The sequence below is a fragment of the Setaria italica genome, chromosome VIII (assembly GCF_000263155.2).
Source record: "Setaria italica strain Yugu1 chromosome VIII, Setaria_italica_v2.0, whole genome shotgun sequence".
In the NCBI taxonomy this organism is placed as follows: domain Eukaryota; kingdom Viridiplantae; phylum Streptophyta; class Magnoliopsida; order Poales; family Poaceae; genus Setaria; species Setaria italica.
Genome location: NC_028457.1, coordinates 37,676,788 through 37,795,636, shown reverse-complemented (window position 1 = coordinate 37,795,636; position 118,849 = coordinate 37,676,788). Strand labels below are relative to the sequence as shown.

The 118,849-nt window shown below is 44.6% G+C and overlaps 9 protein-coding genes and 1 long non-coding RNA gene across 35 annotated transcripts; all 10 read right to left on the bottom strand.

Moving 5' to 3' along the window:
* Positions 1-2,182: 2,182 nt before the first annotated feature.
* On the bottom strand, positions 2,183-5,234 carry LOC111258240 (cysteine-rich receptor-like protein kinase 19). 2 transcript variants are annotated; one of them, XM_022829213.1, is made up of 10 exons: positions 5,085-5,234; positions 4,517-4,973; positions 4,274-4,332; positions 4,130-4,182; positions 3,904-3,984; positions 3,681-3,778; positions 3,298-3,511; positions 2,977-3,214; positions 2,728-2,893; positions 2,183-2,635 (listed from the first exon to the last, which is right to left on the bottom strand). In XM_022829213.1, the coding sequence occupies exons 2-10, from the start codon at positions 4,964-4,966 to the stop codon at positions 2,420-2,422; spliced, it is 1,575 nt and encodes a 524-aa protein (XP_022684948.1). In that variant the 5' UTR covers positions 4,967-4,973; positions 5,085-5,234; the 3' UTR covers positions 2,183-2,419. The 2 variants fall into 2 exon arrangements, with proteins under 2 accessions (XP_022684948.1, XP_022684949.1); XM_022829214.1 differs by having other exon boundaries at positions 4,517-4,976; positions 5,085-5,205.
* Positions 5,235-22,441: 17,207 nt separating this feature from the next.
* On the bottom strand, positions 22,442-28,050 carry LOC101771984 (putative receptor-like protein kinase At4g00960). 13 transcript variants are annotated; one of them, XM_012848595.2, is made up of 10 exons: positions 27,330-28,050; positions 26,334-26,607; positions 26,005-26,228; positions 25,709-25,903; positions 25,097-25,590; positions 24,780-24,877; positions 23,910-24,171; positions 23,573-23,795; positions 23,280-23,424; positions 22,442-22,897 (listed from the first exon to the last, which is right to left on the bottom strand). In XM_012848595.2, exons 5-10 carry the CDS (start codon positions 25,545-25,547, stop codon positions 22,685-22,687), a joined length of 1,392 nt encoding a protein of 463 aa, XP_012704049.1. In that variant the 5' UTR covers positions 25,548-25,590; positions 25,709-25,903; positions 26,005-26,228; positions 26,334-26,607; positions 27,330-28,050; the 3' UTR covers positions 22,442-22,684. The 13 variants fall into 13 exon arrangements, with proteins under 13 accessions (XP_012704049.1, XP_012704050.1, XP_004979913.1 ...); XM_012848596.2 differs by having other exon boundaries at positions 25,097-25,582; XM_004979856.2 differs by having other exon boundaries at positions 25,097-25,566.
* A 17,023-nt stretch (positions 28,051-45,073) lies between these two features.
* Positions 45,074-50,656, bottom strand: LOC101770920 (proline-rich receptor-like protein kinase PERK2). 3 transcript variants are annotated; one of them, XM_004979852.2, is made up of 9 exons: positions 50,528-50,656; positions 49,306-50,439; positions 48,792-48,856; positions 47,950-48,014; positions 47,442-47,539; positions 46,801-47,062; positions 46,500-46,713; positions 46,232-46,373; positions 45,074-45,535 (listed from the first exon to the last, which is right to left on the bottom strand). In XM_004979852.2, exons 2-9 carry the CDS (start codon positions 50,329-50,331, stop codon positions 45,266-45,268), a joined length of 2,142 nt encoding a protein of 713 aa, XP_004979909.1. In that variant the 5' UTR covers positions 50,332-50,439; positions 50,528-50,656; the 3' UTR covers positions 45,074-45,265. The 3 variants fall into 3 exon arrangements, with proteins under 3 accessions (XP_004979909.1, XP_004979910.1, XP_022684759.1); XM_004979853.2 differs by having other exon boundaries at positions 47,950-48,011; XM_022829024.1 differs by lacking the exon at positions 46,500-46,713 and having other exon boundaries at positions 45,320-45,535.
* A 1,543-nt stretch (positions 50,657-52,199) lies between these two features.
* Positions 52,200-64,345, bottom strand: LOC101752961 (cysteine-rich receptor-like protein kinase 26). Of its 3 annotated transcripts, none has more exons than XM_004980787.3 (8): positions 63,979-64,345; positions 63,651-63,763; positions 62,356-63,279; positions 56,216-56,313; positions 54,690-54,948; positions 54,371-54,590; positions 53,940-54,081; positions 52,200-52,686 (listed from the first exon to the last, which is right to left on the bottom strand). In XM_004980787.3, the coding sequence occupies exons 3-8, from the start codon at positions 63,017-63,019 to the stop codon at positions 52,459-52,461; spliced, it is 1,611 nt and encodes a 536-aa protein (XP_004980844.2). In that variant the 5' UTR covers positions 63,020-63,279; positions 63,651-63,763; positions 63,979-64,345; the 3' UTR covers positions 52,200-52,458. The 3 variants fall into 3 exon arrangements, with proteins under 3 accessions (XP_004980844.2, XP_022684989.1, XP_022684988.1); XM_022829254.1 differs by having other exon boundaries at positions 63,651-63,736; XM_022829253.1 differs by having other exon boundaries at positions 62,356-63,763.
* Positions 64,346-65,058: 713 nt separating this feature from the next.
* Positions 65,059-70,577, bottom strand: LOC101786299 (probable serine/threonine-protein kinase PBL22). Its single transcript, XM_022829256.1, has 9 exons — positions 69,735-70,577; positions 69,175-69,609; positions 69,039-69,091; positions 68,430-68,500; positions 68,161-68,258; positions 67,053-67,302; positions 66,723-66,942; positions 66,486-66,627; positions 65,059-65,656 (listed from the first exon to the last, which is right to left on the bottom strand). The coding sequence occupies exons 2-9, from the start codon at positions 69,589-69,591 to the stop codon at positions 65,342-65,344; spliced, it is 1,566 nt and encodes a 521-aa protein (XP_022684991.1). The 5' UTR covers positions 69,592-69,609; positions 69,735-70,577; the 3' UTR covers positions 65,059-65,341.
* Positions 70,578-73,646: 3,069 nt separating this feature from the next.
* On the bottom strand, positions 73,647-76,228 carry LOC111258244 (heat shock cognate 70 kDa protein 2-like). The gene is made up of 2 exons (XM_022829255.1): positions 75,673-76,228; positions 73,647-75,185 (listed from the first exon to the last, which is right to left on the bottom strand). Exons 1-2 carry the CDS (start codon positions 75,884-75,886, stop codon positions 73,819-73,821), a joined length of 1,581 nt encoding a protein of 526 aa, XP_022684990.1. The 5' UTR covers positions 75,887-76,228; the 3' UTR covers positions 73,647-73,818.
* Positions 76,229-78,951: 2,723 nt separating this feature from the next.
* On the bottom strand, positions 78,952-84,641 carry LOC101785888 (cysteine-rich receptor-like protein kinase 45). 3 transcript variants are annotated; one of them, XM_022829399.1, is made up of 10 exons: positions 84,483-84,641; positions 83,876-84,339; positions 83,344-83,396; positions 83,156-83,197; positions 82,966-83,054; positions 82,661-82,758; positions 81,746-81,968; positions 81,429-81,663; positions 81,169-81,301; positions 78,952-79,426 (listed from the first exon to the last, which is right to left on the bottom strand). In XM_022829399.1, exons 2-10 carry the CDS (start codon positions 84,308-84,310, stop codon positions 79,259-79,261), a joined length of 1,476 nt encoding a protein of 491 aa, XP_022685134.1. In that variant the 5' UTR covers positions 84,311-84,339; positions 84,483-84,641; the 3' UTR covers positions 78,952-79,258. The 3 variants fall into 3 exon arrangements, with proteins under 3 accessions (XP_022685134.1, XP_022685135.1, XP_022685136.1); XM_022829400.1 differs by having other exon boundaries at positions 81,429-81,645; XM_022829401.1 differs by lacking the exon at positions 83,156-83,197.
* A 9,463-nt stretch (positions 84,642-94,104) lies between these two features.
* On the bottom strand, positions 94,105-98,722 carry LOC101770509. Its single transcript, XM_004979851.3, has 7 exons — positions 98,528-98,722; positions 97,962-98,438; positions 97,280-97,332; positions 97,097-97,164; positions 96,361-96,460; positions 95,326-95,404; positions 94,105-95,245 (listed from the first exon to the last, which is right to left on the bottom strand). Exons 5-7 carry the CDS (start codon positions 96,361-96,363, stop codon positions 94,428-94,430), a joined length of 900 nt encoding a protein of 299 aa, XP_004979908.2. The 5' UTR covers positions 96,364-96,460; positions 97,097-97,164; positions 97,280-97,332; positions 97,962-98,438; positions 98,528-98,722; the 3' UTR covers positions 94,105-94,427.
* Positions 98,723-99,718: 996 nt separating this feature from the next.
* Positions 99,719-104,144, bottom strand: LOC101768892 (putative receptor-like protein kinase At4g00960). 7 transcript variants are annotated; one of them, XM_022828824.1, is made up of 8 exons: positions 103,536-104,144; positions 103,351-103,435; positions 102,733-103,235; positions 102,034-102,131; positions 101,018-101,279; positions 100,690-100,903; positions 100,395-100,539; positions 99,719-100,055 (listed from the first exon to the last, which is right to left on the bottom strand). In XM_022828824.1, the coding sequence occupies exons 3-8, from the start codon at positions 103,190-103,192 to the stop codon at positions 99,831-99,833; spliced, it is 1,404 nt and encodes a 467-aa protein (XP_022684559.1). In that variant the 5' UTR covers positions 103,193-103,235; positions 103,351-103,435; positions 103,536-104,144; the 3' UTR covers positions 99,719-99,830. The 7 variants fall into 7 exon arrangements, with proteins under 7 accessions (XP_022684559.1, XP_022684560.1, XP_022684561.1 ...); XM_022828825.1 differs by having other exon boundaries at positions 102,733-103,227; XM_022828826.1 differs by having other exon boundaries at positions 103,351-103,431.
* Positions 104,145-105,538: 1,394 nt separating this feature from the next.
* Positions 105,539-106,681, bottom strand: LOC111258136. Its single transcript, XR_002678705.1, has 3 exons — positions 106,530-106,681; positions 106,036-106,250; positions 105,539-105,596 (listed from the first exon to the last, which is right to left on the bottom strand). It is a non-coding gene; the product is annotated as an uncharacterized LOC111258136 (long non-coding RNA).
* Positions 106,682-118,849: the final 12,168 nt, after the last annotated feature.

Here is a 118,849-nt window from a genome sequence, read left to right as displayed (position 1 = left end):
TATTATATCATCACATCATGGTAAATCTCATAATTTTCAGATTTTGATTGTTTTTTTTACAATTTAAAAATACTACTGCCACACGTTCATGGTCGTGTTTCCTGAATAAGATGTTCGAAATTTCTTTTCATTTCATGAGTCAGGTCTCAAATTGGTCCAAATAACATGAATATCATTTTTCGACTCATTTTATTCCATAATTTGAATCACTTGCAGTTCAAATTTGACTTATACCAAAAATTCCCTTGAAATGTAATTAATTAAATAAATATAGCAAATAAATTCAAAAATATACCAAATTTTAACATGGAGTACCACATGTTGTATGTGGGGAGTAGAAAAAATTTCATGGTGAAAAGAGGAAAAAAAATTATTTTTTTGCCGAGTGTAAAAAAAACACTAGGCAAACCCCCCTCTTTGCCGAGTGTTTTTTTTGACACTCGGCAAATTGCCGAGTGTTTTTTTTGACACTCGGCAAAGAGGGGGCTTTGCCGAGTGCTTTTTATTTGACACTCGGCAAAGCCCCGATTTGCCGAGTGTTTTTTTTTTGCCGAGTGTTTTTAGCTTGGCACTCGGCAAAAAGCTTGTTTGCCGAGTGTCCGAGAAAAAACACTCGGCAAAAAGAAAACACTCGGCAAATTTAAGGTTTCCCGTAGTGCGCGTTCCAGGGATTGGGCCAGATCCTCCAGCGCGTCACGCATCACCTCGTCCTTCATCGTCTCCGTCGTCTCGTCAAGCTTCCTGAGGAGAGCGCTGACCCTGGCAACGCACCTCTGGATGTCGCAGCACTCCTCCTCGTTCTGCTTAACCGTCTCCACGGCCTCCTTGATCTTGAGTGCGATTTCAACGATCTTCCCCACGCTGCCCAATGCAATGTCAGCCATCTTGCTCTTGTGCGGTTGACTGCAACAACAATAATCTTCAAGACTATGTGAAGGAAAGGCTCAGATGCTGATCTTATGAGATATGGACAAACCATTCTCGTATTCTCATATTTTCATCATTGCCTTCGCTTCACACCTCTTCCTCCTTTGAGCAGGCACAGAGGAAGCGATGCTGCCAGCCTGGTCTCCTAGCACCCCGAAGTATGCTCCGGTCTGAACAGGTTGTCAATACATGATTGCTCAACCCACACACTATATTAGTCGAACAATATATCTCGTTAGTCGAAGAAGGAATCAGTGAAGACACTTGCTAATGACATATTAATAAGACAGGCTGTCAGACATTGACAACAGTTTTGAGATAAAACAAAGCAGATCGATGTGAATGTTCAGCAGAACACAGTTCAGGTCTCATAGGGCACATGCATGAAAAAATGGCCCTGATTAATTTTGGCTGCAGATATGATGGTGCGATGCTACAACAGTACAACTACAACATATAATAGCTCTACTGTGAGAAATTAAAATTTTCTGCGACTAATACATGCAAATTAACACTTCAAATGATCCTGAAAAAGAGTGGTCATCCTAGGTTATTTTTGTTTTGGCAAACATAATCATAGGATATCTTTTTTGGTTTACCAACGACCAGCTCGTTCAGTCAAGCAAAGAAATGCAGTGAAGACAAGCAGCAGCATCCAGCTGGAAGGGAGAGGAGGTGGATGCATATATGGCTATATGCACATGGGATGGGACGTATTGGAAGCACAGATCGAGATCGAGTTGACCTGAACCAACTGGTCGATATCAAGAGCAAGGCGTGTTGTGATTAGCAGTGCGCAATAATTGGACAGGGTAAGCGTTTCTGAATTTTATAAGCTAGCTGGCTATTGGGTGAGTCGTTGTCATCAGTACCTCATCGCTGAAGAGAGCTCAAGCAGGCAATGACCTGCAGACAATCAATCGGTTTCCATCACTGCTAGTAGTAAATGAGAGCATGGTAAAGCCGATGACAATCCATCCCATGCATGCAGAAATTTCAGCTCTAGGGCACGAGGACATAATGTGTCAGGCACAGAAAATGGCATTGCCATCTTGATCTCGAGCAATCTTGCACACACCCGCTTCGCTGGTTGCCTCACTATATAATTGCAAAAGTAATGAAGAAGCTCAGTTGGGCCTGAATCTCTCTGTTCTGAAGCCTCTGGCAATGGCCAATACTGACGCATTGCCTCTATAAAACTATCAAATTACTAACAATGTAGCACATTTGAGAAAACGATTGCCTCGTTTTAATAGAAAACAAAACCACTGGCACATTCATAGAGAATTACTAACTTGAGAGTTTTTTTTTCTAATGTGAAGCAACACCACAAAATGCAGAACAATAAATGTTTTTTTTTCTAATGGAAGTTATGGTACTGTAGCATCAGCCGTCAGAGAATACATGCATACATTATGTTTCAGCTCGGTCCAGTTTCAGCTCAAATTGTTGATCTTCAGCTTGAGCTTAACCAGCATATGAAATCTCTTTTTCAGTAGTAAGCAGGTCGGCTGGGTTGTATCTGGATGTCGTCCTCAGAGCCCAGCATTTCAAGAACATCGGACATGCTCGGTCGCTTCTCTGGATCCTCCTGAACGCATAGCAGTGCTATCTTAACCCATCTCATTATCTCGGCATTTTGACGCTTGTCATGCAGCGATGGATCGATGAACTCCAGCAGCTCTCCTGCTGCACATAAGTCCCACGCCTGAAAGAAGCTAGTACTGATTAGATGATGAACTAAGAATACTGTGAGATGTTTCATGTGAACTTGCGCTCTACTCGAAGACGTTCACTTACCCATTTATTAAGAGGCCCATAGTGACGTGATTCAGCTGATAGTTCTAGCGGAGGTGGAGGGAGCCTCTTCCTGCTAATGATCTGAAGAAGGGTAACTCCAAAGCTGTACACATCAGACTTTTTGGATAAACAGCCTTGCCTGATATATTCAGGTGCAATGAACCCCCTGAAAAAAATATAAAGATCACCAAACCAAATCGTTCGTCAGAATTAGCAAATGTTGTAATGTAATGTAAAATGAAGTTTTACCGTGAGCCTGTTACAATGCCAGTGCAGTCCTCATCTGCACCCGGCTTTAGTGCTTTCGATATCCCAAAGTCGCAAATCTTAGGGATGAAGTCAGAATCCAAGAGTATATTGCCTGGCTTTAAATCCCCGTGAATTATGTGTGGCTCACACAATTGATGCAGATACTTAGCTCCCTGAGCTATCCCTTCGATTATTTGACGGCGCTTTGGCCACTCAAGTGACTCCCTTGCTCTCTCACCTGTATGTAAATCGCAAACATGCATACATGAGAATTGTATAATAATTTAATCCAATCAGTATATAAAGATAGTAGAAACTTGCCTTCATATATGAAGGAATCCAAGCTTCCGTTTGGCATATACTCAAATACCAAGATCCTTTCTCCCTTTCGGATACAATATCCTTGAAGCTTAACTATATTTGCATGCTGAAGCTTTGGAATTAGCTCAATTTCATTTTGAAAGTGTTTAAATGGAATTTTCCCTTCATATGATGCTCTTTTGACTGCGACCTCGAGTCCCATTTTTAGCTGGCCCTGAAAAGTGTAAACACCAATTACAAGTAATGATGCAGCTTTGTTAGAAAAAGGATGGAAAAGCTGAACACAGAGTAATGTTGCTACTTCATCTGCGCACTAGAGAAAAGCTGTTTTGGGAACATGAAAAGAGATGAAAAGCAAAGCAGGTGTAATTGTAAAGCAGTACCTTGTAAACATAGCTGGAGCCACCGAATCCAATTTTATTTTCCAGTGAGAAGTAATTTGTCGCATGTGCCAACTGAGAGAAACCGAACTTGGTAAGATCTGTTGTTTAGAAGAATGTGGACCATTGAAATATTGATTTAGTATGGTTTTCCTGGCACTGAAAATGTATGCTATTACTATTAGTATGGAATGCATGATGCCAAATTTTAATGTCTAGCTCATACCTGTTCCTTTGTAGCTGATGTTGGGACACCAACAGCAGCACCTTGATATTTGGCTCTTTATTGTAAAATCTTCAACAATATCTTGAAGCATGCAGAAAATGTTATCTTAGTCTTAGTGCAGTTAATGTACAAAAGCTTGAAAGCTAATAATAAATATCATATCGAGATAATAAGATCATATAATTAAGACTCTGATATGCAGTATGAATGCCTAAAACAGAAGTACCTGATGGATCTGCAAGCAATTGAAACTGTCCTAAATCGCCAACCAGTTTTCCCCTATCATCGTCGCCAGGCATTTAAAAGAAATATGATATGAACTCTTTATAAATTCTTGAAGAAGTAAAGATGAAATGTTGCAACATTGCACCTGTCATTGTTGTTCAAATGACTAGCTGGCGACCCAGCAGGAGGTAAATGAGCACCATCCTAAAACAAGAAAATAGGGATAATCAACAAATATCATGTTGTTAATACAGTACTGGTGAGAATGAACAATGATAAATCACGGACAGTTGAATTTTTCCTTTTTTTCGTTTTAACCACAAAACTGTGCTACACTAACACTACTTGACAAATTGAGGTGAGATTACAGTAGTCATTGTACATTTACCTGCTTGATGATGTTCCTTTTTCCATGCAAGCTCCCCGTGTCAACAACTGTGAGTTCGAACTGGATGTCCATTTTCAAATCAGTCAGATGCTGATTCCAGAGATCCATATCCTTCTGCACTGACTCAAACTCCTTGGCGAGATCAGATCCACAGCAGAACTTGTACATGTAGCTGCTATGCTGATAGCCTATGATGAGCCGGTATGCTCTGCGGAGGGTGCTCTTCAGCCCCTTCATCGGCTTCCACATCTCCAGGTGCTCGAAGGATCTTGAGACTTGCTGTAACTGTTCCAGCCGATTCTTGATCATCGATGCACGGTCAGTGATCCGTCTGCACGCCTCCTCATTCTGGCTTACCGTCTGCGCAGCCTTCTCGATCATGCTGATCAGCCCAAATAAGTCCACCCCTAGGAGCTGTGTTATGTTGGCAACCATCCCGCATAGCGCCATCTCTCACCTTCTTACCGACAGAGCATGGTATGTGTATCATCAGAACTACTAAGATATGATGATCAAGGAACAGGAAATGGGCATACATACACTCGAGTAAGAACGTAAGATGACTAACCTTTCTCCCCTATTATGACAGTCCTTAGCTTTACTTTGACAATCCTTCAATCTGCTCAGGCACGCCTTGAAATAGCCCACCGAGGATGTAAGAGCCTGACTCTCCAGAGTTCCAACTAATGCATGCTGTATTATGAGAAGTTGAGGATCCATAAAAAAAAGGCTGGCCATAGTTAACGTCTAGCTCCAGGTCTTAATTTTAAAAATAAAGACCTGCCTGTTGCTGGTTTCCAGTCCAACAGAAACATTGAAGCATTAGGTATTCTATTTTCTGGCGTGCAGCATTTCTGATGAGCTCGATCTTGATATTTCAACTACCACTAGGTAAAATGAGATGGAAAATTAGTTCCTTGTGTTTGAACCTGGATTATTGGTTCCTCACACTGAAGGCGACATGCCGTAGAAAAATGGATTAACAATGGAACCCATTTTGTTGGTTCTCATGTTCAAAAAGCACAGATGAGGTGTCTTGCTGCCGCGTACCAGAAAATTCACCCTTCCTTCATTTTCAGCGGACTACCCATCACGTCTGAATGCAAGACTGTCAGCGTACATATATAGTGTTCTGATTAGAATATAAGAATGATTTGAATTTGAAAACACAGCTGTCATATCACAGACCTGAACTATATTGTGCCACTCTCATAAAAAAAAACAATATTCTGCCACCGTCTCGGTTTAGCCTTGGCTCAATGATCATCTAGGACCCATTGAACAAGCTGCCTGCAGGCTGGTGGTACACTTGTGCCATGTGCATATACATGACCATAAGACCGCAGTCCCAATTTGTTCAGTGGTGCGTGCATATGGTATTCTTGTCGATCAAGCAATCTACATCTGCAGAAACGGAGACGAACAAAAGCAGAGATGGCGCATAAGAATTTACCTTAGACAGAGCAATGGGGTCCGGTGCTGTTAGAAGCGATAGGCAATATAAACGATGAAGAGCAGCAGATCCAACACAGGAGACACGAGATTTAACATGGAAAACCCTTCCAAGGAGGAAGAGAAAAAACCACGAGCGCCAGCCAGCAAATCTTCACTATATCGGGTGAGGTTACCAACACCGGGGATTTACAACCTTTCGACTCATCCCAAACCGGCGGCTTACATGAAGTATATAAAGAGTTGAAACCTCCGGTGACGGGCCTCGCTTCGCTCCATCCGAAGTTAGTCTTTTATCTCTGCATAACTGAATTTGGATCTAACTCAACGGGTGCAGCACCAGAAAAATCCTACTGGAGACTCTGGAATAGCTAGTAGATGCAAGCCTGTTCCAGAGTGTACAGCACCTCAGCATGGCAAATTGGGAACGCGCATGATCCTTGTCAGTTCAGATTTCCAATGAGACCGAGCTAGGCAAGAGAGGCGACTTGAGAAACATTCCCACGAACACCTTGCGCTCATCTGAGATGGGCCAGGTTCCACGCCACCTCATGGGCATAATCGCTGGCATGGCTTCCCTGATGGAGCCCTCGTCCGCATGAGAAGGAAAGGCATCAGATGCTGATCTTATGAGCTGATGATATGGACAAACCATTCTCGTATTCTCATATTTTTCATCATAAGAATCAAAATAAGTAGTCAAGCAGGCACTGATCTTATTTCCTCTTTGCCTTCGCTTCACACCTCTTTCTCCTTTGAGCAGGCACAGAGAGGAAGCGATGCCTGCCTGGTCTTCTAGCTATCCGCTCGGTCAGCACCGCGAAGTCTGCTCCGTTCTGAACAAGTTGTCAATACATAATTGCTCGATCCACACACTATACAGAAACAATATATCTCGTTAGTCGAAGAAGGAATCAGTGAAGACACGTGCTAATGACATATTAGTAAGGCTGTCAGACTGTGACAGCAGTTTTGAAATAAAAACAAAGAGAAGAAGGAAAAACAAAGCAGATTGATGTGAATGTTCAGCAGATATGATGGTGCGATGCTAATGACATATTAGTAAGGTCTCATAGGGCACATGCATGAAAAAATGGCCCTGCTTAACTTTGGCTGCAGATATGATGGTGCGATGCTACAACTACAACATAATAGCTCTAGCTACTATATGAGAAATTAAAATTTTCTGCGACTAATACATGCAAATTAACACTTCAAATGATCCTGAAAAAGAGTGGTCATCCTAGGTTATTTTTGTTTTGGCAAACATAATCATAGGATATCTTTTTTGGTTTACCAACGACCAGCTCGTTCAGTCAAGCAAAGAAATGCAGTGAAGACAAGCAGCAGCATCCAGCTGGAAGGGAAAGGAGGTGGATGCATATATGGCTATATGCACATGGGATGGGACGTATTGGAAGCACAGATCGAGATCGAGTTGACCTGAACCAACTGGTCGATATCGACAGCAGGGCGTGTTGTGATTAGCAGTGCGCAATAATTGGACAGGGTGTAAGCGTTTCTGAATTTTATAAGCGAGCTGGCTATTGGGTGAGTCGTTGTCATCAGTACCTCATCGGAAGAGAGCTCAAGCAGGCAATGACCTGCAGACAATCAATCGGTTTCCATCACTGCTAGTAGTAAATGAGAGCATGGTAAAGCCGTACTACCGCTCGTCGGAGGAGAGCTCGGCTTTCGCGCCTGTCCGGCAGGGCTAAGGCGCGGCGGCAGCGCGGGGGGCTCGCCGTACTACCGCTCGTCGGAGGAGAACCGGGACGCCAACGAGCTGTTCGGCCAGGTGCCTGAGATCCAGTTGTCGGTGCCGGAGCTCCCCTCCCCGCCGACGGCCTCCGGGCTCCACTGGCAACACGGCGGCGGCCTCGACAGCACCGCCTTCGTACCGGACATCTGCTCCCCGGACAGCGCCGTCCGCTGCTTCCCGACCGCCGCCGCCGCAGCAGCAAAGCGCCAGAGGAATCGGTAGCGTGGGGTCACCACGCCCATCAGCTCATGATTGTTCCAGCCTACATCCTGCAGGCTGCAGCTATCTAGCTAGCTGCTGAAACCAACAGAATGCAGCTGCTGCGTCCAGGACAGCAGAACACTGACATGATGTCCTGATGTGTGTAGCTTATTTTGCCATGGTGGTGCTTCAACCAATCAAGATAGCAACAGAGAAGACAGTGAGTAATAGTGAGGATGATGACCTTGGACAAAGTTCAGATAGATATTTCAGCATATTCCGCATTGTACGGTTTAGTTCCATCTACTGTCAAGCAATAAGACTTGTTGAAACTTGAAATTTGAATATTTTTCAAATCTTCCACTTATGTTAGACTGAACATTTGTTACCATAATAATTTTGTGATACAAGAGGTGAGCAGTGATGAATTGGTTGTACCTCTCATCATGAGTACTTGCTTGACTTTTGTATCACAGTATCTGCCATAACACATCGCAATACTATCTTCTCATTACCAGTGTAATTTTCACTTTTTGCCTTTCAGAAATTAATTCAACAACATCATTCCCCTTTTCAGGTCTCTGAGCTGAGTAAACCGGTCCGACTTGTTAATCACTCCTCTCATCACTCAAAATTTGTGATGGAGCAGGGATCATCGAGCTTATGAAGATGATGATCACAATACTAAGAGGAAAGCGGCCAATGTTTGTGCTTCCACCAGTGCTAGAACTGTGAAGAGAAAACTAGAAGCAAGTACGATGCCACCTAGCGATTTAGTTAGAAGAACAGGCAAGAAACAGAAAGTAGCTGCATATGAAGTTTGGTAGGTAACAAGAATGTGTTGCCTCTGAAGATGTCTGCTAGGAATGACATTGGTGGCGGTCGCTTTTGTAGGCCTTTAAGTGGCAGATGCAATGACCTTGCCAAGAGCAACAATACCAAGAGAAAACCAGATTGCAAAGTTCTTCCTTTCTCTTAAATACCTTTGCACATAAGAGAAGAGAACGAGTGCGCAGTGGCTAGCTGCAGCGTAAATTACATGGAATACTGTACCAATGATGACGAACAGTCCATCAGAATCTGCGGTTACTTCCCTGATGATGCCATGTCTGCATGTCCATCTATGTCTGCCCAGGAGAATAATGATGGCAATGGACCTGGTTTACATATGAATATACATTAGCTAGAGGTAGGCCCAATTACGATGACATGGTAAATATTAGGGAGTAGTTTCTAGCGTTCTACTGTGGTCTCATATGTTTTGGGGGGAAAAAATTTAGCATAACCTCTGATACCTCATTTTGGGGAAGAATTTTTTGAGATTCTTGAAGTTGCTCTAAGGTTAGCGGTCTTTTGGAGTTACCTCTTAGGATCGTGATTGTTGGGCCTGCACACTTAAGCTTCTTCGACGGCTGTACAGCTCAGCCATTCGGCTAGAGGCCCAAAGTCCCAATTCCATCCCTGTACAGCGCAAGCGTGGCTTGTTTTTATTTCTCCCCGTTCCTTATCCTCTCCCAGTCCCATCCCTGTCGTTAGTCAAGTGCAGGCATGCGGCAACCGGCAGAGAGCGGCGGGTCGGGAATCGAATCCTCCAGGGTTTGTAGGTCGCCCGGTGCCTCCCATGGTTGCCTGGAGAAAATTGCAATTTTAGGACTCCAAACAACGCGCTTCGCTATTTTAGGACTCCTATCGTCAACTTCGCTAAAATGACCCTTAAAACGTTGGCACTTCGTTATACATGACATTTGCTCATTTAAAACACTTTTCCCAAATGAAATACATGTATTTTGGCATTAGAGGACCATATTGCCCTCAGCTCTTTTTTCCTTGACGTGGACGTGGCCTGCCCTGCCCTGTTTCTGTCAGGTCTTTTTTCCTGGACGTGGCCTGCCCTGCCTGTTTCTGCTGTTCCGTTTCTATTTCTATCGCAAGAAAAGATCGTGCGCCACCGTTCGTCACCCTACCCTCGCGACGGGAGATCGCGACGTGCCGCCGTTCGTCAGCCTACCTATCCCTCGTGATGGGAGATCGCGACGCGCCGCCGTTGGTCGCCCCGGACGTCGTCGTTCCTCGCCCCGGACGCCTGTGTTCTTCGCCCCGGATGCCGCCGTTCGTTGCATCGAAGGTCCTGGCATCCACCATGGATGGAGAACCGCCGCCTGAGGTCATGACCGCGGCACTGGGTGCCGTAGCCGCGGCGGCGGCTACCCTACCCGCGCCGCCTGGGGCCATGGCCGTAGCGCCGGGTGCCGTAGCCGCGGCAGCGGATGCCCTGGCCGCGCCGCCTGGGGCCATGGCCATGGCGTCGGGTGCCCTAGCTGTGGCAGCGACTGCCCATCCCGCGCCGCCAGGGGCCATGATAGGGACGCCTAGTGCCCTGGTCACTGCTCCTCATTCGGCAATAGAGTGCAACATTCCTGTTCTTGAAGTGCAAAGGTATCGGCTGCACTATATTTCTGTTTTTTTTACCACGGTAGTAGTAGACAGTAGTAAAACATGAATTCATTGTTTTAGGCCCCAAGTGGAAAATATGAAAAGAATTGATTGGGATAACATACAAATAGTGGAGACACATGATGATGAAGGTCGTATTGCACTTATGAGTGAGTCGCAGATTTGAGAGCTTTTAGGTTTGACAGAGGAGAACACAACAAATATACCTGCACAAGGCTTTGATTGCCCAATGGATGAGCAAGAGCATGATGATGAGCTTGGGCAAAATAATGGTGGTGCTGCCATTCCTACTAGTGATGAGATACCGGGTGAGATGGTCATTTCATATGACAAGAACAACCCATCAATGGATTTAGGAACAGTGTACCCAACAATGGAGGAGTTCAAGTTGGCAGTGCGGCAATTTGCAATCAATAAGGAGTTTGATTTAGGAACTGAGAAGTCATGTAAGATGAGATATAGGGCTTTTTGCAAGTCCGGTGTTGAAGATTGCCCTTACCCTTGGAGGATAAATGGCACCAAACATAAAGGCCAAAGCACTGTGGAGGTGAATAATTTTTTTTCTTTCATTAATTCTTCTTTTTATGTAAATTAATATGAATCTCATTGCTTTTTTTTTTGCAGGTAACCGTCTTAGTCGATAAGCATACATGTGTATCTAGCATGAGGCAGATAACTACAACTCCAAGTCTGAAGTGGGTAGCTAGCAAGGCTGTGAGTATCCTTAGAGATGATCCAAATATTGGTGCTAAGGAATTGCAAAAGAAGTTGCAGACAGATCACAAGTGTCAAATTGCATATGACATTGTATGGCGGGGTAAAGAAAGAGCTCTTGAAGAGGTTTATGGCAAATGGAAGAGAGTTTTGAGCTCTTGTTTAGGTGGAAGGCCGAGGTAATGAAGCGGTGTCCCGGGAGTGTCGTTGAGATTGAGGTACTTCAGGTGGATGGTCAAGTATATTTCCACCGTTTTTTCTGTGCGCTTAAACCATGCATTGATGGTTTCTTGGAAGGTTGTAGGCCTCATTTGAGCATAGATGCTACAACACTTAATGGAAGGTGGAATGGTCAATTGGCGGCAGCTACAGCAGTTGATGGTCACAATTGGATGTATCCACTCGCTTATGGCTTCATAGCTTCGGAAACAACAGACAACTGGATTTGGTTCATGGAACAATTAAAGAAGGCTATAGGTGACCATTCACTCCTTGCTATTTGTTCTAATGCTTGTAAGGGCTTGGAGAATGCAGTGAAGAAAGTATTCCCAAATGCAGAGCAAAGAGAATGCTTTTATCATCTTGTCAAAAATTTCTCGAATAGATATAGAGGGTTTGGCCAGATATATCCTGCGGCAAGGGCTTACAGAGAAGACATATTCTATGAAAATATAGCATCAATGATGAAGGAATCATCAGAAGCAGTGAAATGGTTACAGACCAATCATAAGCTATTATGATATAGGTGTGGTTTCAATCCAGAAATAAAGTGTGACTACATAACTAGTAATGTTGCTGAGTCATTTAATAACTGGATTAGAGACCATAAAGACTTGCCTGTTGCTGACCTAGCTGATAAGATTAGAGAAATGATCATGGTAAAGTGGAACAAGAGAAGAAATATTGCATACAGGCTACCTGAAGGCAGGATACTTCCAGCTATTATGCATCAGCTAAAGGCAAATACTAGAGGCTTGGGATATTTAAAAATTGTACCATGTTCTAATTGGAGTGCAGAGGTGTGGGAACATAGCAGCAGAGTAGAGAGGCATATTGTTAAGTTATACCAAAGGACTTGTACATGTCTTGAATGGCAGCACACTGGTAAGCCATGTCAACATGTATTGGCTTATGTAACCCGCCAACGGGGAGTTGACCTTGAACAGTTTGTGCATGAGTACTACTCGGTCAATAGATTTAGGGCTGCTTATGGAAGAGAGATTGAGCCGATGACAGACAAAACACAGTGGCCACAGGTTGACCTACCATTTTTAGTTGGTGCACCTCTTGCTAAATTACCTATTGGAAGACGAAGGAAACTAAGAAGGAAGGGATGGATGGAAGGTGGCCACAAGAAGAAAGGTGGTGAATTTACCAACAAGGGTGAAGGTGAGAAGGGATGTGACAACGATATTGCTCTAACAAATGGAAAGGGAAAGAAGATGATCAGAGGACCTATGACTTGCAAAAAATGCGGACAAAAAGGTCACAGGCAAGCTAGTGCTAAGTGCCCACTAAATGGGATAGAAAAAAGAGGTAAGAACTGATTTTCTTTATCAAGAAACTTAAATGAAAATGTTAATATAAATTTATTTGATTACTTGTAGGAAGCGTAGGCAACCTAGGAAGAATGTTACAAAAGCTGCGCCAGCAGAACCTAGCACCCCACGAAGGCCGACTAGAGAAGAAATCCTACGGGATAGTCCAGGAAGGGTCACAAGAAGGTAAGAAATATTAACACATTTACTGTACATTAATTTTTCCATACATATAATTGTCATATAGTATTTATGTGCAGCAAGCTTGCGATGTTATTAGGAGAGGGTACATCTTCACAAACCGACACTACTAGTCCCGTAAGGATGCCTACCGCGACAGCACCAAAAAAGATGACTCCAAAGAGAAAGCTACACATTGGATAAATTATTTTAGTTGTGATGAGATGTAAACTCATGCTTTATTTCATATGATTTGGATCTCGTTTGGAACTAAATTATGGTCTTTTGAGATGAACTTGCTACAATCATGGTTTTATGAGATGAGCTCGTTTGTGCTAATTCATGATTTTATAATTATGTATGGATCATCTTTGATAATTTATATTACATATTAAACTGTACATGGCGGCCAGCTAGCTCAAGCCACGATTAGCCATGGCCAAGCGGCGGCCAGCAGCCTAGGCGCGGCGACAACCAGCCATGGCCAGGCGGCGGCAAGCCAGCCCAGGCGCGGCCGGCCAGCCAGGCCAGGCGAGCGGCCAGCAGCACCATCCCACGTCCAGGAAAAAAGAGCTGAGGGCAATATGGTCCTCTAATGCTAAAATACATGTATTTTATTTGAGAAAAGTGTTTTAAATGAGCAAATGTCATGTATAACGAAGTGCCAACGTTTTGAGGGTCATTTTAGCGAAGTCGACGATAGGAGTCCTAAAATAGCGAAGCGCGTTGTTTGGAATCCTAAAATTGCAATTTTCTCATTTGCCTGCGCCAGAGGCGGGCACCAAATCAAGTTGGCGATGCCTCACCGGTGGTGGGAGGTCCTGAGAGAAGGCGGCTCCCCACGGCCGCGCCTCCGCCCCCGGCCTCCGCTCACAACTCAACCATCGGCCGCCTCGGCTCTCACCTCCGCTCACTCCTTCCTCCTCTGAGCAGCCTGACTCCTTCCTCCGCTCACGTCCGGCGACCTCCGCTATACCCGTCGCGGCACCCGCCTGGGATCTACCACCGCCGGCGCTCTTCAGCACCCCTCTGTTCCTACTGAGGCGGCGGCGTCCGAGTCTAGCGACCTGAATCGTCCGGAAAACTTCTTCCGCCGCAATCTGGCCGTACCATCCGGCCGTCTCCTCCCTTCTTCAGACCGACCTCTCCGCCCCTGCAGCAGGCGTCAACCATGGGCGACTCTCTAGCTCTTGTGCAACCATCTGGAGGCAATCCAGCCAACAGTACGGCGATGAATCAAAAGCAACGAGTTCGGTGGAAACATTTCTGATCGCTTGCATTGCAAAATGGTTCACCTTTCTGATGATTGTTCAAGTGCAGATGCCCTTGGGCTGGAAACATTTCTGATCGCTATAGATAGTTTGGAGCAGCAGTGATGACTACTGTACTATGTATTAGCATAATGGAGAGCAATTAGTCCTGACAACTCCTCGCCGTGATACAGGAGGAAGCAGCAAACTGGTTTGCTGCAGGAGCACGATGCCTGGCGATGGCTGGCTGGAACTTCGAAGCGGGTGTCTCATAGCACCTAGGTGAACAATTTGGAGTTGCTAACAGATAGGTGGAGTGTATGTTTAATAATGTAATCATTATCAACTCAAATCCGTGTGCGTGCGCCTGGTGAATGATCCGTGTTGCAACTAAACATCTATTTTTTCCTCTTAATTGAATGATATGCAGCTCTCCTGCGTATTCTAGAAAAAAAATTAGTCCTGACAACTTCAGCATTGCTGAATTCTCGACCCTCGACCTAACGATTTGAATATCTAGTGTGCTTACAGTTTCTCTCATAGTTCTGTATCAGATTAGTGCTTGTACAGTTCATTTGAACATTATTTCATTACCAAAAGCATGGTTGGCCGGCCGTCAGTCGTTCTTCCTTGGTAACAAATTAGGCATGTCGAAACTTTATGTTTCGGAATCATAGTTATCACTTGACCAACTCTCAGGTGCCTGTTTGTTTTCCATTCAGGCTGTTGGATGTGCTATTCAAAACTAAAGTTTACATTCTGTTTCATGAGAATTACAAAAGTTCCAGTGTCTGCAACTGCTAGCATGCTGCAATCCTTCAGATTGATGCTATTCAAAAGCTATCTCATTGTCTAAAAACAAAGTTTATTTCCTAATGCTAGTCTTAAACCGTTTCGTCTCATCGTTTAATCTTTAGACATCTGAATGTTCAGATTCCAAGTTCCACAATAGCAAGATAAGAATCCAGCAATTTTTCAGGGCGTTTGATGCTTGCTGCTTGCCTGAAGCTACATCTGTCCATACTCGTGGTTTCTACCTATTTACACCGTCCAGAATGTCCTGCTTTGTACAGAGCTTAGTTTCTGATTAGCACTGCCGGACAGAACAGAATATTCAGACTTTGGCACACAGTTCTGCATGCATTGGACCTATCATTCATGATTCATTTTTGCCGGTTCCTGTTAAGTGTCCACTGTATGATAATGACCGACTATATGTTGTTCGAATGCTCACATGTCACTGCATTTTTGACTCCTCGGTCATATTCTTCAGATATATGGTCCTTCAGTATGTCCCCCGCTCAAGTTGTTGGGTTAAGTTCAGGGAGTTTTACACGGTACCTGTCAGTTCTCTCAGCTTTGACCAGAAGCTCCGAGCATATATACGTACACTCCGTCAGAGCATCGAAGGTTGTCTCGTCCCGCGCACCACATGTTTCACACCAGCGTGGAAGTATTTGCCTTTCAGGACCCTTGTACAAAGAGAGTCCGGACTTGTCATCAGCCGCCATTCTTGTGTGCCGAGCATACCAATGTTAAACTACTTTATATCCCGAAAACCAATCCCTCCTGGAGTTTGACCGCACATGCCCTCACAGAGAGCTTCACTGAGCATGATACTTCCGAGATACGGCCACTCGACCTGGTCATGTGCCTTCGCCATATCAAGCTTGACCGCCGATTTTGCCCTTCTTTCTCTTCAGGTAGTGAATACACTCATAAGCAATCAGCACGTTATCGGTGATCAGCCGACTAGGGACAAAAGCAGATTGTTCTTCTAAGATGATGTCATTCTAAGAATAGTAAAGTTTCAGGCATCATTCTTTACCTTTATTCTGTTTTTCTCCTAATTTCTATTTGAAGCTAATTCAAATTTCGTTCTGCATCTGTGTAGAGTGTAAGCCAGAGGAAGGAAATACCATTTGCACCACTGAACAAATTGGGACGAATGATTATGTAGGGCACCTTGTGCTGTGGATACAGATGATCACTGAGCCAAGGATAAACCCTGACACGGTGGAACAATATCGCTCAGCACTGTGGTAGGATTCCGTGTTTTCAAATTTATACCATTCTTAATTACTCTGTCAGGATTGTATATTCTAATCACAATACTATGTGTGTTGAGTGTATTTGTCATACCCGGTTTTAAAACAAAACCAAGTGCTACTTATATGTATGCTAGGATCAAATTTCATACGTTTAGTGACATCATAAGTGAATAACAGCAACAGTATCACATAAAAGATACAAATAAAGACTTACGAAACCATCAGAGATACATAGCTTAAATACTGGAAATGGAGGCTCCAAACTCCACAGGCAATCGACTGGGGGTTGCGTACGCCTAGAACTCAGCATCATCTTCAGAATACTTCACACACCTTCTTCTTCTAAGCAGTAGTAAGCAAGAGTAAGTACACTTATGGTTGGTACTCAGCAAGACCACTAGAATTAACCAGAATAACGATTTAAGTCCATCTTCAAGTCTAGTTAATCATGTGATGGTCCAGGCCGCTCTTGACCGTGAGCACGGCTGATCGATCAGTTTTACACTCTGCAGAGGTTGCACATCTTTACCCACAAGTCGCGTAAAAGTTCAAAGAACTTTGGATCTAACCATGCGGTGCTAGCTAGGCACCATACCACACTCCCGAGGTGTGATTGCATAGGGACGCTACGAGGCCTTTACAAAGATTTGCTAGTAAGTGGTAACCCGCTAAGGTTTCAGGCCGAAGCAGAGCATAACAGTCCCTTAGTGGGTACAGTGTCTTAGCAAAGCCCACTTCCCAATAGAGCGAGTGTTATACCCCATCAACGCCTCCCCTCTTGCCCTTTTGGTAAGATTACCCCAGATTAGAGTTTCTAATTATTCAGCCAAGGCCAGAGCCATTTAATCTTGTGGTAGCACTATTTTCCTGGGTGGTCGCTCCATGTTCCAATTAACATTATCATGATATTATTAACAAAGCATAGGTAGAAGGATGGTTAGGGACACTTGCCTTTCTCCAACGAAAAGTTACTCTTACTGCTATGCTCTTCGGCTTCTTGCTTTCTTGAAACTCTTACTCTTCAAAACTTCCGAATGGCGATCCTTCTACTCGGAGCGAACATCGGCACAAACATACAAGCAACAAACAAGTACAACTAAGAACAATACACTAAAATAAAAGACAGGCTTTAAAAGAGCGTACTAAAGGATAGGACTCGTTTCTAGGATGCACGCAAACATAGGAAATGCTGAGAACGGAACTATGGTTGAAAAGATAAAGCTATTGAGATATTTGAATTTTTAAAAAAGGTGAGAGCTACAAGCTTCATTTATTTTAGTTGAGAAAAACAATGTAAAGATATTTCAGAGAAATATCCTTAGTTACAATTAATCAAGTCATATTTATATTTTCATAAGAAAAGATGATGTAAAACTTAGTCCAATTTTATTTATAAATATTTAAGTACAATTTATGCAAATTAATTATTTAATTTAAAAATAAATTACATGTAAACATCTAAGCGCATAGCTTTATATTTCGAGTTTAACTAGCAGATTATTTTAGAAACACATTTATATTCATATTAGTTGAATTAACATTTAATTATGAAAACTCGAGTTATAATGTACGTAGCTTTTATTTAGAAATCAAATTGAATAAACATTAATCAAATTGAATTTAATTTATGAAACATTGAGGTATATCTCTGATTGGCTTTTAATTGGAAGAATTATTTAGATAGCCGTTAATCAAATTAACTTTTGTTTTATAAAAAACCGATATATAACCTAATTAACTTTTATTTAGAAAGGTTACGAAGTAGACATTTAATCAATTGAACACTTCTTATGAAAAACGATGTATAACACTAAATAGATTTTATTTAGAAAAGAACTCGTTTATCAGGCATTAATCAATTTAATATCAAATTTATTTTTAAAAATAGGTGTGAAGGCAAACATTACCACTAACGTGCACTTTATGCCATCATGAACCTAACGCAATATGAACGGATTAAAACGGAGCTAAAACGTAGAATTTATGGGTTAAACGAGGTTGGAGGGATCTAGGGAAACTAATAGATCCAGGGGGTTATCTGCTAGTTTGCCAAGACACAAAGAAAAGAGGAAAACATTACAGGGTTCTCCAGGGGCTTGAACGCAAAATGGACAGCCTTCTTCTTCCTGTCAACAGTGCTTCGGCCAGCCGGCTTGCTGGCGCTCCAGCGAGCCGGTGGCCACGGCGAGGATGGGAACCGAGAGAGGATGTGACGACGAGCTCGGAGGTGCGCTCATCGGTGGCGGAGATAGACGAAGGCGGCCAGAATCCGGTCGGTGGTGGCAGGACGATGGCCGGCTCGAGCTTCCCCGCGGCGGCGGTGCTCCGGTGTCGAGATGACGATGGGAAGAGGCGGCCGATGTGCGGGGCGATGTTCTGAAGCTCCTGAGTCGCCGGCTTCGTCCGATGGGTGGAGGAGGCGGCGAATCGAGCGAAAACTGGCGGCGGTAGCTGCTCGGCCGGCAGGCAATGGCGACGCACCAGCGCGGCGGCGCGACGCGAAGAAGGCGGCGGGCTGCAGCAGGGAGGCGGCGCCAGGGGCTCGGGCTCGCTTTTATAGGCGCGGAGCCCTATGGGCACACGCACGCCGAGGGAATGGCGACGGCGGCGCAGTCCGCCTGGCTGCCGGGCATAGATGGGCCTGGCCGGTCCGATGGCTGGGCGGGCCAGAACGGGTCGGGCCCACGGGCTCGGCCCAGAAGGATAGGATGGGGTATTTTTTCGTGAAAATTCTAGAAGTTCCAGATAATTCACGAAAAATACTCCAAAAATCCCAAAAATTCCAGGAAAAATCCTGGAGATAGATTGGGACATGATCAATCCAAATAAAATACTTGGAGCTCGTGAAAAAGATTTTAGAACCTTCCAAAAATTAGATTTAGCTCTAGGAAGGAGAATAAATTTCAAAAAAAGATGGAAAATTCGCAAAAGGGTCTAGGCAACGTCTAAACGTATTTTAAAAATTTTTGCACTCAAGAAACACCAAGATGCATCGGCATGAATGCACAGACACAGAACAACATTAATTAATTTAGAAAAGTAAATAATTATTTTTCCTATATTAAATTCTCTGTAAAGAAAAATAAATGTTGGGAAAATTTTAAAATTAGGAGAAAAATCATTGTTTAATTATTCCTTTTATTCACGTCTTGAAATTCGAAAATTTCAGGATGTGACAGTATTCTGATCACAGCATTACGTGTGTTGAGTATACTACATTCAGAGTTTTAGACGTGATGAGTACTCAGCTGAAAATGAAGGATGCATTTTTCCAGTACGCGGCAGAGCAAGTCACTCAATCTGTGTTTTTTAAGCATTAACCAACAAAATGGGTTTCTGTAATACCCTAATTTTCAGCATTTTCAATTTAATAAAAATTAATTAGAAACTCTTTAGAAGTTGTTTGAGTTCGTTTAAGGCCTTAAGATTTCTCTGTGAATTTATTAGGCATTAAAATCTTTTTCTTAAATTAATTTAATGCACCATAGGTTTAAGTGTGTTGCATTGCATGCTGGTTGCATTTCTTATTCTTTGAGTGTGAAAAGGTTTAAAAATGCATTTAGGCGATCTTTAGTTTCCTCTGAGAATTTTTCAGATTTTTCTAGGATTTATTCTTATTTTCTTTCAGCTTAATCCAATTTTTGGAGGTTTCTATAAATCCTTTTCAGAGCTCCAAGTCTTTTGGTTGGGTTTTGTGTGTCCCAAATCATCTCCAAGAATTATCCTGAATTTTTTGAAGCTTTCGGAGTATTTTTCGCGATTTAATTAGGATTTCAGGATTTTCTGAAATTATTTTTAAATCCGAAATTAATTCGAAAAAGGGAAATAAATCCCGACCTCCACCTAGAATATATATATATATATATATAGCGTTCCTCTCGACGCGAGAATTTCAGATCTAAAACCCTTTTTCCGAGTTGACTCTCCGAGCTCCGTAGATCTGAAGTCAAACTCGGACCGCCCACGAAACTCCGACGAGCAGATCCGGCAAATCCGTTCGTCCTCTGCCGAAGGTGAGCGCACCGCTACGTTCGTATCGTCGATCTCGTTCCGTTTTACCGTTCATGCGCGAGATCGGACTTCGTTTTCGGCTTTTCCCTTGTTTCTCTCTTTTTTTTCTTCTTTCTTCCCGTTCCTGTTCGTACGTGCTCCATGGCCAGCTTCTCCAAGTCGCCTGGCCGCACGCCGGCCTGCCCCTGCGCTATGCGCTCAGTGCACCGCCGCCGCCTGCAGGCCGTGCCGTCGCCCCTTCGTCTTGGCCAAGCCGCCGGAGCTCCGCAGCTGGCCGGCCGGCGAGCGCTGCCGGTAGTGCACAGGGAGGTTGAAGAAAGGCTGCTTTACAGATTAGCCCCCGAAGAAAACGGAAATTCTGACAGAAAGTTTGTGTCTTGTGGTTTTGCAAAAAGGACCCGGGAAAGGCTAGATTCTCAAGTTCCAGTCCTACCCGAGATCTTTTGCAAATATAACCCTATAAATTCTGTTATTTGGAAGCACTTTTACGTGTGTCTTGCAAATCTTTCTTGCTAGCCCCTACCGTCTATGGTTAATTGCGCCTGGGTCCCTGCCACCTTGTTTATCTCATAACTTCTTCGTTCTAGCTCCGTTTTAAGTGATTCTTTCGCTCATGCGTTCATCTTAATGAGTAGATTAGTTTGGTACTGATTTTAAGTACTATTTTTGATGATTGGTGTACTGTTTTTAATTAAATGCATTTGTTTGCTTGTATGTGCTCGTGTGATGCGTATAGAAGAAGCGTAGTTCGAGGAATCCAAAGAAGAGGAAGACTGAAGACTCTGAGCAGCAGCAGGGCTTTGAGGAAGGCAAGTATCCCTGGTCATTCCCGTTTATACCTAATTGACATGCATTGATTCACAATATTTATTTACCGCGTGCATTAATATGATGGGTTCCTATTAAGGACAATGCCTAGTTTCTCTTGATCATACCTTGCAGCCGGGTTGTTTAATTAATCTTGAGGGTAGATTATGCTTAGCTTGCTCAACTGGGTTGGTAAATAAACAACATGGTTAATTTATCTATTTACTCAATGTTCCTATGTGTTGATTTAATTACAAGACCATATATTTTAATAGGAACATGGACCGACCACCTAGGAAAACCGTACAGCCACAAGGACTAAATGGCTCTGGTCTTGGCTAACTAATTAGACGACTCTAGTGTTGGACTGGTGTTAAGGGGGGGCATGACTCACGGAACCTCGTGCACTGGAACACACTAGGGAAGTCTTTGTAAAGGCCTCGTAGCGTCCCTATGCAATCACACCTCGGAAGTGTGGTATTGTGCCTACTTTTGCACAGCATGGTTGGGTCTAAAGTTCACCTTAACTTTTACGCGACTTGTGGGTAAAGATGTACAACCTCTGCAGAGTGTAAAACTGTTATAACAGCCGTGCTCACGGTTAAGAGCGGCCTGAACCCTCACATGATTAATTTACTTGAAGATGATACTACTGTGTTATATGTTATGTTCATGCTTATGGTATATCATTGCTCTATATTAATTGCGGGATGGTATAAACTTACATTTGCTAGTAATTAGATGATGAATAAAATTTGACCAACTAAAAGTGCTAATCGTAATTAACCTTGTCAGCCTTCCACCATATAAAGCCTTGCATGTCATATATATTTCTCTCTTGCTGAGTACGACATGTGCTCACGCTTGTGTTTTATATATTGCATCTACAACGTCCGGATTGCTGCTCAGACCCGGAGAGTTTTGAAGATTACTAAAGTTTTTGGAAGAGTTCTAGGCGAGTCCACCAGTTAGCTGCCTGTGGAGTTTTTGGAGATCCGCTGCCTATATTAGAGATTTCTAACTCAATTCTGGTTACATAATTTATGTAATTCTCTCTTTACGCTATAACACTGTATTTGATATTTACTGAAGTCATCGTATGTGTGAAACTTGATCCTAGCACACATATAATAGTCATCTGGTTTTGCCTTTAAAACCGGGTGTGACAGTTTCATTGTTAAACCATTTGTTATGGCATGCAGCCTTCATTGTAAGAAACCAATAATCCAGGTTAGAACATAGACCCAATTATCCATTTATTGAACCTAGAGGCGATGCGTGACAGGGGGTGGCTGGCAGGGGCAAAATATTTGATGAAACTCCACATGTAAATAACCTTGTCAACATAAATAAGCTTAAGATACCGCAAATGGCCCCCCTAATTGTTTCATCCTGACTCTGTCCCTGGGCGCGACGGATGCCTCACGGGTGGGGACGGTTGATTGGATAGGCAGGACCACTATAAGCTGATGGTACAATTATAAAGTTAATGTCTGAATTGGAAGGAGTTGTAAAATTATATGTCATTTTGAAAATATAAGTATGAAATCTTAAAGAATGGCCTGACCATACAAATTCTAGACAAGGACGTGTTACGCCTCCAGCCTTCTTTTTCAATACAAGTGAGAACGGGAGTAAAAAGTAATTCAAATGGTCAAGCCACGTCACTAGAGACACACGTTTCTTATTTAGGGACAATTAGAGGCACAAGCAATCTGGACAAATAAGGTTGCAGGGCCGCTTCCGCCCTACTCGATGCCCCATGGCCGCTTTAGAGCTGGCAACTCTTTCACACCATTTAGCATCGCAAGCACATCCGCCATGGTGGGCCTATGTTCCCTGTCTTGCTCAACACACAGGAGCCCAATCTCCATGCACTTCTTGATCTGCATTAGCTGAGACTTGCAACACAATGACGGTTTAAACAACTCCATCCGTAAATCGTCCCGAGCTTCAAAAGCCTGGAAAGTTAGAACATAAATTAGGTCACGTTTGGATCCACCCAACTAAATTTTAGCTAGCTAAACTTTAGAAACATTCTTTTAGCTAGCTAAAGTTTAGCTAGGAGTGTTGGATCCACTAGCTAAATGATAGTTGAAGAGGTAGTTGTCTATCCTACCCTTCCCTCCCATTTTAGAAACTTTTTCCGACGAAGGTGGAGGGGCAATTTTATCTTTAACTAGTTTAGCTAGGATCAACTAGCTAAAAGAACCTTTAGCTACCTAAATTTTAGCTGGGTCATATTTGGATCCATAATAGTTAAAATTTAGCTGGTGGATCCAAACAGGACCTTAGTCCCAACTGCTTTTGTAATGTAAAAAGGCGTCACTACGAGGTACTTACCCATTGAATTGGATTCCATGAATAACTGGACGAAGACATGCTCATTCTGCCAATAATGGTCCCAAGGAGGGTGATGCCAAAAGCATACACATCGCACTTCGTTGACACAGTTCCTTGGTCAATGTATTCTGGAGGCATGTAAGGCCTGGGTAATTAAATAAAATAAAAATGAATCATGATCTCAAGGTAAAAATTGTAGTTAACGAAAAGAGCTTCATGCACGTATGGGCTCACGATATATAGTTAATCAGGTAATGGAAATAGTATTTATATATATTGGAGCAACGTCTTACATTGTGCCAACTATATTGGTGTCATCGCTGGTTTTTTCAACACCAAGGTCCAACTTTTTAGCTACGCCAAAATCACTGATCCGAGGATTCATATCAGAATCGAAGAGGATGTTGGCTGGTTTCAGATCCATATGGACGACACGTTGCTCATGTAGGTAATGTAGCCCCTGGGCTATCCCCTGAATCATTTTGAAGCGGCAGGACCAACCAATAAATCGGGACCCTGCAGAGATCACATATCATGCAACGAGAAGCAACTATTGATCAGTGACATCAAAGTTAAGGGATGCTTGGTCCAGAGGTGAACTGTAACCAGTATTTGTACAGAACAACATACCATAGATAATATTCTCCATACTTCCGTTTTCCATGTATTCTTCTACAAAACAAAATTCTCTTTGTTGAGCTCCAACATATTTTCCATTATGGCTGATCAAGACCATTCTCATTTCGTGGCAATATCCCAGAGGTCTAGTTATGTTTTTGTGCTTCAGATGTACAAAAACATTAATTTCATCGTATAGCCGGTTGTCGTCAATGACGGCAACACTAGCATGCAAATTTTTTATGGCAATGACTTGTCGGTCCTGCAGGACACCCTGAGAAGCATAAACACCATGTCAGATGGTGGATTTTTGTTTATAAAAGAACAGAAGGGAAAAAGCAGAACTGCTGTTCTTAGCACTAAATTAAAGTTTCGCCAAAAGTTCAATGGCGCCGTGGCCTCAGGCTTCAAAATCTTCATCAAAGTCCATCAAGTTTCATCTTTGGCTCACTTTGGTCTTTGGGCTGGAATGAAGCATGGGCACCACACACGTGTGTGCTTTGAGGTTTGAGATGCTTTCAATTGGGAGTTGCACTAGGGAAACGAGTGACGTGAAAACCAACTTTCCCTGAAAATGCACGGGACCGTAGATCTAGAGTTGCACGAAAGACACTTTCCCTAAACTCCCTGTGTAATGAGTCGAAGCTAAAATGCCACAAAGGAGGACACTACAACCAAGGGTTAGGTTTAGGCGTGATTGCGGGTTGAACACGTACAGAATAATACAATTAGTTTATTCCCTGCCCTTGGGACACCAAGTAATTTCAAATTTAAATTTATACTAAATGTTACAAATTTAGTCTTAACCTGCCTCTGCCTACGTGATTATATGGAAAAGTACACAAACCTAGAATTAACAAACCAAGTAACGGATCGGAGTACCTTGTAAACATCACCAGTGCCACCACTTCCAATCCTGTTTCTTTCCGAAAAGTTCTCTGTAGCGGCTTTCAATTCAGATAAACTGAACATTGTGAAGCCTATATTGTATAAAAATTAACCCACACAGGAACAGGGCTTGAATTAGATTATATTAATACCTAAACACGCATGCATGAAACTGTAGGAGCAGTTGATCTAAGAAAACTGTTGGAGCAACATCACTTTGATACACAGATCTAGCAAAGTTGCAATAAAACACTATGCAATAGACGGTATTGCTAGCTGAACCAATGATCACAGAATAAAATTTTCCTTACCATCAATAATCACTTCCCGTTGGGGTGGGGGTGGAGGAGGAGGACCACCAGCAGATTGGATGTTTGTCACCATGATGGTGGTCTGGACATTGGTGGCGAAGTTCCCCAGCTGCAGTTTCCTCACTATATCATCCTGGACCCGGCCCAGCTCCTTGGCCATGTCCCCTGCTCCCAAGAAGCGGCGAAAGATGTGCTTCCGCTGGCACTCCGTGACGAGCTCGAGGGCGCGTTCCAGGGATTCGGCCAGATCCTCGAGTGCGTCACGCATCACCTCGTCCTTCATCGTCTCCGTCATCTCGTCAAGCTTCCTGAGGAGAGCGCTGACCCTGGCAACGCACCTCTGGATGTCGTGGCACTCCTTCTCGTTCTGCTTAACCGTCTCCACGGCCTCCTTGATCTTGAGTGCGATTTCAACGATCTTCCCCACGCTGCCCAATGCAATGTCAGCCATCTTGCTCTTGTGCGGTTGACTGCAACAACAATAATCTTCAAGACTATGAGAAGGAAAGGCATCAGATGCTGATCTTATGAGCTGATGATATGGACAAATCATTCTCGTATTCTCATATTTTCATCATAAGAATCAAAATAAGTAGTCAAACAGGCACTGACCTTATTTCTTCTTTGCCTTCGCTTCACACCTCAGGCCTTCCGTATCCTGTCCTTGATCCGGATGCCGCTCACGAAGCCTGCACGCATGCAGCAGTTGGTGGACTTGCGCTCCGCGGCTCTGCACGTCGATCCCAACTGCGTGCACCAGGTAGGTAGAGTCAAGCTTCGCCAAGGGGATCCGCCATTGAGCTGCGGCTACAGCGTCAAACGAAATTTCTCAGAAGGTAACGAACATAGCGTCAAGGAAGACCAAGTCCTTGGCCTGGAAATTAATTTGATGAGACTTTGAGAGAGACCTGATGATGGACGAGTTTGCAAATGATTCAGCGCCCCATGACACAAACAACTCATAACCTGCTAATGCTAATCCCGCACGCCAGTACGCGTTGGTGTTGTTTGGTTACGGGGGTAAGGAAAGTGACCCTCTTCTCACCATGAATTATATAAGTGAGCTGGCTATTAATTGGGTGAGTCGTTGTCATCAGTACCTCATCGGAAGAGAGCTCAAGCAGGCAATGACCTGCAGACAATCAATCAGTTTCCATCACTGCTAGTATTTTTTTAATGAACCGTACAAGATAGTGCAAGTTTCTATTAATATAGCAGAAAAAAAGGATGGCCTGACCAGACATTCTAGATAAGGATGTGTTATGCCTCTTGCCTTCTTTTTCAATACAAGTGAGAAGGGGTGTAAAAAGTAATTCAAGTGGTCAAGTCACGTCACAAGAGGCACATGTTTCTTCTTTAGAGACAACCAGAGGCACAAGCAATCCGGACAAATAAGGTTGCAGGCCGCTTCCACCCTACTCGATGCCCCATGGCCATTTTAGAGCCGGACAAATAAGCATCGCAAGCACATCCGTCATGGTGGGCCTATGTTCCCTGTCATACTCCACACACTATATAGAAACAATTTATCTCGTTAGTCGATGAAGGAATAAGTGAAGACACATGCTAATGACATATTAATAAGACAGGCTGTCAGACTGTGACCGCAGTTTTGAAATAAAACTAGGACCACTGAGTCTCAGGTCTTCACATAGAGAAGGAAAAACAAAGCAGATCGATTTGAATGTTCAGCAGAACACAGTTCAGGTCTCATAGGTGAGGACCAATGGTGGTCACCCTTGGATGATGAGTGATTGACAACGTTGTGTTGGTTTGATGTTGCTCTTAGCTTGTGATGTGTAGGTGAAGGACCGAAGGGACGACCAGAGGGGGGGTGAATGGGAGCCTATAAAAATTCTCAATAAAAACAAGGCCTATGTCCCAAACGCAACCCCAAAGCACACGGTGCGTTCAATCGTCAAGATGACGCAAGTCAACTCGTGACTGGCTCACCCTAGGAACGATAAGAGACGTACAAATTACAGCGGAAATATAGCATGAATCGATTCTATCAAATTTGCACGGATGAGACAAAACAAGAACACTATTAATCACTTATTTAAGTAGGCATGGAAGGATTAGCAATTGATTAAATAAACTAAGCATGCAAGAAGAAACAGTTAATTTAAATAGCTCGGCATGATTAGCAAGATTTAAAACTAATTTAGTAGCTAAATAGGAATTAACTACCAATGTGCGTGAATTAAATAAAAGAACAGAAGAATAAGCTCACTGTAGTTGATTTGCTCCTTGCGTGAGTGGCAGGCTTGCTGCCACTGGATGGCCTGCGGGTGCTTGCCTGGAATTGCTGAAAGCCTGGCCCGCGAGCACCTGCCGCTGCAGCTTGGGCCACCAGATCCGTTCCGGCCCAGGTAACGAGCTGGCCTGCAGCGCGGCTTGCCCGGCCTGCTGCGCAACTTGCTGGCCTGCTGCTCTGGTGCAGACTTGCGTGCGCCGTCACGGACCTCTCGTCTGCTGCTCGACCTGAAGAACAGAAAGAAAACAAAAGGCACCGAGAACTCGGTTCGAACTTCAATTTAAAATTCTATCCTCAATACTCCATGAATCGAGACGAAACTTGAGCCATAGATGCGCAACCACAAGGGCTAATGGATCCATGAAAAAGATCTCAAAAAGCTCAAGTATCCATCACGGATTTTGGAGAAAACCGAAACCCTAACTCAAGAACGCGATTTGGGAAAAACTCAAAATCAAGCCGGATTCGTGAGGGATTTGAAAGGGGATCATATCACGAATGCTCTCCAAGGTCCTAGCAACATTTCCCTTCAACCAATCTCACGAGATTCGGGCTCAAACATGATGAACGAAAAATCCCCAAAAATAGTTCCGAAAATAGGGAAAAAGAAAAACGCTCGGGAATCAAAGATTTAGCACGATTTGAGACAACAAATAAAGCTAAATCACGAGAACATCTTCTATACAAGATGAGGACTAGCCTCCTCCCTTCATCCACCCACTAAAGATGAAGAAATCAAGAGAAAAGAGTAATCACTCCCTAATCCCCCTCTCTCCTCTCACTTTAAGCACATGACTAGCCTCTAAGCAAATAGATAATGAGTTGCTAAGCCAAGAGGTGCTGAAATAACCAGCCCCCCATCCCTATTTATAGTCCAGGATGAAAGACTATACTACCCCTACAGCTACAACTAAGATAACTACCCACGCAGGGGCATTTTGGTCCAAGTTTTGATCTGTGCATCGGACGGACACGCCGCTTTCACGACTTTGCTTCGCCTCGACGCAGCTTCGCGATGACGCCACGTGCCCTCCTTCTCGAAGCTCCGGCCACACCGGGCTCACCCCCGGTTTTGAGGCCCAAACCGGGAAACCTGCCTGCGTAGTGGTTTTGAGGCCCAAAGCACCCAAACCGTCCATTGACGCGTGTCTGGCCTCCGCCAAGCCTCCCGCTTGACTCGACCGACGCCGTCTCCATCGTGTCATGCCCTCTTGCCATTCCGTGCACCATGTGGACCGCCCGTGACTTCGCCCGGACTCCTCGGGTCCATCGGTCCAAGCCTACTCGCGTTCATCCTTCACCGCCCTTGGTCCATCGGCATGAACCTTTCGCTTGACTTTCACCGCACGCCGTCGACCGCCACGTCACATCCTACACCTGCACATCACAAGCCAAGAGCAACATCAAACCAACACAATGTTGTCAATCACTCATCATCCAAGGGAGACCACCATTGGTCCTCAATCTCCCCCTTGATGAGTGCATTGACAACACCCCACAAATTCATAGTATTGAAACAGAAAAACAAAAAACTCAAAATAGAAAAATCTCAGTCCCCTAAGATAAGGGCAACGGCTCTACACAACTGAGACAAAATCATGTGATCCCTCAAGAAGAGGCAGAAAACGGGCTGAACACCAATCACATGAAAATCCAAACTCAAATCAAAACCGGCTCCTCAAGAAGAGGTAAACAGCTCAACGCGACCGGTACAAGGGCATAAGAGCATAACAAGAGTATAACAACTCATAACTACTCCCCCTGAACATACGCACTCCCCCTGAAATCATGCATACATGCAAAGTCTCCCCCTTGATAGATGAAAGAGTTTGTGTAGATTTCTCTCCCCCTTGTTGACAATGCAACCATCAAGAAAAGGATGAAAGCACAAAATGCATGCCATGGAAATGCAGAACCTAACAAGCTTCTCAAATATATCACAATGCACTCTCAAAGGCTACTAAGGAGATAAAGCTTGATAGATCATAAGAAACAATAGCATCGCCAACAAGATGATATCAAGTTACAACAGTGGAGGTGAAGCAAGTATCAAGTTTTAGTAATGTATAAAAAGATCACCACATGACCATTCACCTAGTTAAGAATCACCCAAGCAAGAATAGACTAGTCCATCAAGAGCTCATACTAGGAAAATCCATTCTCAACAAGAGATCATTGCAAACACCCACATATGCATCACAAGTCATGTTTAAAGCTTGTTGAAACCAAGTGTCTACTTCTTTTGTTAGACATCTTGTAACAACTAAGCAAGCAATAATATCACATTAAGCACAAAAACTTGGTGAATTTATGATTTTCAGCATATTTCTTTTTAGTATTCACACAAAGCAAAATACATGAAGTGCCTTTGCGGCACAAAGAAGCCATGCTTCCCCAAGGGGTGCATCATGGGCTAAATATTTGCAATGATACCTAGATCTTTGACCCAATTGAAAAGAACATAAATTCCAAACATAAGCTAGATATGGAACCAGTATTCAACCAAGGACAAACCATAACCAAGCATCTACTCATGGGTGATAAGCAAGTTAATAGAGAGAATTTAGCATTGAATTTCAAAAACAATTATCTCAACAAGTATACAATATCATCAAGAGCATAACTGCACATTGCATCAAAATCACCAACCACAGCACTACCTCACAAGTAGCATAAGGGAGTACACAAGATATGTAGGAGAAGCTCATCTAGTGCAACATGATACAAAATGCAATATGATACAAAATGCATGGAAACTAAGCTAAAATGATACAGATGAACAACATGCCATACCCAAATGTGAACTAAGGTAAAGCATGACATGATGTTCATATGTATCATCCACCACAATATATCACAAAAGATAGCATGATAAGATATACATGAAGAACTCAAAGCTATCATGAACAAGTGACTATCCTACCATGTTTTGTACAAAAATGATACAAGTATAATACAAGAGAGGCTCCAAAAACCCAACTCAGAAAGGAAAGCAAACACCCAACTCCCCACGCAAATGAGCAAAATTGGCTTGATCCAGGGGTTTGGTGAAAATGTCCGCGAGTTGGTTTTGGGTAGCAACATAGCCAAGGTCAATATCCCCTTTCTCAACATGATCTCTCAGAAAATGATATCTCACATCAATGTGTTTAGTTTTTGAGTGGAGAACGGGATTCTTAGCTACACTAATGGCACTCGTACTGTCACAAAGAAGAGGTACACGAGTAAAATCCAAACCAAAGTCTCTCAAAGTGGAAATCATCCAAAGCAGCTGAGAACAACAGCTAGCAGCAGCAACATACTCAGCTTCGGTGGTAGACTGAGCAACACTAGATTGTTTGCGAGAAGACCAAGAGACCAAAGACGAACCGAGAAACTGGCAAGTACCCGAGGTAGACTTGCGATCCAAGCGACACCCAGCAAAGTCCGCATCGGAGTATCCCCGGAGCGTGAGTGTCGAGGAGGCAGAATACCACAAACCGAACTCAGGGGTAAAACGGAGATACCTCATGATCCTCTTCACTGCTTGACGGTGAGATGTCCTCGGTGAAGCCTGAAAACGAGCGCACAGACACACGGCGAAGTGTATGTCCGGCCTCGTTGACGTCAGGTACAAGAGGGAGCCGATCATGCTTCTGTACTCCTTCTGGTCCACCGGTTCGCCATCTTCATCCGCATCTAGTGCCGTCGTCGTACCCATTGGTGTGGAGAGTGGCTTAGCATCAGCCATGTCAAACTTCCTCAACACGTCCTTCGTGTACTTCCCTTGGTGCACGAAGGTTCCTTCCTTGCTTTGCTTGATCTGTAGCCCGAGGAAGAAGGTCAACTCACCCATCATCGACATCTCAAACTCCCTACTCATGTCATCTGCAAACTTGGCAACCAAAGCATGAGAAGAACCACCAAAGATAATATCATCCACGTATATCTGAATAATCAATAAATCATTGCCTTGCCTGAGGAGAAAGAGTGTTTTATCAACTGATCCCATTTCAAACCCATTCCCAAGCAAAAAGGATTTCAATCTAGCATACCACGCTCGGGGTGCTTGTTTTAGGCCACAGAGAGCTTTCTGGAGTTTGAAAACACGATCAGGATATTTAGAACTCTCAAAACTAGGGGGTTGTTTCACATACACTTCCTCCTCTATGAAACCATTTAGGAAGGCACTTTTCACATCCATTTGGAAGAGCTTAAAACCTTTAGCCACAGAGAAGGCTAGAAGGATTCTAATTGCTTCCAAACGGGCAACAGGGGCAAAGGTTTCCTCATAATCTATCCCTTCTTTTTGGCTAAAACCTTGGGCAACCAACCTCGCTTTATTTCTCACAATCAACCCATCCTCACCTTGTTTGTTTTTGAAAACCCATTTTGTTCCTATAGGATGGCAATTTGGAGGTGGTTCAACTAAAACCCAAACCCTGTTTCGCTCAAAGTTCTCCAACTCCTCATGCATGGCATTAACCCAATTTGAATCAGATAAAGTGTGTCCAATATCTCGGGGTTCGAAAGAGGCAACAAATGCAGAATGTGCAAAGTGTGAAATATGCCTAGAGCTGTGCCTAGTGGTGCGTTCATGTAAGTTACCGATCATCTGTTGTGGAGGATGACGACGCTGAATGTGCCATGGAGCCTCTCGCTCTGAAGTCGCCTCCCCCTCAACAGCAGCTGGATCACTCTGATTTTCTTCTTCTTCATCCTGTAGTGGTACTGGTTGATGGCTTGAAGTAGTGGAAGTAGCGGTAGTGCCATCAACTCTCGTAGTCGAAGTAGAAGGTACAGGTACAACAGCTGGAGCTCGGTCAATCTCATCATCCTCTTCCTCACCACCATCTACAAGCTCTTCCTCTTCCTCAAATATGTTTTGCCCCATTTCATGTTCACCTGCAACTTCAAAGACAGGAGTTGTGCAAGGCATAGTTTCATCGAATGTAATCTCACAAGTTTCCATGATCCGGTTAGTTTCAAGGTTAAGCACACGATAAGCATGACTATGAGAAGCATAACCAAGAAAAATCCCATCCGTAGAACGAGACTCAAATTTATCCAAATTTCCTTGCTTGAGAATGAAACACTTGCAGCCAAACACCCTCAGGTGACTCACTTTGGGGGAATGTCGATGCATCAGCTCATAAGAAGTTTTCTTCAAGAAAGCTCGCAAAAAGATTCGATTGGACACATAGCAAGCAGTGTTAACGGCTTCGGCCCAATATTTTCTAGGAGTCCTATGCTCATCAAGCATCGTCCTAGCCATTTCACAAAGGGTCCGATTCTTCCGTTCAACAACACCATTCTGAGGAGGGACATAAGGCGATGAAAACTGGTGTTCAAGACCAAGATCATTGCAAAAGGCTTTAAAACGAGCGTTCTTGAATTCTGTGCCATTGTCACTGCGGATAGCTCTCATGGCATCTTTTGGTCGCTCGTTTCTCAACCTCAAGATCAAATCTCGAACAAAAAGAAATGCCTCATCCTTAGATTCCATGAAGAAAACCCATGAATACCTCGAAAAATCATCAACAATCACAAGCACATACCACTTCCCACCGACTGAACAAACACGAGCTGGACCAACACTGTCCATATGCAACAGCTCGCCTAGATGTTCAGTCATCACTTGATTCACAGGTGGATGGGAAGCCGCAACCATCTTCCCATGTCGACACGGAGCACAAACAAGATCTTTCTCAAACTTTAATTTGGGCAAACCACGAATAAGATCCAAAGTACTCAAGCGGGAAAGCAAATCAAAGCTCAAATGACCCAATCTCCTATGCCATTTCCAAAGTTCAGAAGATGAGCCAGCCACTAAACACCGAGAGAGACCAAATGACTTGGAAAAATCAACTCGAAACACTTGACCCTCGGGGACGATCATACACACAAGATCACCTCGAGAGTCTAAAATCCTTGAGGTCCCTTGCTTAAAATGGACCTCAAAACCATCATCAAGCAGTTGCGACACAGAGAGCAAATTGAAACCAAGATAATCAACTAGAGAAACTCGCTTGAGCATGAAATTCTCACTCACCTTGATAACACCTTCAGACAACACCTTACCTTTGCTATTATCCCCGAAAGTGATGTACTCCTTGGTCATCACCGGGGTGAGGCTGGAGAACCATCTGTGATCACCGGTCATGTGTCGAGAGCAACCGGAATCAATAAGCCACGTGTTCTCCAGGCCTCCGACCTGCTCAAACAAAGGGAGACCAAGGATGAGCAAATGACTCAACACTGGGGTTAGAAAAATAAGTAGAATACCAGTGTCGAACCATTTGCTCAAGAGTGGGGTTATCAAAATCAACCATCTCTCGTCTCACCGGAGGACTACGGCCAACGCTAGGGGGAAAACGTGGTCCGTTGTAGCTCCGAGACTCAAAGCCACGGCCATATTGTCCTGGGCCATATTGATCATGGCGAGGAGCATGCCTAGCAAAAACACGCGAAGGAGCAAAACGCACACTATCCACACGATGAGGTGGAGGAGTTGCTCTAGGCGCATGTACACCATGAGAAGGGTGGTACATGTCCCTGTTGCCCCACTCACGCTCACGCCTCCAAGCCTTCTTCTTGCGAAAGCAAAACTCCTCAAGGTGACCCCATCTCTTGCAATACTCACAGTGGAATCTAGCAGACTGTTTTGGCTGAGGATTCACTCTAGGTTGTGGCTTGTCTTGGGGTTTTGGTGGAGGTTTCTTAGGAGCAATTTCTGGAAGTGTGTCAAGTTTGTTCTTGAGGTGGTTTGGCTTTTCCACCCAAATGGCTTTCTTGGGTGCTTTAGGTGGTGTCTCAATGAAAATTCCATCTCTCACACACTCAAACAAGTTTTGCTCACAAGCTGGATTGGGTTGCTCTCTATTTTTAGTGAGTGACTCTCGAGGGGTGTAGTCAATTGGTGGCTCACATTGATTGTAGCTTGGTTTCTTTCTCTCTCCACTGTTTTGACCCACCTTCTCACACAACCCATCAAAGAACTTGTGCAACCCATTAAAAAGACATCCCTTCATAACCGACCCAAGCCCAAAACTATCAGCCCTTTTGAACTCCTGAATCATCATGCCTAACTGAGGTTCCCTACTTGACACCCAACTAAGAACAGTGCGCAAGTAGGAGTTTTCATCCTCAACATGTTGCAAATTAAGCTTGAGTTCAGGACAAACAGTGCATTCAGGAAGTTTAGATCTAGCAATAAACTCAGACTTCTCTAAAGCACTAAGCTTAGCACATGCATCATCCAACTGAACTTGCAAAGCAGGGCAAGAATTACATGCACTAAGCAAAACAGGCCTATTCTTGACCTCATCTAAAGCAGCCCTAGTCAAATCCAATTCATCTACCAACAAAGCATGCTTAGATTGTAAAGATCCAAGACTAGCCATATGAACACCACATTCATCACACTCAACAACATCAGAAACAGTAGAAGCAGATTTAAGCATGTCTATCTCAATCAAGGCACTTTCTAATTTAGCCTTGAGCTCAACTCGCTCTTTAGCAGCCTTCTTAAGCAGTTTATCTTGATTGATTAGGCAATCATTAAGTTCTTCTACTTCTAGAGCAAGTTGTTCAGGAGTAGACTTTACCTCAGTTTCTGTGTCGGAGTCACTTTCCTTGTCATCCTTCTTGGAGTTGAGAGCCATGACACAGTACCCGTCGCGGTTCTTGTCGGAGTAGAAGCAGAGGCCATTGAAGTTCTTGCCGTCCTTCTTCTTTGCCTTGCGGTCGTCGTCCTCCTCGCTTGAGCTTGAGTTGGTGTGGTCGTCGGTGTCGGAGTCGACGTCACTGAGGGAGGCGATGAAGGCACGTGCTTTGGCCTTCTTGCGATACTCCTTCTTCTCGCGGTCGGTGTACTTCTTCTTCTTCTTGGTGCCGTCCTTATTCTTGTGCTTGTTGTAGTCGTACTTGCTCTTGGTTTTGTTTTTGTCGGGGCAGTCGGCGGCGAAGTGGCCTGGCTTGCCACAATCGAAGCAGTTGTTGTTGTTCCTTCGCCTGTTCTTGCGGTTGTCGTTGAAGCGCATGAATCGCCTCGTGATCAAGGCGAGCTCATCATCATCAAGAACCTCCAGCTGCTCCTCTGAAACAAAAACCAAAGAAGACAAGGCAAACGTCATAGAAGAAGAGTTACTCAAAGATTTAGGCTGTTCAGAGCCTGACATGAGAGCCATACTATTTGGATCAGTAGGGCCTCCTTGTTTTGCTTGGAGCCTCTTGTCAACCTCCGTGGATTTCAACTTGGCAAAGAGTTCATCAATGGAAAGTGTTTCATAATTCGATGACTCGATGATAGCATCAACCTTCGTACCCCACACTTCGTGATCCAAGGCATGCAGGAGCTTTAAAGCTCTATCATGATCAGTGTAGGGTATGACGGTGATATTTGCTTTCATCTTGTTCACAATAGCCAAGAAACGCTGAAAAAAAGCATCGGCAGACTCACCAGGAAAATGAACAAAGTTCTCATACTCACACCTATAAGTCTCAAAGAGTTTAGCCTTCACCTGACTGTTTCCCTCGTGGCGACCAGAGGGGGGGTGAATGGGAGCCTATAAAAATTCTCAACAAAAACAAGGCCTATGTCCCAAACGCAACCCCAAAGCACACGGTGCGTTCAATCGTCAAGATGACGCAAGTCAACTCGTGACTGGCTCACCCTAGGAACGATAAGAGACGTACAAATTACAGCGGAAATATAGCATGAATCGATTCTATCAAATTTGCACGGATGAGACAAAACAAGAACACTATTAATCACTTACTTAAGTAGGCATGGAAGGATTAGCAATTGATTAAATAAACTAAGCATGCAAGAAGAAACAGTTAATTTAAATAGCTCGGCATGATTAGCAAGATTTAAAACTAATTTAGTAGCTAAATAGGAATTAACTACCAATGTGCGTGAATTAAATAAAAGAACAGAAGAATAAGCTCACTGTAGTTGATTTGCTCCTTGCGTGAGTGGCAGGCTTGCTGCCACTGGATGGCCTGCGGGTGCTTGCCTGGAATTGCTGAAAGCCTGGCCCGCGAGCACCTGCCGCTGCAGCTTGGGCCACCAGATCCGTTCCGGCGCAGGTAACGAGCTGGCCTGCAGCGCGGCTTGCCCGGCCTGCTGCGCAACTTGCTGGCCTGCTGCTCTGGTGCAGACTTGCGTGCGCCGTCACGGACCTCTCGTCTGCTGCTCGACCTGAAGAACAGAAAGAAAACAAAAGGCACCGAGAACTCGGTTCGAAATTCAATTCAAAATTCTATCCTCAATACTCCATGAATCGAGACGAAACTTGAGCCATAGATGCGCAACCACAAGGGCTAATGGATCCATGAAAAAGATCTCAAAAAGCTCAAGTATCCATCACGGATTTTGGAGAAAACCGAAACCCTAACTCAAGAACGCGATTAGGGAAAAACTCAAAATCAAGCCGGATTCGTGAGGGATTTGAAAGGGGATCATATCACGAATGCTCTCCAAGGTCCTAGCAACATTTCCCTTCAACCAATCTCACGAGATTCGGGCTCAAACATGATGAACGAAAAATCCCCAAAAATAGTTCCGAAAATAGGGAAAAAGAAAAACGCTCGGGAATCAAAGATTTAGCACGATTTGAGACAACAAATAAAGCTAAATCACGAGAACATCTTCTATACAAGATGAGGACTAGCCTCCTCCCTTCATCCACCCACTAAAGATGAAGAAATCAAGAGAAAAGAGTAATCACTCCCTAATCCCCCTCTCTCCTCTCACTTTAAGCACATGACTAGCCTCTAAGCAAATAGATAATGAGTTGCTAAGCCAAGAGGTGCTGAAATAACCAGCCCCCCATCCCTATTTATAGTCCAGGACGAAAGACTATACTACCCCTACAGCTACAACTAAGATAACTACCCACGCAGGGGTATTTTGGTCCAAGTTTTGATCTGTGCATCGGACGGACACGCCGCCTTCACGACTTTGCTTCGCCTCGACGCAAGCTTCGGGATGACGCCACGTGCCCTCCTTCTCAAAGCTCCGGCCGCACCGGGCTCGCCCCCGGTTTTGAGGCCCAAACCGGAAAACCTGCCTGCGTAGTGGTTTTGAGGCCCAAAGCACCCAAACCGTCCATTGACGCGTGTCCGGCCTCCGGCAAGCCTCCCGCTTGACTCGACCGACGCCGTCTCCATCGTGTCATGCCCTCTTGCCATTCCATGCACCATGTGGACCGCCCGTGACTTCGCCCGGACTCCTCGGGTCCATCGGTCCAAGCCTACTCGCGTTCATCCTTCACCGCCCTTGGTCCATCGGCATGAACCTTTCGCTTGACTTTCACCGCACGCCGTCGACCGCCACGTCGCATCCTACACCTGCACATCACAAGCTAAGAGCAACATCAAACCAACACAACGTTGTCAATCACTCATCATCCAAGGGTGACCACCATTGGTCCTCAGTAGGTGTAGGATGCGACATGACGGCGTGCGGTGAAGGTCAAGCGAAAGGTTCGTGCCGATGGACCAAGGGCGGTGAAGGATGAACGCGAGTAGGCTTGGACCGATGGACCCGAGGAGTCCGGGCGGAGTTACGAGCGGTCCACATGGTGCACGGCACGACGAGAGAACATGACGAGATGGAGACGGCGTCGGTCGAGTCGAGCGGGAGGCTTGGCAGAGGCCGGACACGCGTCGACATCGTGGAGGTCGCGTGGCGGCCAAGCAAAGATGGACGGTTTGGGTGGTTTGGGCCTCAAAACCATCGCGCAAGCAGGTTTCCCGGTTTGGGCCTCAAAACCGTGCGCGAGCCTGGTGCAGCCGGAGCTTCAAGAAGGAGGGCACGTGGCGTCATCGCGAAGCTTGCGTCGAGGCGAAGCAAAGTCGTGAAGGCGGCGTGTCCGTCCGATGCGCGGATAAAAACTTGGACCAAAACGCCCCTGCGTGGGTAGTTATCTTAGTTGTAGCTGTAGGGGTAGTATAGTCTTTCGTCCTGGACTATAAATAGGGATGGGGGCTGGTTATTTCAGCACCTCTTAGCTTAACAACTCATTATCTATTTGCTTAGAGGCTAGTCATGTGCTTAAAGTGAGAGGAGAGAGGGAGATTAGAGAGTGATTACTCTTTTCTCTTGATTTCTTTATCTTTAGTGGGCGGATGAAGGGAGGAGGCTAGTCCTTATCTTGTATAGAAGATGTTCTGGTGATTTAGCTTTATTTGTTGTCTCAAATCGTGCTAAATCTTTGATTCCCGAGCATTTTTCTTTTTCCCTATTTTCGGAACTATTTTTGGGGAATTTTTGTTCATCATGTTTGAGCCCGAATCTCATGAGGTTGGTTGAAGAGAAATGTTGCTAGGACCTTGGAGAGCATCTTTGATATGATCCCCTTTCAAATCCCTCACGAATCCAGCTTGATTTTGAGTTTTTCCCAAATTGTGTTCTTGAGTTAGGGTTGCGATTTTCTGAATTCTTGAGCTTTTCAAATTTTGTTTCATGGATCTATTTGCCCTTGGGGTATTGCATCCGTGTCTCAAATTTCATCTCGATCCGTGAAGTATGGGAGGAGATCTTATGATTTGAAGTTTGTTCTTGTTCTTCGGTTGTTCTTGGTGTTCCTGTCTCTGTTCGCGCAGGTTCTCTGGACAGCGAGCAGCACGTGCACGCGGGTCAGCAGCAGGGAGGCAAGCAGGCCGACCCAGCTCCTACAGTCCAACGTGTGAGTCAGCTAGCTACGGAGCAAGGCGGCCCAGCTGCGTTCCAGGCAAGCCAGGCCCAACACCAGGCACGTGGACCAACGCAGGCAGCAGCAGCTTCCACGCACGGCCCAAGCAAGGAACTTGGCCTAGGCAACCGTCCAGCAAATTGCGAGCTCCGAGGCAGATTCACACGCACAGGTCCAGCTTCATCTTGGACAGCACCGTGAGCTTTCACTGTTCTTTTATTTATAGCAATTAGTTAATCACTACTTGTTTAGTACTTTCCATGATATATCTTTTTGCTAATCAAGTCTAGAGGTTAATTATTTTGTTCTCTCATTTGCTAATCACACCTAGCACTTTAGATTAATCTTTTTCCACTTGCATGCTTAGTTGAGTGATTAGCTAGTAGTGATCTTGGTTAATCATGTTTTGAGCAAACTTGTTAAAATCATTTTATGTCTTTGCTTCCGTTATGTCTTGAGCGTGTCAAATCGTTCCTAGGGTGAGCTTGTCACGAGTTGACTTGGTCATCTTGACAATACAACGCGCAGTGTGCTTTGGGGTTGCATTTGGGACATAGGCCTTGTTCTCGTTGAGAATTTTTATAGGCTCCCATTCACCCCTCTCTGGTCACCCTTTCGGTCCTTCAATAGGGCACATGCATGAAAAAATGGCCCTGCTTAACTTTGGCTGCAGATATGATGGTGCGATGCTACAACTACAACATAATAGCTCTACTATGAGAAATTAAAATTTTCTGCGACTAATACATGCAAATTAACACTTCAAATGATCCTGAAAAAGAGTGGTCATCCTAGGTTATTTTTGTTTTGGCAAACATAATCATAGGATATCTTTTTTGGTTTATCAACGACCAAACTAGGACAGTGTAAGCGTTTGTGATTAGCAGTGCGCAATAATTGGACAGGGTAAGCGTTTCTGAACAGGGGTAAGGAAAGTGACCCTCTTCTCACCATGAATTTTATAAGCGAGCTGGCTATTGGGTGAGTCGTCGTCATCAGAACCTCATCGGAAGAGAGACCAAGCAGGCAATGACCTGCAGACAATCAATCAGTTTCCATCACTGCTAGTAGTAAATGAGAGCATGGTAAAGCTGATGGCAATCCATCCCATGCAGCAATTTCATCTCTAGGGCACGAGGACATAATGTGTCAGGCACAGAAAATGGCATTGCCATCTTGATCTCGAGAATCTTGCACACACCCGCTTTACCGGTTGCCTCAACGGTGCTGAGGTTCTTCAGTTTTCCCAACAGGGCATAAAGGTATCTATTATCGTATCGTATCTTTCTCCAATGGACGCAACTAAAGCATGCAACAGGCCAACAGTTATGAGAGCCACTGCCTTCACTTTGACAATATCATGATGAGGATGTTGCCAGATAGTGAACAGATATATACAGGTTCAGACTGCAAAGCAAAGACCTGGAGGCAAACAATAGCAGAGATCCCGGTGCAGCATCAGAAACCCAGAAAGAGTCCAGAGAAATCTGGCGCGTGAACTACCATCTCCTGTTATCATCACGGACATGGTTTCCTCTTGACTGTGCACTGAGTAGCAAGCCTGTCCCAGATGTTCAGCACTTCGGCTTGACATTGCAGGGTCCTTATCGGTTCACAATTCCAATGAGACCGAGCTGTGCAAGAGAGGCGGCGGCGGCCTCCTCGACTACACATCTTCCAATGTGAGCACGGCGTCTGAAAATGTGTCGCGTTCAGCCGTCCCCATCCAATTTGCTTGAGAAGGAAGGAGCGGCCGACCTGAGAAGCATTTCCACGAACACCTCGCGGTCGTCTGAGATGGGCGAGAAACATCAGGCTCCACTTCACCTCGTGGCTGCAATAGCTGGCTCTGGGTTACAGATGAAAAACATGGCAGTGCACCGTCTGCAGCTGCAGGCGAAGCACCGGCTGGCTTCCGGCCACGGCGACGGCCGCAACTCCGGGACGCCACGGGACGGCCGCTCTGGACACAGGGCTTGCTGACGAGCTCTTCCGTGCCATTCATGGAGAGCTTGTTGATGCTAGGCATCGGATGCGGTAATGGTGGGTGGGAAGGTGCTCCGCTCGATCTCCCGGCGGACGGGCGCGGAGGACGGCGGCGGCTGACGAACGGGAGGGAATTGGACCCCGACCGGGGTGCTATATGCAAAATCCAGGGTTGTAATTGCAAATATTTGGATCACGATCCAATTTAAAGGGTTCTTTGAAAATTGTTAGGGGTTATATCATTATATGAAACTTTTTGGATCGCGATTACTGGGGCTGCTACTTAAGCTTCTTCAACGGTGGCTGCTGCGGCTGTACAGCTCAGCCGTTCGACTCGAGGCCCAAAGTCTCAAATAGCTACACCTGCACAGGGCAGTTAATCGGCTTCAGTGCAAACGTGGTTTGTTTTAACGGTACTGCTAGCACCCGGATGTCCGATCCGGGCGCTGGTCGTCGGACGGTGGGTCCCATGTTAGTTATTACCTAACCACCTGCACGCGCACATTGTCCTACCACCGTGAGCCCTTATAATGTTGCTTCGTCACGCGCATATTGTCCTACCACCGTGAGCTCCTATATTGTTGCTTCGTCACGAGAGAGGGGGGACCCAACATCACACGGCTCAGAGGGTAGAGAGATGATTGGTTGGAGATTTAGAGAAGATGAAAATAGTTCATACACCATAAAAAATTGCATCCGCAATGTTATAAAATAATCTGTGCAACATCAAGAATATAATAAAAAAACTCACTCATTGCTGCAACATCAATGAAAACTTATTGCAACAACAAAAAAAGCACATGCGACATCCATAAAAAATGCTACTGCAACCTTGAACATAGCATCACCATCTCCATCGATCCAGTTAAGTTGTACCAATTCTGAAACATTCAGATAAATCTATCGCAACAATTCATTTTGCTCTTCAAACATCCAGTAAAAAGCTACTACAACATCAAGAAAATATTATCGCAACAAATCGATTTACTCGTCGAAACATGTATGGATGCAAGTATGGATGGCATCACCATCTCCATCGATCTAGTTAAAATATCAGAACAAGGCTACTGCAACATCAAGAAAATATTACCGCAACAAAATCGATTTACTCGTTGAAACATGTAAGGATGCAAGTATGGATGCCATCACCATCTCCATCGATCTAGTTGAAACATCAGAACAAGGCTACTGCAACATCATATTCATTGAGCTGCAACATGAAAGCGTTGGCTTCAAGAAGTCAGCCAGCGAGGAAGAAGGATACCCCTATGGCAACACCAATTCCTACATTAACATCTCAAATCAACCATTGCAACATGCAAAATCAAATATTGAAACATCATAGATCCTAAAGAGAAGGGGCAAGCAAAAATCAGAATAGAAATCCTAGAAAAGTGAACAAAATCCGCAACAAGAGAAACGAACAATTGAAACAAATGAAATAAATACATGAAACATCTCGACTTTACCGTTATCCCATTCATGAGTGGAAGAGTCAGGTCGCTTATGATGGCAGCGGTGGGCGGGAGGCATCTGCGAGCGCCGCCGTGGATGACATCAATTGAAGGGTGCAATAATGATATTGTAAAAGACTCGATACATATACCTCGATCTGATCTACTCTAATCAGACTGACTAGCTGAGCGCTTGAGAAGAGGAGGGCATGGACTAACGCGAAGGGCGATGGCTCGATGAGGAGAGCAATGTGGCGCGGCTTGGAGCTCCACTCGCCGCCTGCCTCCTCATCCTGCAGCAGCGTCGCCTGTGCCTCCTCGGCCTGCACCATAATCCTCCTCCTCTGGCCCGTGCGGCCAATCCCCGAGCCTAGTGCACCACCCAAACCAAAAATGCCGCTACCTCGCTTCCACAGCTCAGCCCCGCACCGCGGCCGCCCTTATCCTCCCTCCTCCCACGTAGTCCGCTCTCCCCAGCCCCAGCCCCACCTGCCGCCGCCTTGACTTTGAACCCACACGCTGCGGTAGTGGTGGGCGGAAGCAGTGTCACAGGGACGCGCGCGCCCGATGGTAGCACCAGGACGCGTGTGGTGGGGAAAGAAGGAGGACGTCGCGACGATGGCGTGGACGTGGTGGTGGATTGGTGGCAGCGGCCGTGTAGGAGACGGACCGGGCAAAAAGAATGAGAGGGAGAGGATAGCCATTGTGCTGTGCGGAGTGGAAAGGTGGAGATAATATCTTCAGCCCGTGCAAGTTATACGTAGATAGGAAGATGTCACGTAGCATCAGGAGTCAAAGTATTTTATCGGACGTCTTCACCTTAGTATTACTGTTGTTTTAATTTCTCCATATTCCTTATCATTTCCTATAGATGGCTAGATGGGCCGCCTGACCTTAGCCCAGCACTATCAAACCCGAAGGTATTTTCGTACCGTGCCGGACCGGCACTGCGTGCCGAACTGCCAGCCCAGTCGGCAGCTCAGCTGTGCTGTGCTTTTCCTGATCTGACGACGTGCCACCGTACCACGGCATCCGAGCTCGGTGACCTGAACCGCCGGCAAAACAATACACGCAGCTGCATGACGAAACAATCTGTCCACGCATTTCAGGCGCCCGGGCTGCCACTGATCCAGGCGGGGAAGAAGAATCTAGAAGCTCCGGCAAGGCGGCAAGAAGCCAGCCAGGTTGAAAGATCTGAACAAACTCCCCTGGTGGCCCTCTCGGCAGCGGCCAAGCTGGTGAGCTGCCCTCCTCTCCCTTTACTTCGCCGGAGCCAGCGGAGCACCGCGCCACGGCCGCTGGCGTCGACTCTGACGAAGCAGAGCGCCTTTGGCCTCCCCGACCCCGTACGCGATTGAGTCGATCTGGACCGCCAACGTTGCATCGGACGGCAAGTAGGCAACCAGGGCCCAGGGGTGGACGGTCCACCCTTTGGGGGTCCTCGCGCCGTGGCTCACCGCACCGGAGCTTCCGTTTCCGTCCCCTTCCCCGTCTGTGGCTCGTGCATCTGGTGTGCTGTGAAAGCTGGAGGCGAAGGCGCCGGCGGCCGAACGCGTCCGTGTGCTGGGCGCGGCGCGACGGCCGGCATGGCGGCGCGCGCACGATGACTCCATCCATCCCATGTCCCGCGGCCGCTGAAGAAACAGGCGCAAGGTTGTCGCACGGCGGGAACCACGGCGGACGTTGCAGGCGCTGTACCGAAACCCTGTGCCATGTCGGCTGGCAGCGCCGGCGAAGGCATTCAGAGGTTGGGATCATGGATGTTCTACCAAGATGTACGCTCCCTGTTGTTGCCCGCCATCACCTGGTGACGACGCGACGCACGGCTCGACGGAGGGCGGAAGCCCAATTTATCTGTTGAATTAGCTGAATGAAACGTGAGACAGAACTAGAACCGAGGCTCTGACAGATTCTGAATTGATCCCTTGATTTCAGCATATTGACGGATCACGTCCACGAACACCATGCCGCGCTCAATTTACTCGGCCATGGCGACGATTCACTAGGCGAAGAAGAATGGCAGAGATCACCGGTGCCAGACTGCCAGGTTGAATCTGAACACTGAACAGCTGCCTGATACCCCTCTGTTCCTGCTCGGGACGGGGCGCTGCGCCGGTGAGCTCCTGCGATCGATCGCTGTCCATGCGGCGGCGCGGGCGCTCACTCCGACGGCGAAGTGATGAACAAGAGAAGAGAGCGAAGCCCGCACATGGCCACCGGCCGCCGCGCCTGACTGACGGGGAACACGATCCCGCCACGATTCAGTCGATCCCGACCGCTCACGTCCCATCGGACGGCAGGTACCGTCCACCCCTGGGGCCGCAGAGGGACGCTGCCTCCGCCTCACGCCGCGGGTCGCCGGAGCGCCGCCGAGTTGAGGCCATCTCTCACTTCCCTCCGTCTCCTCCCAGCCTCCTTGAAGCCACCCAAGCTTGCCCCACGCAAGCCTTTCCGCTTCAGCTCTGCCGCTGCAAGCCTGCGACTGCAACTCCCCGATGCATCTGCAGCCATGTGCCGGCCGGCGGAGGCATGGAGCGCCGGGTCGTGTTCTGCTTGCAAGTTCAGTAGATTTTGCTTAAGAGCGTGAAGCACTTACAAATCATTCACACATACACTTAACAATTGATTCTCAACGACAGTATTTACAACTTCACAACGGATTCTTTTTGTAGATAATATTTACACAAGTGTATGACACTATCGGAAACAGTAGATATGCCGAGTGACGAGGGTTTGCATGAGTATACTATATATAGATTTCAGAGATGCAACATGCCATTTCGGCGCGTTGCTACCTCCCACCTCTGACCTTACGGCTGGCCCCTTTGGAAGTCATGACCCTTTCTTTGGTGTATTCGGGTTGCTTTGGGGTTCCTAACCCTACTACCTTGCCACTAAGCATGTCAAGAACTTCAGCCATGGTAGGCCGCTCCACCCACTCAGACTGAGTGCATAGTAGTCCTATCTCCAAGCACCTCTTTATCTCTGTTAACTGAGATATCTCGAACAAGGATTGATCAAACAACTCACCCATTTGTTGATTTTCTCGCACATTCCAGGCCTGCGAAGAACGGACGGCACGTATAAATGTCGAGTTTTGTTCGGTAAACAACAACGGTCATGAAACAAAAATCATGCTGATGAAGATGTTGTTTTTCTTTTTAGGAAATTTTGAGTAAATTGTTTCCATGCATGTATTATCACAAAATCTATTTTTATTCTCAACTGCAAACAGTGTTCAATTTATGGCCCTAATTGAAAGTTTTCTAATTTTTTAATCATTTTCATATTTGGAACAAATCAATTCAACAATGCTTTGGGCAATTTACAATGTTTTAAAAATATACATAAAAATTTAAACCTGGGCCTATACAAAATAAAACATGAAACAAGTAAAATGAAAGAAATAATAGCAAAATATAATGATCCACTAGGAGATAAAATAGTAAATCAAGGCCTCAGCATCCCCTCGCTAGCAATTCTAACAAACAAGATGTGGCAAACTGAATTGTTTTGCCTGATTAATTTGGGTGCCAGATTTTCGTTTTCCCATTTTAGTGGATCATTATCTGAAAAAATCTGAATATTGTTCCCTCAAAACTCTGTCCTTTTGTAAGGGTAGTCACCAAAATAGGAGCTGAGCTAGATGGACTACTTGAAAAATGTAGAATTGCAAAGTCGCACGTGATGCATTTTCTTGTGTAATTCCAACAAAAATGTGACAAATAAACTGATGTGTCGGTGTGCGTGTACTTACCCATGGAATTGAAGCATGGTGACGGGCAGGTTCAGATCTGCACATACCGCTAATGGTCTCAAGGAGGGTGACACCGAAGCTGTACACATCGTATTTAGTCGACAAAATACCTTCCAAGATATATTCAGGAGGCATATATCCCCTGAATGGTTAGATAGAAAGGGAAGACCTCAGGACAAAATATGAAGGAAAGAAGAAACAAAAGAGACTTATGCTTGTCACAAGTTAGCTCTAATGTGATATTTAATTCAGAAGATGGCCATCTTACACTGTGCCGGCTATGTTATTGTCATGAACCATCGGTTTCTCCAAGATTCTAGCTATTCCAAAATCAGTTATCTTAGGATTCATATCAGAGTCCAAGAGGACGATGGCTGGTTTCACATTCCTATGGACAATGTTTTGCTCATGCAGGCACTTTAGGCCTTGGGCTAGCCCCTGGATTATCTTGAAGAGGGAGGACCAATGAAGTCGATATTCTCCTGCAGATTAGTTAGAATTTGAGGGGAAGCAATTATATTGGTTACTTTAATTCATAATGTACTATTTTGGTTCAGAGGGGAACATACCATAAATATTGTTTCCCATGTTTCCGTTCGGCAAGTATTCTTCGACAAGAAAAATGTGAGTTTGAAGGCACTGATTCTCCCACATGAATTCGTGGCCATATCCCAGAATTCTGATAATATACTTGTTATCCCTCAAAGCCTCCACATCCTTGGTCTGGAGCTCTGAAGCAAGATGAAGTTCGGTACTCAATCGCGCCACTAGAAATGGAGGTGGATCACGAAATTTCTTGATGGCAACCAGGAGTCGGTCGTGCAATATACCCTTAAAAGTATAAAAAGCAAGATAAATGGTGGTTTCATTCTATGAAATAAATCCAGAAAAGTGACGTCCTGTGCATGTCTATATGTCTAAGTAATGCAATGAAGCTAGTGGGTTTGCTCGATCTTATCCAATTTCGCAAGTACCTCTTGTGTAAAGAAAAGGAAATGTGCAAGGTAGTATAATGTGTCCAACAAGTGGCATAGCTGTTGGAAGTGATCGCAGTTCTTAAAAAACTGTGTTTTTGTGATAGATTATTGAGGTGTGTGAAACAATTTCTTAATAAAATTAAAATTATAATCAATGTTTCTGTAGATTTTAAATGGTAGTGTCGTGTTGAGAAATCACATTTACAAAATAGCATGCCAAGCATATGGAGTACCTTGTAGACAGTACTAAAGTCGTTTGATCCAATCTTGTTTTTCTCTGAAAAATTCTGTGTAGCGTTCTTCAACTCAGTCAAACTGAACTTTGTTAAGCCTGTCATAGAATCAACCCGCAACTTATCTCGCTTAGATTTATCAGAGAATGCAAGTGTATTATTAGAACCAATAGTTCTTAGTGCAATGTAGTAAGAATAACAATTTGAGTGAGTTTCAACTGCCAAGTGCTAAAATTGATAAACATAAACTCCATTTGTCCTCTTTTATGTAGATTTATGTCTTTTATCAATCTTCAAGAGATGACATTGACCACTTTTTTTAACTTGTATTAGTAGATTATATTTTTTATTGAAAGCATATATAAAATAGAATATACCATATAATATTGATATAACCAATCTTACTTGGTATTCTTTATACGTATCAAATAAACTCAAAACTTTAGAAAGATGACTTCTAGGGAGTGTGAAGGTGAAGATAGACGGGAACAGAATTGCAACCATATACCTGGTAAAGGATGAGATGGTGCCTCGCTCTCTGCTCGTTTATTTTTTCTTTCATCAGATATGCTGCTGCAAGTAAGTGAAGGTGAATGTTTTTTTAAATGAGTAAAGAATAAAAAAGAAGTATCTCCAAAGCTTGCAGGATACAAGGTTAGCTCATTATTTCTAATCCAACACTCCATCAAAATAGACAAAACATGTGCAAATGGAAATGCTCTACGGAAGGATGAGCTAAGCAAGCAGAGATATGCACTTCATCTTGCCATGTACCATTTCCCATGTGTCGGAAGAAATAAAAATACCATTATGTTGGTATTTGAATTATTTCTGTCCAAAACCAGCATTTTTCATGAATGGTGACGAAATTAAACTTAAAGCACGCTGATGCAAAAGCTCAATGGAGGAATAAACAGATACCAATAATTACATAATTGTTCAGTTTCTTATCTATAACCACTATCAATCTCACTGAATACTTGCAGTTTGAACTAAATGAAAGCTACACTTAATGATGGAAATGAAATAAACTGCAACTCCAGGGAAGTAAATTGAATTCTGTTTTTACTTATAAAAATTTAGGTGGGAGTGGGACTCTCCAGGGATTATATAACGCTACTAGTTACGAATCTTAACTGTTGGAATGAATATAAATACAAATGTGCTGGTACCACTTTTGCATCACTAAACCCATATATAATTAGCGTATTGTTGACCGAATGCTATATAGTTTGAATTTAAATTCTCTATATCTTATATTTATTGACGCATAGTTTTGAGACATCCAGCATTCATTTATTACTTAAGATTTTGGTAGCACAACTCTAAAACTTATGGTAGATGACTAACCAATCATCTTCTGATGGAGTGAGGGAGACAGGACCAGAAATAGGGGCTGAAATGTCTGCAATATTCTGAAAAATAAAATCAATATATTATATGGTAATAGAAATCACAAAGATAAAAAATAATAACAATAAAGAAAATTTCACATAAACAACAGAAATGTTGGCAAGACCATCACAAAATTACTTATTTAGAAGTTGTATCACAAAACTGTATAGCTAAAGGTCAATAAAGATTCCCTTATCGAGAAAAAGTTGTTTTATGTCAATCTAAAGGGGCACGCCCACAAAACAAGCTTAGCACATCTCAGATTGCTTACTGTTCTGGCACACATCTATTGTGTACGCACTGCCTTAAAGGTTAAGAAAATATATCTTGTATTTTTTGGTCTAAAATTTCCATCCTATTAAAATTAGGCCTTTACTTTTTTTGTAAATAATTGTCAATTCATATTTTAAGATATTATATCTAACTTTATCCTTATTTCATAATAATGTAGGTAATTAAGCAATCATACCTGTGAGGTAGAATGAGGTACATGTGAAGATGGACGTGGTAGATGCCCAGGCTTTGCTAGACCTGTACTTGTGATAGGATTAGTAGGAGTAGGTCGTGATGGTGGTGGTAATGATGATTGTGTGGGTGGAGAAGGAGGTTGATGTTTGGATAGAGGAGGAGCTATATTTGCGATGGGAGGACGGCGAGGAGGTGATGGTGGTGTGGATGAACGTTGAGGCTGATGGTCAGACATTGGAGAAGTTACATATGTGGGAAGAGGAAGTGGTGGTGGTGGTGGTGGTGATGGAGGAGTTGGCGGTGGCGACGGTTTGTATCGGGTCATACGAGGAGGAGGTGGTGGAGGTGTAGGCAGTGCTGGTGTTGGTTGTCTGGGTTGACGACGAGGTAGGTGTTTGGACAAAGGTGGAGCTACTACATTGGTACGAGGAGGGGATGTGTGCGAATGAGGCCGACTAGGACGTATGTCATTGCCAAGAACATCATCAGGAGGATGAAAAGAACCTTCATGTGTGGGCAAACTAGGCTGGAGGTCATCATCAACAAAAACAGTAGGGCGAGATGGTAGATGTTCGGACAGGGGAGGTGGTTGGTATGTCCGAACAGGGAACACATTGACAGTCACAGAACTTTGCTGGCCTTTCGTTGCCACAAACACGGTGGCGGCGGTTTGGTTGGCAAAGATGGCCAGCATCATCCCATGTGATATGTCGTTCTTTACCTGGCTCAACTTCTTGGCCAGCTTCCCGGCCTTGCAGAAGAGACACAGGATGTTCTTCCCCTGGCAGGCTGTTACGACATCATGAGCGCGTCTGATGGCATCCCCAAGATCCTCTAGCGGGCCGCCAATCACTTTGTGCCTCATCATCTCCGAGTCCTTGAGCAGCGACAGCAGGTCACTGATTCTGCGCACGAGCTTCTCGATGCCGCGACACTCCTCCTTGTTCTCCCGAACTGTCTCCACGGCATCCTTGAGATTGATCGCAATGTCGATGATCTTCTCCACGATGACCACTGGATCTGCCATTCTAATCGCTGTGTACCATGCAATCTCCTTTTTTTTTCTCAGATTATTGAGGTAATCTCTAGCCTCTGCCACCAGAGATTTATGCAACACAACCTAGCTACAAGATCACTGAATGTGAAAATAACAAGACAAGCTGACGAGTTAAGCAAAAATAATCAATGTAATTATAAGCAAGAGTAAGCTAGCATGCATTGACCTTGTTGGCTCTTTTTCTTTCTTCAGATTGTTGGTCACCTCTTCCTCCTATCCCTGGACCAATCGAGGTTGCCGCTCTTTTGTTCCGTATGAACTCGTCTACTATCTGCTGAGAAGGAATACATGGCTGGCCCAATGCAAAAGACAAAAAAGGCTAAAGCCAAGCCTTGTGTTAACAAAATGGTATGGGTACGAAAACATCGCGTGAAGATTAAGCAATGCATATGCTCGTATGGAATTTTAAGGTTGAGTGAGAGATTACACTAACTGCGATTCTTCTCTCTGGCACATTTCAAGATACTGTTAGTTGTATAAACCTTAAAGCACAGGAGATAAGAGCCTTTCGGCTGGGATAGACATTGTTGATTGGCAAAGCATCTATACCAAAGGCTTACCGGCGTTTCTGTTCTGGGACATTTGTTGATCAGACATTCAGACTGAGCAAAGGTATTCGAGTGTTTCAGGTGGTTATTCAGGCTTTCCATTATCCAAAATAAAGTATTTATTGAGCTATTTTTGGATATATTCACTTGAGAGAGATGGATTTAAGCATGCAACAAAAGTTCACCTGGTGACAAAGTGGTAAAGGACAAGGGCATGAGCTCAAGTCAAACCTCAGGACATACCACCAGAAAACAGAGCAGCAGGAGAGCAAGCAGCAGAGTACACTGTGTCCCCAGACAGCACGGCGTCCAGGCCGTGGGAACCGGCCGGGACACGCCGCTAGTGCAGAAAGAGGACCAAGAAATGGCAGCTTTCTACAATTAGGCATCAACACATATAGAAGTCTACTCTGGCATAACAGACAGCTACCAGAACACGACGTATACAGCAAAGTGAGCTGATGACTGCTTCAGCTGACACACCTTCATCTTGATATCATCTCACACACCACCCTGATTATGCTCCTCCAGTAATGGCTTCTAATGCTGTAGAAAGTAAATGAGTTAATGCAACAAATCTGTTGGATGCTGAGGTAGTTTCTTCTCGACCTGCCTGATATGAATCTGCAGGAGTCGTACTGGATACTATTGCACCCTCTGATTCACCATTCACTTCATTACCACACTGCAACATTTCTATACGAAAAATAAAGAAAAGTGTGTACGAGGGTTGATCAGCGCACAAGTTTTATTTAAATTCAGTCCAACAAAACAGATCGATCAGCTTCAGCATTTGGATCGGATGACTCTGGATTGTCCGGTGACTCCAACCGAATACGCTGAGCTCTGGTTGTACCCCAGTTCTGAGATAAAGTCTTCCCTCAGTTTAGGGGAAAATAAGCAGCGAGCTCTAGCTTTATTAGATTCATAGACTTTGATATGCACTTAGATATACCCTATATCTATCTATGTATTTAGAAAAACTAAAACGACCTATAATTTAGGAATAATTTAGGATGGAGGCAGTACCTTTGCTACGATGTACTGTAACATCTAAGCATGAGAGGGTGATGATAAAAAATGCACTATTGCACCGCTTGATTACTGTCTCAATCCTATTTTTTGATTGGTTATTGTTGACGTGACATTATTTTTTTGAAACTTATTGACATGACATTATGAATTCATGGTATCGGTATCACACGGCAGGTGTTCTGAATCTGTACTCCCATTGCGTTCAGGTAATAACTCTCGTTTTAGCAGAGAGAGAGAGAGAGATCATATTGTGTGTAAAAAGGCAAATTGGCTCCTGGCTCTTTCATTTCCACATACCCAGAAAGAAACAAACAAAGTCGAGAGTTCAGCCAAAAATACGAAACATCATTAACTCTTACTACTCTGGAAACAAAATACCTTGTTGTTTTAGATTTAGGCACTAGAATTAATAAGGTGGATAAAATGGCCGGCTTATCCTCGATTAATATTATGTGAAGAGTAGATACACGAGGAAATAATTTATTCAGTGCATGGAACCCGCGCATCAGTCTGATCAGGCCTTTCTTCCTTTCGTATATCCTGGTTGTTTGGGGGTCCTTAGCTTTTTCTTGCCATCTAGCATCGCAAGAACATCTGACATGGCGGGTCTGTCAGCCGGCTTAAACTGAGTGCACAGAAGGCCTACCTCCATGCACCTTCTTATCTCCTTCAACTGAAACTCAGCATACAACGATGGATCCAATAACTCCTCCATTTGTCCCGCTTGCCGCGCCATCCAAGCCTATGCATAACAAAAGATAACCTAAATTAGCTGCATGTACAGTAAATGATTGGCAGATAGAGTGCAAGCAAACAACTTATTTGTGGAATATTTTCTTATACATATGAATTTGGAGTAGGTTCGTTTTACTCACTCAGAGGCCATAAAAACTCATTTTTTACACAATTATTGTAATTGTAAAGTAATTACAGCTCCATATACATCCCCTGGATTATCTCTTTCAAGAAGCTGTTTTTACTAACTCCCTGGTGCAGGAGCATAGCTCCGAGCTTTTCGTGGCATTGTCGGATGGAGGAGCCAAGAAAGCAGCGGTAGCGAGGGGAGGCGAGTGGGTACCCAATAGTATTTTCTGGGTCAGGTGATTAATTAAGATGGCATACCACTCTAGTTTATTTCGCGGTAGAGGATGGGTGACACAAGACTACAAGAGAGAGATGGGGGATGAGGAAGAAATTAAGGAACTCACAGCCATCAATTGTAATGCAGGCCAAAAAATAAGGTATGAATTTTCAGGGTAATATTGTTCTCTCCGTCACAGCACAGTGTTGCATTGACTCATTTTCTTCATAAAAATAAATATTCACCATTGTTTGTGTGTTATAATCCCACATTTGTCGTGATTCATAGGTTCATTAGTTTCACATCAGGAATTGATGGTGGGGAAGCACAAACATATAAGGTGGGGCAGCCCTTGCCCATTAGGTTGGTCCCTTTGGGTTGAGTTAGGCCCAAGCTCTTAGTTGTTGTGAGCTTTGGTGACTGGTGCCTGTTGGGCACTAGCTCATAGCTATAGCGGATAGGGCTGGAATCCTCTACGCACTCTAATTGCAACTCCAATCTCACATAAAAAAGATAGACAATTTGAAGAGCTCAACTACTGACATGTTCTATGAGATAAGCTTACATTATTGTGTTCCAAGCAACAAAAAGCATGAACATAAAATACAAAAGTTATTTTCCAATTCCTCTTAACATACTTTTCTGGTCAGTATATATGTACTACGAACATTTAGATATGCTCTAGTTTGAATGCCTAACCTAGAAAAAAAAATCTTAGGTCCGCTGTACTGTGGCAGGTACTACAATTTAATCCCCTTTTGGACCAGCAGTAAGACGCACAATTGCATATACATGTTACCCATTTTTACCTATGATTTCAAAACAAAGCCCGGCCATAAGAAAAAAATAACAAATTGATCGAAATCCTGGTACAGAACCTATATGCATGCATGCCTGTAAAATTTACTAATTACCCATTCGATTGAAGCTTGGCGAGGAGCTGGTTTAGATCTGCACATACTGCTAATGATCTCGAGGAGCATAACGCCGAAACTATAGACATCATACTTTGTCGACAAAATGCCTTCCACAATATATTCTGGAGACATATATCCCCTGCATTGTTAAATAATTAACATCAGAATTTTCTGAAAGAAATAAAATAAGGACTAGACATCCCACCATAAACGAAAATTTGTTGTTATGGAGCAAATCCTCAAGCTATGCTTCGATTCAGAATACCAAATTCTACAAAAGATTATGAAAAAGCTATTCTAACAGAATAACTGCAATTATACAAGGTTTTATGGGGAAACATGCCCACACCTGGTGTATATTGGAACTCATGTTAATTTAGGCGAGGTTATGTTCACAATTACTGAAATATTGATGGAACATATCTTACACTGTTCCTGCTAAATAGTTAATGTCACGTGGCATATCATCACCATGGTCCAATATTCTGGCAATTCCAAAATCTGTGATCTTTGGATTCGTATCGGAATCCAAGAGTATATTGTTTGGTTTCAAATCAGAATGGACTAATTGTTGTTCATGCAAGTAATGTAGGCCTTGGGCTATTCCTTGAACTATCCCAAAAAGGGAGGACCACTCAATTCGAGACCCTGCAAACATAAATCATGGGCAAATAAACAAACTAGTAGTTAAAGACATGACGATTCACAACTCCGTAGGTGAAATACCAATGCTTCAATGAAAACTACCATAGATAATGTCGTCCAAACTTCCATTTGGCATGTACTCTTCCACAAGAAAATAATGTGATTCTTGTGCTTGATGTTTATTGTCGTCAAATCCATCCACCTTCTCTATTACTTCATAGCCATATCCTATAAATTTAACTATATTTTTATGCTGAAGCTTCGAAACAAGACTGAGCTCATCATTAATGTGGGCTGCTGGAAGTTGATATGGATGTTTAAATTTCTTGATGGCAACGCCCAGTCCGTCACGTAACACACCCTGAAAAGTACGAGGGCAAACCAAGTTAATTGATGCGTTTCTTATTTTACCAATTTTTTTAGAAAATAGGGATATGTTGTCAACAAATGTTTGCACGTGAAATTCATTGCTGATTTGGTGTGCATGCTAGTCATCGTCATGGCATCTTATCTTATCTTACTATTACTAATTAGAGACCCTTTTGGAGCCTCTACGTTAACCCTCATGAGACACACTAGAAAAAACAGATAAATCTTAAAACTTCTCGCAAAATTAGAAATTTGGCCATCAATTTGATAATTCTAATCATTGCATCTATTAGGTTTTCTAAAAAAAGTACCCTCCTCTGCTATTATGAAAAAAAGTACAAAGTAACCCCCTAAATTTATATATAAATTATACACCCCTATCATTATGAAAAAACTAAATTAGTCCATGAACCTTCATCGAGATTACCCACTTATATCATTATACAAAATAACTTAAAAATCCTCTAAACTTAAATAATTTATCCACGATTGTTAATTTAAAAACAACCTAAATTAACTTATAAATTTGAACCAGTATATGATTCTAGCCAGTAGGTCAATGGGATATACAAGGCAAATTTCTAGCCGATGCTATGGGAGATTGAGGCACACAGCAAAAAGAATAATATAATGCTAATTATGGTCATGTTAGAAGCAATTAATTTCTTTAAATATAATTTCTGGATATGTTATTTATCAAATTTTTATTCAGATAAAGCCTAAATACACATCTGCGTATATATGCACAAACAGTGAGCTAAGGCATGCATTCTATTTTAAAAAACACAATGACAATTGAGTGCAAGGTAAGTAGCATTTATTGGAACATGATCATATCTTTCGGCCACTGCTGTTTGTCAGATTTTAGAGATCATAAGACATCTCAAGGAGATGTATTCCTTGTATCCAATTCATAAAATAGATTTCATTACGATTATTGATAAGGTTAATAATAAAGTTTCAATGTCATAACATAAATTATGCCATCAACCCCTCAAGGTAATTTTATAAAGTGCATAAATAAATCATAATGTAAAGATTTTCATGTATATGCATTGGGATGTAGATATATAAGAAAGCTTTGATTATTTTTTTGCTTAATACGTGTACAATTTCCAAAGTTGAATTAGTCTTATCATATTGATGAATATATTAGGTGAACTTATGGATATGTGCCAATTGGGATATCAGCCAATACACATATCGGTCAACACGGGAAAGATGTTTAGAAGCCTGAGAGAGAGAGGGAGAGAGAGAACCTTGAAGACAGCAGCGAAGGCACCTCGCCCTATGAGGTTGTCTTCTGAAAAGTGATTCGTAGCAGTCTCCAACTCTAAGGAACTGAATTTTCTCCAACCTATGGTGAAAACAATAATATATATAACATTCTTGCTAGTGTCCGGATATCCAATGGGAAACTCCCTATCGGATGCTCCAATGGCCCGTTGCAAAACATAGAAACGGTTACTGCCACATCAAAAGTCAATGTGTAAAACACTTCAAATATGTATAAAAATAGCTCTTTGCTACAGAAAACTCCTTAACCAATGGCATAAAATGGATTCCAGAAATCCAGATCATACAAACTCAAGTTTGAATCCCCAAATGACTAAACATCCCAAAAACTGCGCATTGCAACATCTCAAAATATCAGTTGCATCTCTAAAAATATAGGATGCAAACAACGAAGGAAGGAAATCCAACCAAACACATGCATGCAGGGTGTTTATTCAGGCCATGATGAGCATGTTATCGCTTTGAAGTGTTGTTCGCCCTGTGTGTGCCTTTGCCCTGGGATATTTATAGCCTAAAATTCCACCGTTTAGACCTCCCAGATTATATAATGGTGATCTTCCTGGCATATCCAGGATATCATAGTCTTAACCTTCTCGTGGTTAGAGTTTTAGCTCACGGTAGTGAGTATTGACGAGCACAACTGCAAAAAAGATTTTTAGACGCGCTCTAAAAAGATGGCGACGCACTATAGTAGTCGGCCCACATCTAAAAATGGATTTCCAGGTGCGGATCAAAGGATGAACACTAGCAAGTAGAAAAAGAGTCATCGATCCCCAACAAAAATCTCAGAATAAATTATTGGACCTAGTGCTAGTACCGGGTCTAAATTTAGCAGTCCTGAAGGTCTTTTAGTACCGGTAACACCAACCGGTATTAAAACCCACCCTTTAATATCAGTTGGTGTTACCCACCCGGTAGTAAAAGTCACCTTTTTGTATTAGTTGGTGTCACAAATCGATATTAAAAGGACCCCCATAGGTATCTTCAAAAGGAAAGTATCTCCTACTCAATTAGTTGTGCTGTGTAGGTGAGATAGTCAGGAAGCTATGCGTGAGGCAATAGGTCACGAGTTCAAATCGCAGGCGCCGTGCAAGCGCATATTTCACGTGAAAAATCACGTGACTTGTGTAGGTGAAAAATTCCACAAAATTTAGAATATTTTTTTGGTGCAAAACTCTTTAATACTGGTACAAACGTTGGCACTTTTAGTCTCGGATTTGACCCGGTACTAATAGGGACTTTTCCAGTAGTGGAACTGCCCAGATTCGACTCGGTACTAATAGGGAGTTTTCCAATAGTGGAACCGCCCTTCAAAACATCTAGAAAGAACTAGGTGGTTCTTTCATCAAAAGAAGAAAATAGACAACTAAATTCAAGTTAGAGAGGATTCGAAATTTGGTGGTTACATGACCACACCTTCCAACCTAACCAGTTGAGATAGACTCACTTCCTTGGAACATGTAAATTATAATAAAATAAAGTTTACTTACTCGACCAGCGTAATCTGACAAAAAAAAATGGTGTTTCCGTGTAAGCACTGCTGTAGGCATAGTGGTCCACTGGTGATAATTTGTACGAAAGGGTTAATGCATTGAGAAATAGAACTGAGTTACTTACAGCCAGGAGATATCACTCCCACAGTCCCACTAGCCTACTACAGGATCCAAAATCAGTTTTTTTTAGATAATGGAAAGAAAATTCTGGTTTCAACCACCTCCAAAAGATGGATCCAAAACCAGTTTGGAACTACTCCTAGTTGTATGTGCAATTCCCCAGCAGTGCTATTATGACAAAATAAATACTCGGTCATAAATGCATTTAGCGAAGCAAACCTAGGTCACCTATATTCAGCTTAGGCCTCCTCCAATGGTGCCAACTCAGCTACCTCATGGGTATGCCACACATCAGATTTTTACCCATGTAGGAGAAAAAGAAAGAAGAGCTATTTCTTGTTCAAGAGATAGTCTCAGACATATATTCCTAAATCATGTGAGACTGATGTATGGATCTATATAGACATAAGAGATAGTATTTGACTCTAATTGTTCGAGAACATGTCTCTTACACAATCTTTTAAGTCTATGAGTTAGTACTTGACTCTAACTATTGGAGGAGGTCTTGCATGCCTGCATTCCGTATCTCTTCTTTCATTCTGTTTTCATCAAACTGATTATCTTTTTTTTTATTAAAAAAGGATAAAGAACCAAATACAATGTCAGAAGGCTTGGGCCCAAAAACAAAATAAATAAAAAAGTGAGATTAAGGAATGAAAAGTGAGAAATGAACGAATGAATAGGACTTCAAAGTTTATCCAAAAAAAATAAGTTACTGTTACCTCATTTAGTACGTGCATGCGCATGCGGCAATCACTTAGCACTTTTTTATTAATTTGTCTTAAAATTTAACTCCACCTATGTTGTCTTAACATAGCCGATATCAAGCCCTAGCAAAGAAGGAGGGTTGTGATAGGCTTGGCGAGCCAATGTTAAACCTAGCCATTCTAATGGAGATGAAACCCAAGAGAAATTCGTTGGGGCGTAACCCTCTTATCGACACGCCATATCGGAATCTAGGTATGGTGTTAAATGGGCAAGGGTCTGGTCATCTCCCCATTGGTGACGCGACGTGTTGTGATTTGGGCACAGTGTCAAGTGAGCAAGGATTGGATAGTCATTTCCTTAACGGTGCACTATATCTGTGCTCGAGTGTAGTGAAAAATGAGCAAGGGTCTTCACATCTGTCTCGATGGGTACTTGGAAGGTAGGGTCTCTTACAGGTAAGTTAAGAGAGTTAGTAGACGTAGCGACTAGGAGGCGTGTAAATATCTTATACGTTCAAGAGACTAAATGGAAGGGCCAGAAGGCGAAGGAGGCGGACAATACTGGTTTCAAGCTTTGGTACTTAGGGACAGCTGCAAATAGAAATGGAGTGGGAGTTTTGATTGACAAGTGTCTTAAGGATGGAGTGGTGGACATGAGAAGGCAAGGGGATAGGATTATCTTAGTTAGGCTTATAATTGGTGATATGGTCTTGAATGTAATTAGTGCGTATGCCCCAAGTAGCCCACGATGAGAGTAATAAGAGGCAATTCTAGGAAGATTTAGATAGCCTGGTTAGAATTATACCTTCTAGCGAGAAGCTTTTCATAGGAGATCTCAATGGGCATATAGGTACAACAACTGCAGGTTTCGAGGCAGTTCATGGAGAGTTTTGGTATGGTAGTAGGAATCAGGATGGAGAGGAAATCTTGGACTTTGCAGTAGCTTTTGACTTGATGATAGCGAACACTTTCTTTAGGAAGAGATAGTCCCATTTAGTGACTTTTAGTAGTGGTCAACACTATAGCCAGATTGACTTTATTCTCACAAGAAGAGAGGATAAACGAGCATGCTTGGATTGCAAGGTGCTACTAAGGGAATGAGTTGTTTCTCAACATAAGCTTGTGGTGGTGGACTTTTGTTTTCAGATGCACGCATGCAGGGATAAACAAGCCAAGATTGCTAGAACAAAGTGGTGAAAACTAAAACAGGAGACATTAGAGGTCTTCAAGGAAAGGGTAATCAAAGAGGACCCTGGGAAGGAAGGAGAGGACACAAACATGTGAGAGAATATGGCAAACTGCATTCGGAAGGTGGCCTCGGAGGTGCTTGGAGTGGCCAAAGGGGGTAGAGGCGTAGATAAAGATACTTGGTGGTGAAATAAGGAAGTTCAAAGGACTATTAAAGAGAAGAAAGAATGCTATAGGCGCTTGTTCCATGATAGAAGTGTGGACAACATAGAGAAGTACAAGGAGACAAAGAAGATCGCAAAGCGAGCTGTGAGTGTGACAAAGGGTAAGGCATATGAGGATCTTTACCATGATTAGGTATGAAGGAAGGAGAGAAGGACATCTTTAGGATGGCTAGGGTTTGTGAGAGAAAGATGAGGGACTTCAACCAAGTTAAGTGCAGTAAGGATGAAATAGAAAACACCTTGGTAAAGGAGGATGAGATCAAACATAGATGGCAAGAGTATTTTGACAAATTGTTCAATGGTGAGAATGAGAACATAACCTTTCAATTGGATGACTCTTTTGATGGCACCAACAGGAACTTTGTGCGGAAGATCCAAGAATCTGAGGTGAGAGAGGCGTTCAAAAGGATGAAAAGTGGTAAGGCGATGGGCCCGAATGGTACCTCAATTAAGGTCTGGAGATGCCTCGGGGATATAGCCATAGTCTGGCTAGCCAAGTTGTATAACCATATTTTTCAGTCAAACAAGAGGCTGGAAGAGTGGAGAAGTATATTGGTACTAATATACAAGAATAAGGGAGATATTTAAAGTTGTACTAATTACCAAGAAATTAAGTTGATGATCGATACTATGAAACTATGGGAGAGAGTTAGCGAGCATCTTTTGGGAAGGATAACGCGGGTCTCTATGAACCAATTTGGTTTCATGCCTGGAAGGTCAACCATGGAAGCTATTTTGTTAATAAGACAAGTTATGGAGCGGTATAAGGAGAAGAAGTACCTACACATAATTTTCATTGACTTGGAGAAAGCGAATGACAAAATACCATAGAATGCCATGTGGTGGGCTTTGGACAAACATAAAGTCCCAATGAAGTACGTTGGACTTATTAAGGACATGTACAACAATGTTGTAACTAGAGTTCGAACAAGTGATGGCGACACAGATGACTTTCCGATTATAATAGGACTGCGTCAAGGGTTAGCTTTGAGGCCTTATCTATTTTCCTTGGTGATGGATGAGGTCACAAGGGGCATATAAGGGGATATCCCTTGGTGTATGCTCTTCATGGATGATGTAGAGCTAGTTGATGAAAGTCGAGCAGGAGTAAATAGGAAACTGGAGTTATGGTGGGAGATCCTAGAGTCAAAAGGTTTTAGACTCAGCAGAACTAGAACTAAATATATGAGATGTGACTTTGGCACTAATACAGATGAGGAGGGAGATGTTAGTTTTGAAGGACAAGTAGTGCCCAGGAAGGATACATTTTGATATTTGGGATCAATGCTAGAACAAGATGGGGATATTGATGAAGATGTCATCCATAGAATCAAAGCAAGGTGGATGAAGTGGCGCTAAGCATCAGGAATTTTATATGACAAGAGGGTACCTTTGAAGCTAAAAGGCAAGTTTTATAGGACGGCGATTAGACTTGCAATGTTGTATGGTGTAGAATGTTGGCCTAAAAAAATGACATGTTCTGCAGATAAGTGTTGCGGAAATACGTATGTTGCATTGGATTTGTGGTCATACGAGAAGGGATCGAATCCGGAATAAGGACATATCCAACGGAGGCTTCCGAAGGCACCAATGCATAGTGAAACCCTATGGCGTGACAGTAATGTGAAGAGAGGCAGAGGAAGATCAAAATTGAAATGGGAAGAGGCAATAAAAGAAGATTTGAAGGGCTGGGATATACACAAAGATTTAACCTTGGATAGGAGTGCTTGGAAAATAGCTATTCATGTGCTGAACCCTGATGTGTGGCTCCTGTTGGGTTTCAACTCTAGCCTACTCAACTTGCTTGGAACTGAAAGGCTTTGGGAACTGAAAGGCTTTGTTGTTGTTGTTGATGTATTAATCTGTCACAAAATTTCTAGAATAACTTGTTTTTACGAAAAGATTAGAGCAACTCCAACAAATTATCCATTTTTAGCTCTCCTTCGACTCTCTAATCAAGTTGGAAAAAAGATTCCTTTCCATATTGAGTTGCTCATTCCAACATTTCCCACTATCCAAATTTCAATAGCTAGGTTTCTCTCTGAATATCTACACTCTCCATCCATTCCACCAACATCTCCATTTCATACTATAACAGACTCTCCATTTTAGGTGTGGGACCCATATTTGACAAGCCAAACCCACTTGCTAAGTTTAGGTGAGTATTTGATAAGCCGGATGGGATAGCCATCCGGATAGCAACTTTGCTGGAGCAAAATTTTCCAGCAAACGTGCCAAATTTTAGCTTAGAGAGTGGGATAGCCATCCTCTTGAAAATGCTCTTACAAGGTTTGCTAAATAATAGATAGATAAGCTAAATAATAGATAGATAAGAACTAAATACTAGATTTGGATGCATAAATGGTTGTACCATTAATAGTTTGGACGCAACTGGCGGTGGACATCGACGGCGGTGGACGCGAGCGGCCGTCCTGTGCGGCGGTGGACGCGAACGGCAGTGGACGTCGACGACGAGGAACGGCGAACGCTGGGGTGGTGGCGGGGGAGCTTTGTGGCGGCGCCGGCGCTGGGTGCGCCCGTCTCGCGGGTCGCGAGAAGGCCAAGGTATGTCCGACCGAACTGTCCCCAGGAAGGGAGACCTCCAACCCCATATGAAAAGATTCCCGGGTCTGTGGGCACGGACGGTCCAGCCGTGTCAGAATCATGGTGAGCTGGACATTGGTGGCGAAGATCACCACCATGACCTTCTGTGTTATGTCCTCCTGCACCTTGCGCAGCTGCGTGGACTGCTTCCCGGCCGTGCAAAAGAGGCAGATGGTGCTCTTCTCCTGGCACGCCTCCACGAGCGTGTGGGCTCGCCAGAGGGTCTTCTCCAGATCCTCCAGCGCGCCGCTAATCGCCGGGCTGTCATCCATCGACCCGGTCTCCTGCAGCGGCGACAAGATGTCGCCGACTCTGAGCACCCTCTCCCGGATCTCACTGCACTCCTCCTCGTTCCGGCGGACCGTGTCGACGGCCTCCTTGATCGTCAGACCAAGCTTGACGATCGTCTCCACGCTGCCAACCAGATCCATCTTTTCTGGCCACCACCGACCTCGTTAGCTCTCCGTCTTTCTTCCCCTGCGCCTGCACGAAGCAATAGCAATGGCAGCTCTGCACCCCCGTGTAGTGAATTCTTCACCTATATGGTATATGCAAACAGATGATTTGGTCCTTCTTCATTAGTTCTTGATAGTGACTCACTCCCGTGTTGAACAACTTTGGCCAATCGGCCGGGCACGTTCCTGTAGTCCTGTCCCCATGACACGCTTCCCCAATGGGATCCGCCATTGAGCTGCAGCTACCGCGTCAACGAAATTTCTCAGAAGGTAACGAACATAGCATTGTTTCCTTCGAAGATTTGCTCTTCTAGAGACTATTTAGTATTCATTCAGGAATATTATCAACCTTAGACATTCAATACTTAGTATGAGATTTAACTTCTATTTGTTGTGATTTTTATTCCTTCCAGGAATGATGAGTTCAAGCATCATCTCTCATTAGATTTTCAGAATCTATTTATTAACTGCATAATATTTATTTCATTTATTATTTCCATTTGCATTGTCATATAAGTAGCAAAATATTCATTCATACATAATGGGAGTTTACTAGTCTTTTGAAAGTGATTTGGTCCTTCTTCATTAATTCTTGATAGTGACTTACCCCCGTGTTGAACAACTGTGGCCAATCCGGCACATTCCTGTAGTCCTGTCCCATGACAAGCTTCACCAAGGGGATCCGCCGTTGAGCTGCAGCTACCACGTCAAACGAAACTTCTGAGAAGGTAACGAACATAGCGTCAAGGAAGACAGTCCTTGGCATGGAAATAAAGTTGATGAGACTTTGAGATAGACTTGATGATGGATGAGTTTGTGAATGATTCAGCGCCTCATGACACAGACAACTCATAACCTGCTAATGCTAAATTCCGCACGCCAGTGCGCGCTGGTGTTGTTTCGGTGAATTGACCTCAAAAACAAATCATGCTAACCTTTTTCTTTTTGGTAGGAGTAGTTGTTGCCGCGCACTCCGGTGCGGCATTTCCACGAACACCATCGCGGCTCCTCTCGCCTTTCCGCAGAACGCGAGGCTCCGCCCGCCAGGTCCCCGCAGCCAGAGCTCATGGTTCCCGGGAGAGTTTCTCGCGACGCCTCCGCCTTGTCGCCCGAGTAGGTGTAGTCGTGCAGATCCGCCGCCCCGGCGGCGAGGAGGAGGAGACTCGAGGGGAGCCGTGGCTGCGGGCTCCGGCGGCAACAGTCCGCCATTCTTGACATCCTCTACTTCGGGATGCGAGGAGAAAAAATTTTTATGGGCCTTAGGTGAGTTCAATAGGCCCGTCGGGTCTCCTGACTGCGTGTGATTGGAAAGCCCAAGATAAGCCTTTGGACTCTTGGCCCAACGGCGTCCATGCATGCGTGCAGCGATGTCCGTCCTCTCATCCTCTGCATTGACTCTCATCTAGACATCCGGCTGTGCACCCCCTTCCTCTGTTAACGTAGTAATGTACTCAATCGTGTCGTGGATAATAGGCGCTCTTGTAAGATAGTTTCATGCGCTGCATTTTCTTTCCCCCATACAAAGCAGAGAAGCAGCATCCATGATATGGGTTGGAATGCAAAAACTTGTGATATGGCCTGGGTTCCTTGCGAGATTCCACCCACATGGGAATCTTTGTGGAAATCATGCGTCGTGAAAATTCTTGCCAAGAAGACTGACGCTGGGTCAGAACCACGCATGGGAAAGGTATTTGTTGATCAGACATTCAGACTGAGCAAAGGTATTTCGAGTGTTTCAGGTGGTTATTCAGGCTTTCCATTATCCAAAATAAAGTATTTATTCAGCTATTTTTTGCGTGTGTCAACAACTTATTCACTTCAGAGGGATGGATGTGAGCATGCAACAAAAGTTCACCTGGTGACAAAGTGGTAAAGGACAAGGGCATGAGCTCAAGTCAACAGAGCAGTCTACTCTGACATACTCCAGAACACGACACAGATAGCAACTGAACTGATATTGGTATTATCACACACCACGCTGATTATGCTCCGCCGGTAATGGCTTCTAATGCTGTAGAGAGTAAATGATTCTGTGTTTTGTACACAATGATTTTCAAAACTTAGTGTTCATGAAGCTACACTACAGAAGGGGTCGCTGAGAGCAAGGAGCTGGCAATGAGAATGCTTACAACTTTTACAAGAACAGTGCATAACACGAACTGAACGCTCAACTTTTACAGGACACAAAATGAAATTGTTCGAGAGAGATGACTCGCAGCTGTAATCTATACATGTTTTCTATCTACATAATATATATGTCATCAGTCGTATTTGTATGCACCCTACCCTCCTCCAACTTTACAACCTCACATCATTCGGGACGCTTAGCGCGAAATTCCTCACACCTTCGCCATCATTCGGGACGCTTAGCGTGAAATTCCTCACACCTTCGCCGGTCCTTCTTTTGCTATATCGTGGCTTCCTTGGGGTCGGTAGCTCTTTCTTCCCATTTAGCATCTCAAGAACATCCCCCATGGTGGGGCGGTCCGCCGGATTAAATTGGGTGCACAGGAGTCCTACCTCCATGCATCTTTTTATCTGGTCACCCTCAGATGCGTTACACCGAACTTTTATTTCCTTTATCAATAATCCAATTCGCCGCACCTCCCAAGCCTGACAAATAAAAAAAACATCATTGAACAAGTCCATTTCACACCTCTCAACTACGTGCTTTTAAGTTTCAATTTTCAATCTATCGAAGAAAAAAAGTTTCTATTTTCAGTCCCAACCATGATTACTTGAAACACTTATTAATTGCGCCTGAAGTCACCTGGTGATGGTTTTGCCATTGGTAGCCATTGGCGACCTCTTCTCAGCATAAGTTCCATTTTTTGCCATCAATTTAATTGTATGGCGTTTGTTTGGCTTTGAATCGCGCTTGAGGAGGTCACCTGGTGATTGTTTCATTTAAACAATCTGATTTTCTATTGTGACTAGGATAATTGTTGAATATCCATTCTCTATATGCACCCAAGACAAACCATCAATCAACTAGTTCTTATATCCAAAAGAGGCCTGCTGCAGCAGGACCAATACTGTGCTGTCGCGAGGCTCTTTGTCGACCAGAAGGACAATGAACTTGCATACGTGGTCTGGGTCTCTGGGATGTGGTTTGCTAGAACCATGTGTGAAAGAAAAGGAATATAGCATGGGGATCTGATGATGCCAAACACTTGAGAACCTGAGGCTCTTTCCAAGAAGCTTGGCTGGGACAGGGCCCCTGCAAATATTCTTTCTCAAAAGCCAATTTGTTCTAACAGCTTAGCAGACCCTCAAAATTAACCATAAGATCGATATGGCGGGCAGGAGAAAACCCCAGCTAAGACTGGCATTAGGATGCAGAACAGCAGATTCTAATACATTCTTTTCGGTTGAAGTTCAAGAAACAGTAACAGATTAATGTTGTGGTATATGCATGATGACATGCAAATGATGTGCTTACCCATTCAACAGAAGCTTGGCGACGAGCTGGTTTGGAGCTGCACATACTGCTAATGATCTCTAGAAGGATGACACCAAAACTGTACACGTCATACTTTGTTGACAAAATACCTTCCACAATATATTCTGGAGGCATATATCCCCTGAATAGTTATAAACAAATGGATACTATCAGAAGAAAACTAATGGGGGCAAAAGTGAAGTAGGCTATTGGATATATTCAGGGATGGTTTCTTACATTGTGCCAGCTAAGCAGCTGACATCACGAGTGGTCATATTACCATGATCCAACATTCTAGCTATCCCAAAATCACCAATCTTTGGATTTATATTTGAATCCAAGAGGATGTTGCTTGGTTTCAAGTCTGAGTGGACAATGTGCTGCACATGTAGATAATTTAGCCCGTGCGCTATCCCCTGGATTATGTGAAAGCTGTTAAACCAATCAAGTCTGAACCCTGAGAAATAAAGATCATTAGACCAACTATTGATATAGAAAAGAAAGGTAAGAGAAAGTTGGTCTACATTGAAAATGAAATTCTTGTTGTCCTTTTAAAGAAAAACATGCCTTTCAAATTATCCTCCAAGTTTCCATTCGGCATGTGCTCTTCGACCAAAAAATATAGCCTCGCTTGAGCTTGAAATTCTTCCCGCACCACCGTTTGTATGACTTCATAGCCATATCCTAGAAGTTTAACTAGATTTTTGTGCTGGAGCTTTGAAACAAGATTAAGTTCATCATACAAGTGATCCTGTGAAAATATAACTGAATTTCGAAATCTCTTGATGGCGACCACTAAACCGCCATGTAGTACACCCTGAAAAGTGCAACAATCAAATTAAATGATGTGAATGTTTTGCAATGATAAAACCTGAAAATCAAGAATTTGTGATGTGTCTGTGGTCATGTGACATGTTTGTTTACTGCTACAACAGACCAAACTCAGAAAGAGAGCAAATCTGCCAGAAAAGTAGAATGCGGTGAAGTGTGATCAAGGGTGGTTTAAAACCGTGCGTGAATCCCAATTTCTACTCACTGCTGTTAAAATTTCACTTTAACATTGAAATTGGTCTCGAATTTTCCATAAAAATGCTGAAATAGAATGATAGTCCTGATTCTCCCCACTTTCTTCTCAACAGGAGATATTGGTGTGTATACAGAATACTGGCATTATAATATAAAGAGAACATAGCTCACTTCTACTTTTGCTGGACAATATGTAACTACAAGTTCCAACATGAATCAATGATGCACGAGCCTTAGTTTTAGGAAAGTGTTTGCACCAAAATGACAGTTAGGGCCATGCATTATTTTATATTAGATAGGTCATCTCCAATCAATTTGGTCAAATCTTTTATTTGTCATCTATTGAGTTACATTAATGAGTAGACCCTCCTAATTCTTCAACAAGGATTAAGCACTAAATCACGTGAACTTTTAAATACTGATTCACCCTGAGATTTACAGTGTTATCCTGAAACACGCACTGGCTTTAAAGATCAATGTTTTCAGATATACCTTGTTGTAAACCAACAAAAAGACTTGTCATAGCAGGAAAAAAAATCATGTCTTAATTGTAGTACACGTGCTTTGTTGAAAATCATGCCATTGATGACTATGGTCATGTGGAAGGCCAAAATGGATCTAAAACTAGCAAACCAAGCATGTGGAATACCTTATAGACACTAACAAAGCCACCTCGCCCAATGAGATTTTCATCTGAAAATCCATTCGTAGCAGTCTCTAACTCTGACAAACTGAACTTTGTTAAACCTGTCATCAGAACATCAAATCATGCAAATGTGAAACTGTAAGAGCAATATCACTTCTGAGTAGCTTACAGTAAACATTCGATATTGATGCGAAAGTGGCTAGCCTATTGCCTAACGAGTAATGTATGGACAGGAATTATGGTGAAGCGAGTGAGATGAGATGGCATCTTACATGAGAAGGGAGCAGATTGCAACACACTTCTGGCAGGTACATTGTTTTTACTGTGATTCATCAATCCACATCTGCCATTTCCATTCAGCAATATTATATGATTTTCAATATGAGGAAACTCAAATGAAGGGCATATTTCAAAGCTTGCAACTTACTATGCTAATTTATTGAAAATGATATCCAACAGTTCATAAAAATAGATGCTAAAAGAGACACATTTGGAAAAGCTCCAAGGAGGACAACGTGTGCATTGTCAATTAATTCATCGAATTGCTTATGTGGATAATCACAATAAATGATCTGCACGGTAATATGAAAGTACTCTGGCCAAATTGACTCAAAGCACATTGTTGCAACACCTCAATGGAGTAACAAAACAGGCCCTGATTATGGAATGCTTGATTGACATATAACCTTTACTACGTCAGAATGGGAGATAAAATGGCATAGGTCAGTCACACAATCTGCAAGTCTAGGGACTGAAAAGTTAATGTTTTAACTTACGCCAGTTGAAAATTTCTTACAAGTTTTGAAACCTCCAGTATAATTTACTTCATTTCAGGTTACAGTGGAACAACAGAGGTAAATGTGTTAAAATTCATATCTAACCTGTCATCATAAGTTGAATGACTGCAATGTGAGATGTCCACCGCCCCTGCATTCTATATACAAAGAGTCAGATGCAGAGCATGAAGGATCTGCCACCCATACCATCAAATCAAATTAAGCAGGTAACTAATCTTACCTTTGGGGGCAGAGGGCAAGCCGCATATTGAATACTTGTCAAGATAATTGTAGCATTGACATTAGCGGCGAAGATCCCATCCACCATTTGATCTGAGATGTCCTGCTTTACTTCGCGCAGCTGCTTGGCAAGGTCCCAAGCCATGCAGAAGTGGCACATGATGTTCTTCTTCTGGCAGGCGATGATGAGGTCGTGGGTGTGGGTGAGCGTCTCCTCGAGCGCCTCCAGTGAGTCACACATCGCCGGGTCTTGCATGATCTCTGTCTCCTGAAGCCGCTTCAAGAGGGCACTGACCCGCAGGACCCGCTTTCTGATCTCACGGCACTGCTCCTTGTTCTTCCGGACAGTCTTGACGGCCTCCTTGATGGCGAGTGCGACTTTGATAATCTTCTCCACACTGGCCAGGGGATCAGCCATCTTGTAGTTCAGTGCAAACTACATACCAAACAAGCAAATTATGGACCAAAAATAGACTACACATGATTGAACTGATAATTAAGATCATCAACCTTTATGATATTCTCCTCCTTGTAACAATCGAAATAAGACAGCATACAGACCTTATATATTGCCTCTGTTGCCTTTCTTCTGATCACCCCTTCCTGCTATCCTGCACCAAGTGATTGCTAGTCTTGTTCTGTTTTTCCGTGCAATCACCAATCAGTGAACAAACTAATTGGAAGATCAGAACCTCTTTTCAGTGTACTCATCAGGCCCACAAGACGGCAATACCATCTTGTGAGCCGCCATTGGACTGTGGCCACCGCGTTGAACGAAATATCCAAGAAGATGACGGACAGAAGCCTCCAAGGAAGCCGTCGTCGTTTTCAGAGGTGGGCGGATACTCCACGCTACAGACTGGAGTGCCCACCAGGCTTCAAGCCGATGAGTGAGATTCAAAGATGACGGGTGAGGTCTTCGAAAATTCAGCGCTCGATCCGCACATCACTCCTTACATACCTACCCCGAGCGCCAGTGCGGCGCCCTGGTGCCCCATTTCTCCGAGCACCTTCGCGGCGCTCCCACATCGGACGGGACCCGAGCACGACGAGTGGTTCAGTAGGCACCGCTTGCCCCGCCGAGCTTTGCTATACATCTCCGCGCAAAGGATTAGCCGAGTCGGTAGCCGACTAGTCGGTAAACTCCTGCCGGCTACCGCGCCGGCGACGAGGGTGGCGATTCCGGTGGCCGCTGCTTGCTGCAAGCCTGCCACAACAGTCACCGTGGGTCGTGTATAGATGGGCCTGAGGAGACTTAGATGGGCTAAGGCCATTTGATATTTGTAAATTTGTTGCTCTCCGTCCATTTGATGAGTCGATTGGGCCAACTGTCAACTTAAAGCCCACTTGACCTATCTGTAGAGAAAAAATGAAGAGAAAATAAAGAAAAGGGGTTCATGGATGTCATGGACTCATGCTACTTGACCTATCTCTAATCTTAGAGCCTCTCAAGGAGAGGACGAGTTAGCTGTAAACACATCTACCATTGCTATATAGATTGAATAAACAGGCTGTATCAACTCTAGTACCAGCCTGTTCTTTGCTGCAACCTCGCCTTCCTGCGCCCTCAACCTTCTGCCACCGATTGCGCCGCCAAACCCACTGCTCCATAGCAACAATGGGCGATGGGTTCGTCACCCGGGCGGTTTTCAACGAGGCCATCGAGAGGATGATCTCCAAGATGAACGACATAAGCAAGAAGTTGGATGTGGAGCTGGGCAGCGTCCGCCTGGAGCAAGGCCGCCTATCCACATCCATCAGCAATGTGCAGACGCAAGTCCTGAAGAAATAGGGCCGGTTCGATTCATCCTCCTCCTCGTCTGGCACCCGACGGCAAGCAGCCCCACCCACTGCCACCGGTCCACAAGCTCCACTTCCCCAAGTATGACGGCACCGAAAATCCCCTCGGCTAGCTGCACAAGTGCGAGCAATTCTTCCGCTCGCAAGGAACGTGGGAGGACCAGAAGGTCTGGACAGGCGTCCTTCTCCTGAAGGGCACGGCGGACTAGTGGTACTACCGCCTAGAAAAGAACCGCAGCGTACCTGAGTGGCCAGCGTTCGTAGACGGCATCAACAAGCGCTTTGATCCTCGAGTGTGCAGCAACCCGCTCAATGAGCTTACGCATCTGCGCCGCACGGGCTCGGTAGATGAGTACCAGGAGCACTTCCTCAAGCTCCTGGCACGCTGCGAGAACATCTCCGAGTGCCAGCAGATTGACATCTTTACCGCCAGCTTGTCACCACCCATGAGCATCGACGTCGAGATGCACAGGTCGGACTCCCCGGAAGACGCCATGGTGCTCGCCCGGGCGTACGAGTGCCGCCTCCAGGTGGCCGATGACACACCGCGCACTTTCGGCTGCCCGTCACATGTGTTGTCCCGCGCGGCTGCCCCAATTGCGCCGGTGCCCCAATCGCCATCAATGCCGGGCGCGACGGGCTCTACTTCAACCTCGCCCGGCACGCCAATCAAGCTAGCTCCGCCACCAGGCGCGCGTTTCACCCGGCTCACGCCGGAGGAGATGGTTCCGCGCCACCTCGACAGCTTATGCTACAATTGCCCTGAGAAATTCTCTCAGGACCAGATCAAGCAATGCTCCATGAAGGGCATCTAATTCTTGGAATTAGAGGATGGCGAGGGATTTGATGGGGACACGTCCGAGGAAGACATGAAAATCTCCGAGGAAGGCATCGGCCTAGTTCCGAAGGCCCGCCCCGGCTTGACGCTGGGTGTCGCCAACGGCGAGCGGGTGCTCCTCGGGTGTGTGCAAGGGCGTCACCGTCACCATCAGCTAGGAGGAATTCTCCATCGACCTCTACATCATTCCACTGGGTTGAAGCGGTTCGGGGTGAACGCCAAGCCGGTGCCACGCCTCGCACTGGTGGATCTCAACAACACGCTGGAGCTGCTGCTGGACGAATTCAAGGACCTCTTTGCCATGCCGACAGGCCTGCCGCCGCAACGGGAATTTGATCATCACATACACCTCCTGCCCGGCACGCCGCCCGTCGCCGTCCGCCCATACCGTTACCCGCAGCTCTTGAAGGATGAAATCGAGAGCTAATGCCAAGGAATGTTGGAACAGGGCATGAGCAGGGCGAGCACATCGGCCTTGTCATCTCCAGTGCTCCTTGTGCGCAAGCGCGACGGTACCTAGCGTTTCTGCATGGACTATCGGGCATTGAACAGCAAGACAGTGCGCGACAAATTTCCAATCCCAGTGGTCGACAAGCTCCTCGACGAACTCAAGGGCGCCCTGTTCTTCTCCAAGCTGGACATACATAGCGGCTATCACCAGGTCCGCATGCACCCATACGACGTGCACAAGATGGCCTTCTGCACCCACCATGGCCACTTCGAGTTCTTGGTAATGCCTTTTGGCCTGACAAATGCCCCCTCTACGTTCCAAGCTCTATGAACGAGGTGCTCCGTCCTTTCCTCCGCCTCTGCATCCTCGTCTTCTTCGATGTCATCCTCGTATACAACAGCTCATGACAGAGCACCTCCAGCACGTCTGCACCGTCCTCAAGGTGCTCCAGGGACACGGCCTCGTTCTCAAGAGCTCGACGTGTCTCTTCGGTGAACGGCGGATCCAGTACCTCGGCCACATCATTGCCATCGGCGCCGTTGCCATGGATGAGGAGAAGATAGCGGCGGTCCGGTCCTGGCCCCTACCCCGTTCTGTCAAGGCGCTGTGTAGATTTCTGGGCTTGACCGGCTACTACCGGAAGTTTATCCACAACTGTGGTGTGATCGCCGCGCCATTGACGGTTCTCTTCAAGAAGGAAGCTTTCCACTGGTCCTAGGCGGTGACTGATGCTTTCGACGCCCTCAAACTTGCCCTGACGACAGGGCCAGTGCTCCAATTGCCGGATTTTGACGCCCCGTTCACGGTCGATTGTGATGCCTCCGGTACAGATTGCGGCATGGTCCTGCATCAAGGTCAGGGACCAATCGTTTTCTCCAGCAAAGCAGTCGCGCCGCAGCATGCCAAGTTGGCCACCTACGAGAGAGAGCTCACTGGCCTTGTGCACACCGTCTGCCACTAGCGCCCGTACCTGTGGACACGCGATTTATCGTCCGCACGGACCATTGCAGCCTGAAACACCTCCTCGACCGAGTATAAACCAGCTTTCAGGTGGAGTATAAACCAGGCAAGGCAAAGCATCTGTAAAGCTATACGTGGTAGGAGTACTAAACTAAAAGCAGTCCCCTTAGCAAAAGCTGCTGCTAATGTGAGACTTAACGCACAAGAGATTAGAGCTTTTAGAGTAGGTTAATTAGTGTGTGATTCGGTTTAGGTGGTGTGGGAACGGACCAACTTGATCAAGACAGCATGAAAATAATGGGCGTGCTTTGTTCCTCCAGCGAGGGGAATTGGAGCTACCAATGCATTTTAATTGGTGCTACCAAAGTACCATGATGGAATGGCAAGGTATTGTAGTTTTTCCTTCCATAGTTACTGATTTTCCACAAGAGGCAAATCTGAATTATTCATATCCCAATAACAACAAAGTTACGAAGTTTTGCACATCTTAACCACGTTACAGTACTGATCACTCCAGGATACCGTCATAGTTTCTGATTAAATAATTATTTTCTACAGTAATTACTGATTACGTAATCATTACTCTACAAGAGATCTCACTTTGTAATATAAAATCTCTTGTTGACGGTTATCTTCTTCTTCTTGCCAGTGGTTTTGTCCTCAGCAGATACGACCAGGATACCGTTGACGTCCAGATCGAAGGTAACAGTGAGCTGTGGAACACCGCTGGGTGCAGAAGGAACGCAGAACTCGAACCTGCCCAGCAGGTTGTTGTCACGAGTTCTGGTCCTCTCACCCTCGTAGACCTGGATATGGATGGTAGTCTGGTTGGAGTCGGTAGATAAGATCATCTGTTTTTCATTTAATACCATCTCCTTTTTGATGGGGATGGTGGTGTTTCTTGGAACCAGCACAGACATGACACCACCTAGTGTCTCCAAACCAAGAGAAATAGGAGTAACATCCAACAAAAGGAGGTCGATAATCTTTGAATTCTCATTGTCATAGTTCTGTCCTGTCAAGATGGCAGCCTGGACAGCAGCTCCGTAGGCAACAGCCTCGTCAGGGTTGATGCTCTTGTAAAGCTCCTTCCCATTGAAAAAGTCCTGGAGAAGCTGCTGAACCCTTGGAATTCTAGAGGAGCCACCAACAAGCACAACATCATGAATGGAGCTCTTGTCCATTCTAGCATCCCTGAGGCACTTCTCCACAGGCTCCATGCACTTCCTGAAGAGAGCCATGTTGAGCTGCTCGAACAAGGCACGGGTGATGGTTGAGTAGAAATCGATTCCTTCATACAGGCAGTCGATCTCAATGGTGGCTTGCGCAGTTGAGGAGAGGGTCCTCTTGGCCCTCTCGCAGGCTGTCCTAAGCCTCCTGAGAGCCCTGGGGTCATCACTGATGTCCTTCTTCTTCTTTCTCTTGAACTGCTGAACATAGTGGTTGACCATCTTGTTGTCAAAGTCCTCACCTCCAAGGTGAGTGTCACCAGCTACGGCCTTGACCTCAAAGATTCCCTCCTCGATGGTAAGAACAGAGACATCAAAGGTACCACCACCAAGGTCGAAGATGAGAACATTCTCCTCACCGCTACTAGTGGCCTTCTTGTCAAGACCATAAGCCATGGCAGCAGCAGTCGGCTCAGGGATGATACGGATAATGTTGAGACCAGCGAGCGCTCCGGCATCCCTGGTTCCCTGCCTCTGCGAGTCGGTGGAGCATGCAGGGATAGTGACGACAGCGTTCTTGATGGTGGTGCCAAGGTAGGCTTCTGCAATCTCCCTCATTTTGATGAGAAGCATTGAGGATATCTCTTCAGCAGAAAACTTCCTCTCCTTGCCCTTGTATTGAACAACAATCATAGGCTTGTCTCCAGGTCCAGAAATGACTCTGAAGGGCCAGAGCTTAATGTCAGCCTGGACAGATTCATCACCGAATCTCCTACCAATGAGCCGCTTGGCATCTGCAGAGAGGATTTGATGAGAGTAAGTGCAGTACTACTTTTACTAGTACAGTGATGCTTGTAGTAAATAGAGAACATCACAATTAGAAATTAATTTCCCAACCTTGAATAGTGGTACAAGTACAACTGCACAGTTCTAATCAATAGGTAGATTGCAATCTATAAATGGCAGCAGGCAACGTTTAGCAAACACTATCACGGCATCACGCTGACCAACAGATAAACTTCTGACAGAAATAATCCTTCAAATATCATTCTTGCAGTAACAACTGAAATTAGCTCAATATCGGTCCAACTTCTAGATCGACACTACCCATGTAGTAACTAGGAAAGCTACAGCTATGTACTCACTTAGCAGTAAGCACCCTTGCAACATCGGTTCCCCCTTGTTATCTGACCCAGATTCAATAAGTAGCACAACAGGAGGTAGAAGGAGTTCATGGAAGGAGGGAGTTGATTTGGCAAAGAAGAGGCGGAAGGCACTCACCGAAGACTGTATTGCTTGTGTTCCTGGCGACCTGGTTCTTGGCGGGATCCCCGACGAGGCGCTCGGAGTCGGTGAAGGCGACGCAGGATGGTGTGGTTAGGTTGCCTTGGTCGTTGGTGACGATCACGACGCGGCCGTGATGCCAGACTCCGACGCAGGAGTAGGTCGTCCCCAGGTCGATCCCGATGGCAGGACCATCGTCCTTGTCGGCCATCTTACTACCTTCTTCCTTCGCGTGACGGGTCCAAGGAGGACGGCGCAGCGGGGCCGGCGGAGTAGCAGAGACGGACGGGGGAAGGGAGAGGGGAAGAGGGCAGCAATTTTGTAATCAATCAGGAAGGGGTCAAGAAGGTTCTGATGACAGCTTCTAGTCTGAGAAGACAAGCAGGACAGGCAAAAGAGAACGACCTTTAATTTGGTTCCCATGCTAGAAGATTATTGCGTGGAAATACTAAGAGGCGCCATTGAACGAAGGTCCTGTTTGGATATCCTGTGCTAAACTTTAGCACAGTGCTTAAGTGTAGCATCCTCAAATGGAAAGCTAAAATTTAGCAACTTGGAGTGTTTGATGGTGTGCTAAACTTTATCACTTAGTTTGCAAAAGACAATTATAGCCCTGCTTTTCCTCATCTCCTTTACCCCTCCTCACAGCCAGGGAGCTGCTTTCCCCACCACCCTCCTCCGATGGTGGCCGCCACGCCGCCATCGCAAGCGGAGGCGTGACCGTCGCCGTTGCCGCAAGCGGGGCACCCGGCCCCATCCGCCGCCGCCGTGGCCAAGCGAGGACTGGCTGGCGCCGGGGCGTGCTGATGGGGAAGTACGAGCTGGTCTCCGCCATCAGCCAAGCGAGGACCGACCGCCACTGCTACTTCAAGCACCTCGCCCGCGTCCTCATTGCCGTGGGGTTTCCTCCGAGCTGCTGCACCGCCACCCTTCCCTCCCACCACCACCACCACCACCTTCCTCCCCGCTCCTCCCTCATGCCCCCTCAAGATCCGCGTGCCGCCAGGGATTGGGGTTGGGCGCGGCGGGGCCAGGTGGCTTGAGCGGCAGCCACCGCGCGGAGAGGCGGCACCGTACCAGAGAGCGGCAACCACCTCCTTCTGCCTGCCGAGGGGTGCGGACCCAGGGTGGGCTCCGTGCCGGCGGAGAGGTCGAACGCCCAGCGCCCTCCATCGGGTGGTGGCGGCGGCAGCGGCAGCCATAGCCGCGGTGGGCGCGGGCACGGTAGAGCGGCGTCGCACGCTAGTGGAGGAGGCAGGGCCAGTGGAGGTAGCGAGGCCAGGCGGAAGAGGCAGGCGGCAGGGAGGAGAGAGAGGAGAGGAGAGGGGGGAGGCAACCAGGGAAAATGTAGGCTTGGGGACCACTTTTAGCACTATTAGCAGGCTTTAGCATCCTTTGATGTACTAAAGAAAAGTGGGGTGCTAAAGTTTAGCACACCACTTTTAGCACACTTGTTTGGAAGCCCTAGTGCTAAAAGGGTGCTAAAAGTGAGGTGCTAAAGTTTAGCACCCCTATCCAAACAGGCCCGAAAGGCTTCACTATGAAGTTGGAAACCGTGGAGACTTTTAAGGGGGTGTTTGGATGCGGGGTACTAAACTTTAGGAGGGGTCACATCGGATGTTCGGACGCTAATTAGGAGGACTAAACATGAGCTAATTATAAAACTAACTGCAGAACTCCTATACTAATTCGCGAGATGAATCTATTAAGCCTAATTAATCCATCATTAGCAAATAGTTACTGTAGCACCACATTGTCAAATCATGGACTAATTAGGCTTAATAGATTCGTCTCGCGAATTAGACTCCATCTGTGTAATTAGTTTTGTAATTGGACTATATTTAATACTCCTAATTAATGTCCAAACATCCGATGTGACATGTACTAAATTTTATGAACCTGTATCCAAACAGGCCCTAAATTGGGAGCGGGTGGCCAGTGCTAACTTCATTGTTAGCATGTGGCGCTTGGCTTTCGATCCTGCAGCTTGAGTGTTTGACCGCGGACTTTAAGTGACCTCGCACATAGCATGGCCTTCATCTTGGATTGGTAGAACTAGGTACGCAGGGGCGGATCTAATGGTGTGGCGGGTGGGGCTCCATTAGCTTTTACATGATATTTTTAGAAAAAAGGAAGAAGAAGAGAATCGTGGGAAGCAAGGGGAAGAAGAGGGAGCCCCTGCTAAATTCACGAGCTGCATCCGCCATCACAGGAACTACGTGGACAGGATGGCAAACTCACTCAACCATAGGGCCATTGCCGGTTGGGGTTAATGCCAAGGTGTGACACCCGGTCCAATTTGGTTGGCCTAGTGTGGCCCATGAGCGCAAGTGCGCATATTTAGTACCGCTTTGCTGATTGAGCAAGGGTGAAAGCAATTTATAAGCCTTTATCAACCAGCCATAGCATCTTCGGGTTAACCCTTTTACACGAAGCAAGGACGAAAGTATAAGCAGTATGTTATGTGTACGTGTGCCTGCCCCTCGGAAGGGTTGGGCGATGCGGTTTTGGAGGACGGGGACCCTCGCGGTTGTGCGTACGAATCAGTGTGCGGGCATATGGCGCATGGCGCGTGTGGACTCTGGATGGGACACACAGCATGGCATATGACGCCAGCACTGGATGTACGGTCGTGTGCTAAGAGGGAATATTCTTGGACATTTGCCCAAGTGTGGGTGAGTTGGACTGACGAGGACGTCAGGGTCTTTGAGGGGGTGTATGTGACACCCGGCCCAATTTGGTTGGTCTAGTGGGTCCATGAGTGCAGGTGCACATGTTTAGTACCACCTTGCTACTTGAGCAAGGGTAGAGCCAACTTGTAAGCCTTTGTCAACCAGCCATAGCAGGTTCGGGTTAACTCTTTTACATGAAATTAGGATGGATGTTTAAGCAGGGTGCTATGTGGACATATGCCCACCCTTCCGAAGGGCTGGGCGGTAGACGGAGTGTTACATGAGGCTAGGCTTCAAGCCATGCTCCGCGGCTGTTTTGGACCCACCCACGTGATGTCGTGCTTTGTAGTTGATTGTGCAGCAGCGGTTCGATCCAAAGTCTCCATGTAACACTCCGCATGGAACGAGTCTGCGTATGCATTGCGCCATCTTACACTTCTCGTCCTCGCTTATTTTGTGGTTATAGCTTACGGTCAAACCTCAGTTCTGCTCTCACCTTATTTGGTGGTCATAGCTTCAAACAGCTGATAGTTTCTGTAACATCAACTAGGCACGTGGATGTGGGATGCAAAGGGGCCGGAGGCAAGTTATGAATATGGAAGGATTAACATATAGAGCAATCTATAAGTTTATCCACAATCGGATAAAGATTACATGGTATCTATACAGGTATTTTGTTAGAGAGAGCAAAAAGTAAATAATTTTGATTAGTAGTTATGTAAACTAAGTCTTGTAGCATGTGTGGGAGGATGGTTGATGGACTAGTATACGTATTCTATAATCCTTATTAGTGAATGCCACAAAAGTGAAAGCAATTTAGGAGCAAATTAATTATTGCCACATCCACGGTCGGTGCAGCACAGCAGTTTTGATCTGTCTGACCGGATATGTGGTTCTATGGGGCTGGCAACTTATTCTAGCAATTCCAGTGCCTCGGCCATGGTAGGCCGATCAATCGGATCCCACTCCGTGCACATCAATCCTAGCTTCATGCACTTGTTTATCTCCATTACCTGAGAGTCCTTAACCTGTGCCGGATCAAATAACCCTTTCATTGCCCTGATCATCTCAATTGAACTCTGCACGGACAAAAAATAGATTGGTAAAAGTAAGCTCAGTTGTGCAAATGATTGATGCGATGCACAACCCACATTGTAAATAGTATTAACACTAACACTGTTGGTATTACATAATCAAATGATACTTGATGTTACCGGCAAAAACATTAGCATACTATATATTTGTTGTTATTTGATAGTATATTTGATCATGTCCATTTTCAAAACGATTATATATTTTATCAAAGGAATCATACTCATTTATTTAACAACATTTTTGATGACTTAATTACTACTATGTACCAAAATATAAGAATTTCAAGTTTTATCCAAATTAAGTCAAACCATCTTTAGTTTGCGAGTTGATAAGGTTCCTTGTTATGATTTTTTCACTCATATTATTCCATTATTCCAACCACCTGCAGTTCAAATTTGACTTAAATCAAAAAATTACTCTAAATGAAATTAATTGATTAAATATAGCAAACAGGTCAAAAAATAGTCCATCTTCTACCATGCAGTGCCAAATGCCATACATGTGGAGTGTAAAAAGTTTGGAGGGTGGAGGAGGGGAAAAAAAAATTATGTTTGCCGAGTGTGTAAAAAAACACTCGGCAAACGCTATAGTTTGCCGAGTGTACACCCTAGCACTCGGCAAACTATAGGGTTTGCCGAGTGTCCCATAAAGACACTCGGCAAAGACTATAGTTTGCCGAGTGTCCCATCATGGCACTCGGCAAACTAGTGCCTTTGCCGAGTGCCCTATATTGACACTCGGCAAACACTAACGGCCGTCACGGAGGGGCGCCGCCGTCGGCACGGGGAAGTCACGTGGGTGTCAGTTTGCCGAGTGCCGCCTGGGTGTTTGCCGAGTGTTTTTTGGAGGGCACTCAGCAAACAGGTTGTTCGCCGAGTGTTTTATTTTTGCCGAGTGTTTTTGGTGTTACACTCGGCAAAACGGTTCTTCGCCGAGTGCCCGAAGAAAAGCACTCGGCGAAGTTATTACACTCGGCGACTTTATGCTTTCCCGTAGTGAAAGTCAAACCATCTTTAGTTTGCGAGTTGATAAGGTTCCTTGTTATGGAAGCCACTCAGAGATTCGAGTCATCAACTAAGCACATATGCTCATATTTTTCTAAATTTATTCAAAAAATTAAAGGTGATATTTTTTTTCCAACGGATGGCAAAGCATCGATGCTATTTTTACAATGGTAGCTCACATGCCTGTCAACAGCGAGACATTTGCGGTGACTTCATCAATCTTAAGATATACTGACCCCCATAGAATTTCCTGATTTGCTCTACACTTCTGTTACATAATTTCCAACGATTTGTAGTAATTCTTTGCCTCTGTTCGTTTTGTTTGCCAATAATGTGACTACCAAGGTTCATGCATCGAGCATACAACATCCTTGTATAATTGCAGGGGTGATGCATCCTTCTTGATAATGCTACCTTTGCAATTTTGAAGTTTTTTATGCTATTGGCCTTGTAAACTTACGTATGTAGATTATAGGGTTAGCCACATACATGTGAGGTGAGAGAATCACATTGGGGCAAATGAGGCAAGTATTTTCTATTATAATTTCTATTTCATCTTTGACTTTCTTGATTTGTTCTATGTTTCTGTTATATAATTGCCAATAATGTGTACAAATATAGTCGCCCTTGTGGTTTAGGCTTTCGATCTATGTATTGGCTAGTTCCCCTAGATACAATGCCAATGTTGATGTTCCTGTTTAGCATGTAAATGTGTTACTTACCAAAGCCGGTAGATCACAGGAAGGTGTAACTCTCCTCCCGGTAATGATCTCAATGAGGATAACTCCAAAAGAGAACACATCAGACTTCATCGATATCTTAGCTCCTGTAATTTTTTCTGGAGCAATATATCCCCTGAATGGTTGAATAAATAATAATGAATAATCTCATAGAAGAGACGTTAAAAAAAAGGAAACAGGCTCCATGCATGATATGGACTCATGCTAATGGAATTGTTTTATGTGGGGGAAGGGCATCTTACATTGTGCCTGCTATGGAATCACAAGTGATCTCATCATCATCATCATCAAGGACTATAGATAATCCAAAATCAATGATCACAGGATTCATTTTTGAATCAAAGAGGATGTTGGCTGGTTTCAAATCCATATAGAGAACGTGTTGCTCATGTAGGTAATGTAGGCCCTGTGCTATCCCCTGAATTATCTTGAAACAGGAGGGCCAATCAAGTCGAGAGGCTGCAAAAAACAAAACATCTAGCATCAAGCATTAGTTAGCGAGAACAAGTCTAAATGGAGTTAGGTCTACAGGTAAGCTAGTATTTTTGTGCAAACACACCATTAATAACCCTTCCCAAGCTCCCATTGGGCATGTATTCTTGGACCAAAAGGTATAGCCTTTCGTCCTCTTTGTTATCGAAGCAATATCCCAGAAGTTTAACTATGTTTTTGTGCTGAAGCTTTGCACCAACATTAAGCTCATGATGCACGCGCCTCTCTGGAAAATCATCAGAGATTAACAATTTCTTGATTGCAACATCTAGTCCGTTGCGCAATACACCCTGAAAAGCATAAATTGCAAGATAAGTTGTGGTTCATTGTCGTTGATCTAAATAAAACTAAAACTATATAGTAAAATGTTAATTTATAATCCTTGCGGAGCAGTTTGCTTTGCTGATATTTCTGATATAATTGCACTTCTAAGATCAATTATCAAGGGGTATCAAAAAAAATATCAATTAGCTACGGAAAGTGAATAGAACATAGACCCATAACAAGAGACACCACCTCGCGCAGTAGTGTTAAAGTGTGCTGCAACAGGGCAAACCGTTATGTGTGTACCTATTGATGGAATGGATCAGGGGCCCTAGTCCTTCCTTTCTGTTAGACCTTCAAAAGGGAAAAAAAAGATGCCGAAACAAAAGAAGACCTAATTGAAGTAAAAAATTAAGCATGCCTACATAATTCTAAGCTCCTAGTAATAATTGAATTTTTGGAACAAGAACGTTCTAATTCCTGATGCAGGTACTTCATTTCAATATTGCATGGCCTTTGAGGTTGGCTAGCTGCTAACAGTTAGTTATGTCGAATTGAAATTATGTGAAGGGAAAAGCCTTGTTATACCAAGAAAATAAAAGTAATTGCTTCATCTTATATGCATGACTGTCCTTTATTGCAAATTGACCTAATTATGTTAATATCATCTTCTAAAAAGCCCAAAGCAAAATTAGTAAACCAAGCATACGGAGAGTACCTTGTAGACGACACTAAAGCCACCACTTCCAACCACATTGTCACCTGAAAAGTCATTTGTAGCGGCCTTCAATTGAGATAAACTGAACTGCGTAGCACCTGTCATGGGAAGCAAACACATATGACATAGTTCAACAGGCAGTTATGCAAACCTAATAAAACTGTAAGTTGTCGTGATTCTATGCAATTGGAAGGAGACAAGTTGTAAACATTCTCAGTATAAAAATACGGGCCGGCTGCCACCGCACAAAGGCATGTACAGGAATTGAGTTGGTGGAAATAACAGAAATATGCCACCTTAATTACCTGCAGGCAAGGGATCAGGCAGCAGCTCACTGCTTACTGTTGCTACCATGGGCTTATCTTTCTCGCTCCTCACTGCTCCAGGTCTGCTACTGCCATTGCCATCAAAATCCGAAATAAGTGGCTTCCAAATACCATACAAGGCGTGTATCAGTGTATGGACGTAATCTAATTGCTTTTCTGGCACACGTACGTGCAAGCAAGTGCGCAGTTGATTCTCATTGGTGGAGGATGACTTCGGTATGCAAAGAAAAGAGGGCATAATGATGTACCAGCTTATTAGTAATAGGGGCTTATTGTAAAACTGGATGGTGGTAGTATATATACGATAAATTGATGATATTACCATAGAGTGAGATTTGGAGTGTAGATATCTTATACCTTGCATCACCAGTTGAATGACCATCATGCGAGACCTTCCCAGCTCCTGCATCCTGAGTAGCATTTTTCGTTTGATGAATCGCATTCAGTTTGGTGTATGTGCAATGCAAGAAGGTTGCATATGTAAACTTTATTTTAGAGTAAAATACATTGTAGGTGCAAATATATCATAGTTCTTGCAAAATGCTCAAACTAGTTATATATATATATAGAACTATTGGTTTTGAGGAGTATTGAGTGACGGAGACGGTGGGGAGGGGCATGCTACCTAGTGCCATCCTCTCCTATTGCCGTTCAAAATGATTTGGCAAAGTCTGGCTTGCTGCAGAGATATAATTAAACTGCATTCTCATGGCAGATAGGTTGCTGTTACACCTCGGTACATCCGGAAAATAGTTTTGACGGGGTTCATTTTTAGAAAATAAAATTAAAAAAATCCTAAAAGAGGGAAAATTATAAATAAAGTAACAAAATCAGTGAAAAGTTCTAATGTTGTGGCGCACATGCCGGAGTAATAAGCAATTACTGTTACCTGCGGATGCGGGGTCGACCGACGGGCACCAGCATACTGAATGTTGATCGTCAGCAGAATGGTGACATGGGCGAAGGTTCCCAGCTGCAGTTTCCTCACGATGTCTTCCTGCACCTGGCGCAGCTCCCTGGCCATGTTGCTAGCCGACCAGAGACGGAGGACGGTGAAGGTGTGCCTCTGCTGCTGGCACTCGCTGACGAGCTCGAGGGCCTTCTCGACACTCTCAGCCAGATCCTCGAGCGGGCCGCTCATGGCGGGATCCTTCATCGTCTCCGTCGTCTGTTCAAGCCGCTCGAGGAGAGCGCTGACTCGCGCCACGCACCTCTCGATCTCGCGGCACTCCCTGTCGTTATGCTTCACCGTCTCCACGGCCTCCTTGATCTTGAGCGCGGCCTCGATGATCTTCCCCAAGCTTCTGAATGCGATGTCGGCCATCTTGCTCTTGTGGCGTTGACCGAGATGATCTTCAGGGCCATTATTCAACAAAACACATCAGTAGATGTAGATCGATCTATGGGATGCTGAGACGGAGAAACCATTTCTTGAATTTCTCTTCTTCTCCTTCCCACCATAGTAATCAAAGTAATTATTCAAGAGAGGCACTGACCTTGCTTGTTGGCGTTTTGCCTTCAATTTCTTCTCACCTCTTCGTCCCCCCCAAGCCGGCAGCCCGGCAGAGAGCCAGCCGGCCTTCTATTCGCAAGATACACGCACAATAGAGACAAGTGGTAAGCCAGTAGCCAAAGAAGGCTCACAACACGCCACATGCAACTGACAAAGTAAGACATGTTGTGAGCCTGTGGGCTGTGGCCACCACCTCATAAAAGTTAATACCCCTCAAGCCAAGTCAAATCAAGTCTTCACTACTTAAAGAAAAACTGAACAAGGAGAAGGAGCCCATACCACAAATTTCATTGAAAAATGGAGGATACGATTAGAGAAAAAGCTAAATTATGCCCACTTGTGTGACTGCTTATTAGCGAGTAATAAAAATTTCATAGCAACAGCTGTCTGCGGTGGCAGAGGTCAGAGACAATTCCATTTTCTAAAAAAATAGCAACGACGCAATCAGGCAATAAAGTTTGCATCGCCATTGCTCACATCACTTCAACAATAGCTCAAGTACTCTTCTTCCTCCTAGCTCAAGTACTCTTCTTCCTCCTCTTATTCTTCATTCTTCTACTCTTCAATTGTACAGTTTGCACTGGCTGCTGCTTCACTGGCATTTGGTAAAACCACAAACTAAATATAGTTTCAGGTTTCCCAGGGTTGCATATGTTCATACAGTACATTTCAGTATATCCGACATTGTAGGCTTGTCTGCCCACTTGATTTTTTTTTTCGCGGCCATGCGTATTTCATTAAGAGGAAGAAGCATGTAAGAACAAATTACACCACGTCATGCAGAGGATGACATAGCTGGAAAATAAGAAAAAAGGTGGAAGGAGGCTAATACAATGTACTATACGGGTAAACTATTGGCGACCTGAGAGAACTGGGCGAGCTGTAACGCGTCTGACAATTGTAGGATGCATCGAAGTATATATCTAATTGTGCAGTACCGATGGATCTATCTCCCTGATGATCGACCACAATTTCCTAGCCACTCAGCATTATTTTTAGATAGAAAACAGAAATTTAAAATGGCGGTGACGAAATAGAATGGATCTCAACAGAAATGTGAGGTGTATTTTTTATCGATGAAATTGTTCTGAGCTTGGACTGAAATAACATTGTGCAGCTCCAAGTTTATGAAACAAAGATATTCACCATCATGCCCTGAATTTGCTGTGCAAGTTTTGGAACAATGATCAACTGCTTGCAGGGTGTATTCAGACATGGACTAGGAGCAATACTACAAGCTAAGGTTACAGAAACTAAAATACAAAAACAAACGATGCATCCCTGTCTGTGCAGCGGAGTCTAAGTAAAAGGATATGATGCTGCGCAGTGCCGCAGTGATTGGTGGAGATATAGTCATTGTTCAAAAAAAATTTAGGATCAATGTAACCACTGAAAGGCCAAAAACAAATATTTAGACCATTTAACAAAAAAAATGCACCGAATGTCATGATGGACTGCTATCACACAACTTTTTCTTTTGCATCTTCATCAGAATTTATTAAGACCTCAGCCATGCCAAAATCAGTAATGCTAGCTCGGATTCATATCAGAATCCAAGAGAATATAGCTTGCTTGCTTCTGCTTGGTCTTAGATCTTCGTGAATGACTCACGCATGATTTGGGAGTGCTCATGTCGATAAACAGCTTAGTACAAGTGCTGGGGAGTGGAAAACCAACAGGCCAACAACCACTACGGGAAAGCATAAAGTCGCCGAGTGTAATAACTTCGCCGAGTGCTTTTTTTCGGGCACTTGGCGAAGAACCGTTTTGCCGAGTGTAACACCAAAAACACTCGGCAAAAATAAAACACTCGGCGAACAACCTGTTTGCCGAGTGCCCTCCAAAAAACACTCGGCAAACACCCAGGCGGCACTCGGCAAACTTTGACACTCGGCAAACTGACGTCCACGTGACTTCCCCGTGCCGACGGCGGCGCCCCTCCGTGACGGCCGTTAGTGTTTGCCGAGTGTCAATATAGGGCACTCGGCAAAGGCACTAGTTTGCCGAGTGCCATGATGGGACACTCGGCAAACTATAGTCTTTGCCGAGTGTCTATATGGGACACTCGGCAAACCCTATAGTTTGCCGAGTGCTAGGGTGTACACTCGGCAAACTATAGCGTTTGCCGAGTGTTTTTTTACACACTCGGCAAACATAATTTTTTTCCCCTCCTCCACCCTCCAAACTTTTTACACTCCACATGTATGGCATTTGGCACTGCATCGTAGAAGATGGACTATTTTTTGACCTGTTTGCTATATTTAATCAATTAATTTCATTTAGAGTAATTTTTTGATTTAAGTCAAATTTGAACTGCAGGTGGTTGGAATAATGGAATAATATGAGTGAAAAAATCATATTCATGTTAGTGAGTCTAAATTGAGGTCTCACCCATAAAATGAAAAGAAATTTCGAACATTTTGCTAAGGAAACACGACTACGAACGTGTGGCCAAATGATTGTTTAATTCTCAAAAATACAAACGAAGTTTGAAAATCATGAGATTTTGCAAGATGTTTTGATTTCATATGCAGAGGCCGTGGCAAATCAGATTTTGCCGACACAATATTTGCCGTGTGCCCTTTGCCGAGTGTTACACTCGGCAAAGGCTTTGCCGAGTGTTTTCATGCCTTTGCCGAGTGCCCCAGGCACTCGGCGAACTTTCTGTTTCCCGTAGTGAACACCTCCATGGAACCACGTTGAGGAAAACCAACAAGACGATGGAGGATGGAATGGAATAAGCCGTTGTTTCTTACGGCAGGATACACCCACCCTGTGGCGTCGGTGAGGCGTTGACGCGAGACCAAATCCACTATTAGCAGCTTGAATTAAACAAGTACATGATGGCAGGTCAACCCACAAATTGCCAACCTCCTGCTTCGGGCTCCGGTGGGACGCTGCCGCCGTTGCAACACAGCAACAGAATCACCTTTCCATGGACCTTAGAACAGTTAATCTGGTCCACTTGTGTCCGGGCTAAATAGCTGAAAGCTCAATACAGCCCTTCATAACAAATTAGCCAAGAGCCCAGAGGGCCATGCGGGCATGGAGTAGAAAACTAGGGGAATTGGCATTGAGCAACAATGACTTAGTCGCAACAACAGTGGTCCATGTACATCATCTGAACAATAGCTGAAGTATGAGGAGCTTGCACCTCTTCAGTCGTCAGCTAAGTTATGTGCTTCTATAGCTTGTACTTCCTTCTGCTTCACTGGCATCTGGTGACGAATCATCGGCTCCTTGCCTCGACGTATCACTTGGTGCCCTAGGCACTGGCAAGGCCATACCCTCGCATTTCAGCATCATGAGAACATCCGACATGCTCGGCCTGTCTGCCCGATCAAATTGAACACACAGCAGTGCTATCTGCATGCATCGTAGTATCTCACTTATTCGAGGTTCATCGCGCAGTGAGGCATCCATCAGCTCCCTTGCCCTTCCCGATGACCAGAATTTCCAAGCCTGCGTGTAAGATCCCATGTCAAGCCTTGAGAATAAATTCCAGCAGTAAAAGATAGTAGTTATAAAATTGGGTAGAGTATAGAATGGATATGAAGAAAAGAAATGACACACCTAATCTATCTATATTATCTATATACCTAATATCAAAGTGCGATAGTTTTCTTTCAACCATTGTGGTTGTTTCGTAAAAAAAATCACTTACCTTTTTTGTAATCAACCCACCCCTCACATCTTCCGTGTCCTAGATCCGGACGTATGGCGCTCACGAAGCCTGGACTAGTGCTCCGGCTCCGCCGCTCTGCGCGTCGATCCCAGCAGCGTGCAGTAGGCAGCTGGACGTGCGTTAGTGCATAGGCTTGTGTGGATATGGTTGCTAGCAGCCCCAAAACCCACTACTGGAAAACTGAGCATTCGTCCAACGCGTTAGTACCGGTCATCACGCACAGTACCATCGGAGCCTCTGTATTACCGGTTTGGAGCCTTAGCTGATACTAAATGGTGGCATGGTGACTGGGTGGCCAATGGCTAGATTCCCCTAGAAGTTATTTAGTACTGGCTGGTAGCTTCAACCGGTACTAAATGGTGTTCACGCATGTGTGTACCGGTTGTTAGCTTCAGCAAGTACTAAATGTCACAATTTAGTACCGGCTAGAGCCACCAACCGGTACTAACATACAAACTATGAGTTCCTTCTTTCTTCCTCCCCGAGCTTGAGCTCAACCATTTGACTGAGAGCTCGGGCTTCTTCACTTCCATGGCGACCTAGGGGAGGTGCTGCCCATTTCTCCACTATTTGGAGGGATTTCAGTCTTCCAACTGCCTGATTCATTCGCTTTGTACATGGGTCTGTTGCCTTCTTTGCTTCTCGTACCTCTGTTTGTTGGTGTCCTAGCCAAACCCGTTTCCACCCTCCCTTGTTTTCGCAATGAACTCGACGGAGCCGGACTCTAATCGTCACCACCGCCTCCGAGCTCTAGACGCGACGTCCGCGCGGCCATATATAAGCCGAGTTCACAGCCCCTACAGATGGCGTTGAGGTCGAGCCTATGCACGAGAAGGGGCATCTTGTGGAAACGGGTTCTGCGATTTGTGCGCAAGCATGGAGACGAGCGGGGGACAGCAGTGGGTTCTGCGATTCAGATTGGTCTATGCGTAACGCAGAGTGAACGATCGGTTGGTTATAGCAGCGGCTACCAGGAGGATGCCCGTGGCGTTCATGGGATTGCAGCAGCCTGCTTTGAGTCCTCGGATTCCTCCATGGAAGGAGCAGCCCTTACACTGTGATTCGTCGGCTCGTCGCTGCCGTGCTGTCACCGCTACCTCGTGCCAGGTGCCGCTCCCCTCCACACTGGCCTTGGTGCTAGCTCCTGCCATGTGGCGGCCGTCCTTGCATTGTAGCTTTGTTGAGTGGCCGCGCACCATCTCCTTGCTGATGCTAGCTGGTCACTGCGTCAAAAACAATTTGGGCTGGCATAGAAAAATTAGCATGCTGATGGGCGTGATTGGCACCTGCCAGCACAGTGCTTTGTCGGGCTAGCGGGGGAGCGCATATGGACCCGCTAGCATAGATCGCCCCATTTTTGCTGGCAGGCATTTATGTGGCCCGCCAACACAGAGCTTGATAGGAGCGGAGGCCATCTACATGTCAATCTTATCTTATCTACCTCCGTGGCTCCGTCTGCTATCTGCATCCTCTCCTCTCCTTCTATCTCTCTTGCTTCTCTTGGTTCTCCTCCTCTCATCTCGATCTCTAAGACTTGTGCCTCCTATTTGCTGGCAATGAAGAACGTAGGGCTGGTGCGGTGGAAGCCTTGCTTGCCTGCTCTCAGGCACGGCGGACGGGAACGGCGGTGGGTGGCGGTGCGTCGGGGCACGGAGGGCGGCACGTCGGGGTGCGCACGGTGGCTGGCCGGCTCGGGTGGTGCAGGATGCTGATGTGGGGGCGGCCTGCTCAAGTTGCAGCAACGGCGCAGGGCCAGGCGACGGCATGGCGGAGAGGCCAACAACAGTGGTGGGTGGGAAGGAGCAGCATGTGCATGCGGGCGTGCACAGTGCTGGCACAGGTAGCAGCGCGCGGCGGCGCAAAAGCGGTGGGCGTGGGAGCGGTCGACGGCGGGCGGCGGGAAGGCAGGTGGCTAGCGACGGGGACGAGCGGCGGCGCAGAAGCGGCGGGCACGGGGGCGGTGGTAGGCCGGGCGGGAGTAGCGTGCATGCTTTTTTTAATTGAAAAATCAATTGCCGCGCAAGAGCCACTATGCGTCATTATGCTGGCTCAAAGTTGCTGGTGGATACTAGATCGCCAGCACATTAGCCTTTCACCCGCCAGCAAAAATCCTTTCTGGCCTGGTGGTGGTGTTGTGGCGTGAAACCTTGAATGCCGCTGACGCTCGATTTAGGTGGAGCTCCTCCTGGCAACAAAAAGACGAGGATCGTCTCACCGATGTACGAGCCCTAAAGTGTTATTTCCCTTGTTATCGTGCCAAGGTGCCTTATCAAAAAAGTAACTAGGAAGCAAAACACCGGACAGATCTGATTACAGATACTTGCTAACAGATCGATCGATGAGCAGATCAATTTATTTAATTTCCACCAGGCACGCATGGTGGATTACAACACTCAACGCGGTGGTGGGCAGCAGCATAGCCATATATGTACTGGATCACGTCTTCCAGGTTTCTTGCAGTAGGCACGATTGCTCACAACATGGTTCACCTCGCACACATGTGGGCAGATTTCCGACGTACAGTAGTCCTCATTCGTAGCTGCGAAGCAAGGTACCGGCGGTCGCTTACACCAGGGGCCGAAGCCTGCACATGCAATAAGGCAACGCAATGCAATGTTATTAGCACTAAAGCAAGACTGGTTTGTCAAATAATTACTCATCGTCTGAAAATGTCTGAGAACAAGACAGTGCAGTGTGCAGCCAGAAGTAGGTAGGTATATATGTATGGGTTCCTACACGCTTGGCAGGATGGAGAGTTGGTCGAAATCATCGCAAGAACCACGAATGAAGTGACCATCAAGTAGTGCACAGTCCTTCCCATGCTTAAGGCGGTCTTGACCAAGAGAGCTTCTATCCTTTCCTTCGGCTTTTGGGAGGCAGCAGAGGTGAGGATGGTATCTCACTTGTGAGTTGAGACTAATCTGTTTCAGTATTTGTCGGTGCTTTTATATATAGAAAGAACACCTCACTAGGATCGGAATGTATGTATCCTATCAAATTATGTATATCTATATCCATCTCTATCTTCGCATCTGTATATCTGTATCTATATCTATTTCTTTATCTTTGTATTTGTATGTATATCTATATCTACATCTATGTCTTTATATCTGTATCTGTATATGTATCTATATCTATATCTTGATGATAAAAGGTAAAGGTAACACATGGGAGTACGCATGCATGTGCACTATATATGAGGAACAGCCAGAAGTAGGTAGGTATGTATGGGTTCTTACATGCTTGGCAGGATGGAGAGTTGGTCGAAATCATCACAAGAACCACGAATGAAGTAGCCATCAAGTAGTGCACAATCCTTCCCATGCTGATGGCGGTTTCTTGACCAAGAGAGCTCTTGTATCCTTTCCTTTAGCTTTTGGGAGGCAGCAGAGGTGAGGATGGTATATCACTTGTGGGTTAGGACTAATCTGTTTCAGCATTTATAGGTGCTTTTATATATATATAAACAACACCTCACTAGGATATCGGAATGTACATGTTTCCTATCAAATTATATATACCTTTATCAATCTCTATCTTTGTATCTGTATGTCTGTATTTATATCTATATATATATCTACATCCATATCTATATCTATATCTTGGTATCTGTATAGTATGTATATCTATATGGTACCCACCCGTTGATGAACGTTGAATCATGATCTGACGGCTACCAGCAACAAGGCAATGATGCTTGTTAATGAATTGTCACGGACACGTTTACAGGTCTAGCCGGCTACAACTGACACAGCCATAGGACTCTAAGTACAACACTAGGTTGTACTCAAACCATCAAAGGGACAGGACACATGTACATGTATAATGTACTTTTCATGACGACAAAAGGTAAAGGTAACGTATGGGAGCACACATGCATGTATATATGAGGAACACATTGTTTCATTAATCTTAACTTTTTACAAAATACAGGAATATATTTGTCAAACTTTTTACAAAATACAAGAATATATTTGTCGCGACAGCTTTGTATCCTCACTAATGGAAAAAGTGGATCTAGTATCGGTTGGGAACCCTCCTCTAGTACTGGTTGCCCAACCGGTACTGGTAATCTCTAGTACCGGTTGTTACTGGAGGCTGTTAAAAAATAAAAAAAGAAAAATAAAATCCCCCACCCCCACGCCCAGCCTCCCCCGCCGCCACCGGCCCCCCCACCGGCCCTGCCCGCCCCTCCTCCTCCCCATGCCGCCAGCTCTCCTCCTTCCCGCGCCGCCCCGAGGTCCTCCTCCTCCGCGCCGCCGCCCCTCCTTCTCCCTGCACCGCCCCTAGCTCCTCCTCCTCTGCGCCACCCCCTCTGCCTCCGGCTGCCTCCACCATTGTGCTGGAAGAGAGGAGAGAAGAGAAGAGAGAAGAGGAAGAGAGGAGAGAATGAGAGGAAGGAGAAGAGAAGGAAAGAGGGAGGGGAGGATATAAGGCGCTGCTGTGGGGGGTGCCGTTGTGCGCTGTTGTGCTGCTATGTGCATGCGCCTCTGTGCGGGGCTAAAAAAATTCGCAGTGGCAGGTGGGAGAGAGCTCCAACACTGGTTGGTAACTCAACAGGTAGGCCCTCCTAAATTTGGTACCGGGTCCAAAAATAATCAATATTAAGGTTAGGGATGAGTGGTCATTTTCTAGTAGTGCCTTCTGTCTTTTGCGTCAATGTTTAAGGAGAGATCTGACTCATAAAGATTGTGTAGTGCGTTAATTCCTGAGGCATGCCTCGCACATCCGGTTAATTACACATCTGCATGGTAAGCTTGTAGCTAGATTACCTCCGATGAAGCTGCACTTTTATGTATAGGTGTTGTCCTTGTACCACTTGCAGATGTTCTTGAATTCCTTGAGGAGGTGCTACACATTAGCCTACTTGATGTGGCTGATCCTCATCATCGTCACACACGAACTCAACGAATGCAAGTGAATGTTGCGTTGGTGCTGTGAGAAAAAATAGCTTAGTGTTTGTTGACGCAAATTTAGAGCCAACACACGAAAGCACTCGAACGTGCAGCCCGCAAAGACGCTCCTTTTGTGTCGATGGGGAGGCTGATCAGACCAGTCTCACTGGGGAGCTCGGCGAGAGGCCAACGAACGCCCGCCCAGGAAGGACCCCATCGGGACAGGCGCACCTTGGGTTGCCCTAGGCTCGGCAGGCTAGTTAGACGCCTCCTCATGCCATAGAGACAAGAGAAGAACAACACATGAGGTTGGAAAAGATTAGGGCTAGGAAAAAGGTAAAAAGATAAAAGATAAGTTGATTGATCGATTGGATACCCTCAATCAGCCATGGCCATTTATATTTATAGGAAGGAGATGTCTTGCCCCTAATAGAGTCAAAACCCTAACAAATCTCGTATCAATACAACTCCTAACTCGGACTACACAGACAAAACCAGTCTGACCGGTTTTCCTAGGTCCAGATCTTCCCGAGGTCATAACTCTCTCATCCAAACTCCAAATTGGTCGTTCTACATATGCATTTTGATCTACGAGAGCTACACAATAGTGAAGTCCAATTTGCATTTTGAGCACTTTGACCAAAGCGGTCCGGACCGATTAGAGACGTGCTCGTCCAAATTTGCTAATTTTGACATCGAACAGTGTTTTCTAACTCTATTATGACTCTTACAACAAGCACATCACCCTTTACATTTATATTTGTAGATGTAGTTTGACTGGCAAAATTTTGCTGAATTTCATTAAATTCCGACAGATTAAAATCTTTGAGCTTCTCTCTTCTGTGTTGACAGGGCTTGATAAGCTTCCCATCGTAAATCGAGGTGTTCTGGGCTTGGACATGGACTGTCGGCCTGGAGAAGGTAGTGGGCCGGTTTTTTGGGTAGAGATGGGCCCTGCGTGGCCCAAGTAACAAAAAGCAATATTGCGTGCCGGGACCCTGGCAATATATTATTATACTCGTATATAATACCACAACAGCATGTAGTAGTAGTAGTAGGATCAAAGGACACTGCACGATATCAATAGCACAACTGGATCCAGTCTTTAGACCACTGAAGTACTAGCTATTATTCTACTAATACTGGGAGTGAAAGTTAGCAAACCCGGCCCATCCAAACGTTTGGATGGGTTTGCTAACTATCGCTCCAAACCCATCCAAACCCATCATTAGCGATAGTTAATGATATGGTTACTGGGAGCGATAGTTAATACCGGCGACGGTTCGGACCAGCTAGGCACAGTATTAATTAGGTTCTCGCTCCTGGAAAATATACATAATTTGGTACATCACGCATTGCCCATGGGGATGCCATCTTCGTCGTCGAGGTGGAACACGGCCCCCGCGAGCGCCGCGATCACCGCCGGAGGCATCGGGCCGTCGAACATGGCCACGTAGTCTTCGAGAACACACCCAGCTTCCACTGCAGCAAGCTCGTCATCAGTCCCCCTGGCGTTGCTTGATGACACATTGCCCTGCGCCTGTTGTGTCGTCGTCTGTTGGCGGGGCGCCGCAGCCGGCCGGGCGCCCAGGCGAACCCTGGAGGACATGATGTTGAAGGTGCGTCGTCTGCGTCGCGCCTGGGCCACCCTCACCGGCGGGAGATCCGCCGCCCTGGAGAGGTCCTGCCGTTGTGCAAAAGCCGATGGGTTGCGCGCCAGCTGCTCTTGGGTGCAGGCCGGTGGTGAGGCCGCGCTGAAGGCAGTGGACGTCGACGGCACAGAGAAGAGATGGGAGCTCGGGCCTCCCGATGCAGCCGGCGCCGGGTTGTCCGTGTGCTCCACGCGCAGGGGCGACGGTGGTGGAGGAGAAACACTCCTGCGTGCGCGCGGCCACATGAATTTAGATAGTTTGGTAAGAATAGCCCGGAATCCACCTGTGCTGCGGGCACGCCGCCGCCTGTTGGCTGGCTTGTCTGCCGGCCGCGCCTCTTCGGTGTTCACCACCACCGGCTGTGACTCTTTGTCCTTGACCTCCTCCACTTTCAGGATTTGCGCGTGGCCCACCTTTTTGCGCATGCAACGCACAAGGCAGACGGGGTCCATGCCAAGGCCGATTATCTCCAGCATGTCCTTCCCGTCCCCTGTTAGCGCCACCGATGTCAGTCCTGCACCCACAAATCCACCAGCCATAATAAGTCAATAAATGATCAGCTTGATGATGGTCCGACATATAAGCAGTGCTTACCATATAAACTGGAGGCTAAGCTCATAGCTCTGCCCCGGGATTTATCGCAGGTCATCTCAATCTTGATCACAATCTTTAGCTAAAAAATGGAGCAAAATCATACATATTAGATGTTTCGATTTTCAAACACTGCGGTTACAGAACTTATGTTTCTCATTGTTTTACCCTCAGCTGGATCTTGCGGACCTTTGATGAACGAACAAGAACACAACCAAGTTGTAACTAACAATCCTTTTAAGCAATTTTCTTTGTATGCCAATTTATCATTTAGTAAGCCTTTATATATCTGTTCTACTAGAAGTTAACGTGGAAAGCTTTCATCATTTTGTGTGCCTAATTATGTTTATAATGCAATGCATTCTTATCATGATCTCAAATTTCCAGTCTCAACCTTGACCAAACACACAGAATTTAATGTGAAATTGATTTGTCTTGGTCAATGTATTTTGAGTACTATGTCTAGTTTCACTTAAAAGTGATGTAACAGACTATTTGAATAATTGCTCTAGAGAACCGAGGTGCTAATTTAGGATAACAGTTGGTGAGAAATTGACTTGATCAATTTATAAATCTGCAGTTTGTGTCAGTGCATTGGACATGAAATCCCACCATATATATTTTAGAAAAAACAAGGTGTAGCAGACTTTGTACTTTGTGCAACCCTCATCCTGCCACAGTTAACAAAGATTTGGACTCAGGTCACCCAGTGTGCTGAAGGATCCAAGGGATCACTTAGGTTTCCCTCATTCCATTTCTCACTTTCTTACTCCTCTTTTTCTTCCCCTTGTTTGGAAAATTAATGTTTCAACAGGTCGAAAAACATCTTACGCATGAGGAATCCGGTCTGTACACTAGTAGGGCAGAGCTATCAAGAAAACTGAAAGGTCGCTAACAATTACTTTTGCTAATTCTAAGTTACTGGCAGGGCATTACATTAATATACCATGAAAGCTATATCGATTTAGATGGCAAGGTCTATCTACAAAACTGAAGCAATGATTATTATGATCATGAAGACACATGAAGATGGAGTACCATTGTGACTTGAGAATGGCCACCTCCTTCAGTGATGCTTTCCTTTGGAAAGTGTTGTGTAGTGGCCACCAACGTGGACAAAAAGTAAATTCTGCTATTCCTGTTGTTGAAAACAAGAAGTTTGGGTTACGGGTGCAAACATAAAACGTCAAAAGAGCTTATCTTGATGCCATATCATACCCCTTTCAATTAAAAATTGTGATGCCTTCAACTGGCCATGACTCAAATTATATGAAATTAGAATAACATAAAAGTGTCTTTCAAAACAAATCCATGTATACTATTTCCCTATAACAAAATTAAAATACAAATAATGATAATGTTTATTAGACTTAACATTTATTGATTGATCGCTCTCTAAAATGTTACTTTTAGTGAAAGGATAGTCCTAATCAACTTGAATGACACAACTGGTAAGCATTGCTAATGATATGTAGAATTCACCTTCTGCCTGCCTAACCAAAATGAGTGGAGGAAATTATAATGAAGAAAGATACTCTCTTTGCTGTTTCTTGTTTATTATTTGTTACTACTATTGATTTTCCAGTGAACAAAATATAGTTCTGATCATGTACTGTTTGAGCTCAGATTCCTGCTTAGTTAAACTTTGATAGATGAATGCCTTGTAACGACGGGTCTAGTGATACATCTTTCTTATGACCATTGCAGATAGTTTTAAACATATTGATGGTCAATTTTTTTTAAATGGTCCATATAATAGAGATTGTCATATTACCCGATAGGGGAGCGCAGGGCACCCCGCTTCCTGTTGCAGAAATTGTTATCTCGCTGTTGACGGCAGACCTGTCATTTCCATGCATAGAAAACAAATGCTTTTTGTATGAGTGAAAACTCAAAACAAACATGAGATATGATCACAACATATAAAGGAGAAAACTGGATAATTTAAACACTGTACGTAGAATCAGGGTTGGGATGACTTGCAAATGACTCCAGCACCTCTTCCAAAGCCTGAAAATGACAAAGCAACTTAGAATTTTAGAATAATAATGTTGAATAACCAGGAGTTGGTTGTAATTGTGTCAATAAATGTGGTAGTATGAGCTAGGATAAACAGAATATTGCTTGGTCTAGCTTCAAGCAAAAATGCATTTATTCATAATGAATATTTTGACATTCCCGTACATATATTGATCACAAATAAAAAAAATCTGTAAAATTGATATGGTCATGTACCCCATATGTATTAATTGATTTTGAAAAACAAGAGGTAACAACTTTATAAGACATTGTTTTCCCTTTACAAAGAACAAAATTTCATGCCAACCTAGTTCTGGTCACATAATGTTTCAATCTCATTTATTGCTTGAAAATTGCAACATAAATCTCATAGGAGGGGGAAAATGACAAACAAATCTAAAAATGATCCTTCCATAATTTAATAAAATCCCTTCAATAAGCATTCACTTAAATAAAACCCAGAGATTCTGTTAAACTCTTTCCTAGATATGAAACCTATGGTTGGCATGTGCCAGAAATTGGTCCTTCAGGCACTCACAGCTTCAGTAAGCGAGGAGCCAGAACCATAAGAGCAATAATACAGAAAATAAGCTATTATCCAACTTATTTAACATGTATACCTGGGGTTGGTTGCCTGAAGGATCGAGGCGACTGTAAAGTCCACATGAGAGGTATGTGATGTGGATGTGGCTAATCATAGGGTAGAGCTCGAGATACAATTTGATTCTATCCCGGACATCACGGAACTTTTGAGCCTGATTTCCAGCCATGCAGAAGCTGTACATGATGTTTCTCTTCTGGCTCGACGTGACTAGCTCGTGGACCTGCCGAAGGGTATCCTGCAATCCGCCAAGTACTGCCCTGATCACCGGGAATCGCATCATCTGTGTAGTCGCTGGAACTCCTGCACGAGAGCACTGATCACCATGACGTCTTGCACAAGCTGCCGGCACTCCTCCTTGTTCTGTTTAACGGTTTGCGCAGAGTGGATGATCATCGAGATGAGCCCACCAGCATCAACTCCAGCCAGCTGAGCGAGGGTGGCAGCCTGCCCCAGACCATTCCATACCACCATCTTTGTCGCAGTCCCTGCGTGCCTGTGTACACAATAAACATGACTAATATCCAGCTTATGCAAAGATGAAAAGCAATTTTCTAGAGCTCTTCACATTAGTAAAACTCTTACCTTTCTCAGTACCACCTGACCTATGTAGAACTCGGGCTATCCAGACAGGCACCACGAGACAGAGTTGATACTGGCAGTGTTTGAGACTTTGATTTCTTGGTGTTGCTAGGAATGAAGCTCTGGTGGTTCAAGTTATTGCCCAAATTCCACTGGCCCCCAACACCATCTTGCATTACTGCAAGCTACCTAGCCGCGTGGAACGAAAGTTCCAGGAAGAAAGCCGATAGAGATAACTCCAAGGAAACGTGTGGAAGCTCAACTCCAGGAAATTGACAGGACGGGGGTGGGCGTGGACTTCCAAGGAAACCGCGTTGGACCAAATCCAAGAAGGTGACCGAAGTAAATACGGCAGAAGACTGCATGATGACAGATGATGCATGGAAACAGAGTATCTTGCCTCTATTTTTTTTTTTAAAACAGAGTATCTGGCCCCCAGCCAGCCGGGCACTCCGGTGCGGCATTTCTCCGAACACCATCGCGGCTCCTTGTAACACCCTAATTTTCATCATTTCATCATTTGCAAGTTAATAAAAATTTGTTATAATTTCTCTAGAATACTGTGAGATGTTTCTCACGGCTCCTCTCGCCTTTTCGCAGAACTCCAGCAGCTCTCCTGCTGCACATAAGTCCCACGCCTGAAAGAAGCTACTACTGATTAGATGATGAACTAAGAATACTGTGAGATGTTTCATGTGAACTTGCGCTCTACTCGAAGACGTTCACTTACCCATTTATTAAGAGGCCCATAGTGACGTGATTCAGCTGATAGTTCGAGGCCTTGTTTAGTTGGTCAAATTAGGAGATGCAAAATTACTGTGCTAGCACTGTAGCACACTGTAGCGTTTCGTTTGTATTTGTGAATTATTGTCCAAATATTGACTAATTAGGCTCAAAAGATTCGTCTCGCAAAGTACAACAAAACTGTGCAATTAGTTTTTAATTTCGTCTACATTTAGTACTCCATGTATGTACTGCAAGTTTGATGTGATGGGGAATCTTCTTTTTGCATAGTGTTAAAGTTGGGAGTTGGGAGTAACTAAACATGACCTAGAGTGACCCTAGAGTGCTTTCGATATCCTCGCGCTAGCTGCCAGCTTGCCGATGTGTCTCGTCCACGCCGTACGCTGGCAGCGCACAACTCGCTGAAGAGCCTATTACGCCTTCGGCCTTCTTTTTCAATACACGTGAGAAGAGGAGTAAAAAGTAATTCAAGCGGTCAAGCCAAATCATTAGAGGCACACGTTTAGGGACAATTAAAGCCACAAGCAATCCGGACAAATAAGGTTGCTGGACCGCTTCCGTCCTACTCGAAGTTTCTTATGCCACATGGCCGCTTTAGAGCTGGCAACTCTTTCACACCATTTAGCATCGCAAGCACATCCGCCATGGTGGGCCTACGTTCTTCGTCTTTCTCAACACACAGGAGCCCAACCTCCATGCACTTCTTGATCTGCATTAGCTGACACTCGCAACAACACAATGACGGTTTAAACAACTCCATCCGTACATCATCCCGAGCTTCGAAAGCCTGGAAAGTAAGAACATAAATTAGGTCATGTTTGGATGCACTCAACAAAATTTAGCTAGTGGATCCAACACTACCTGAAGTTTAGCTAGTAGTGTTGGATCCACTAGCTAAGTTGAAGAGGTAGTTGTCTATCCTACCCTTCCCTTCCATTTTAGAAACTTTTCTTGAGGAAGGTGGTGGGACAATTTTATCTTTAACTAGTTTAGTTAGGTTCAACTAGCTAAAAAAAAATCTTTAGCTACCTAATCTTTAGCTGGATCATGTTTGGATCCATAACAGCTAAATTTTAGTCCCAACTGCTTTTGTAATGTAAAAAAAGTATTATTACCAGGTACTTACCCATATAATTAATTCGCTTAGATTAGGGGGCGCAGACATGATCATACTGCCAATAATGGTCCCAAGGAGGGTGATGCCAAAAGCATACACATCGCACTTCGTTGACACAGCTCCTCGGTACAGGTATTCTGGAGCCATGTAACCCCTGGGTGATTAAATAAAATAAAAATGAATAATGATCTCAGAGGTAAAAATTGAAGTAGTTAAAGAAAAGAGCTTCATGCACGTATGGGCTCACGATATATAGTTAATCAGGAAATGGAAATAGTATTTATATATTGGAGCAACGTCTTACGGTGTGCCAACCAAGGTTTCCTCGCAGTTAAGTTTATTGATCAACTTTTGAGCTACGCCAAAATCACTGATCCGAGGATTCATATCAGAATCGAAGAGGATGTTGTCTGGTTTGATATCCCTATGGACGACACGTTGCTCATGTAGGTAATGTAGCCCCTGGGCTATCCCCTGAATCATTTTGAAGCGGCAGGACCAACCAATAAATCGAGACCCTGCAGAGATCACATATCATGCAACGAGAAGCAACTATTGATCAGTGACATCAAAGTTAAGGGATGCTTGGTCCAGAGGTGAACTGTAACCAGTATTTGTACAGAACAACATACCGTTGATAATCTTCTCCATACTTCCGTTTGCCATGTATCCTTCTACAAAACAAAATTCTATGTGGTCATGTATATAATATCTTCCTTTATGGCTGTTCACGGACTTTGTCACTTCGTAGCAATATCCCACAGGTTTAATTATGTTTTTGTGCTTCAGATCTCCAAAAACAGTAATTACATCATCGTATCGCCAGTTGCCTCCCATGAAATCAAAACGATGCAATCTTTTTATGGCAACGACTTGTCCGTCCTGCAGGACACCCTGAGAAGTATAAACACCATGTCAGATGGTCGATTTTTGTTTTTAAAAGAACAGAAGGGAAAAAGCAGAACTGCTGATCTTAGCACTAAAGTTTCGCCAAAAGTTCAATGGCGCCCTGGCCTCAGGCTTCAAAATCTTCATCAAAGCCATCAAGTTTCATCTTTGGCTCACTTTGGTCTTTGGGCTGGAATGAAGCATGGGCACCACACGTGTGTGCTTTGAGGTTTGAGATGCTTTCAATTGGGAGTTGCACTAGGAAAACGAGGGACGTGAAAACTAACTTCGAGGACCGTAGAAACCGGGCTCACTGCAGCTGGCAATTTTCAAAGGAACCACCAATGAAAATGCTAGATCTAGAGTTGCACGAAAGAAACTTTCTCTAAACTCCCTGTCTAATGTAGAGTACGGTGGAGAGGAATTTTCGTGGCTTCTTGCCATGAGCCGAAGCTAAAATGCCACAAAGGAGGACTTATAGGAGCTATCGGAGGACACAACAGCCAAGGGTTAGGTTTAGGCGTGATTGCAGGTTTGAGCACAGACTAATACCAATTAGTTTATTCCCTGCACTTTGGGACAGCAAATTTGTAATATTTAGTATAAATTTAAATTTGAAATTACTTGCTACACGAAGAAAAATAGTCTTAACCTGTCTCTGCCTGTACAGGCAATATTCAACTAGCTAGTGATGCCTACGTGATTATATGGAAAAGTACACAAACCTAGAATTAAAAAACCAAGTAACGGACCGGAGTACCTTGTAAACATCACAAAAGCCACCACTTCCAATCTTGTTTCCATCCGAAAAGTTCTCTGTAGCGGCCTTCAATTCAGATGAACTGAACTTTGTGGAGCCTATATTGTATAAAAATTAACTCACACAGGAACAGGCTCGAATTAGATTATATTAATACCTAAACATGCATGCATGAAACTGTAGGAGCAGTTGATCTAAGGGCTGAAGCTTTAGCTGTGTCACATCAGATGTTTGGATTCTAATTAGGAGGACTAAATATGAGCTAATTATAAAACTAATTGCAGAACTTCTAGGCTAATTCGCGAGACGAATCTATTAAGCCTAATTAATCCATCAGTAGCAAATGGTTACTGTAGCACCACATTGTCAAATCATGAACTAATTAGGCTTAATAAATTCGTCTCACAAATTAGCCTCCATCTGTGTAATTAGTTTTATAATTAGACTATGTTTAAACTCCTAATTAATATCCAACATCCGATGTGACAGCAGCTAAAATTTAACCCCTGGAGCCAAACAAGCTCTAAGAAAACTGTTGGAACAACATCACTTTATACACAGATCTAGTAAAGTTGCAATAAAACACTATGCTTTATTTAGATCAAAGAATAAAATTATCCTAGCTGCTACTTGAACCAATGATGCACAAGGACCCAAGAGGCAATAGATGGTATTGATACTTTGATAGCTTTTCCTTACCATCAATAATCACTTCCCGCTGGGGTGGGGGTGGGGGTGGAGGAGGAGGACCACCAGCAGATTGAATGTTTGTCACCATGATGGTGATGGTCTGGACACTGGTGGCGAAGTTCCCCAGCAGCAGTTTCCTTACTATATCATCCTGGACCCGGCCCAGCTCCCTGGCCATGTCCCCTGCTCCCAAGAAACGGCAAAAGATGCGCTTCCGCTGGCACTCCGTGACGAGCTTGAGGGCGCGTTCCAGGGATTCGGCCAGATCCTCCAGCGCGTCACGCATCACCTCATCCTTCATCATCTCCGTCATCTCGTCAAGCTTCCTGAGGAGAGCGCTGACCCTGGCAACGCACCTCTGGATGTCACGGCACTCCTTCTCGTTCTGCTTAACCGTCTCCACGGCCTGCTTGATCTTGAGCGCGATTTCAACGATCTTCCCCACGCTGCCCAATGCAATGTCAGCCATCTTGCTCTTGTGCGGTTGACTGCAACAACAATAATCTTCAAGACTATGAGAAGGAAAGGCATCAGATGCTGATCTTATGAGCTGATGGTATGGAAAAACCATTCTCGGATTCTCATATTTTCATCATAAGAATCAAAATTAGTCAAGCAGGCACTGACCTTATTTCGTCTTTGCCTTCGCTTCACACCTCTTCCTCCTTTGAGCAGGCAGAGAGGAAGCGATGCTGCCTGCCTGGTCTCCTAGCTATCCGCTCGGTCAGCACCCCGAAAAGATTACTAATATCCAGCTTATGCAAAGATGAAAAGCAATTTTCTAGAGCTCTTCACATTAGTAAAACTCTTACCTTTCCCAGTACCACCTGACCTATGTAGAACTCGGGCTATCCAGACAGGCACCACAAGACAGAGTTGATACTGGCAGTGTTTGAGACTTTGATTTCTTGGTGTTGCTAGGAATGAAGGTCTGGTGGTTCAAGTTATGGCGCAAATTCCACTAGCCCCCAACACCATCTTGCATTATTGCAAGCTACCTAGCCGCGTGGAACGAAAGTTCCAGGAAGGAAACCTGTGGAAGCTCAACTCCAGGAAATTGACGGGACGGGGGTGGGCGTGGACTTTCAAGGAAACCGCGTTGGACCAAATACGGCAGAAGACTGCATGATGACAGATGATGCATGGAAACAGAGTATCTTGCCTCTATTTTTTTTTAAAACAGAGTATCTGGCCCCCAGCCAGCCGCGCACTCCGGTGCGGCATTTCTGTCACACCCGGTTTTAAAGGCAAAACCGAATGCTACCTATATGTATGTCAGGATCAAGTCTCTACATATAGGGACATCATACGTGAATAACAGCAACAGTATCACGTAAAAAGATACAAATAAAGACTTACAAACCATCAGAGATATACACTTAATTATGGAAACGGAAGCTCCAAACTTCACAGGCAATCGACTGGGGCTGCGTACGCCTAGGACTCAGCACCATCTTCACAACAACTTCATAGCAGCTTCTTCTTCTGAGCAACATTGTTTATAGCAAGGGTGAGCACTTGTCGTACTCAGCAAGTGTGAGGAGAATATGAATGCAAGGGTTAAACAAGGAAAGGCTGACTGGTTGACTGCATTAAGCATTTTTAGTTGGTCAAACTTTATTAGCACCTGATTACTAAGGTATAATTATATACCAACCCACAATTAATATAAACATAAACATAAGCCATAAGCATATGGCACAACCATAACCATAGCATACACCACAATTTAAATCCATCTTCAAGTATATTACTCATGTGAGGGTCCAGGCTGCTCTTAACCGTGAGCACGGCTGATCGATCAGTTTTACACTCTGCAGAGGTCGCACATCTTTACCCACAAGTCGCGTAAAAGTTCAAAAGAACTTTAGACCCAACCATGCTTGTGCTGATCAGGCACAATACCACACTTCCGAGGTGTGATTGCATAGGGACGCTACGAGGCCTTTACGAAGATTCATTAATCAGTGGTAACCCGCTAAGGTTTCGGTGTCTGGCGTGCACAACCTATCACAGGCCGATAATGCAACGACTCAGTCCCCCCTCTTGCCTCATCACGAGTAAGATTACCCCAGACTAAAGTTTCTAATTATTCAACCAAGACCAGAGCCATTTAGTCTTGTGGTAGCACTGTTTTCCTGGGTGGTCGCTCCATGTTCCAATTAAATATTGTAATCTTGTATTAACAACAGGTATATCATAAATAGAATAAGAGGATGTTTGGGAGAGGGGTGCTAAATTAGCACCCCCATTTTAATCACTTTTAGCCACTAGTGCTTCCAAACACCTAGGCTAAAATGGAGGGGCTAAATTTTAGCCCCCCCCATAATCCATTAGCCCCTCAAGAGGTGCTAAAATGGACTAAAGGGGCTAAAAGTGGTCCCCTTATCCAAAATTCCTTCCCTTGCCCCTCTCTCTCTCCTCCTTCTCACTCCTCCAACATGGGTAAATAGGTCTTTTGTCAACATAAGTGCTAAACTTTAGCCCCTTACCCAAACACCCCAAGGGCTAAACTTTAGCCTCAATATTTGATAGGGCTAAAGTTTAGCCCAAGGCTAAATTTTAGCCCCTCCTCCCAAACAAGGCCTAAGTTCACCATGTTGTTCATTAGAACCACCATAACCCAAGTATAGCAGCTAAGCATAGCTACCCAACAGAAAGGTAAACCCAAGGAATAATCATAAAAACTAGGCAAACCTTAATAGGACCCATCAAATTTAATGCAAGCGTATGCAATAGTGATTAAACAAAGTTATTGGGACAAAAGCACAAGGACACACTTGCCTTTCTCCAACGAAAAGTTACTCTTACTGCTCTTCGGCTCTTGCTCTCTTAAAACTCTTAATCTTCAAAGCTTTCGAACAACGATCCTTCTACTCGAAGCAATCACCGGTACAAACATACAAACAAGCAAATAAGTACAACTAAGAATAATACACCAAACAAAAGAAAGGCTTTAAAAGAGCGTACTAAAGGATAGGGCTCGATTCTAGGAACGTGTGAAAGCAAGAAATGCAAAAATCGGAATCGAACTGAATTAGATATGGATTTTCAGAAGAAAAGGATAGTTATTTGAATATGATGCAAGAATGATCTCACCATGAATCAACAATCGAGGAAGGAAATAAAACGAATTGATAAACTGGTTCTTACATGAGCAAGGATTGTATAGATAAATAAAGGATTATTCTATAGATCAAAGATAGTCAAAACCTAAAGATCATTGGAGTTTTTGGAGGAGGCCACAAGATTTATGAAGTTTTAATATGCGGGAAAGAAATACAGAACAAACAAACGAGAAGTCCTGATTACCGCATATGCATGATGCCACCATGATGTCACTGCTGGCAAGAGCAAAGATGCATGAACTCGATGCATGGCTAGTTTGCTTCTGCACAAACGTGTCTTGCATTGCTGTAGCTATCATCCTTGCATGGCAGATGGCTTCGTACGTACGTGGCTTCCTTTCCAGGGCTACCATCTTGTTGCTCGGACCTCCATGCTTTGCACCTGATGGCTAGCAGCGGCTGCAAAGAGACAGGAGGTGGCTTCAGCTGAGTCGGCATGGAGCAAACAGGGCACGGTCATAAGCAGTAGGAGTTGCAGGTAGCATGGATTCGGGAGAAAAGATGGACGGAGGTGTGCATGCGAAGATAGCTGATGATAAGCACAAAGCTTCTGATCCTAACATGCATGTAGGTGAAGAGAGAGAGAGATCGAGAGCTGAATTATTGCTCAAAATATGATGGACGCATGGCATCACCGGAGTACATAGAGAATAAAATAATATGGCCAAGGAACTATACACGCAGGAGCCGCAAATTCCTCCAGGCGGCGGCGACGTCTTCAGTCCGTGGCGGCGCTCCGGCGGCGGTGCTTGGCGAAGGCGGCTGGCGACGCAACCGGCGGCGCGGCCGGTGGTGCGGCGCAGCGCCAGGCGAGTCGCGCGCGTGCAGGCGCGGGGCTAAGGCGGCGCGCGGCGTGGAGCGACGGCGCACAAGCGAGCGGCGGCGGCGGCGACTCCTCGTAACAGGATAGGGCACGAGGGAAAAATAGCAGTAGATGGGGAAAGAGAGCTCAGGAGGTTGCTTGCTGTTTATAGGCCACGCGTGGTGCTCGATCGATTCCCCAACTTGTGTTTTGCCGAACGATCCGGGCCGTTGGAAACAAACTTGAGTCAAGCTTCAACTCGTGTTCGTCTGCAGATAGGAGAAACGAAACGCTGACCTGAGGGACCAGCTTGGTACCGAGGCAAAGATGAAAACCTGCAGAAAAAGGTCCGTGTGCCTTCCGTTCCTGTGCAGGGGTAGGGCAACCACTGCAGCTTGACTTTGGCCCGAGAAGGAAGCAACGACAGGATCAAAAGATAATACAAGTAGACTTGGATTAATATAGATATTTTCTTATAGGATCTTGAAAGGACAAAGTAGCGGCAAAAATGTTCAAATGATATAGTAAATACGATGGTGGCCTCATACGCATTTAAGATGTGAAAAGCATGCATGACATGGCAATAAGCAACCTAACCAAAGCATTTGCCATGCAGATGATGACAAGCAGTTAAGCAATATTGCTTGATGCTTATGTGCATTTAAGATTGCAGGCTGGTGGATGGTTTCCAAATGAATTATGATAATGTGAAGGGAACTGAATTATTGCTCAACAATGGTGTAAGTATGGCATCGCCAAATTGGCAATAAAACAACGTGGCAAAGGGATTGATGTGACCTGCTTGCTCGTATGCGTATAGGCATACATGGTGCTGTTTGCTTGCACGGACCGATGCGGCTTATAACTATTGCGACGCCAACTGAGCAGCATGCAGCAGCGGCAGACAACAACAGCGTGCGCGGCAAGCGGCGGTGGCTAGCTTAGCATGCAACAACACGGCACAGCCACAGGAAGCACCGCAGCATAGATTTCAAGCTGCACGAATTAGAGAGAAAAGATGGATGGAGGAGTTTAAATAAAATACTTGAAGTTTATGAGAAGGATTCTAGAACTAAAAATTGGATTTAGCTCTAGGAAAAGGAGAATAATTTTCAGGAAAATTGGCAAATTCTCAGAAAGGTCTGGACATCGCCTAAACGCATTTTAAAACCTTTTGCACTCAAGGAACATCATGATGCATCGACATGAATGCACAGACACATAACAACCTTATTAAATTCCGAAATACAAACAATTATTTTTCCTATACTAAATTTCCTGTAAAGAAAAATAAATATTGGGAAAAATTTTAAAATTATAAGAAAATTATTATTTATTTATTCTTTTATTCACATCCTGAAAATTTCAAATTTCAGGGTGTGACAATTTCTCCGAACACCATCGCGGCTCCTTGTAACACCCTAATTTTCATCATTTCATCATTTGCAAGTTAATAAAAATTTGTTATAATTTCTCTAAAATTTGTCAGTGTCCATTTAAGGCCTTAAGATTTCTTTGTGAATTTATTAGGCATTAAAATCTTTTTTTCCAAATTAACTTAACGAACAATAGGTTTATGCGTGTTGCATTCATGCCGGTTGTATTTCTTATTCTTGAGTGTAAAATGGTTTAAAAATGCATTTTTACGACTGTTATGTTCTCTGAGAATTCTTCCAGATTTTTTCTAGAATTAATTCTCCTTTTCCTAGACCTAAATCTATTTATTAGAAGGCTCTAGATTCTTTTTCACAGGTTCTAAGTATTTTATTTGGATTCCTCGTGTACCAATCTATTTGTGGAAATTTTCCTAAAATTTTTGAGGTTTTCAGAGTATTTTTCATGATTCCGCCGGTCCGCGCCGCTTCTCCATCGTTGGAACACGCTGGCCATGTGCAGCCCCGCGCCGCTGCCTATTGCCGCCGCAGTGGCTCAAATCTCGGTCGAGCCGCTCGTCCTCCACCACCGGTGAGGCCTCCTATGAGCTCGCCGTCAACTCCTCTCTCGATTCCCATCCTCATCGTGGCCACCTGCTCACCCGAGGGCTGCCGATTTGGCCAGCCCGAGCCGCCACAGGTCTGGGGAAGTAGAAGACCTAGGTTTTGCAAATAGATCCCCGAAAAAATTTGTAATTCTTCACCTTTCTTCTAAGTCTTGTATCTTTTACAGAAAACCCCCTAGAATATCCAGATCGTTCCAATCTAACCTGAGTCCTAGAATCTTACAGATCTAACCCTGATCTTTCAATTATTTTTGAGCCCTAGTTCTTGTCTTGCAAACCTTCTCTGCTAGCCCCTCATGTCTATATTTAATTACGTATAGGTCCGTAGAACCTTGTTTATCTCATAACTTCTTCATTTTAGCTCCGTTTCAAGTGATTCTCACGCCCACGCAATCCTTGCAACATGTACGATAGTTTTAAAGTGTTGTTTTAATATATTTTTATTGTTTGGTGTATTGTTTCTTATTATATGTATTTGTTTGCTTGTTTAGTTGCTTTGGACTTTGGATGATTGTGTGACGCCAGGAGAGTAGTTCGAAAGAAGAAGACTTTGAAGACTCTGAACAGCTACAAGACTTTAAGGAAGGCAAGTTGTGCCCTTGATCACATTCTGTCCTATACAGCATTTAAATATGAAATATATGCTACGCATGCTTAAGTCCTAATTAATTTAATGGGTTCTAATTAAGGATTTACCTAGTTTCCATATTATCCCTTGTCAACCTGGGTTTTACTTTATGTTGGGTATGCTAGTTGTACCTGGTTTATGGTGGGAAGAAATGAACAATGATGAACCTGATTTATTTTATGTTATGCACTTTTGTTAATTACAACCACTCACATGCCTTAATTGGAACATGAAGTGATCACTTAGGAAAACAGTACAACCATAAGATCAATGGGCTCTGGTCTTGGCTAATTAATTAGAGACTCTAGTTTGTGACAACTTACGGAAAGGGTAAGAGGGGTTCATAGGTTGTGCGATGGCTTGTCCAGCCAAGGGGTGTACGCATCACTTGGCGGAAGGTTCATCCCCTTATGAGAAAACCTTAGCAGGTTACTTATTAGGGAATCTTCGTAAATACCTCGTAGTGTCCCTATGCAGTCACACCTCGGCACTGTGATAAGTGCTTACTTTTGCACAAAATGGTTGCGTCTAAAGTTCTCTTGAACTTTTACGCAACTTATGGTAAAAGTGTACAACCTCTGCAGAGTGTAAAACTGATATATTAACCGTGCTCACGGTCAAAAGCGGCCTGAACCCTCGCATGATAATTGAACTTGAAGAATAATTAACATGTATTTTATTTATACTTTATTTTATATTCGTGATATATTCTTGCTCTTATGCTTAATTGGGTGGTATAAACTTACACTATAGTAACTAGTTTGCTAAATAAAATTTGACCAACTAATTAAAATGCTTAATACAGTAAACCAATCAGCTTTTCCTTATTTTGACCTTACACTACATATTTCCCCACACTTGCTGAGTACCAACCATAAGTGTACTCACACTTACTATATCTGTTGTTCAGTACAAGACAACTCTATTAAAGACTTTGAAGAATTGCTAAACGTACGTTTCACCAGTCAACTGCCCGTGAAGTTGTTGGAGATCCGCTGCTTATACTACAGATTTTATCTCAGGTTCTGATTATGTAATCTATGTAACTATCTCTTTACGCTTTAACACTGTATTTGATATATTTACTGAAGTCAATGTGTGTGTGCAATTTGATCCTAGCACACATACGATAGTCATCTAGTTTTGCTTTTTAAACCGGGTGTGACCCTCCTCTCACCTTTTCGCACAACGCAAGTGTAACACCCTAATTTTCAGCATTTTCAATTTAATAAAAATTAATTAGAATCTCTTTAGAAGTTGTTTGAGTTCGTTTAAGGCCTTAAGATTTTTATGTGAATTTATTAGGCATTAAAATCTTTTTCTTAAATTAACTTAATGCACCATAGGTTTAAGTGTGTTGCATTGCATGCTGGTTGCATTTCTTATTCTTTGAGTGTGAAAAGGTTTAAAAATGCGTTTAGGCGATGTTTAGTTTCCTCTGAGAATTTTTCAGATTTTTCTGGGATTTATTCTCGTTTTCTTTCAGCTTAATCTAATTTTTGGAGGTTTCTATAAATCCTTTCCGGAGCTCCAAGTCTTTTAGTTGGGTTCCGTGTGTCCCAAATCATCTCCAAGAATTATCCTGAATTTTTTGAAGCTTTCGGAGTATTTTTCGCGATTTAATTATGATTTTAGGATTTTCTGAAATTATTTTTAAATCCGAAATTAATTCGAAAAAAAGAAATAAATCCTGACCTCCACCTGACCTATATATATATATATCACCGCGTTCTTCTCGACGCGAGGATTTCAAATCTAAAACCTTTTTGCGACTTGACTCTCCGAGCTACGTAAATCTGAAGTCAAAGTTCGGCCGCCCGCAAAACTCCAACGAGCAGATCTAGCAAATCTGTTCATCCTCGGCCGAAGGTGAGCGCACCATTGCGTTCGTATCGTCGATCTCGTTCCGTTTTGCTATTCATGCTCGAGATCGGACTTTGTTTTCGACTTGTTTTCGGCTTTTCCTTTTTTCTGTATTTCTTCCCGTTACTGTTCCGTACCGTAGCCATGGCCGCCTGTTCCGCTCCAGCGCCCTGCAGCGCACCGCTGCCGGCCTGCCTCGCGAGCGCCGCCGCCCTGCTCACCACTCCGCCAACCGTGCTGCTCTGCCGGGCGCCGCCGCAGGCGTGCGCTCCGCCCGGCTTGGCCGTCGCCGCCGGCAGGAGGACTTCCTGGTAACCGCATCAGTGTGCATCCGAAGGAAGAAGATGACGGTTTTGCGATTTAGCCCTCAGAAAATGATATTTTCTGAAAGGAAGATTTGTGTCTTGTGGTTTTGTAGAAAGGACCCTGGAAAAGCTAGATTCTCAAGTTCCAGTCCTACCCGAGATCTTTTGCAAATATAACCCTATAAATTCTGTTATTTGCAAGCACTTTTATGTGTGTCTTGCAAATCTTTCTTGCTAGCCCCTGCCGTCTATGGTTAATTGCATCTAGGTCCCTGCCACCTTGTTTACCTCATAACTTCTTCGTTCTAGCTCCGTTTTGAGTGATTCTTTTGCTCACGTGTTCGTCTTAACTAGTAGATTAGTTTGGTACTGCTTTTAAGTACTATTTTTGATGATTGGTGTACTGTTTTTAATTAAATGCATTTGTTTGCTTGTATGTGCTCGTGTGACGCGTATAGAAGAAGCGTAGTTCGAGGAATCCAAAGAAGAGGAAGACTGAAGACTCTGAGCAGCAGCAGGGCTTTGAGGAAGGCAAGTGTCCTTGGTCATTCCCGTTTATACCTAATTGACATGCATTGATTCACAATATTTATTTACCGCGTGCATTAACATGATGGGTTCCTATTAAGGACAATGCCTAGTTTCTCTTGATCATACCTTGAAGCCGGGTTGTTTAATTAATCTTGAGGGTAGATTATGCTTAGCTTGCTCAACTGGGTTGGTAAATAAACAACATGGTTAATTTATCTATTTACTCAATGTTCCTATGTGTTGATTTAATTACAAGACCATATATTTTAATCGGAACATGGAGCGACCACCCAGGAAAATAGTACAGCCACAAGGACTAAATGGCTCTGGTCTTGGCTAACTAATTAGAGGACTCTAGTGTTGGACTGGTGTTAAGTAGGGGCATGACTCGCGGAACCTCGTGCACTGGAACACACTAGGGAAGTCTTTGTAAAGGCCTCGTAGCGTCCCTATGCAATCACACCTCGGAAGTGTGGTATTGTGCCTACTTTTGCACAGCATGGTTGGGTCTAAAGTTCACCTGAACTTTTACGCGACTTGTGGGTAAAGATGTACAACCTCTGCAGAGTGTAAAACTGTTATAACAGCCGTGCTCACGATCAAGAGCGGCCTGGACCCTCACATGATTAATTTACTTGAAGATGATACTACTGTGTTATATGTTATGTTCATGCTTATAGTATATCATTGCTCTATATTAATTATGGGATGGTATAAACTTACATTTGCTAGTAATTAGATGATGAATAAAATTTGACCAACTAAAAGTGCTAATCGCAGTTAACCTTATCAGCCTTCCACCTTATAACGCCTTGCATGTCATATATATTTCTCTCTTGCTGAGTACGACATGTGCTCACGCTTGTGTTTTATATATTGCATCTATAACATCCGGATTGCTGCTCAGACCCGGAGAATTTTGAAGATTACTAAAGTTTTTGGAAGAGTTCTAGGCGAGTCCACCAGTCAGCTGCCTGTGGAGTTTTTGGAGATCCGCTGCCTATATTAGAGATTTCTATCTCAATTTTGGTTACATAATTTATGTAATTCTCTCTTTACGCTATAACACTGTATTTGATATTTACTGAAGTCATCATATGTGTGAAACTTGATCCTGGCACACATATAATAGTCATCTGATTTTACCTTTAAAACTGGGTGTGACAGCAAGGCTCCGCCCGCCATGTACGCTTCCACAGCCAGAGCTCATGGTTCCAAGGAGAGTGGCACGCGACACCTCCGCCTTGTCGCTCGAGTAGATGTAGTCAGGGGCGGATCCAAGGCCCGGGCTGCAGCCCGGGGCGAGACCATGGAGTCCTTTAACCTATGTGCTGTTTAGTCTAACAAAATGAGGCTTAGGAGACAAAATTAGACTATTTTAGGTGTGATTCAACAGCTCAGCCCGGGGTGCAGCCCGTTCTGGATCCGCCCCTGGATGTAGTCGTACAGATCCGCCGCGTCGGCGACGAGGAGACTCAAGAGCCATGGCTGCGGCAACACATCCTCTGCTCCGGAATGAGAGGAGAAAAAAATTCATGGGCCTTAGGTGAGTTCAAGAGGCCCATCGGACTACGTGTGATTGGAAAGCCCAAGATGAGCCTTAGACTCTTGGCCCAACGGCGTCCGTCCTCTCATCCTCTCTGTATTGACTCTCATCTATACCTCACAAAAAAAAAAAGGACTCTCATCTAGAATACTGTAGCATGCCCGACAGATGCGTACAGATGACATGAAAACCTAGGCTACTGTAGCACGTCCGACAGCACCATTAGGCATAAACACATGGGAACCTAAACCTGATCAGCCATGACCTTTGACACTGTAGCACATCCAAAAACTTAAGCCTTATTTCTTAAGCCCTTTTGGAATGACTTCTAAAAGAGCTTCTTCATCAGTTTTTAATAAAACCTTAGCAAAGAGTCAATTTCAAAACGGCTCATCACCGAAGCTGAGGAAAGCCGCAAAAAGGTTTCCACTAAAGAGAAGCTAGTGAAGCCACTTTTTTCTCCTCCCTCTCCAAGCATTAGAGTGACCACAAAATTACCCATATTGCCATTGAGAGGTTGTTTTACTAAAGATGGGTGTGGGCCAACCTCGGATGCTCCAGTGGAGCACCATGCGAACCATTTCATAAATGTGGAGCTATGGGTATTACCCTTTTTTTCTATGGCTGCTCCATGAACACCAATGGATCTCATGGGTCGATCCATATTACTATTAGCTAGCTACCTAGCTGCAGCATCCGACTGCACCCAGCAAGCCTGCACGTGGTGCAGTTTTGCTTAGTTCATTCATCAGAGCCTTTCATCCATGTAAATCATACACATGCTTTTCAAAAATAAAAAAAAATCCAAAGATTCTGATATCTCCTCTAAATATCACTACGGGAACCAGAAGCTTTGCCGAGTGCCACAGGCACTCGACGAAAGCCCAAAAACACTCGGCAAAGTGCACACGGCAAATTTCCTATCGGCAAAGCCTAGTTTTCCGAGTGTCAAAACGCGAGCACTCGGCAAACATTTTACCGACGGCCAAAAAACTCTCGGCGAAAAGATGTACTCGGCGAAATACGCGATGACGGCGTCGGGTTTAATGGCAGGTTTGCCGAGTGCTAGACGGGAGGCACTCGGCAAACACCAGGGCTTTGCCGAGTGCCGACACACGGCAAACACCCTGGCTTTGCCGAGTGTCAGCACTCGGCAAAGCCCTGGTGTTTGACAAGTGTCAGCACACGGCAAATCCAGGGTGTTTGCCGAGTGCCGTGTCCCTGACACTCGGCAAACATGGGCACTTTGCCGAGTGCCGTGTCCATGACACTCGGCAAACAAGCCGCGGCTCGACCTGGGAGTGGCCCCTTTGCCGAGTGTTAAAGCCAAAACACTCGGCAAAGGCCCCTCTTTGCCGAGTGTAACACTCGGCAAAGTGCCCAGAACCCCCCCCCCTTTTCCGACATTTTGCCACGTATAACGGACCCCTCTCAATTCACAATACACATATCACAGGCATTTGTAATAAACAATCACATGCATAATTCACAACCACAGGCATAATTCATAAACACCACAGGCATAATTCAACATAAGCACGAAACAATCCATAAATCCAAGTTCAAGTTACAATTTAGTTTCCACATTGTTCACAACCAAGTCTACTTCCGTGGAGGCCAAAGAGACCACTGTGACAAATCTTGATCTTCATTATTCGAAGCCGCCGATTGATTCTGCACATAGGATAGGACATTCTGAGCTAACATCTAAAGTTGTCAAATTTAAAGTATTGAATCTTAAGCACAATGTGTCAAGTGACTCACAGGAGTAGTCGTGGGTGGCTGAGGCGGAGGGAACATCATCGGCGGTGGCGGAGGCAAAGACTGTCCCATGCTCGAAGCAAAGTTCTGCATGTACTGGAACATCTGCTCCATCCTAATCCGGTTTTCCTCCTCCATCCTCCGCCATATTTCCTCCATCTGCGCCGCCATCTCCTCTTATTTCTTCCTTGCTTCTTCCACCTGGGCCTACAATATTTTATTGCAATGTTATAATGCAAAGCTAAAGTATAACAACAAACGAACGATGAATGGAAAAGAAAGAACCTGTAGAGCCTCCATCTGGAACTGTGTAGCAGTGGGTCGTGGCCGTATCGGCTCGAGTCCGTGCTCCTAGCTCGGATCTGGGAGAGAGTGGGAGTAGAGGCCGTGTCGAGGACGCTGTCGCCAATCCAATATCGGTCATGCTTCTTGCCTCCTCCCACCCTCATCACGATTTCTCCATCAATGTCCTCGGAGCTCGGATCGAAGTCTGGCCCGTGAACCTCCCTAGCCATCTTTGTATACTCGCTGACGCGGCTGTGTATGCTAGGGTGGTTGTACGCCTCGGACGGGTCGTCTGGGTTGAAATCTATATCGGTCGTCGCCTTGCCCTTTTTGGAGAGGACCCATGCCTTGAGCTGGGAGCAAGGTCGGCCATCATGTGACGCCAACTGCGGCAAAATACAAAATCATTAAAAATTACGTAGAACTGAACGTTACAATAAAGAATTGAAGTTGCGTACCCATTTTTCTCTATATTCATCAAGGCTTAGGCTGCCTTGATGGTGTGGTGCAGTCGGCATCTGCAAACGCCGCTGCCGGCAAGCAAGGTGGTTCTCCAACCACCCGGGCTCCAACCACACGTCGACCATCCTCTCCCAGCACGGCATATGCGCACGACACCACCACGGAGGCACCTACATCATCAAGCGTGTGACATATGAAAAAGAAAATGAGCCTAATTAATCTTAAATAGTAAGCATCAACGTTCTTTACTTACCCTCATGAATTGGTCCTTAGTCATGTTCATTGTTCTTGCCTCCTCTTTTCTAACCTTCATCTGTCTGTATTGAGCGTGGAATTCGATGATGGCCAGGATGCGCGCCTCGTAATGCATGTCCTTCACGAGCTTCTTGGCGGCTACATCACAGACGGCCTTCGTCTTGGCCTCGAACCCCTCCTGGCATCTATAGAAATCCTGCATATACACGCGTATACAGTTATTATTTCAAGAATGTCGAAAGTAGGTGATGTATTGAGCAATTTAGTACGAGGAGTACTTACCCACAGCTCGGCCTTGATCCGCTCCGCTATGTTGGGGAATCTTCTCTGTTGACGATCAGGGACGTCGGGGGCGGCGACGTAGTGGTCTCACGTGTAGGCCGGCTGCTGCTGTCCGGCGTACACCACCAAGTCAGGGAAGTGAACCCTGCACAAATAGCTGATGTCCGCTATGTTGCTCGCCATATCCCAAAAAACCACCTTCTTCATTATTGACCTCGAGAGCGTCTAACTGAGCACGAACTGCGGCCCCTGTCATCATCGGCGGTGCGGGGGCTGTAACTACAACATCTTTGGTAAAGTTCTTGATGTCTCGTCTAAATGGATGGTCAGGAGGGAGGAATTGTCGATGTTTGTCGAACGAAGAATATTTGCCACCTTTCGACAACCAAATAAACTTCAAAGATGTTTTACATACTGGGCATGGGAACTTCCCGTGAACACACCATCCGGAGAAAATCCCATATGCCGGCAAGTCATGCAGTGAGTACTGGTACCAAACATGCATCTTGAAGTTTGTCTTTGTGGATCGGTCATATGTCCATACCCCTTCCTCCCAAGCACGGAGCAAATCATCAATCAGAGGCTCCATGTACACACTCATATTATTCCCCGGATGCTCTGGAATTATCAACGACAAGAATATATTATGTCGTTGAAATAGGACGCCGGGGGGGGGAGATTCAGAGGGATAACAAAAATGGGCCAACAGGTGTACGGGGCGGCCGCCATTCCATAAGGATTGAACCCATCAGTTGCCAACGCAACGCGTACGTTACGGGCCTCTAGAGCTTTTGCAGGATAAATCGCATCAAAGCTTTTCCAGGCTTCAGCATCGGATGGGTGTACCAGCTTCTCAGGATTATAGCGATGGCCATTTTTGTGCCATGTCATCTGTTTTGCGGATTCTTCAGTCATGAAAAGCCGTTGGATCCTCGGTATGAAAGGAAGATACCGTAGAACCTTCACAGGAATTGCGAGCTGCTTTTTCTGACCGTCACCACAGTCTACCTCCAGAAACCTAGACGATTCGTACTTCACACAGTATTTTGCTTCCGCATACTCTTTCCTAAATAAGATGCATCCCTTCGGGCAAGCATGTATATGCTCGTATGGCATCTTAAGTGCACGAAGAAGTTTCTGTGCCTCATACATGCTCTTTGGCAAGATGTGACCAACCGGGAGTAGGCTTCCAAAAACTGTCAACATAATATCAAACGCGTCTCGACTCAAACTAAACTGAGACTTCACAGCCATTAGGCGTGCAATGGCATCTAGTTGAGAAACCTTGGTATGGCCGTGAAGAGGTTGCTGTGCCGCAGATAACATTTCGTAATAAGCCTTAGTGGTAGCCTCTGGCTCCTCCTCCCTACGTGCTTCATCGAAGTGTGCTTCATGATAGTCATTTAACATGTCTCCCACCTCGGCATCATCATCAAATTCCTCGATGCGTTGTCTCAAGACCTCCTCTCTCCCACGGTCAGATTCACCATGGTAGATCCACCTGGTGTAGTCTGACGTAAATTCGTTCTTCACCAGATGTTTGCCCATGTCTAGCTTGGTTTGCCGACGCATGTTTCCACATTTGCTACACGGACACCAAGTCCATCGAGCTCCATTGACACTTGCAAATGTCCGTTCCAAGAAAGCATCCGTCTTGTCAAGCCATTCATTGGTCAACGTATTCTGACTAGTTCGACCCGTGTACATCCACTGACGATCCTCCATCCTCTACCATTTAAGTGAGTAATACAAAATTTACATTGCATATACACGTTCCTATATTGTCTACTAGGTAAAGATAGGTCCTAATCCCACCCGAGGATGTGTAGGTGGAAAAGATGCCAGCCATCAATAAACGCCTTGATCCGCCTGTCTGCATTATACATCCATTGCCGGTCCATCTGCATCATATTACGCATGAAAATGGATTACACTTGACAATGGATTACGCATGAAAATCGATTAAAGATCCAAACAACATGGTACAATACAACACCATGAAGATCCAAATACACTTATTTAAATTAAAGTCCCAAACAACATGATACAATACAATAAGCCATCCACTGGTTATTATTAAGGAGGACTTTTAAGCATCCTTGGACGGTGAAGACGAAGGGTCCGCTGACCCAACCTCATCCTTAGTTTATTTGTGCCGCCTGAAAATGGTAGTACTAAGTGGACGTGAAACACCCGGGACCTGAAGGTGGAGCATATTGACCACCAAAGGAGGTTCCTGACCTGCGCAACAGCTTTTCATGATGTGCTGCAAATAACGA

Bases quoted from the DNA above. Each gene is read 5' to 3' on its own strand.
- LOC111258240 (XM_022829213.1), bottom strand. From the start codon at position 4,966: ATGGCGCTATGCGGGATGGTTGCCAACATAACACAGCTCCTAGGGGTG. The intron at 4,333-4,516 runs GTAAATGTACAA...TTCTTGTTTTAG, and splicing joins AAAGGAACATCATCAAGCAG to GATGGTGCTCATTTACCTCC. The intron at 4,183-4,273 runs GTGCAATGTTGC...CGACGATGATAG, and splicing joins CATTTGAACAACAATGACAG to GGGAAAACTGGTTGGCGATT.
- LOC101771984 (XM_012848595.2), bottom strand. From the start codon at position 25,547: ATGGCTGACATTGCATTGGGCAGCGTGGGGAAGATCGTTGAAATCGCA. The intron at 24,878-25,096 runs GTAAGGAAAATT...TATACAATATAG, and splicing joins ACGGGAAGTGATTATTGATG to GCTTCACAATGTTCAGTTTA. The intron at 23,425-23,572 runs GTAAGACGTTGC...TTAATTACCCAG, and splicing joins ACCAATATAGTTGGCACAAT to GCCTTACATGCCTCCAGAAT.
- LOC101770920 (XM_004979852.2), bottom strand. From the start codon at position 50,331: ATGGCAGATCCAGTGGTCATCGTGGAGAAGATCATCGACATTGCGATC. The intron at 46,714-46,800 runs GTATGTTCCCCT...ACTAATCTGCAG, and splicing joins CATGGGAAACAATATTTATG to GAGAATATCGACTTCATTGG. The intron at 45,536-46,231 runs GTAAGTACACGC...CGTTCTTCGCAG, and splicing joins ACCATGCTTCAATTCCATGG to GCCTGGAATGTGCGAGAAAA.
- LOC101752961 (XM_022829253.1), bottom strand. From the start codon at position 63,019: ATGGATCTGGTTGGCAGCGTGGAGACGATCGTCAAGCTTGGTCTGACG. The intron at 56,314-62,355 runs GTACAACCATTT...TTTTCACCATAG, and splicing joins TTGCGTCCAAACTATTAATG to GTTGGAGAAAATTCAGTTCC. The intron at 54,591-54,689 runs GTAGTTTTCATT...TTATGTTTGCAG, and splicing joins TTTGGACGACATTATCTATG to GGTCTCGAATTGAGTGGTCC.
- LOC101786299 (XM_022829256.1), bottom strand. From the start codon at position 69,591: ATGGCTGATCCCCTGGCCAGTGTGGAGAAGATTATCAAAGTCGCACTC. The intron at 69,092-69,174 runs GTAAGATTAGTT...CTTTGTATATAG, and splicing joins CTTGCCCTCTGCCCCCAAAG to AATGCAGGGGCGGTGGACAT. The intron at 68,259-68,429 runs GTAAGATGCCAT...TTCTGATGACAG, and splicing joins GCAATCTGCTCCCTTCTCAT to GTTTAACAAAGTTCAGTTTG.
- LOC111258244 (XM_022829255.1), bottom strand. From the start codon at position 75,886: ATGGCCGACAAGGACGATGGTCCTGCCATCGGGATCGACCTGGGGACG. The intron at 75,186-75,672 runs GTGAGTGCCTTC...TCCTCTCTGCAG, and splicing joins CACAAGCAATACAGTCTTCG to ATGCCAAGCGGCTCATTGGT.
- LOC101785888 (XM_022829399.1), bottom strand. From the start codon at position 84,310: ATGGCCGACATCGCATTCAGAAGCTTGGGGAAGATCATCGAGGCCGCG. The intron at 83,055-83,155 runs GTACGTGTGCCA...TGGCAATGGCAG, and splicing joins AACTGCGCACTTGCTTGCAC to TAGCAGACCTGGAGCAGTGA. The intron at 81,969-82,660 runs GTACTCTCCGTA...TATGCTTTTCAG, and splicing joins GCTTTAGTGTCGTCTACAAG to GGTGTATTGCGCAACGGACT.
- LOC101770509 (XM_004979851.3), bottom strand. The intron at 95,246-95,325 runs GTAAGCACTGCT...TTGTGGGTGCAG, and splicing joins CTTAGCCTCCAGTTTATATG to GACTGACATCGGTGGCGCTA.
- LOC101768892 (XM_012848003.3), bottom strand. From the start codon at position 103,192: ATGGCTGACATTGCATTGGGCAGCGTGGGGAAGATCGTTGAAATCGCG. The intron at 100,904-101,017 runs GTATGTTGTTCT...TGATCTCTGCAG, and splicing joins TATGGAGAAGATTATCAACG to GGTCTCGATTTATTGGTTGG. The intron at 100,540-100,689 runs GTAAGACGTTGC...TTAATCACCCAG, and splicing joins GAAACCTTGGTTGGCACACC to GGGTTACATGGCTCCAGAAT.